At 42.0% G+C, this 121,896-nt stretch overlaps 4 protein-coding genes across 16 annotated transcripts; all 4 read right to left on the bottom strand.

Annotated features, from left to right (window-relative positions):
* Positions 1-27,614: 27,614 nt before the first annotated feature.
* Positions 27,615-81,425, bottom strand: dysf (dysferlin, limb girdle muscular dystrophy 2B (autosomal recessive)). 8 transcript variants are annotated; one of them, XM_053861220.1, is made up of 57 exons: positions 81,076-81,424; positions 74,208-74,263; positions 74,022-74,113; positions 73,254-73,359; positions 72,290-72,413; positions 71,964-72,220; positions 71,718-71,846; positions 71,583-71,645; positions 71,299-71,349; positions 71,202-71,232; positions 70,724-70,839; positions 70,521-70,647; positions 70,344-70,447; positions 70,197-70,265; positions 70,085-70,128; positions 69,926-70,008; positions 68,769-68,801; positions 68,504-68,619; positions 68,316-68,429; positions 68,065-68,242; positions 67,212-67,336; positions 67,038-67,144; positions 66,562-66,757; positions 66,347-66,493; positions 66,148-66,279; positions 65,921-66,087; positions 65,421-65,535; positions 65,228-65,333; positions 65,017-65,159; positions 63,745-63,918; positions 63,472-63,556; positions 63,314-63,391; positions 61,060-61,241; positions 60,844-60,984; positions 60,667-60,696; positions 60,557-60,592; positions 60,432-60,473; positions 59,356-59,457; positions 59,095-59,256; positions 56,325-56,493; positions 56,175-56,248; positions 54,390-54,449; positions 46,580-46,678; positions 43,118-43,246; positions 42,545-42,700; positions 42,356-42,447; positions 41,736-41,906; positions 41,422-41,564; positions 39,864-40,003; positions 39,696-39,784; positions 39,512-39,607; positions 39,290-39,431; positions 35,094-35,193; positions 32,697-32,869; positions 31,972-32,081; positions 31,755-31,902; positions 27,615-31,374 (listed from the first exon to the last, which is right to left on the bottom strand). In XM_053861220.1, exons 1-57 carry the CDS (start codon positions 81,161-81,163, stop codon positions 31,318-31,320), a joined length of 6,399 nt encoding a protein of 2,132 aa, XP_053717195.1. In that variant the 5' UTR covers positions 81,164-81,424; the 3' UTR covers positions 27,615-31,317. The 8 variants fall into 8 exon arrangements, with proteins under 8 accessions (XP_053717195.1, XP_053717196.1, XP_053717197.1 ...); XM_053861221.1 differs by lacking the exon at positions 81,076-81,424 and adding an exon at positions 78,732-79,018; XM_053861222.1 differs by lacking the exon at positions 68,769-68,801.
* Positions 81,426-82,577: 1,152 nt separating this feature from the next.
* On the bottom strand, positions 82,578-101,563 carry LOC128756373 (uncharacterized). Of its 4 annotated transcripts, none has more exons than XM_053860837.1 (34): positions 101,467-101,563; positions 98,580-100,558; positions 96,962-97,023; positions 96,404-96,532; positions 95,696-95,827; positions 95,238-95,369; positions 94,713-95,140; positions 94,482-94,621; positions 94,162-94,290; positions 93,983-94,069; positions 93,863-93,885; positions 92,570-93,003; positions 92,452-92,486; positions 92,219-92,368; positions 91,963-92,094; positions 91,841-91,879; positions 91,358-91,480; positions 91,000-91,126; positions 90,732-90,902; positions 90,613-90,647; positions 90,040-90,204; positions 89,826-89,960; positions 89,711-89,749; positions 89,444-89,581; positions 89,152-89,246; positions 89,047-89,070; positions 88,777-88,975; positions 84,667-87,318; positions 84,478-84,571; positions 84,300-84,419; positions 83,907-84,098; positions 83,535-83,654; positions 83,337-83,458; positions 82,578-83,261 (listed from the first exon to the last, which is right to left on the bottom strand). In XM_053860837.1, exons 2-34 carry the CDS (start codon positions 100,374-100,376, stop codon positions 83,187-83,189), a joined length of 8,475 nt encoding a protein of 2,824 aa, XP_053716812.1. In that variant the 5' UTR covers positions 100,377-100,558; positions 101,467-101,563; the 3' UTR covers positions 82,578-83,186. The 4 variants fall into 4 exon arrangements, with proteins under 4 accessions (XP_053716812.1, XP_053716814.1, XP_053716813.1 ...); XM_053860839.1 differs by having other exon boundaries at positions 98,580-100,387; positions 101,467-101,545; XM_053860838.1 differs by lacking the exon at positions 101,467-101,563 and having other exon boundaries at positions 98,580-101,460.
* A 141-nt stretch (positions 101,564-101,704) lies between these two features.
* Positions 101,705-108,495, bottom strand: LOC128756374 (zinc finger protein 638-like). Its single transcript, XM_053860841.1, has 8 exons — positions 108,414-108,495; positions 106,374-108,125; positions 105,712-105,773; positions 105,053-105,531; positions 104,824-104,966; positions 104,459-104,481; positions 103,795-103,976; positions 101,705-103,336 (listed from the first exon to the last, which is right to left on the bottom strand). The coding sequence occupies exons 2-8, from the start codon at positions 107,973-107,975 to the stop codon at positions 102,408-102,410; spliced, it is 3,420 nt and encodes a 1,139-aa protein (XP_053716816.1). The 5' UTR covers positions 107,976-108,125; positions 108,414-108,495; the 3' UTR covers positions 101,705-102,407.
* Positions 108,496-108,727: 232 nt separating this feature from the next.
* Positions 108,728-121,531, bottom strand: LOC128756375 (uncharacterized). 3 transcript variants are annotated; one of them, XM_053860846.1, is made up of 21 exons: positions 121,462-121,531; positions 117,403-118,653; positions 116,883-116,926; positions 116,663-116,815; positions 116,474-116,596; positions 115,870-115,908; positions 115,651-115,776; positions 114,926-115,037; positions 114,694-114,786; positions 114,548-114,582; positions 114,210-114,380; positions 113,997-114,113; positions 113,167-113,205; positions 112,945-113,094; positions 112,779-112,864; positions 112,647-112,670; positions 111,216-111,381; positions 110,734-110,989; positions 110,319-110,435; positions 110,129-110,247; positions 108,729-109,886 (listed from the first exon to the last, which is right to left on the bottom strand). In XM_053860846.1, exons 2-21 carry the CDS (start codon positions 118,499-118,501, stop codon positions 109,818-109,820), a joined length of 3,138 nt encoding a protein of 1,045 aa, XP_053716821.1. In that variant the 5' UTR covers positions 118,502-118,653; positions 121,462-121,531; the 3' UTR covers positions 108,729-109,817. The 3 variants fall into 3 exon arrangements, with proteins under 3 accessions (XP_053716817.1, XP_053716821.1, XP_053716818.1); XM_053860842.1 differs by having other exon boundaries at positions 108,728-109,886; positions 116,474-116,815; XM_053860843.1 differs by having other exon boundaries at positions 108,730-109,886; positions 111,228-111,381; positions 116,474-116,815.
* Between the last annotated feature and the right edge of the window lie 365 nt (positions 121,532-121,896).

A 121,896-nucleotide genomic window follows, 5' to 3' on the forward strand; every position in this document is an offset into this window, starting at 1 on the left:
TGACTACATACACAAGTTCTGCGAAGAGAAAACGCAAATGCATATTTTTACCATGAGCAGGCCAAAACTAAATTTGTCATGACCTGAAGGTGTGTGCAAGCAGTGTGTTCACTTGCACGCGGGGTTGCAGCAGTATAAAAAAACAACGGAATGAACGATGGAATGTCTCTGTGTGTGTTTGAGTCCGAATCCCCAGTGAGAAATTGCTTTTTGTTACAGCCATAGTTCCAAATGTCCTTAGAAAAAAAAGGTTTATACATTAGCAAAATAAAAATGTTGCAAATATTCAGATGTGCAAATACAATACACCCAGGTGACAGTCTGTCTGGCCAACGCAACCTCACCCCCATGGCGTACTATATATTGACTTTGGCAGTGTGTACATGTGTGTCCTATGCTGGCTTCAGCGTTGTCTGTTGATGCATCAGGTTTACAAATGAAGCACAATTGAAGTGTCCTGTGGCACATCCTGACACCATGGTTAGTGCGACACCTTAAAAAAAAACAAAAAAGAACAAAAAGATGGGGTGGTGTTCATTTTGTTCTGCAGTACATGTACAGTATCAGAGTGTCAATAGCTACTTAAAGACTGTTAAATGGCTGTGCGTTTAGTCACTCAGGAGGTGAGCCACATAAGGGGTTATAAATAGCAAGTGACCCAGGATGTAATTCAGCCAAGAGAGCTTCCGAATGTCACGCTGCATTCACGCTCCCCCTGGCCAGCGCCTGATGCTTCTCACAGTCACATTGTTTCGTCTCTCTTATCCTTTTCAATCCCTAAGATCAAGTGGACATACAGTAAAAGAGTGTTGTTTAATGTGGGATTGAAGTGAACTACTACTACCATTAACAACAACAACAATAATTACAATGGTAATACAATATTACATTCAAGAAAAGTGGGGTGAAGGTGAAGTGCTTTATCTCTAGCAGAGATCAAAGGGCTTTCATTTGGACATGTGATATTACAGGGAGGCACTGTAAAGCCTGATGGCAGCAGGCAGGAGTCAGTGAATGTCAACTATATTTTTACATTTAATTTCTGTACTTGAATGACTCAAGCACTGTTAAACATTGCAGTCTCAGTGTTGCCTTTGGTGCTGTATTGTAAGTGGTACATTGTATCATGTTGGCTTGGGCCTCTCCAAACTTGCCTCAGTGAGAAACAGCAATTGTACAATTTCTGATTTAAACCACTTGGTCTTGTTAGAAATTGTACTCACACTGCATGATTCAGATCGATTCCCATGCGCTCTGGTCCAAGCAGGGTACGCCATCAAGAAAACAAAAACTGGAGAGACACAAGATACGAATTAGGGGTTTTGCTGCATGAACCTAAATAAGCCATTTCATGGTGCCACATGACAGCAGAATTCTCAGCTGTGTCAGTTGCCATGCAGGAAAGACCCCGATGCAAAGACCAAAAACAAGTAAACAAGTCCAACAGCTCAAAATTGCATCCGTAAGTGAACTTTGTGAAGGTATAAATATGTTGGGGTTTTTTTTTTAAGGACTCTACACACAAAATTCCTCTCAGGTTTGTGAAATTGTATTGTGTGAGGTGGAGTAAATAAATACAGGACAAAGTGTCCTCCCACTATAATGGATGTAATATGTCCCAAATGTCACCTTCCAAGGAGGGGAACTCACTCTAAGTGAGCGTATGGAAGTCAGTCAGGTCCACGATACTGGCACATAGTTTAAGATGTTGAGAAAAAAAGTGTATGATTTATATGCTCCCTAACAGTCTGAATGTCAGTCACCAATAAAACATGATTAAATTAAATGTTGACAGAAACATTTCCAATGGAAATTTAACAACAATGCTATGAAAGCATCTCAGTATTTATATACTTGATAATAATGGTTAACAACAAGAGCAGCAACAGTCAAAATACTCAGTGACCGTAAGAATGAGCAGCACTTTTTTGACATGAAAGTAAAGGCTGAAAAAAAGAAAATGGTTGGAAAAGGACAACAATTTAGTTCCTCAGTTTTTTAATCAAAAATGTGTGTCACAGTTACGTCACAATTTATTTAAACCTTGACTAAAGGGCAGTCAACATTGAGGCTACAAAATACTTTACTCAGACAAATGAGGAAGCTTTCCACACATCCTCAATGACTTTTCAGGTGGATTGTTGCAGGTCCCTTCTTTATCAGCCAGCCAACAGTTTTTGCCAGATAAATGAAGTGGTAAGTGCTTTTACTAATTTCATTTTGGTGGCATATTTCAAGACACAAACAGCATTAAAAGTGGCTTCACCTTTTCCCCACAAACAATGAAACAAGGCAAGACACTTTTAGCTGAAACAGTTTGCAGTTTCTGGTGCTTTATTGCACATAGATGAGCTCCAGTAAACCTCAGTCATTAAGAGGAAATTGCTGGAAATTCTGTCTTCATAAATTCCACTCACAGACTTGAAATCTCTGGGCCAGTCTGATGTTATGTTCTATATGAGAAGACACTTGTCCCCCACACTAAAGCAAACAAACAGCCAGCCATCACAACCAACAATGCAGGAAATATAGAAAAAAAATTGAGGGCAAAAGGACAGCGAGGACTCAGAGTGTACAAATAGAGGAAATGTGAGTTTTCTTCACCAGAGCTGTTCATGCATAAAACAAGGCACCAGTCGTCTGTCATGCCATCCCCTGCATGACAACGAGTCAAGGCACTCCAACTATTTCTTGACAAAACCAAACCAAAGATTTTAAAATGCAACACTGCGGTTTTATTGGCAGCGTTTCATTCACTGCTGAGTCGGCTGATTCCTGGAAGATGTTGTCCCCTGCAACACTATGTTCCCTGAATATAAAAATAGACAGATTAACGCTTGCAAATAGCAATTGGCAATTATGTTGAGGGCTTGCAGATTTGTATTATGCAGAGTATGAATATGTGATCAGGCTTTAAAGCCCACCAATGTGGTCGGTGTTACTGTGTAAAACAATCAATAAAAACAAAAATCTGCACCTCACAGCAAGAGATAATGTAACCCTTCTTACCCTCTTGAAGTGGGAAACAGTTAAACTCTTGCTTAATAAAGATAATGGACCAGATCAGAAAACTTCAGCTTGTTATAGCCAGTGGTACACCTCAATAAAAAACAACAATGTTTGTCAATCTTTTAGTAAACAATTTGGAAAGAAAACAAAATTTCACAGAGCTCTGGTGAATTTAACATAGCAATAGGACACAATGAGAGAAGGAAAAATATATAGAAAATTACCAAAACAAAAGGCGCTAAAAAAAAACAAACCCTTGTTTCCCTCCCAAAGTCCGTAACGTTGGGGACCATATATGTAGAAATGCACTTGGTCCTACCCCACCAGTTGCCAAGTGGGAATGTGGTCGTTGACTCCGAATCTTCTTTGTGGATGAATCTTCTTTTCTTTCGGTTCCAGTGCACACTGGGAACTCCTCACACAGTGCACTCTTGACACACTGCTGTCTCCATAAGGCCGATGATAGGATGTGGATCCAACCCGACGTATCAGAAATCCTTTGATCCGAACTCCAAAAAAACCTGACCATCAAGGTGTTAAACGCTCAAGTCACTGCCTTTGGTGCGCTTCTAAATGTGATTCCGCTGCAAAATCACTCCGATGGCAGACAATTTCCTCTCAACCAAGTGGTAACTTTGCCGCGATCCTAAGACTCGAGCGTGCTGTGTTGAACCAGAACATGAAACGATGCTCTTATTTAGACGGGATTGGCTGATCAACCTGTCAATCAAATAACTATTTTTCTTTTATAACCTTTTTTTTTTCCTCAAATAAAAATAAATGAGAAAAATAAATAAATGAAGAATTTAACAAAGAGCTCTCCAGAGTAGAATAGTAATAAAGAAAAATAAAAAATAAAATAATGACTTCAACTTCCCATAGAAATCATAACAATTCGGTTGTGTAATTGGTGCAGGGGCTACAATAACGTCTTCACACAAAATGCTAGTGTTGCTGACACCCAATGGTTGAAAAAGACCGTTTGGCTCTGATCTATACGTATGAACTTTTTATTTATTTATTTATTTTTATGCAAAATGTTTAACTGTACTCCCAAATAGAAAAAGGTGTTTATAATATATAGAGGACAATGATGTTCAGATATGTAGAGATAATACAGGTAAATCTAAGGCATGACGACTTTTAGACAAAAGACTGTATGAAACATTTATTTTAAAATGTACTCAAGTTTGATTATTATTATTATTATTATTATTATTATTATTAACAATTATTATTATTATTATTATTATTATTATTATTATTATTATTATTATTATTATTATTATTATTATTATTATTATTGGTTTGCAGTTTATTATAGACGCCTTTAACGATACAAGGTACACTCTGATCCAAGAGAGCGCAAATTGACAGAAAGTGTTTCCTCTACCTTTTTTAACTGTTTAAAAGAATTTACTTCAAACATAATTCAAGCGTAATTGACGGGGTTTCCTCCTCATTCTAGTATTAATAAAAAAAAGTTATGTAAAGTAAGGGAAGAAAATCATCTGTTGCATTGGATGTTTGCGGTCCGTGGCTGGCATTAGTTGATCAATGGTCTTTGCTTGCCATCTTTCTTTTGTCGCCGTAGTTATTAACAAAAAGCAGCAGCATCGGAATTGGCATATTTAAGCCGCACTCAGTGTTTCTCTGGGTTTGGAATTCTGTCCACATGTTCTCATTTGATCCCTGTTATTGCAGTCGCTGAAACACAAATCCCAGCGACATTCCCGTAGCCACATGACTGGGACAGCCCCGGGTCAGAATGCAGAGACATTTTGCACCAGTGCGTGTCCTTGCTTGTTCCGGTAGAAGACTTCCATATGATCTGGCAGTGTCAACGCTCAACACAACGCCCCCGTCTGGTTCACGTTGGTCCTCGATTTTGTCCTACACATCTCGTGTGTGGTTTGGAAGAGCGGGCCATTCCATTCATGCATGAAATGAAAGTGACTTACAACCTACAATTCCATCAATAAATTTGACACATCAAACTTAAAAAAAAAAAAATATATATATATATATATATATATATATATATTAGGGCTGTCAATAGATTAAAAAAAATTAACTAATTAATCTCATTTTCCTTAATTAATTAACCGCGATTAATCGCGATTAAAGGTTGAAAGTCTGTGTATTCAGGCAAACACAAAACTATTAAGATATGTAGATTGAAAGAGATTAGTAAACCAGTCAAGTAATTTGTAATTTTTTTATTTAGTTTTCTTTTATTAGGGCAAATACAAATCACAAGGGCTGTTAGCTTACAAACCAATGCTATGGCCAAAAAACATCAAAATAAAATTGAATAAATAAATAAATAAATAAATAAAACTAAAGAAAACCAAGAACAGACAAATCTGCTTCTTCTATGAAATGACGCAGCTTACCCATCACAACACATCCACTGGTATCTCAAACAATGAACAACTATATTGCCACAAAAAGACCATAAAGTGACCTAACAGTATATCAAGTGCTCAAAATGAACTTAAACATTCACATTGTTATTGGTATAGTGCAAAAACACTTTAACTTTAACACTTTAAACTAGGAAGATCTCTTTTGCTTTCTTCACTGAATTAGGCTTAACTTTGCTTCTCTTGCAGCCAGTTACACAAGCTTATTTACATCTTCTGGAGTCAATGCTGCTCTTTTCTTTTGGACAGTGTGGCCTGACAGTGAAACCTGCTGTCCGTGTGCAGTCTGTTGTGCTCTTAAATCACGAGCATTTGATGGGCTGTGTTTGAAATGTCCAACTATTTTCCGACTTTTAGCGAGGACGTTTTCAAAACCGCAGTCTTTTAGGGCGACGGTGACTGTCCGTTGCAAAATGTGAGCAGCGCAGGGTAGATCAGCATCCTCCACAATGTTAACTGGCCGACAATCGCGGCAACCCAAACCGCCAAAGCATTCGTGGTTTTTTCTTTCACAGGTTTGGAGATTGACCGACTGTACTCGGGGAGCGTTGTCCGGCGGCTGGCAGAAGATGCGGTGCTTTCCGTTGGGTGTTTCGCTTTCGAATGATATCGTAGCGTGGACGTACTACGGTGGTAGCGGAACTCAGACTTACAAATTGAGCACACAACTTTAGAGCGGTCTGTTGTTCCGTCACTCAGCGTTTTGAAAACCGTTCCATCCAATAATCCTCTTCCAACGTTCTCCATCGCATCCAATCTGGTGTTAGCGGCAGTAGATTACACGCAAAACCAAGACCCGGATGTCCAAAAGTTTCCGGCTTCGCTGTCAGGAGTCGCGCATGCGCAGTGACATAAATTATGTTAACGCCGTCAAATTATTTTAATTAGTTAATCACAGTCACATTAATCTCGTAGATTAACGCGTTAACGTCGACAGCCCTAATATATATATATATATATATATATATATATATATATATATATATATATATATATATATATATATATATATATATATATATATATATATATATATATATATATATATATATATATATATATATATACGCGTCTGGATTCCACAATAGATGCATGCCATCTGGACACATATCTGATGATGTGTTCCAACCATGACCCAATTGAAGGAGTCTCCAGGCCAACCCTGGTATTCTCTCAGAAGAAGGAGAGGGACGCGTCTTTGCTTAGAACGTTGCCTCCAAGATGCGATCTCTTGTTTGAATGGCTTGTCCAAGCCAGGCTGGAAACTCATTGGTAAACCTCAGTCAAAGCTTGCTATTGTTATCTGACTGAATTATGGGCCCATACTATAGCTGTTCGGGTCATGCTTGCATTGTGGCTTCTGGGATGGATTGCAACTCTGAGGACTACCCCGTGCCATCAGTAGCAAGGAGCTGTGAAAAGTCAAATCCACTCTTGATCTATCAGGTCAGCCAACACGCAGCTAAAAGCCCTTGTCTGCTTGGTGGTCAGCACTCGCAGACACGCAGGCTTGACATATTTTTCATAATAATTTGTGGGTAAGTATTTTTTTATTATTGCTTAATGATGTGTTCACCCTGAGCGTCGCTCTTACTGTGACACAGAACAGAGAGTTGGCGTGGAGAGTGGCCAGGTTGACTCATATAGACACACACACAAATGTTACAGTGAGACGCTGACCTTCGTCTGACAGTCTCTGGCTACCCAAGTGGGAAAATTCATGTCTCCCACATTGTTCAAATAGTTTTTCCTCCTGACTGTTGACCCTGCCTTGATAGACCACGTGGACACAAGGCTCCTAGTATACCTGGAATGGGAACTAACAGAAGAGTGGTTCCTGTGCTGTTGCTGTACAAGTGTAACACAGATGAACCAGTTGTTTGGTGTTGTTTCAGAGGGTCGGAGGCACATCAGCAGCGGCCATCTAAACCCATCACGGAGGGCTGAGGTCAACACTGTCCTGGATTTTGAATCAATATGAACCATAAATTATGTGCTACAATAACATGTCTAAGGAAGAAAAAAATGTATATATGCATTTATGTGTCTATATAGGCTTGGATATCAAACGGAAACCACGCAGAAAGTTGAGATGGCGATTTATAAATATTTTATCCTAAGTTTGATTCCCGCTCTAGGACCTGGTCGATGCTGGTGTAGATGTTTTAGTTTGACTTTAGGTGACAGCGAGGTGTTTGAGAACTACTGAAGCCTGTCTGGGAACTTTCAGGTTGATCCGTCCGGTGGGGATTGTAAAATAGGTTTATTGGCTTTTGGGGGGTAAGTAACATTAAAGCAGGGCACGGTTCTCATTCCTCTCTGTCTTATTTGCCTCCTCTTCCAGGACGCGCTCATCTATAATTAAACACAACAATTTCTTCGATATTGAATTTTGATAAACGGGGACGGCTCATGTGAAGAGCTAAAGCAGCCTGCTGAAACCAAATATTTCTCTGAAGCAGTCTACTCTTCCGTCATTCTCCTGGACTTGGTCAAGTCATTTTTCCCTGCTTAAATCAATCCTCCATCTGTCTCCTTTTGCATCTCTTGCCCTTTTCACCTTCTCATCCTTGCGGTGAAGAATCCTGAGGAAAAATGTGACTTCTCTTTGTACCCACATTTTCCCCTTTCTCATTTCCTTCGACATACTTTCCTCCCATCATGGCCCACTTTGCAATTTCTCTTGCTTCTCTTTCTCCATCTCAAAGCCCAGGGGTGAAGAGTGCAGGGAGCATTTTTGCGCAGACATTTACGTCCATTACTGACCAACGGAGGTTTACGTAGAGAAGGAAAAAAACAAGAATGATGAATGAATGTGGTTCATGATATTCAGCTGCATTTCCCATTACAAATTCGATAGTTAGATTTGCAGCATTGACATTCGATCACTGTGAATGACAGATACTGCACATTCCGCCACCATCTCAACAACTTTTTCAGGAGAATGGTGTGAATTATATCAATTCCTCTTCTGCCAAAAAAGATATATCAAGGCCATCCCTGTGTTTAAATACCTTCCATCAAAGCAATAAATGCAAGAATTACAGTTGTTACAGGTCTCACTGCATCCTTATCAATCATGTGACTGCAAATGAAACTGTTGCCTCTGAGAACTGAAACAAATCACCAGGGGTGGAAGTAACTCATAAAAAAATACTAGTGTAAAAATATTGACTCTTTTTTTCCAAAGTGAGTGAGTTAACTCGTACTTGATCAGGGCTGCACCAATTAATCGATGACAAAAGCGCATCTTATCTGAAGGGGAGACGCACCTACAGAGCGGAGCAGGGAGCTTGACAACACCGTGAGACAGATGAGGAGAAGACAGCAGATGAAGGTCCACCCCCTCTCTCCACCTGCTCGATCCACTGAAGAGGAACATTGTTAATGGACAGCAAGTTGAGGCAAAGACAGCAGGGTGTCTTGAAAGTCTTACGAGACACATTGCTGTCGTGCAATTTTTCTTGACCTTGCTCGTCTGAGAAATGTGCTTTGACCATAGATATCTCACACAGGTGAGTCAACTTGAACAGCTACTGTACTATTGACAACACAATTGAACTTCCATCAGTCACAAAGTAATAAATTCAGTTAATTGATGCTCTGAGCAGTTTTTTGAAAAGTAAATACAACTTTTACTTGAGTACCTTTTCTTGCAATTGAGTAAAATGTATGCAGTGTAACAGCACCTTCAGTACTTAAGTACAAAAAGTCATATTTTTCCTGTTTGCAAAAAGCCATAAGTGTTGGTGGAGCGTGTGAAATTTAATTCATTGGCAATTATGAAGGTATCATTTCGGTCATTTTTTTTATTTTTATTATTATTATTTAATAACAACAATAACTCTAAAGCAACAAACCTGTATTTAAGTTATGTTTACTGAACAGGCAATGACCACAGTCTCCCTTTTAATGATCGGATCCTATATTTTGTGCCCCGTAACTCTGAACAGGAAAGACATGGTCCTTTCCGTTTTCATCTTGCTTTTATCAGCTGTTAATCTCCATTTGTGGAGATATCCACATGCGTTGGAAGTGGTTACATTTCAGTTATAATATGAGCCTACTAAATGGATTTGAATTTCTTGAAACACGAAATGATTTAGCAGCCAGTTTTGTCTCCTGTGCCTGAGTTTGACCCCAGCGATTTAACACTTTCTTCACTCATGAACAATTCAAGGGGAAAAAAACAGTCACTTTATTTGGAAGCAAAGAAAAAAAAAGATCAAACCCAATGAAAAACACAAATGTGAGACAATAAACTAACAGTGATTGTCTCCCTGAACATTTGAGCTCCTGCGTCTTCCAGAGTTGCTGAATATGACTAAAATATCAGTGGCTCCACCATCATGTGTGCCATGTATTGCTCGTTCTGGTAGAAGAATGTAAACCTGAACACATCACCGATGGAGAAAGGCCCCACTCTTTGCTGAGCCGAGCCACGATACTTGAAGGATTAACATGGAAATTAATTTCTTGCCCTTTCAGTATTTCCCTATTTCAAACCCAGTCGCAGGGATTAAAAAAATTTCCGTTGATGTCAGAACCGGAATTCAGTCCCCAAAGTCACACACAAACACATGTGAAATACAGTCCATGAAGATGAGGGGAAGCGCATGTTTGTGGTTAGCCTTGCGGAATTACCATAACGATTATTTCGTCATTTGGCAAAGCTCAGGGGGTAAGAAGGAAAGACTCCACCAAAACACCAAAAGCCACAATAAAGCATCGCTGCTGAGACTGGAAACAAGGGGCAAACAGACAGCCAGTGGACGAGAAAAACATAACTGACTCCGATGGATGGATAATTAGAAGCAGGGCGCCATTCAAAGGACCTCAAGGTCATTTTTAGGAAGATAAACATGGGCCCTACTGTGTAGCGCACAAAGCCAAGGTAGACGTTTGACTGGGCTCCAGTGCCATGTGACAATGTATTTTCCGGGGACATTTGTAAAGCTCGTAGCTTTTTAGATGACTGAATTGTTGTTGAACTTCAGGCCATAAAATACATAAATAAAATGTAAAAAGCACTCCCTCCAGTCACTCTAGACGCCTGGTGATACAAGTTGAAAAGCTTGGGATTAAGAGGGTTAAAAAATTCAGGGTTACAAAAGTATTTTTGATTTTACCCCAGTCTGCCATTCCACTTCATTCTAACTCTGTAGCTATGAAATAATAGTGAACATCTGACATTGATGTTATACACAGTGACTGCCACTGAACAGCTGACCTAGTTTTTTAAAATCTTTTTTCCCCACAATTTTCCTGTAAACAACCACATATGTACTGTATGCACACACGTGCTGGCACCCACGTCACCACATCGCCATCTCAAGTTCGAGGCCCTCCACCAAACTGGTAGAAAAAGTTCAACTGCTTTGACAAAGGAGGTTATGTTTCCGTGTCATCTCTATCACTCACACTCTATCAAATAAAGAGCAAGAGGCATCGCTCCAGAAAATTAATAATGGGCCGAACGAATGTGCGGAGAGACGGATGACACAGACGATGATAGGCAGAGCAGACAGCTTTGTTTGTCATTGATGACGTTTGATGTGAAAACATCACGATAAAAGAACCTGCTCATTGCATTCATACTCAATTATTTGCATTGAAAACAATGTTATTCAGTGATTAGAAAAGAGAAGAAAGATTGATATGCGAATCCAAAACAAAGTGTCTGACTGATGCACCTGAAGCCAGTTGCTGCTGGACATCTCTCAATGACTGCATCTGTCTTTAAGTGTGCATAACAGACTTCATTCTGTCAGATAAACTGCCGAGTCTTTCAGCATCTTCACATTTGGACACCTGGGGAACACGACTGCAGGTGGACCACCTGCAGATATTAGGTATTTTAGGTTGGCAAACATGATGGTGCGGTGTTGGACAGCAAACCACCGCTAGTGGAAAAGTTGTGGCTCCTATTTATTTTGACTTTAGGATTCTTAACCTTTTTTATCTTGATTCCCAGATCAAGTGGCCCTGGGGCCCATACAAGTAATCGACATTACTCTTCATTTCATTTGTCATCAATATCCATAATCAATCTACTTACATGTAAACAAACCAAAATCTTGTGAAATGTGATGTGATCATTGCGACAATATCTGTCATTGAAAAGTCCAACCAGCAGCAGAAACAGGTGCAAGTCATATTCATCAAATTTACTAAAGATTTATATATTTTTTTTTAATACACTTGATGCAAACTGTTGAGAAAAATGGGAAAACGGTATCAACTTGTGAATTAAATAAAAATAATTAAAATAAAAAATAAAAATAATACATTTTATTTAAACTCCAAAAAAGATATAAGTAAAGTGCAAATGAAAGTATCACCACAAAATGTTCCAACAAGTTCTGGTCCAACAGATGCTTTCATGAACAGTTTTTACTGTTGCGGCGGCATCACTTTCCTCCATAGTTGTTCCATAGTCAAGTCAATTCAGTTACACACTACTGCCACCATATGTGGCTAATGTATTAAAACTGTCTTGTGGCTCTCATGGCCCAAAGGTGTAAAAAATAAAAAAAAACCTGGGGCGTAACATAATGTTGATATTGGTGGAGTGGACTTTTGCGTCCTATACTGACGCCAAAGGCAGCCTCCCACTTTGCATTTTGACGCATATGTGGAGGAATGGTGAGAAGCGCTTATGTGGCTGTCCTCCTTATTGAACGGTCATTTTAGGAGCTTTTAAATAGGAGTTAACCCGTTATGTGTAGAAAAAAAGGAGAACCATCCCATGCCTTACCGAACCCCAACCGCCAATGCTCTTTTATGTGATGCGCTTCCCACAGTGTCAGAATTTCAATTGTTCAATTGTTCACAATTCAAAAGTCCACTTGAAAACACCAAAATATAACTCCATGGGAGTGAGGATGTGTTCAGATTCTTCAGATAAATATTTGGAGATGCCCTTCTTGCTACAGATGTTACTGCTCACTCACTCACATCTCTGGAGTGAGGAGATAGATGGTGGTGTACGATAAAAAGTGAAAGGCTTGATTTGCTGCAAAGTGAGGTCACAGAGGTTCTTATAAATTTCAACCAAAGACTGTATAAAGCCACGTAGATATGACATCATAGCAAGTCATGCGTGTCCATCGTCGCTGCCTGTAACCACAAACCACAGCTACATATATCAGGCCTGTGTGTGTGTGTCCAAGAGAGCTGGGTGAATCAGATGCAGAACGACGATTTGGTTGGTTTATCTCATGAACCATTGAAAGGATCTCTCGAATTTGGGAATTACACTACAACAACTGATACCATATACAAGATCACATGGGGTCTACCACAGTATTTCGCTGCACAGCTGAAGCTCACGCAGCCGCACATCACCCAGTCCAGTCTTAGTCAAGCGACTCTGCTACATGGAGACTTATTGAGATATTAACTGCAGGTTGTTCAGTCCGACTAAAAGACATTTGAATTTCCCTCCCATAGTCAAACAAAGCTCTTCACATGCGATTTTAAAGTCTGATCTTAGCTGGGCTAATGCAATATATATATATATATATATATATATATATATATATATATATATATATATATATATATATATATATATATATATATATATATTTTCACCTATATACATATATAGGAAAGTGAGACACAAATGAAGATGGATTGGTTTATGAGATTTGTATTGCGAGATAATGCAATATATAACGGTATCACATGTACATGTGACCAAAGTTCAAAGAATAGTGACGCCCTTCAAAAGCATAGACGTCTTCATTTGAGGAAAACATTGTTTCTTTTTTTTTTTAATCCATTCCCATTTATGTGTCAAATAAAATGTAGCTATGCCATTGCACCGTTTACACGCTCACTCAGTGCTCAGTGCTCAAACCTGGCAAAACGGCACGGTTTGAGAGATGGTTCCAATGATATCATCTCTTTCTGTGTCTTCTGTGACCTCTGACAAGCTGTAAATTGTTCTATCTGTGTCTGTAAGCCTGGAAAACAGCACGTCCACTCCATCTCATAAATATCAAACAGACCTCGGGGCTGACCCTCCACTTAGGCGTCGCATCATGCAGGTTGAAATATTCCGCCTCTTTAGCTGATTACTGCCTCGCAGCGCCAACAGTGACAGATGTTCTTGGCGCATGGCGTCATCAGACATTAACTGAATGGATCTTAAAACACAGGGCATTTTTACGACCTGTTTATGAGGCATAATTTCTAATAATGCAATAAAATAAGTGCAACTCTCCGGACAAATTCATATATTGACAATGTGATAAATGTCAGTCGTATTTTTTGTTATAGTGGTTAATGACCACAATATTATGAACTGCTCTTAAGACTTTAGTGCTTCCCCGAGTGTGAATGCAACAGTAAAACATTGTGTGATTTATATCTGGAATTTCACGATGAGCTATAAATCACTGAAGATACTTTTCCTTTGTTTGAGTTTCGGCAGCAGTATTCCAGATATGGCGACATGGAGACTCAGTTTTGATGTGATCATGTGATTTCCTCGCACAAATCTGAGGCGCATTTTGCGATACGAGCTCATGGAAGGAACTTGAACTCTCTCTTGATCATCATTTTTGTATTGATTCCGCTTTTATTTTGGTCCCTTGAGTCCTGTTTTGTTTTCTCCCTCCGTTCTTCCTGTTCCTGTGGCACATGGCTGGAGCCCATCAACCCCTGATCACCTGTGTATAAAGACACCTGGACTTCAGCAGCGTGTGCCAGATCGTCTCCTATTGTTCCTGTGGTAAATTGGTTCTCCTTGTTTGTTCATTTTTGACTACTCTCTCTGAAACCCTGAGTTAGAGTTTAGTTCCTTCCTCTGTTTCCGCGTGTTTCCTGGTTTGTTCTGTGATTTTACTATTTCTGTTCATTGTGTATTTGTCTCTGTGTTTACAAATGTAAGTTTGTTTGACTCTCCCGGTTCGGTGACGCTTTCTGTTACTCATGCTTGTGGACTTCTCCCGGTTTGATGACGCCTTAATTTTGGATATTCTGACTTTGCTTTGTTTCTCCCGGTTCGGTGACGCTTTCTGTTGTGGTTTTCTTGTTGTTAATGACTAAAATATTGTTTTTGACTCATTCCTGCCTCCTGTGACTTTCACCACTGCACTTGGGTCCCGCTCCACGTCTTGACCCGTGACAATTTCTCGTGTTACCACAGCGAGTCGGCCGACTGGTCTCTGAAGGTGATGTCAGAGAGTAGAATGCTGTCAAAGTCGACCAGTGGCACCAGAGTGTTGACCACCCACTGCATGATGAAGAATTACTGGACTGTGAGAGTTCAATGTCAATAGTTAATTCTTGCCTGCTGCCATCCGTTTTTACACCTGAGATAGAGCTCCTTTCTTTCACCCCACTTTATTCGAATATAATGCATCGGAGAATGAGCATATTTTGTATATGTACAGTTCTTATGTTAGAAATGTAAAATTCTTTTTAGTACATTTGTCACGGTACATGTAAAGTGCAATAGCAACAAAAAGACAATATGAAATTACAACACTAGCCACATGTTAATATTAGTGGTGGAACAAGTTAATTATGATTAATTACAACATTATTACGATTAATAAATTACAACAAAAGATAATTTAATGTAACTTTATTTAATTTAATTTCACTGAAATTCTTATTCAAATATCATCAAGACATTGAAAGAGCTTTAGTGTAAATAAGGTGATATAAAAACTTGAATATAGCCACCATAGTGATTTATTGTGCTGTTGTCAAACTGATGCAAAATAAACAATGTTTGTTTAAATGTATGTATGGATCCATCATTTGATTCAGTATTATACCAGATTCATTCAACTTGAAAAAAATGTGGCTTCTTGTGGTAAATATTAATTAATATTTACCAAAAGAAATATTAATGAATCACAAACTCTCTAATTAACTAGATTATTTTTATAATCGAATCCCCCACCTATTTAATATATTGTGAGCTGAAAGCAGTCTCCATGCCAACGGTTCAAAGCCTATGTTTTTCCTGATTCCATGGAAAACCAACTGACCGATCATTGACCTTCTTTTTCAAGTCAGTATATATTTTTATACACAAATGAGACAGAAACAACAGGCCAATGAATTGACTTCCAGACAAATAAACACCTCCCGTATTCTTCACCAGACTGTGGCCATGAGGTGCGTCTACTCCTTCTGGCCTCCAGGGAGAGAAACACAAACTCAGCTCGCCTTCACTTAGCAAGATGTACGACCACTTTGATCGCAGCAATTATCCTCTCAAGCATCTCAGCAGCAACGTCTGCATCTTAGCCCAGTGACATCCGGCTGGATTTAGGTCCAATATATCAGTGTGTGTTGTGACGGCCAGAACTCATCTCCACATTTGGGAGCCCAGCATAAGACTGCGGAGCGTTATAACAAACCGAACGTAAATCTCGGGGAGAATCCAGAGAGTGTGGGTGCGTTCCCACTGGTGACCCCTTTTATATTTCTCTCAGGTCTGCCGATTTATAGCAGATATTAAAAAATATATTGATCAGCGGAACATTAGTGAGCTGGTCAACAAGTCACTAAATCTCCTCGTGTCATCCAGATTCATATTTTAATCTATCAACCCCTGCAAGATGTCATCGTCAAAGTTGGACGATATATCCTTAGTTTCAGTCTCTGTGGATATGGTTTTGTTTGTCATAACGCTGCTTCCTTTCTCCAAAAATACGACACACTCATTATTCATTGCCGCGAAATATATGATCTTGAGTATTGCCTTGAATTTTAAGCTTGAAGTTAACTTTCAAGTGTCTTTCAGTGAATGTGGGCGACTTTCAATGGCGAATGAGGAGTTCAGTTCAGTGGTATTTCATAAACAAAAAAGGGATGTTTGATACTGACCAAATAAAAAGACCGAGACATGCAAGCACAGCTGTGTACCTAACACAGAAAGGGGCTCCATTCATCCGTCCTACCGAACAATGATGTCAGAATAATCAGTGTGAATGGAACACAAAACCTGGACACATTCAGGAAGGACACAAAGACGTCTTTATTTGCTCATCTGCCCTGGTAACACCCCGCCGACAGAAACAATAAGGCTGCTGCACATCTGTCTCAAATTATTTCTGCCAGCAAGCCCTCATGATAAATATCCATCACAAAGACCTGTTCAGACCTGGAACATGGATTGAAACCTGCAACTGAAAATAAAATAGTTCTTCACACAGTGTTAGTTTAAAAAAATTCATTTTAGTGTCACTCTATCTTTCACAAATCCACTGAGTAGTTTAAACTGAGGGATTAGATCTGCATCATAGTTACAAGGTTGTGCTTGGATCGACTGCTCTTTCCAGTACGAGCGATATCATAAGGGTCAATGATGTTAGTTTTGTTCACCAGCCTCTTGCCATTGTGGATGTAGTAAGATTACACAGTTTAAACTTGATCCGACATATTCTTTTGTTGGCTTCCTTGCCAAACCGGAAAACATTTCAAGATGAATACAAGTCTTGTTAAAGCCAAATGTATTCATTTTTCTCATTAAAAGTCGAGTACTGTATGGAGTCCCTGTGACTATAATAGAAATGCAAGTACAGTACTGTGATCTCCATATGGCTCCCATTCAGTCTCAGCGAAAGAAAGCCCACATTGTAGTTGAGCTGTAAAAACATCACAGTGGTGACTCTTAAATTATAATGAAAACTCTCCAGCTCCTATTTTACTTCGCCTGAAGGAGTAATTCCACCAGTGCTGCTTGAAACACCGTCAGCAAGATCTGCTCTTGTTCGAAAAGGTCCTAAACGACACCTTGACCATGAGCCCCGGCAGCAAAGACTGAAGAATTCAGCAGCAGTAGTTTATCAGTTGGTGTCAACAAAAGCCAACAACATGTCATCAAAACCCACATGAAAGTTGTGATCTGTCTGGCAATGGTAGCCGTGCACAATTGCATTTGAAAAAACAAAGTCAATATCAAAGACTGTGTCAATGTGTTTCGCCTACCCGACAGAAAAAAAGTTTCCTTTATAATTCTCTGTTTAGGCTGAGGTCCAATAATGCGCAAATGCGGATTCTTAAAAATGCGTGCAATTTGGAAACACTTCACACAGAAGCATGGCTGAGCACTTCCTTGCATGGTGAGCATCAATATTGAGGAGTGATCTATGGGGTCCCGCAGGCTCTGACCTTTATAAGTGGGATGAAAACAGCTGCCTATGAACTGACTTTTTTCACTTGATTTATGGTGATAAAAGAGAACATTGCGGCCCTGGCAGACAGCGCTGCGTATGAACAAAAATGATTATTGTGCGCTTTTATTTGCCTTGGTGCTGGAGCAAGACCGGCTGCACGCTTGTGCGTGTCTGCGAGCGCAGACTGGTGTGTATTTGTCTAACTCCACAATATGGACTTGAACATTTTCCAGCTACTGGAAGCATTTATTTATTCTTTCCTCCGCCTTTATGGTGGCGGCGTTAAACAGTGTGCGGGAGGACTTGTGTATTTTGTTCTCTGAACATAAAGGATGTCTTCATTTTGATCTGTCTGTGTTTAGTTAAATCAGAAGTGTATTATTTTACAGAGACCAGAATAATACGAGAATCAGAACATTCGCTTCCAGACCCGCCCAAAGTGATTCTCATTTGAAATACCACCTCTGTGTTCACACACTGATTTAAAACCCATTAAGGCACAGACCTGCCTGTAAAAGTCAAGAACGTTTTTGGCGAACCTTACGTGTGGATCTGTTTCCTATAATTGGCAGAACTCTCTGATTGGCTGCTGGATCTTTGCCAACCACCAGTGAGAGGCCTCGGTCTGATTTAGAATCATGGCTCCTTAAACAGCAGGGGGGAGCAGTGTGTGTGTGCACGTGTGCGTACGATTACAACTCATCACATGAAGCAAGATTCAGGCCTAGATTTGCAGCAGCGCCTAGTATCACAAAGTGCATTGAGCCAACAGGATCCACAACAGTGTCCTTGGGAGCAGCATGTACAGGGTCAAAGAGGCAGCATTCGCTGACTCAGCTCTTTATTAGACATGTGCTACAGCTGTTGAGTTGCACATCAACTAACAAAAGCACAAAAAAACAACATGAATGTCTTTTTCTTCATTGTAAGGAACGTTGACTGTCTTTACTGCAAGCTGAGCTTTGCTTGATATAAGCTATGCAAGTGTGATATCACCGCAGAGGTAGATCTCTCAGGACTCTCAAAGGTGTCAGAAAATACAACCAACAAATGAGGGTGGTAAATCAAATCCCAGAGGGGGCCAAACAAATGTCAGATTTTTGGACAGGAAAGCACATTCAGTTTTAATTAATAAAGTCAAACTCCCGCAGTGTGCTGAGGCTTGTCATGTCTTGCCCTGACCTCAACAGACTTCTAAAAGAGCCTCCATGACGAGCTTCATTTGAGTCGCTCAGTTTTTCACGTCACTTCTGTCTGACAATAAGTACAGCAGCTCTGGCTTTAGTAAAGGGCGCCTGGATAAATGTCTGTAACACAAGTCACACTACAGGCATTTAGTCATTTTCAGAGAGAAACCAAACACATTTAGTTTGAACATTTCCACCGAATTATTAAAACAGACTTACTGTCTCGACTGTGGTCTGATATAAATTTGAAATCTCTAGAAATAAGACAACGATAGGACCCTTGAATGATATTTTGGTATTGGAGAAAGAAATTCAAATATTGTTACTCAATTTTGTTGCAAAATTATTATATTTACAGGGTCCTGATATGATGTTTTAAGAGAACCTTAAGAGATGTCTGTGAGGCAGCAAAATGAAGCAACAGGCCAGCATATGGTGAAGCGTGGACAAACCATGTTTATTTCTGAGAAATTTTCCTGAAAAATAACAAATATGGCACCCCCCCAAAAAAGGATCCTTTTGTCACATTCAGAACTCTCTCCGGGTTAAGAATAATAATGGGATTGATAGCAGCACACCACGTTGTAAGCAGTGCCACTGGCTTTCATGAGGCGACATTTGTCTGGTGACTTGAAGAATGAAGATGTGTGTATTTGGCTGCGAGGGAGAGGAGCATGTATTTACCATTCCTAATATCCACGCTAACAAGGCTCCACGTGTTGAATTTGTCCATGTTGCTCTCACAATGTAAACGTTTCCAGTGAGGTGGCCATCTTGAAAACTCTGAAATTACCTTAATATTTATTTATTTTAATAATGAAACACTATATATGTATATGTATATATATATGTATATATATATATATATATATATATATATATATATATATATATATATATATATATATATATATATATATATATATATATATATATATATATATATATATATATATATATATATATATATATATATATTGCATCCTTATTTTATTTTATTGGAGTTTATTTGTAGTTCACACATAGTAGCGTGGATAATCTACCAGTTACACATTTCATGAAAAGAAAATGTATTTTAAAATCCTATAGATTTTATTAATGAAATATATACTAGCCCAGCTTCCCTTGCGTATCAATGATAGTGTCATATGTGGAAAACAAAACAAACACATGTGGGGCAGGAGATTAAAAATAGACCCAGCTCATGCTGAACTCGACAAACTATGTATGTGTCATATAAAGCGGCCAATGGTGGAAAGTGAGTTTGGAACAGCATTAGATGTATGGTTCTCCAGTGGCTGTCTTTGATCACACACACACATGCAAATGATAGCTGCGATAAAAACACGTTGGAGCAATGTTCTAGTTGTTTCCTGTCCAACCTCTCAAAGCCTCTTTTCCTATTGCACTCACCAGTAATCAATGTGTTCTGCACCAGCGCATCACAGAACGGAAAATAAAACATTTCACACCGAATATTTAACTGCAAGCGAGGGAAGATTGAGTCACAGTGCTGGATCTTGAGCCTGATGGCTTTGATCCTCCGTTTTAAGGCCGAACTTCATTTCAACAATAACTTCCATTTGAATATTAGAATAGGGGAAAAAGAGGGCCTTGTCTACAGGACTTTGAAGGAGATGAAATAGAGAGTAAACAGAGGGGATGGAAGACAAATGAAGGCGCACAGCTATTCTCTATGGTGCTTTAGAAATGTATATGTGTGTGGCTGTTTTTCCTTCAGTCATCTGCAATGTTTTCCCTCCCAACTAATCCCACTAATTCTGCTTATTCTGATCATCTATTCTGAGGTTTATTTTTGTAATGCCACAGTCTCCAGTAACTGGAAAACTTTATTATATTTCCCCACTCCTTGTACTTTGTTCCTTTTTTACCCTCTGCAGGGCTACAATGTTCACAGACTAGGTGAGATGACACACAAAGACACATACAGCGCAGTACACATAACCATACATGCACACACGCACACACACACACACACACACACACACACTAGCTAACCACATTATGAGTGGCTGAAAATATTAAGCAGACGCTCGTCTCTCCTTGTTGGCACCAATTCTCTCCAGACAGAAACCACTTATCGAGAGTTATAGAGGCGTTACAGAACCTGGACCCACAAAGCCAGAGCTCCTGAACACACACTGCGTGAGACTGCAAGAGTGATTTCAGGGTCCACACAAATACAAGCAGACAGGATGAGTGCGATATGGAAAACCTCCTTTGAAAGTAGAAATGGTGGTCCCGGCACTTGGCATTGAACTGCCTCCGCAAGGTTCCGCTTGGAAGACAGCTCACATCTCCATGCAACTAGCTGAATCAGAGACTTTAAAAGTCCGTAGGATGAATGGCGATGAAATAATTCATGGCCCTCTGGCATTTCTCATAAAATACATTTTAACACTTTTAGCATAGAATCCAATAAATTCCTGCGGTTCTGTGCTATCTTATTTCATTTGCTGTCACAGAGTAATAGCTAGTGAACCAACAAAGGTGATTTGAGATCATTCCTTCAGGAGGCTGCATGAGAATTAACTCTTTACTGAACATACACTTTGAAATCATGCTTATGGTCTTATTACTGCATATAATGTTGATGAAGTTGGAAAGGAAGGAACATCTGGGTAGGAGGGATGGTGTCGGGTGTCCTACCACGGAGGAGACATACAGTGTCACAGCACCAGATAGAATTTGGGCATTGAATAGCACAATGTTTCAGCACCTACCTAACCCTAACCTCTGACTTTCTTTTACACAAGGCGCTGGCCACGGCATCAAGCCATAAAAGAGCGGCGAAGGTTACAGAAGTCTCCTGAGCTAGCAGAAAGACAAACACTGCAGGTCATGTTTTGAGAAATGGACTGCGACGGGATCATCTTCATCATCTACAAAGACTGTTTAAACTAATTGCTGATGAAGAGGAGCAGAGAAGAAGAGGCAACTTCTACCAACTATTCATTTGCCACTCATCTGGGTGAGTGTTCCTGGACGATTGAATGATTGAAACCATGTGATCATCACAAAGATACTGATTTGTCATCAAATATTAATGACATAAGTATGACAAACAAATCAGTCGATCAAAATACAAAATTAAAATAAGACAAATAAAATAAATTTAAAAAAATATTGCTGTAAATTTTCAAATTAATTTTAAAACCTTGCTCTCATTAACATTTGTACTGTTGGGGTGGTTCTTTTCAAACTTGTGGCTCTCTTCTTCTGCATCTTTGAGCCCGAAGTCAGTTAAAAGACATACTGCTGCCACCAACTGGTGGGGCAGTGTATTAATACTGCGCATCTCACGGCCCACAGGTGTAACACAGAAATGTTTTAGTGTCCCTCTAGCTGCCACCTCTGCCTCTACCTGCACACTACTATTCAACTCCTTGACTTCTGTCAGATCCTCTGTATAACTTACAGCCAACACCTGAACTTGTCTTCTCTCTTCCTGCCACACACATGTATCTTGCTCTTCCTTCAACATCATCGATGTAGCTCATAAAAAGGACTGAACTTCTGTTACAAATCAGCATTCCATCTGGTTCATCTGGTTGTTCATGTGAAGGCACAGTAACTTACATTTCTTATTTATATATACATCATTCAGGATTAAGAGAGGATCATTGAAGATGTGCTTGACATCCATAACTTCATAATTCCAGTACAGTGCCATAAACAGCTTGTGTCTTGTTAAATAGGATCTAACACTCACTGGGCAGTTCATGTACAAGACAATGAACAATACGCTCTTCCAGAAACTCTGTTTGCACTTACATTTATAGAGCAATCATCTCAGTACGGAACAACTTTACTATCGCTCCCAACAACACAGAGGGATATTGTGTAACCGTGACCACCACACGCAAGTCGTACATGCCCACACAGAGCAGTGTGTGGCTTGAGACTATTCGTCAAAGCACAAACAAATATTAAAAAATACACTGCAGTCATGAAGCACAGACGCAGGAAACAAACATAAAAAAAAAAAATCTCCTCCAACAATTTGCCAGAGCCATGAAACCAATACACACACTTCATTTCATTTTATCGCTGTTTTTAACCATCATCCTCGAGGGTGGTTAACTGTTGACTTTAACGGGGAAACTCAAAAATAAGAGTCCCTGACCCCCTGAGACTGCAGAGCAAGACTCACTAACTTAACAGCCTGAAATGGGATTAGAAATCCCACAATAGTGGTCAAATCTTGCCGACTGGACCAGCGTGCGACAGAGAGCAAATCGCAAAACATGATAATAAAGTGGAACAAAGAGACATTGTTTATGCGCAGAACGTGACTGTGAGACAGGACTCGGTTACGGCTCCCATATCGCACACATGTAGCCTCCTGGTGCTCACTCCCCAAATGTGAGCGGCCGTCAAAAGCAGGATGGTTTTTACATACCTTTTGTCTCCTTGGTAAGTCACTTCCTGCCCTTCAAAGGAAATGGACATACATGTACGTGTTAAAGATCAGAGGCCTTCCTTTCAGACGTGTGTGTGACCTCCTTCAACACGAACCTTGAAGATGTCGTCTGTGCTTTCACACCGTTCTTCACAATATCCAAGCTATTTCCTTTCAAATCCCATCAGAATAAGTCAGCGCTTGACTCTCACGCTCTTCCTCTGCCTCCAGTTGAGTCTCTCCGCTCTTGTAATAGCTTCATGGCTGTTTGAACTGCGGGCAAAGGTCAAGACATCTAAAGCGCAGTGTATACATGCGCGGCTGAAAACTTGAAACTTGGGAATATTGAAAAATTTGCTAAGATAAATCAATTTTGTTTAAAAAGAAAAGTCCTGAGGGGCCAAAAATGTTCTTTTCCCGACAAACCGCAAAACATCTGATATTTATATGTTTTTGGTTTTTCACGAAGACACGAGGGACTCTTTGAGAAAAGCTGATGATAGGTTTCCACGTCATTTGCATCCTGCAAATATGTGAAGAGCAACTAAAGATGGTTTCATTCGACAAGAAGAGCGCTTGCAAATAATTAGCCCCATGCAAAATAAAAAAAAACTACTTTGCTAACGGTCATGTGACAGGAAGTGTACTTGATGTTGTGTTTCTTATAAACCTCCTTGGAAAAAAAACACTTGTGAAAACCTCTTGCATCTCCAATTAAATTGAGCAAAGTCAGTCAATAAATAAAAACACAAACAACAGTAAAAAAAACAAGGATTCGTTCAGGATGAGATTCAAAACCATACCGTCACGTACAACAACATATGTCACAGAGAAAACTGTACTGCTTGGTCTTGTCAATAATGCTTCTATGAATAAGACATGGAATGAAAGTGCTGTGACTTCCATAGTTAATACCCAAATGTGTGGCCTTTATGAATGATGTTTAATATAATTTATCATAAGACATACAAAATGTTTGCATTGGTATTCCATGTATTCAGACATCCAGTGAAGAATATTGTTATTGGGGGCACAGCTATATGCATTTTGGAAATATTTACATTAGAAAATGTTCATAGGCCCCACTCACAGACAATTCTTTATATAGCGGAAGCTGAGATCTCACTCTCACGGCCATCTTGCTGTGACTGGTCAGCTTTGGAGGGTAGCTTCTACCTACAAAGCCTCCACCCCACCTCTGTCGACAGCTGCCGTTAACCACCGCGAGACAACAAAGACCAACACGAGATGAGAGGTTGGTGACGTCATCGTAGCTTGTAACTTGTGTTTTGGTTTGCGTATATTCTCTGCAGTACTGAATCCAAAACCAATAAACAATGCTCTTGCTTTAAAAAGTCGATAAATGAATAAGACATTCCTCAGTCTTGAGCCTGTCTTCAGTGTCTGGACAAATCGCTCCATTTCATCCACATGCAGATGCACTGTTGCACGTACATACTCGACTGATGTTGATGAAGATCACAATGTGAAACAGTGAAAGAACTCGCGTAAATCATTCATTTGATCCACTCCACACGAACATTCCACCACTCAATCTAATAGCCCAACAGCTGCGATGGAGGCAGACTCAACAGCTGTCAATCCAAATGATACATCCCACTGTTCATGACACTCAGAACCCCTGTATAAATCAGTAACTTCAAAACAGAGCATCATCATGATGAGTGCATCATGCAGTCAGATCACAAGGATTAGTCCCCTTCACTTTCACTCATCTCATGTTCATAAAGTCTTTTTGCTAAAGAAGGCAATATCACATCACACAGTAACTTTCAGCACCTCTGTAGACTCACCGCAGTTCAGCGCACAATAAAGTTTTGGTCTGTTTGTGTTCTTTTTTTCTTAGTTTATTTTCTGGGTTGTTTTTATTTATTTCTCTCTTGCTCCTGTTGCTAAGCGTAAAACCAAATCACTCAGGCTGCAACCTCATTTCCCCCAACGTCTAAAGGAAAACCTGCAACACACACCTGCTGTGCATTTCTTCTTATCTGTTGACAAGAAGCATTATCTTGCTAGTATTGAGCTGCAAATCACCAGCAAGTTTTTTTTAATATATTTTTTTCTTCCTTTCTTCTGAAAACCCCGCACATCTGCCTCGGCGTTAAACCTCTGATGTGTATTTATTTGACATTCCCTGTCTATGGCATCACTCCCCAGCTGCCAGCATGGAGAGTTTGTAGTGATGAACCCAGGTGGGAGGCAGCCCACCTTACCTACCTGACTCCAGTCTTGCAGTTCACGTCGACTCAACAGCCCAACAATTTAATGATTCGCCTCTCGTTAAATTGCGCAGCTTTTTCCACTGAGCTGTTCAACTGCATTCCTCACAGCTAGTTAACATCGAGACTAATGACGGAGTCATGGTGTGCAAAAACCAGGTCACGCGTTTCGAGGACGACCAAAAGCAGCTTCACCCCTGGAAAATGACCTCGGATTGTAACGTTGAAGTGAGTTAAGTCTTTGTCAGATCTAGTGTATTTCTGTGTCAGCTGGGAAGAGGGTCGGCCGTCTTAACAAAAGGGATCTTCCAAACCAAACTGCCTTCAACAGGATCCAATCATCTTTGTATATCTGAATGTATATAATCTCACCATCAGCCTTGATGAACGGAGCTCACAACTCGAGCCAGACCCGGGCAAGAATGTGCACTCTGGATGGCCCGAGAGGTGTCAGTGCAAGCTGTGAACGCACATCTGTACACAGGCGAGCACTTGCAAGTGTTTGCAAGCTGATATCATGTGTCCACAGATGTGTGTGAGGAAATGCAGAGGTTCGGTCAGGAAGGATGGACTCGCTGCTACAGATGGGGCTACTGCCGTTTTTACTAGTTGTAGGTGTTTGATGTTATATGCCTCCTTATTGGTGCACCGCAGCACATGTGTGTGTGTTTGAGGTGATAATGAAACAACTTGAATCCTGTGTGCCAGCCTCCCCTGCAGCCATTTTCCATCACATCTGGTGAACGTGGCACACTTTGACCCCTTCATGTTCAAAGCAGACCTAAAAAAAAAAACACTTGCACCTATGGATACGAGCTGTAAACAAAACAAATGTTTGGGGAAAAGTATGAATCTGATTAACATCGCAATGAGATGACATGAGAAGGAACGTGATAAGAAGTAAAGAGGTGAATGTGAAGGAAGATGAGTGTTGAAAACATTTATGAATTTACTCCTACTCTGAACAATTCTTTTCAGCACTGAAACCATGTGAGGTCACTCTCCCGAATGAGACGCTGTTTTGAGGACGCCTATACTGCTGGTGTGTCTGGATGATCTCTTCCTCTCTCACTTCCTATGTTCGTCCTCATTCTATTCACCAAAGAGCAGTTTGTCCCGCAACGCACTTCACATCTAAAGTTTTAGCTGAAATGTATTTTGCGGCTGTGAAATGGAAACAGAGGGAAAGAGAGAGCGAGCGTTACAACAATTCACCAACATAAAGGTCAAAAATTGCCCGACTGGCAGATGAGATGGGGTGTGATGGAAGAGTCGTGAAGAGAAGCAGCAGGAAGTAGTAGACCTTGAAGAGGAAAGTGAAGGTCAAAGAAAATGAGAGCGAAGTGGAGACAGACCACCACCACCACAGGCCACCCACACTGCGCCCACACTCTCTCTGTGGTCAGCAGTTCACCTGCAGTTCACGTTGACCAAAATAAATCCCCTGAGGAAACGGAGCCAGAGAGACGAAGAGAACATCAGAACAGACCAGGGAGGCTTGTGGCAATGGTGCCGTGGGATTAAAGCACCGCAAAGGATTTTGACAGCGTCAACAAATCAAACACCATCTTACTTTTTGAAGATTAGTTTGATGCTCTGAAGACAGCGTCTCCACTTTCAACTGAAAATAAAATCAGATCCACGTTGGTGGTTATTATGTTCTTTGATCACACTTTGCTCACTGCTTTAATGTGTCGGCTGACATAGATTATTTTGCTTTAACACTTTGACTGACAAACATCAGTGAACTGGGAGAGAAACATATGAATGGAACTGAGAAATTAAATCTGAAAGACAAAAACCACAGTTTCCAAAACATCAGGAAGAAAGGCCCATGTACAATTTGAAATATAAATATAAAATCTCCAGTATCAAGTCACAGGTGACTAGTGGACTGGAACCCCGAAGCTAAAATAGTGGATAGTTATTTTGCCTGTATGTTCACAGAGACACTGAAGGGAGAGAACGGATGTTTCTCACTGTTTAGTTGGGTCTTAAATCTTAGTAAAACACCCACAATCTGTGGTTGAGCCCCCCACAGAGATGGAGACATCAGTAAATCAGACCCCCGACGTTGCATCCACCCTCAACTCTTCAGTCAGCACTTCTGAAGTCATCATGTTTTTTCTCACTTGACCTGTTGGATGACTTGATATTCAGATCATTGAACGACAAAACTACTGGAAATTTTACAATTTATTGATAATATTGGCACAACAGGAACTTTGCATTTCGATATTTTTTTAGAGCAACACCCCAAAGTCCAACAGAGGAAAAAAAAAAAAAGTACTAATGATACATGTTCATTTTTGGAGATTGTGAAGTGTCAGCAACTCAAGGCATGTTGTACAAATATTTCAGCACGGCCAAAAATATCAGATTGTCTTTCAAGAAAGTGCAGTCAGTGAGGGGTCAAAGCTGTAGCCAGTTTTAGGTTAGTAAGCCACTCAATAGACTCAGTGCTTTTTTTATTTCATTCATGACACGATCAATGCATTCATTCAAAAGCAGTTCAACAAGAAACACATTGATCATATAAGGGCACATTTCTGGTTTATGTATCGCCGTACTGTTTATCAGAAGCTCAGGCAGTGATAAGAGGCATCAGTGTTTTACTGTACACGAAGGCATCGCAGCTTTTAACAAAGGCAGCCATCATTCACGGAGATCACAGGAATCTTTCTTTTACAGTATTTCAATTACCCCTTCTGATCTGGGGAAGTAGACACAGTTTTTCATACTGCCCGTCATATTTCACTCACAAATTTTAACAATAAGTCAGGTTTATATTTATCATCAATTTCCCTTATTAGTTTGTTGTCTGGTCGCTTTACAACTGACTTTGACTGTGACAGTGTCCAGTTAAAGGTGTTTACAAAGGAGCCTAGAATATAAATGAAGGCGGCAGGGGAAGACTAGTGTGAGCAACTAAACTCAAACTCAAACTGGTGGAATTTTAAAAAAGTGGCTCGCTAAATCAGAACAAATGGGAGGCACTACTTTTCCTTGACCAACCCATGTTATTGGGTTAACCAGGCAGCTCTCTCTGGGTTTTAGAAGGCACTAAGCGTAAACAGTTTTTGGACACCAAAAAGAGCAGCGCTACGTGGCAGAATCACAGCAAGCTGAAAATCATTAGCATCAGTATGTGAGGCTGCTTCAACCTGTCTAATGATCACAAACTTTTCAACACGTCAATTCAAGTGAATTGCTTGAAACAACAGGCATTTCCGCTGACAAAGCAACTCTTCAAAACATCATCCAAACAGCCCAAAGGAAAGCAGCAGGTGAAAGCAGGTCCAGCTTTCATACACACAATCCCTGCACACGCAGCCGCACACACACACACACACACACACACACACACGCTGAATCATGCATGTTCAGGAAATTCTGCATAATCCAGGTGGATTAGTATGTCTCCTCTAACACTTCCTGCATGTGCCATATTTGGGCAGTAATTGCCTGAAAGCACGTGAAAAAATAGCAGGACCACCACCCAGCCTTGACCTGAGGTGCGTTTATAAATTCATCCTGCTGAAATGAGCCTAAAACAATAAATGATAATGAAGTTAAACAGGGCAGACAAACCACCTACATATGCTTTTGACACTGGCTGTGTGAAGTTAAAACCCTTAAGCCATGAGAACAAATCCTGCTCTAAATCTGTCGAGCGCTGGCAGAATAAAAGAGGAGAGGGGGGAAAAAAAACTTGATGAGAGAAGCAAGACGGGATGAAAAGGTACAATAGTCGGAGAAAAATGGAAAATATTAAGATTGAGGCAGCAGAGCGTTGCTGAGTCAATATTATTCTGCATATGCTGGTGTATGAGTGAAACTATGAATCACAAATGTTTGTGTGGCAAATCATATATCAGGCATGTTTCTTGCAAAATAAGAGTACGGACGGGCAAGGTTCAGATAGTTGGGACAAACAGGCCACAGATGAGGGATAATTCAAATAAATGAAATACATGTAATTCATGAAGAATGCAAGAAGGAAAATGCATGAGAGATTTGCAATGGAATAGGAGATGGATGGTTAAATGAATTTTATGTATGATATACAGTATGCTATTAATAAATAATTATCTCAAACTGTTTTAAGGAAAATATTGGGGTTGACTGAATTTGTGTGCATTTCGATGGTGAAGCTTTTACTGTCAATAAAGTTTTAGGTTGTTTAAAATCCAAGTGTATTTGTAATAGCAGGGGATTGTGAGGCTTCATTTGAGTTGGCAATTGACCTTACGTGCATTGACATTGACTGATGTCCGATTGTTGCCAACAGTGATCCACAAAATATTGTTATATATTGTTATATATTGTTATAACTGAGCACACCTCCACATAAACCACACCCACTGAAATTAATAGAAAAAAATGATTTTGTTCATACATGAGAACTGCTGGTCTATCAGTGGCAGGCGCAGCGGTGCAGTCTACATCGTAAAATTGTCAGTGGTCTCTGTGTACCAGCTTCAAAATGTGCGGGGATACGCGACACCATTTATTAAGTCGCGACTGATTATTGATGAAAACAAACTAGGCGGTTCTGAACGTGCATCATGTGGCCAATATTTTTCATCTCGTCACATCAGACCAATGAATTTACAGGCCTTTTATTGACATGAATGCACTTGATTCACTGTTGTGTGTGTATATTACCGGTACTTTTCGCCCTGTATTCCAAGAGCTCTGTGCAGCAGCTGTGGAGGCGGAGCTATGGGAACATCAGAGCAGTGGTGAAAGTGTGGGCGGGGAATACGTACGGGTGAAAACAGCGCATCGTGCGAGCAGCTCTTTTGCCCATAAAAAAAAAAAAAAACAAAAACATCTATTCGCAGGAGTGTTTGTTTAAGCCACAGGGTTCAGAGTGTGTAAAAGAAGTAGTGACTTATAGTCCATATGTTACGGTAACTTTCAGATTGACAGCCGATTGCTTATTGGCTAGAGACAGTGTGATTAGTTGGAGGAATGAAGAGACCTTGAGAGTTTAGTTTGTTGTTAAAAGTATTGACACAGCCAAAGTTTTTTTGGAGAGTTTAGTGCACGTTTGGCTGTTTTCCCAGCTTGACACTTAGGGACAGTCCTAAAACTAATTGCAGTACTTTGTTTTGTGAGCGAAAAAATGATCACACGTATGAACCAGCCAAATGCAACGGAAGATCAGAAAGTCAAGAAATGAGGGGAAAAGAGGTGTTGAATTTGAAGTCCCAGAAAGACATGAACTGAATAACTGAAGTCCAAGAAAGAAGTAAGAAACCATTTTGACGGAGCTGTTTGAGAAAGCTGTAATGCAGTAACCCAGCGAGCAAAGACACCACAGTGAAGTTTCAGACTTTGACTTTAAAGATGCTCCAAACAAAACAACTAGTGTAAATTTCACATCGCACTTAGAGCTTTCTCACTCGAGAGAGAATTTTTGAGAATGATCTACTTTTAAAAGAGTCACCGCTGTCTGACCTGACTTCAACTCATTGAAGCAGCGATGCCGCCGCTGAGACATGGCGGGGGGTGGCAACATTTCCATCTTTGATTCAGCTTCTGCTTTCTGCCGTGTTCTCTGACGGCTTCTATTCTCCCTCATCTCTGTGTGAGCGCGGACCAGAAAAAAGGGGATTAAACTGAAAACGAGATTAAAGACGCATCCGGGGGAGACAACGAGGACAAGTACGCAGACAAGACACGCTGTGATGTACAGATCAGAGAGCGAGAAAAAAGGCACAGAAACCTTGGGCGCCTCCGCTAAAAGAGGGCAAGCTTGCTTGAAGACTGAGTTCACAAGTTCATGGCTGTGGTTAACGCTAAACTTTATCATGGTGACATAACATTTTTGATAGTTAAAAGCCTTTTTTCCCCAACTTTTAGAACTTCCTCTTTTGATCACTCCGATCCCTTGGCTGGTCCGAAGGGTCCCACCATCTTCATTGCAGCATAGTTCTAGGCGATGAAACAAACACAAACAGAAATAAAAGACATCATTTCCTTTTTCAGCTGTCTGCAAAAATCCCCTCATGTTCTCCTCTCTCCCTCCCCATGAGCCGTTTCCTGCTATCAAATTAGATTTCCATTCATCCTCACACTTCAAACACATGACTTTCCCGGTAATGAACACATTTTTTTATCAAGAGAAATTCTTAAAACTTTTGACAAATACCAGTCACAACACAACCAGCTAAAGGTTCAGATGTTGCACTTTTCTTTGGTGAAGTCAGAATGCGGTTCCAACATTTGACTTCAGTGACCAAATATAGATCATTCCAATGTTTCACTTTAACTATTCAACAAAAACAAATGTTAAGAATTTATCATCAACCTACCGGGAAAGAATAGAGGAAGACCCCCAAGAAAAGGAAGATGAGGAAAAGGATGATGAAGAGTATGATGAACCATTTGAATCGTCTCCACAGGATGAAGCGGAGCGTCTTGTACGGGGACGAGAACCACAAGAATGACGTCTCTGGTCGTCTGCGAGGTTGAAGTGAGAATTATAGGCCACTGTGTGTGTGCGTGTGTACAAGTGTGTGTCGGCGTTACTGAGGTTCTTCCAGGTGAGGGTTCATGTTGGGTTCATCTCTGCCATGGCCAGCTGGTCTCTCTTCGTGCTCCTGTTCCGTCACGATCTCCAGAGACATCTCCACCTTCCCCTGAGGACAGCCAAACGGCATGATGAACTCTTCAGGAGTATCAAGAAAGAGCATATTAAGATGAATTTTTGAGGCATCATGCTTTACTATTGTGATATCAATTGGCATCTCATATCCAGCCTTCAGCACTTAAACTTATTAAACAATGTTGCACAAGGACAATTTAGAAGGGAAAAAAAAGGAGAAATACATTTTCAGGGAGTAAAAGATTAGCACAACATTAAAAATCCAAAAATAAAATTTAACAAGAATAATACTATAAGGGTATTATGAGGGTTTGACTGTTTTAACGAACAAAATGTTTAACATGACGCAAAAAAGTAAAAGGTGATCAAAGAGCAAGTCAATCTGAAAACACTGACTGGGGAATTTGAACAAACACAAGTTAGGAAATGACAAAAAAATATATATGTGTAAGATGATAAAATGCGTATAATATGAGAAGTTGTGAGATATTCCAATAAAGGCGATTGTACAGTGAGTTAAAATATTTGTCAGTATTTTTAACGTTTCCAATCTTCAGGTCACTACAAATGAAAACCTTCAACTCTTCTTCACGTCTAACTCTGCTTCTACTCTCTGTCGGAGCTGCTGCCTACACATCACAGGACTCACTGCAATGGTCTTCTCTCCGTTGTTGGTGCAGGTGCACGGCCACCAGCCTTTGACTGTCTTCTGCTCGAACAGGGAAACCAGTTTATCAGCTGGCTGCTGCAGGAGCTGCAGGTCACACTTCTCTGGAGACTTGGCTGGGCGCAACATGTGGTTCAAGTCCATCGATATGTGACCTAAACAGACATGTCAATGATATTAAATCAATATGTGCCCGCATGGTGATGATTTAATTTCATGTCACATAAAATAAAAAAATAAAGGTGTTTACAGAACGCAGATGAAAGGTGTGGAGTGTATTAAGTGAAGGACTGGTATTATTCAGCACCAGCAGCAAAAACACCATATTTATGAGTATTTACTCTCAAGATGTTTAGTTCTGGTCTTTTATTGCCTCTCAATCAAACTTGATGGAACTCAGCCTTGAGGTTTTAGACATAACCCTGCTGTCACTCTGACAGGTAACAGATGTGGTCGAAAACAAAGGCTGCTGGGCGCACTTGTACCTCCTGTCCTTCATCATCAAAACACTTGCCAAACATGCACAGAATATGGGTCCCGGTGTTGTCGGCAGGATCAACCCGAGAAGACCACAAACTACAGTTTATGAAGGCTAGTGGTTTGACAGAAACAGTTAATCCTTTATTCAAATTATTATTATGGTTAATTACAACTAATTTTTATAATTACAACGTTATTATGATTAATTAAATAATAAAGCATTTAATTTAATTTAATTCAATTGAATTGAATTGAACAGTTTTCTCTCCAGACAACAGAGAACCTTTGTAAGCGCAGGAGTTCCTGGTCCACTGATCACACTGGTGCACAAGACACGTGTCAGCTAGGATGATAACAACAACAACAAACATGGAGGTATCCCTGAACAAAAGCAAACAAAAGTGTCTGTTTGCTTTTGTTCAGGGATGTTTTTCTCTACACAATGGCCAGGGTTTTTGCAATACTCTGAATGGACTTGAAATTCTTATAAAATTGAAATATGATTAAAAAAATAAAAATAAATAAATAAATAAATAAAAAGACATTAAAAGCGCTTTAGTTTAAATAACGTGAAATAAAACTTGAATATAGTCACCATCGTGATTTATTGTGCTATTGTCAAACTGATGCAAAATAAACAATATTTTGTTGTTTAAATGTATGTATGGATCCATCATTTGATTCAGTAATATTTATTCAAATTGAAAAATGTAGCGTCTTGTGGTAAATATTCTTATACCATTAAACTGCGATTAATTGAGATGAATTAATCACAAATTCTCTAATTAACTAGATTTTTTTTAAAGCGAATCCCACCCCCTAATTCATATCTGTGACTTTACTGCACTTGCAAAATGCACTTTGACGCCCCCATCACAGTAGTCACTGTTAGAGCTTCACCAGTCTGTTCGCACTTCAGGTTATTTTATATTTGAGGCAAAAACTGTGTTTTTTCACGGCAGGTCATGCACAAGAGAACGTCTTGCTGGCACTCATGAGTGTTCCAGTACATCGCGTGGCCCCTTTGGAAAATGAATTGTCTGTCCCTGATGGATATTTTCCTTTATCGCAAATGAGGGACATCACAGAGCCTGGTGGTTAGAACAACATGAAGTTTGGAGGGATTGGAGCTTGGTGATCAGCTCAGGTCTGTTAGAGGAGTTTTCCAGAGTCGTAAGCAGTTTGACAGCACAACTGGAGGATAATGGCTTGTGTCTGACCCTCACGCCACGAAAGAAGATTAAGAGAGTCGGTGGTTGGCTATGACTAGCTGAAGACAAGCGGGAATGGCAGAAATGCTTTGAGGTGGCCGCACAGCCACGAGTGTGAGGAGGACGGCGCAGTGGACCAGCCAGGGTGATGGACAGGAGCAGCTCTAAATCTGGATTCCTCATCTTTTAACCGCAGACGAACATTCACTCTGGTGAGGGATGAAAGTGAGGAGGAGGGTTATTTGGAGGGGACGGGGTGGTGTCACGGGTCAGCTAGAGGTAGAACTTTGACAGCTCAAGACGACACAATGAAATTACCCTTCGCCCTCTGTGAAGTCTGCCAACTCAGTGGAAATAGACGTGCGTTGATCGTAAAGATAACCGTTAGAACAGTAGTTTGTACATGGCATGTGAAGATCTGGGCACAAAAAAACTGTAAATGAAATCAACGTGTTGGTGGAACCAGAAGACATGGAGGTGAGTTTGTTTTAGCAACCTGGAGCTTCTGCATCGATTTCCAGTAAGATTTTATTTGGCTGCCTGTGGTTCTGGGAAAAGACAGGGCAAGTGATTTTGAGGATTGTATTCCCAACATCCAGTCAGGAGGTCGAGCTCCGAGGCCAGTCCATTGACGGCTTGACAAACAGGATGTTCAGTGCAATAAGAGCTTGGATGGAGCTTGATTTACCAAGGTAGTCGTCAAAGGAGAACTTGTCGTTGTCCCAGATTTGGAGGGTGAGTTTTGGAGCCACTTTAGTTTCAGCTTTGTCTATGCTCCAGAAGTGTTCCTGTCAACACGGAGGACGACCAGTCAGCATCATCGGAAAATCAAAAACATGCTCCTCATCCTCCATAACATTTGGTGTCAAGCCTGCTTGAAAGAATAAAACGTGAAAGACAGTGTAATGCAAGGCATGTTGCAGTCAAGGTTCAACGGCACTTTTCAGATTTCTGATAAGAGATTGACTTGTCACTTGGAGCACAACAGGACCAGAATCGGCTGTTTATTCAACCATGCTGCCACATGGAAACTTGGGGCTCTGGCGAGTAGCACATCAACTCAAAGGCTTAGAGGCATATTTACTTCACAGTTCACTGGCGTTTACTTGCAATAAAAATGTACCAGGCAAGATGGCTTGTGTGAGCCCTTGCTCATACATTGGCACTGATGTCCGTGTCATTTTAGGCCTTTACACACTATTTAACATGTTTAGTAGAAATTAAAAGGAATGTGTTACCACCTGCAACACAACACATTCTCACACTCTATTTACGGTTGGACTTTTGTGGCTTTTATTGTGTCCTTGTCCTTATGTTGCTTTAGTAAAGCGCATGATCATTTTAAGTGCTGTACACACCAAGTGACATCGCAATGGCTTTACCCTGGTGATGGACTGTTGAGGCTTCATGAAACAGTGTCCTTATCTTCAGAGATCTCTAGGTGGTGCTCTCAGTTTAAAAATGATGTGAGGCTCAATTGAAATGGTTGTTTAAAGTATTTAGAGCAGAGAGTGCCATCTATTGGGCTCTGAAACGGAGGACACTGTTTCATGAAGCCTCATTAGTCCATGACAACCTACCCTTAACCCTGGCTATGTTTTACGTGACACGCTGCCTACGGAGTCAGGAAATACCATGAAGGTGAAAGATGTGCTTCACCTGAAAGCGTGATGCATCAACATGCAACGCAAGTGTCACTCTTTGACATAAAAGTCCACTTGCCAAGATATGGCACGTCAGGAGTGAGAATGTGTTGGAAGAAGACATAGTTGTTCAACTTCTCTCATGGCGGTATGAAACTTAGGTGGACTCTAAGTAGACCAAAGACAGCAGAGCTGCCGCCCGTCACTGTGGTGCATAATAAATCACTTCAAATCTCTATGTGTCCATGTGTCGATGCCCTAGTGACACATTTCTTAATAGAGTGGCCACATGTCTTGAAAAACTCTTGACCATGCAGACGATGAGGTGGCTGTCCTGAATCCTGCCCTGTGTAACAGAACTTGAGCAGGGTCTGGAGTGTAACACTGAAATGAACGAGCTGAAGGTTTCTTATTTGTGATTGTTTTTTGTTATTTTCTTGACTCAAGCTCAGTTGAGCAACACAGTTTTATTGGTCCTGTGTTGCTGTTGTTGGATTTCTGGTGCTAACCAGGAAAGACAAGATTTCTGATTTAAATAATGATGTTTCAGATGGTACATGTCATCTTTTGTAAATCAAACGCCATGGAAGAGATACTTGGTACAGGCAAATAACCAACTCTCTAAATATGCTCAGCAGCTGTCAAAATATAAGTAAGTCATGGAATTATGAAATGGAATATGTAAAAGTCACAGTAGAACTGTGTCAAGTGAGAAAAAGTTAGAATATTAAGAGAAAAAGAATATGGAAATAAAACTAATGGTACATCAAAGGACTAGAAAAATATCGAATACATGAAAAGAATATAATGTAAATATAAGTTGTAGCTCACTGTGTAGATATCACGGGACTCCTGCAACAATTTCTACTGTACGTGCGGGTTTATAGAACAAGATGAAGGAATCCGTCATTATGAGTTAGCTCCAAGTCAGAAAATGCACCTTCACCCAGCCCTATTCTGGGACTGCTGCTGTTTCAGAAACAACCCTGGAAACCATGGTGAACACTGCAGTGCTGCTGAAAACATGACAGGATGTCACTCTGTTGACACTTCTGTCACTACATCACCACTTCCCCGCTCGTAGTTCTCAGTGTAGATGTGAACATGCACTTTTGCGCCAGAGCAATGTGCATGAGTAAGTGTGTGTGTACGCTCCTTATTATCACGTCTAATAAAGTCAAGTTTAACTGCCAGACAGTATCTGATCCAGTGTCACCTCGCTACTAATGGGCTTCACTCTGCAGCTGCAGCGCACGGTCTCTTTCCATTCCCTCACTTCTCCCTTTTATCTCGCTCGCAGACTCTGTGGCGGGCGCGCCGATTGAAAATATGGCTTTTCACACATGAAATAAAATGGGCCCTGTGTGATTTGCAACCAAAGTCAATACAACACCGCACTACCTCTATAAAGGACTCTGTGACTGGATTTTCCACGAGCTAAAAGTGACTTTTTAATATGGACAAGTGATGATCGATTTGCGGCACAATTGAAGAGGGTAACCTTTCCTCTTTTTAGTGAGGGCCTGGGCTGTTTGAAGTCAGATACGGACTTGTTTATCCTCATTTATAGCGATAAATAACTGTAGAATGTGTGAGCAGTCGATATGTGTACAGAAAAGCTTGTACAGAAAATACATACACAAGACTGTGTCATCAAATAAAGTCAATGATCTGCATGTCAGCACATAAAAGCCATGGCACTCACAGTCCCGGCAGCTTCTCAGCACATTACGAGCTGCACAAGTCAGAGGATATTCAAATTGAATTTCCCCTAATAATTAAAACAGCAGACTCTGCTTCTGACTATCAAGGATCCCTCCACACCCTCAACTAACACTGGTTTAGGAAGGACTCGCCGGGAGCCATAAATCACGGAGAAACAAAATCCGTAAGCAGAAACTAATTTGATTTCTGCAAATATAAAGTCATGATGTCATGTGCGTTGACAAACGAGGCCCTGTCCACAGACAATATAATGGCTTCACAGCCACACTTCACCACACACACACACACACACACGTAATGCTCTCATAACAACACCCAAACAGTACATGTAAACAAAATACACCCTGTCTGCAAATGGAAGTGTGTGTCGGCGCCCCGCGTGCGTTGGCTTGTTTGTTGTGCAAAGACCATGAGAATCAATCAAGTTCCACTTTGTGTTTCAACTTTTTACTGTTTTCTTCTTGTCACCTCGTTCTTCTTTTAAACAGCTTTTATGTATGAATGTGTAATTCACGGTTATAAATCATTTTGATGGCTGACAATAGAGTTCACACTAATTCAGTCCTGCATGTTACAAGCTTTTAAACCACGTGCAGACTTCTCTGTGTGAAGTCTCCTGACGTCATCCACAAGCTTGAATTTCTGCAGGCACTACGAGCTTGTTTCCATAGACCACAAACAAGCAGTCAACTATCTACTGTCCTCAGGTAAGTAAGTGCTTGACTGTCTCCGCGAACTGATGACGGCTGACACCCATGAACCTGGGTAGCTGGGAGAACCTCGGGGGCCCTTGGCAGCCCTGATGTGAGCAACATAAAACTAGAACAAACAGTGAGAACTTCCGAGCAGATTTTTATTTTAGTTTTATTTTCATGCAATGTTTCAAAGTGTATCTTGATTTATGAGTATCGATCAGGCAAATAAATAAGCTAAACTTGTTCCTCTTTACCTTGTAGATTCCTTCTCCAAATACCATAATTTCCAGACTATAAACCGCTAAAATATTGAGCCTGGTCACATCAAACCGAAGAAATCACAGGCCTTTTATTGACCTTCAAGCTCTCAAAATGCGCTGTTTTCACCCATGTGTCTGCAGTTCACGCCAACAGAGTCGATCTCCTGGTGGACCGGAGACGAGAACCAGCAGCTGTGACTGACTGTGGTGTTGGAACTTTGGACACACGTGTGAAAACAGCCATTTTGAGCGCTTTAGTGTACATGAAACATGGGACGACTTTGTGATTCAAGTTCAGAACATTGCTGAGTTCATTTCATGAGTGAGTCTCGATGCAGGACCCAGTTTTCAAAACTAGTTTAGAAGTGATCCTCATGTGTTTTTATGCCGGGTGCACCACTGACCTTTATGGCTTATTGGCTTGTAGACCGGTGCAGCTTATTTTTTTTCTTTTAAAAAATATGTATTATGTAGCCTTTGGTTTGTTTATGGAGCTGGGCAGACAAATAATACATATTAATATACTGTATATCCATGATCTCATCATGATCTGTAGCTTACCTTTTTATCGACAACGCAGAGTTGTTCTGCAGGTAAATAATAGAAGGGAAAAATAAATCTGTAGTTGAAGTTTCCTTCTCCTCCCAGAGAGCGGTAGTGCACATCAGTCTTCTGCTTGTTGTACTCATGTCCATCAAGCCAACTGAAACAATGGCAGATTTCATACACAGTTATGAATCAAATTCGACCCAGCACAGCGCAAACCCTTTCTGATTTTCTCACCCTTTTACGTAAATGTCACTCATCTTCTCTCCGCTGATGCTGACGTCATCCAGGATGACGTCACTCGTATTCCAAATAATGCAACGCAAGAAGAACCTGAAAGAAAACAGACACGAAACAGCTTGAAAGTCGAACATCATCATAAGTCAAAAGAACAATTGTCCTCATTCAGTGAAGTTCATACTTCTTGGCTTTGCGTGGTGTGATGTTAAACGGGGGTCCAGGTGGGCCAAGGGACTTTGGAAACATGTCCACCCACATCATCAGACGTCCCTGCAGTGGAAAACAAGCATTAATCTCAAACGAAAGCACATCAGGTAGTCAGTAGCAGCTGTGTATGTTTGTGAGTTACCTGCTCTATGTCAGGTTGTAGCGGGCTGTACAGAGGTCTGGTCTCTACGTGTTCGGGTACGAGTCCCAGTTTCCGTAAGATGTGGAGCGACAGCCGCTCCTCAATAGGTCCAAGGTGACGTGTGGCCTCTTGTTTGTCTTCTAAATACAGTCATACACATGAAATCAAATCCAGAAAATCCAGGTTTAAGTAAAGGTCATGGCACAGCTTAAAGGACTAATAATGTGGAAAGTGGAAATACAGAGAACTGGGTGGACGGGGAGGAAAGTGGTTCACATAGGAATTATTCATTCTTCACACACAAATACTGTGTGAGTCCTTCATTGGTCTCTGAATCACAAGTGAATGGGGAAAATTGTTTCCGCTTCCAAGAAAAATGAAAATATCAAACTAGCATCAACAGTTTATGACTGTAAACTTGGAGTCACCTCGACTGTGGGAAGACAGGATGGAGAGAGCACTGAGGAGGTGAAATAAATGATTAAAAAAGACATGAGGGATGAATGCAGCAACAATAAAACATTACGAGAAGAGATAGAGTGGAAATTGTGAATTCATTTAAAGCGGACAGAAGGGAACAGAAGACTAAGTGATAAGTAAAGAGACTCTCTAAACCAGGGATGGACAATTCTATTTCCTCAGCAGACGACAAGAAAATGTTGACATGTTGGGAAAACTAAAAGGGGGAAAAAATCCAGCAGCGATGTTATGTGTAATTATGAAAATATATTGTGAAAAACACACGCAAATTTCATTTAAAACACATTCCATTCAAAGATACTAGTATGTGTCTCATACATCAAAATAAATTTTAAATTCTGGTGTATTTTGAGGGACAAGAAATACAAAAAAAAAAATTTTAAATAAATATAACAAGGAAGGAATATTTCAATTGCATTCAGAATGTACCACAGAAAAAGAAAAAAAATCTGAAAAATTTCAACATGATCAGTTTTATAGTTTTACTTAGATGAATACAGTGAAAGGGCACGTTGGCCACCGGTTCACACTTTGCCCAGGTCTCTAAACTGCCCTCCTTTATTTTCGACTCAACATAGAAGAAAGTGCTGTTTTGTTCTTAAAGCACAAACCTTCATCCACGTTCTTATCTTTCATCAATGTCCCTTTTACCTGCATCACTTTCTGGGTATTTTTCAGATTCAGTTATAATGTCCTTGTGGTAGAGAAAGTTATAATGTCCTTGTGGTAGAGAAACTAAATCTATGGAATCTAAAACACAGGTTAGGCCCTTTAATTCAGAAGTGCACTATTATGATTCACTTTGAAAAAACAAGGGTGTAGAAACACAAACCAAGGAGAACTCTCAACAACATCTGTGGATGTCTCTGTTTCTTCTGTTTCCACTCTTGACATTTGTGTACTACCTTCTGAGGTTGGGCTATTATGCAAGAGCTGGAACAAAGCACCATGTTCATGTCTGCTTCTTGGCTTGTACGGTCTGATATGATTGAAGTAGCAGAACATGGATTACAATCCAAGGTACACAACGTCTAGATTCGGAGCTCTACGGTGTCAAATATTAATCACCGACACCCACCGAGATCTGCAGCCGTGTACTCCACTCCTCTGAAGACGACTGAGCTGTTTCTGAAGACAGGCATCCGCAAGTTTCGCCGCTCACATTCTCTGAACAGTAGTTGTCTTGGCGTCAGCTGCTGTCTCCATTGGTTCACACCTGATCTAAAAGGGGAGAGATTCGTGTGTCACAACAAAGAGCACTTGAGTGTCAGGAAATGTTGTCATAGAAATTTCACAAAACTGGATTCATTCATAAACGTCAGAGATAAGACTTCTGGAATCTGTGAAGCAAAATGAACACATCAAGGTCCCGGCCGTAATAAATACACTCACATGCAGTAGGACTGTGGTAAACCACACATGGCTCCATGTTTGGACAGGAAGCGATTCTCCAGGTCAATCACAGTCTCTCCGATCTTCTCGTCTTTGGTCAACAGGTCATGGTCGTAGAGCATCACCCTCAGGTCTTTCTCAAGAGGGAGAGAGCAGTGCAGCTCAAACATCCTGCACAGAGACGAAGAGGAGACCGTGATTTGGTGGAGACACTGAATCATATATATTTCATCTGGTTCGATCAAAATTGGAACGTGATATTGAATAGATTTCAGAGCCACCACGAGTAGCCTCTTAGTTCAGGCTTGACTGCAGCGATAAATTAAATCTTGAGTTCTCTACAACCTGTTACGTTCATATACACAAAACCTCAGTTCTGTCAGAGAACTCACTCATTCTCACTGACCATCTTAGTGGCATACTTTTTGTGGAACATAATGCCACCGACATTGGTGGTCGCTGCGGAAGTTTTCCTCTTGTGAATGGTGGTAGATTCATGTGTTTCCATTGCCATGTACAGGACAGCTTGACTCATTGTTCTCCACGAGACTGTTGATCTCACCCTCCTGATCACTTGTGAGCAAAACCCAAATATAATGGAACTCTGGTAGTACACTTACTTCCCAAAGACAGGATCAAGGGTGCAGGGGATGTAGTTCTCATGGTCGTTGATGGTCTTCTTGCCCAGTGTTAGCTTCACATAAGGGTCACACTACATAAACAGATAGAAGAAATAAGTCTGTTTCAAGGTAAAACATTGGAGCAGCTGTTGCTCCAACTTGGCCTTTCCTGTTCTATTGCACTCCTACCTTTCCATTGGTGTCTTTGGGCTGAAGACCTTGGGCCTGGATGATGTAGACTCGAACTAAACAGTCCTCGTTGCCATTTGGAGGAAGTTTTCTGAACCGTCTAGGAGGAACCGATATAGAGGGGTCGTCTGGAAGAGGGTAGATCTTGAACATACCCTGAAAGACAAGAAAGTCGTATCGGAAAGTCAACCATCTTCCCTAGTTACAGTTGTGTCACCAATATTAGTTTCCATAAGTGAACTAAGAACACTGCTGACTTGCATTGTCTCGCCTTATCCAACTCTTAGTGTAGCAAACTTCTGAAGGTGATTTCAATGTGTTTTCCCAAAATATACAGACAGCATATGCTTGGAATTCAACTTTAAACTTTTCATTATTATTATATCCAGCATGTCCTCAAGCTTAATCAAGATGAGTATTCCACGAAAACAGAGAGGACAATTGGGAGGAACTTGCAAAGAAGAAGAAAGCACACAAACCCAGACAGCAAGGCGAGTGTGTCGAAGAAAAGTCTATAAATGTGTTCCAAAGGGAGAGAAAAAAAGCAACAGAAAAACAAGGCTCGGCATTCACCTTGAACTCTCCAACCACTGACGGATCTTCTCCTTCATCTTGAGTCTTTCCTCTGTACAATTTGAAGGTTTGACAGAAATCGGAAAGGCCTTGGAAATCCTCGACCTTTTCCAACTCTCTGTCGTACACCTGAGGGAGAAGAGGGCAACTCATTACATTCTGCTGAATTGGAGTCAGATGTTGCGGTGGCATTGTTCACGGATGAGAACAAGTCATGAATACATGGATTGAAGACAGAAGATAGAGCAGTGTGGGTTTGGAAAGCAGAGAAGGTGAAAACAGAGAAGGAGGGGGAAACTAATATGAAGATAACTGTGGAACAAATAATGCTGATAAAACGCTCCAGAACTTTGTAAGAAGAAATGTAACTGGAGAGGAAGAAAAACACTTCCTCTCATTCTTGCTTAAGGCAACGCATGATCGAAAAGTGAGAGAACAGCATACATCCAGTCATATATCTGTAAAATATAACATGAAAAGAACAGATCACGCACCAGACGCCTTACTGGAGATTTAAAAACCGCTGACAGAATGTTTGAAGAAGAATTAAAATGGGTGAAAGTGCTGCAGCAAATCTAGCCATCTAATAAGAGCGTACCACGTCAAAAGCAGCAGCACAATGTTCTTACTGGAGCATGACATTCATTCTTTGCAAGCTATATTGAGCAGGCAGCCGGAACAGAAAAGGGCTGATTAAGTATGAGGCAAATGTACTGAACTTTTCCACTTTGCAGACACATTATTTGATACAACACGGAACCGATACGACTGCAGTAATAACAATCTCAACGGCGCAGCTGTAACAACATGGACATATTGTTATACTGTTTAGCGCGTCCTGTCGTAGAGTGTTGCGAACTGTTTTTCTTCTATTCGAGTGCAGATACTTAAAGTGAATAAAAACTATGATACTGGACCTCTGGATTTTCTTCAGTCTATCTTATTATCGCCGTGTTGATGGAATTAACAACCTCACCTAAGCCTAACCATTCACTGTAGACTTACAACGCAACATCTGCCATCATACTATAAATAACAATAAATTAATAAATGATGAATTTAACTGAAAATACAACAAGCTGAAGGGTTTTCTCAGCAATTTTAGTGTTTAAATCCTGTATGGGATTATGTGTGTCCTCGGAAATGTTTCATTCATTTGCAACACATAATTTCAGAAAGAATCATACTAGAATGTAAATATATCTAATGTGATCCAAACAGTAGCAAAAGCTGTGTAGATTTGTAATTTAATTGGGCCAAGATGACATCGTATCGGCCTGCCGATTAATCTGTGCTTCCTAGAAATAAGAATTAATTTCCCCATCGACTTATTTTTCTTCATTCTCGCTCTCTTAGTATGAGTGGTACAAACAGCAGTCTACAATGTGACCCTTTAAACAGATCAACAAATAGCGTGAATGACAAAAGTGCTATGTTCTCTCTAAGAAGTCCACTGTGTGAGTAAAAAGGTCGTGCCTTCAGTCTCAGAACCACACTCTGTCTATGGCACAGTAACAGTAGAGGAAAGTAGCAGAAGGGTTGAATGGCTGAGTAAAACCACGGATGGAAACACCATCTCCGCTGACAGGAGCTCACCAAGAATTGCTAAAGGGCAGCGGGAAAATCGAAGGTGGAGGGGCAAGCTGAAAGAAGGCGGCAAAATTGGGCAAACAGAAGGTAAAGGAGGTAGAAAAGGTTGGAAACAGTGGATCATTTCCTTGTAACAGTAGCACATCTGACTAAAATGGTTTGTCAGAGGGAAAGAAAAGACCTGGAGAGAGGGGAAAAAATATAGGAAGGTGGTACATTACATTGAGCTACAGTGTGAGCACCAAGAAGAAGGTGAAAGTGAGGCAAAAAGGTGATGGAACTGTTGGGCGTTTTGCAAGTTTCCATTCAAGTGTCTAGTGAATTATGGTCGATGTTTTGAAACGTAGCAAAAAAGCACTTTAGATGTGTTTCCACTGGCCAAGTAGAAATCATTTAATTGGTTCCCTGAATTAAAGAAAAACAAAAAACACATTTAGCGATCAGATGAGCTGTTATTACTCCTAATGGTGTTATTTCATTCAGACAAAATATTATACTCACCTGAAGAAACAGGACATTCTTACGACGGATTTATACCGACTGTTTTGACACGGTTTTCTCACAGTTTCATTTTGGCTTCAGTTCTGTCACTCCTGGCTCCACCCCCAGCTGAGTTTCCACTCCCATCACCCTACTGTTCGCCACACCCATTGACCATTACCCTCACAACCTGCCAGATTTCCCACTTTAGTTAAACATCATCCTGAATCTTGGATTTTTTTTTTCTGATCCCTGGATCCAGTCTTCTGCTTGGCCCATGTCTGGACACTACTGTTTGGACTGCTGGAACTGTTGACCCTTTTGCTCAAGATATTGAATCCAAGTTGGATGTCTCCCTGAAACTTGTGCACTGGGATGGCTTTCAAAGAAGAGGTTAACCTGAGATTAGCGTTGAATATAGCGTGGGTGACCCATGCGAGGCTGGGTGAATGGCAGCGTGTTTTTTGTCAGCCCATTGAAATGATCTGATGGCTTGATGGCACCACTATCAAAGCAAGCTGCCTTTTCCCTGGATGTTTCCTCCCCTGCAGTGTTCAAATGAACATCTGAGTCAGACTGTCGTGGCATTAGGATGCAAGGGTAGAGATGTAAGGAGATGCCAAATGACACAGTTGACAACCAGCTAGAAAATGAAAACTCAGGACTTCTGAGGCCTGAGATTGAACAAAGTTTCGAGCTTCTTCCTCGCCAGTAAGCCTGGCATTCTCTTTTGGCACTGCCAACAGGACGAAGACGGTGTTTGGAGATTAAATATTTAATCTCTCAGTATTTAAGTGATGCAATGGATACTTGAGAGTTGGATCCATTTCTGTCTGGTTCCCATCGATGGGAAGTGATGGGCGGATGACTCTTCATGGAAGAGTGTCCTCATTTTCAGAGCCCACTTGATGGCACTCTGGTGGTGTGCTGTCTTATTTCAGTGATACAACACAACATTTTTATTTATTTATTTTTTAATTTGTGATCATTATTGCACAATGTGCCAAAGCCCTTTCCTGGTTGGTGAGATCCTCACTGACATTGGCAATACAGCTTTTCTGATTCTGATAAGCCTCCACAATAGGTTACTCACCACACGATCCGTTGGCTTCCATGACATCAAACGCTTGACATCACAAAGTACGTTCATGTTTGTGTGAAGTCACATGGTTTCGCCATAACACTAACTAAAGAATGAAATGCAGCGAAAGTGTCTCTCCAAAATGACAGATGACTCAGTAGCCAAGGTTGTCTGTTCAGTACTTATGATATAAATGATAATTCAACAGACAAGCACTTCTGTATCTGACACTTCTGTTTTATATTCATGCTGGCAAGCAAAGACACCAAACCCTCGGTCAACTCTCATGTGTATTACATCCAAACACGTACCTTCAGTGTGTCCAGCCCTCTCTCAAGATACGACCCACACTTTGTTTTCTCTCCAGTCGAGGCATAAAACTTACTCCACCAGTCCATGAATTCTTCTCCCTGTGGGCCACAGATTAAAAGATTCTGTTAAACTGAGTCATGATTATGTGTATCAAAGTTTGAGATTAAAGTCTAATTTGTTGTGACTAGAGCGGAGGCTGAACCTCTTTCAGAATTTTATAATAAATAAGTGGCTGTCTACCACCCTGTCACATGAAACCCACTGTAGTAATTGTTGGGTTTCAAAGAAAAATAGAGCAGTGAGCGTAGAATGAAGCTTTCATGTGCTTTTTTCCACTGATCACAGGCCTATACAAGGTTTGCCAGCACGTGTGACGTATGTAAAAGGCCTCTGGTGACTCTGTGGCATTAAGGTCATGATATATGGTATTCTGAGGCAATGGAAACGGACAATACTGAATGTGTGTGTGTGTGTGTGTGTGTGTGTGTGTGTGTGTGTGTGCAGCCAAAAAGTGCCGGAAAGGAACACATATTATTTTAAAACCTGTTCCATATACAGTGGTACCTTGACGTGAGAGCGCACAGACTTACTAGTTTTCGGAAATATGAGGCATAGCTTGCTAGACTTCTTTTGCTTAAAGTGGCCAGCCAAAATTTCAGACGCAAGTGAGATAAGTGTTTGGAGAACATGTTTTGTTGTTAAGTTAACATGTTTAATTTGTTACGTTAATGTGGTTGTCACGAAGTATCGCCATTGTGCATGTCATTTCAGTGTTTTGTGAAGCTGTTCACCATGGGTCCTGAGAGAATAGGGGCTGAGAAGAGAATGCGGATGATGTCCACTGAATCAAATGGAGGCGGCGGAGTGGCTTTTGGAGAAGGATCTCACAGGTTACTGAGGGCATTACAGTGTGTTTGATTTAGGTTGGCTTTGCAAAGCAGACCCCAGGTAACGCCACAGATGAAGCATCGCAAAAATCTTCAAAAGTCAAATGCGGCTGGTGAGGGAGAGGGAAAAATACAACTTGGCTTCTTTCCATTCCGTTTGAAAATTGATCAAATTATTAAAGCAAGTCATTGAGCCACTGAATATGAAGGATATGATTCCTTTGACCTTTGTCAATTGTGGGAACAATCCTATTTACACTTGTAGCGTGTGATGCTAAATGCTACAGCAAATAGTGCAATGCTTTTCCTGTCACTGCTGCGAAGAAGAGAAGAGTTTGTTGTTGTTTTTTTTGCTGTGGTCTCAGTCGAGACTATAGAGACCAAGTGCCAGACTGAGAATTAAAGCACCCTAGATTGAGTCGAGACTAAAATGAGGAAGCAAGACTATGACCGATAATAAACAGAAAATAGAATACACACACAAGGCTGTGGGTCATCTAGAAACACACATTTATGCCTAACAGCAAAAGAAAATGTACACATTTTTTCACAATAAATCAAGAAATTGAACAAATGTATTCAGATAAACTCTATTTTTTTCAATTTATTATGGGTCTCTGTCTCGGACCCTCAAAGTCTTGGTCTTAGACTTGGTCTCAACACGGCTTGGGATTAGGTGGTACACTACTAGTGATCATGCGTGCACTATATGGGAATAAGATAACTTTCATCTTTCAGATCCAAAAGTCTTCATTTGATAGCATGTCATGTTTCAGATGAAGCTCAGACTTCTTGTCCTCTGATATCTTTTCCTTCATGCCGAATGACCCTTATGAGAGAACATGAATAAGGTTTGAGCTCCAGTTTATGTCAACGTATGCCTTATGCATTCCGAACTCTTGGGGACCATCGGAATACAATACCGTTTAAATTCCGACACGTGCACTATTCTCTTCTCCTTGACACCATCCTAATAACTACAATCAACACTCTATAATGGCGGCCATACGACTTACCCACTTTGCCTTCAGAGAGCATGCCAACATCAAAAGACAAGCAAAAATCATTTCGTTGGCACATACTAAATTTGACACATAAAAGCTGACAGAATCTGCACACTCACAGCAAAATCGCAAGATTAAACACATCGTAAGTAGCTTTTCAGCACATTTCATAACACTCAAAACCCATTAAGAGACTTGTTTGTAATTGCAGTATTAAACATTTTGAGAGGGAAAAAATTAAGGTAAATAAATGTTTTACCACATTCTGTTGGCATGAGGAGGGCGCTGTAAAACTGTACGACTACCCCAGTGAGTCATTTGAGAATTACCTCATTAAATACCATTCCGTTTTACGATGTATGTGCTTTTTGAAATGTCGGATCCTTAAGGTTTGGATGGAAGCGAAATCAACGTTTGCACTTCAAACATGAATTCAAACCTGGATTTGGAAAACGTGTGTGACACTGTGGAGTAGAATCTCACAGCCTTGATGAGAGCTGGCACTGGCGCAACAATGAAGTGACTATGAAGATTGGAAAAACCAAAGGGACGGATTACACGCAGACGCAGGCAATATTTAAATATCAAAAGCACATTTGAGTCTGACCCATCCCCGCCCCTCAACCTTCAACCCTCTGAGGAACACTCAGGCTTAAAGCTCTGATGACGCATGGACCACTTTTTTTCTAGTGTGATTGGGAATTAATGTGAAACAAAAGTGCTCTCATGACTTGGTGTAGAATCCCCTTTCTCCTACTTCCCACACACACGCACACACTTTGGTGGGATAACCACCGTATTCCTACATTTTCCAACGGCGGCATGGCATGGAAAAAGGCAAGACGTGGCGTTTAAACAGGACATGAAACACGCCCGCATGGCGTTTTGTGTCTGAGGCGCGAAGTGTCCGGTGTGTTTTAATGCGCCCTCTGTGTGCAGCCCGTGCCAAGCCTTGATGACAGGGGCGCCAGCGACCGTGTATGTGTGCGAGCACCCACCAGCGTGTGTCAGGGTGTGTTCGCTCAAGTCAGCGACTCCTGATTGAGACAGATTAAGGCCGTCCGTGGAACACTCCAGACTGCATTAAAGACACACTTGAGGCACTGAAACACACGCACATGCAGTGCTGTGTTCGGGGTGTCAGTGCGGTTTTCAAGTCTATCATTACGCCCTACAGGGTAAGCCAGGCTAAACCAAACCAGGCTGGCATTGCCAAGAGTTTGGTGAGTAGAGAGGCTAGGTTTCTTAAGAGCTGCGGGGAAGCACTGTCTCGCATGGGTCAAAGGTTATTGATGGGTGACCAGAGGCTTATTATTATTATTATTATGAAGCGCCAATTTAGAAAACACAGTCTATTGTTATTAATAATAATAATACTTGTCAAATTCATATTGAATGAGCTGTGTGTATTGTGATAGTGAGGATAAACATGGCCAACTGACCCAACTGGGGTGATGAAATGGGACAGTGTTGCAGCCAGTTGTCCCTTGATAGTGGGTGGTTGGTTGGAGGATTTACTACACAGGTGGGCAATTCAATTCCCAAAGGGGCCAGGTTATATATTGTGACCACTGAGAGGGGCCGTCAAACCCAAAGACTGAAGGGTAAGAGAAAATTGAAAACAAAAATCTAGAAAATTATGAAATTACACTTTAAAAATGCACAAAAAATGTTGGTTTGTTGTGTTTTATTTAATTTAAACCGCATTCCATTTAAATATTCTCAATGTGCATCAAACATTTCAAAATATATTTTCAATTCTGATGTTTTTAAAGGGACAAGAAATAACCCTAAAATAGCCAAGGGAAAAGATGAACAATTATCAAAAAAAATAATCAAACCAGAATGCTATGTTTCAGTTGCATCATAATGAGCAATAAAACAATGCACAAGACAAAAACGTCAAAGCCAACAACAATGTCAGTTTTATAGTTTGACTCTGACTCCAGGAGGGCCACATGAATGCAGTCAAAGGGCCATATTTGCCCCCCGTGCCGCACTTTGCCCAGGTCTGATTTACTAGCTAAATGATAAAAGGCTGTGAGTTTGTAAGGAGGCAAGCACTTTTACTTCTCCATCTGACAGGGACGTTTACATGCCTGTTATGACATATTAGAACCATGGATTTCAACTGCGCTTTATGAGAAACCGTCTCGTGGCTTAGGAGACTCAGGACAACATTCTATACTAGTCTCTTAAGCTAAGGTGAAGAACGTGGGCACACTGGGAAATATATCCCTGCAAAGTTTGCGACATTCCATCCAGTGTGGTTGCAAGGCAGCGGACCAGACCTCAAGAAAGAATCTGTGGCATTCTCGCATAAATAAATGTCTTCTTTGTAATCGCTGATTGACATTACGTAGTAGTGACTGAATCTCGACCCAAATCCTGACAGCTTTTCCACCCGCAGGACGTCCCACACCCACTGACAGCTCTCTTTGTGGAGACCTTTTGCCCTTGTGTGCAGGAACACTGACTTCAAGAATAAGCTCTGTACATCAAGAGACATAAGAACCATTGGTTAAAAAAAAATACATTGCATTATGAAACAAAACTTGATCAAGAAACAAGATTTTCAGTCACTGTAAAGATCTTGCTGTCTGTTTAACTACATATATTCAGCAATTGAACTTGTTTCAATCATAACATCTTTCAAACCCCTGTTTGAAATAGATCCCCGCACTAATACAGTAGACAGATCTCTGCCAGCAAGATAGATTTTTTTCTTCTTTTACCACACCCAGGACTAACTGTGCTGAGCAGAAACTTAAATCAGTCGCCTACATCTGTGTGTGTCCACTTTTCTGTCACAGTATATAATGAATGTAGTGTTGGTAGCACTCCGTGTCTCTTAAATGTTGAACAGTATAAAGGGGTGGAAATTGAAAATGCAAAATGTCTCTAAATATTTTGCAGGGCTCCTGGGAATTAAAATGCAGGTTCCATTCCTATCATACTTAAAACTGAATAATAGTAATTTTTCAGGACATGGAGAGGCGATGTGACCCTGGGCCCCAGGATATCCTGTGGGGATTGCTCTGGAAGCATAGCCAGCAGCCTGTGGTAATAAGTCAGAGCAATTTCCAGTGAGGATTGGAGTCTGCCCTCGCTGCCCTTAGTCACCAATTCTGCTCTTTTCATGGGCAGAATTTCTAGGCTATTTCTTAAGGTCAAGATCTCAACATTGGTTCTTGTTCTGGAGTGAGGAGGGGTGAAAACCCCAGCTGGACTGGGGAAGTGACTTCAGTATTGATGACGCTGCCGGGTCAGTTTGGTGAAGAACAGGTTGAGCCAAAAGCCAAAGTTCTTCATCAGCATGTCATCTCCATTCCTTGAACTTGAACTTGGCTCTAACTATCACTCGTGTGTGAGTTATTTTCTGGTTTTGTCTAGGTGTTTTGTTTGTGATTTCCTATTGTTTGTGTTTATACAAACCTGTAGATTTGTCCTGAGCATCTCTATCTCCAGCCACCACTCGGTGCCCACTCAATGTCCAGGTTCACGACAGACTGACATGTAAAATGAAGCCTCCTGTCTGACCCTGTGGGCAGGTCCCTTGATGAAATGGTTGGGAAGCTCCAATATCAAGAGTTCTTCAACGCTCCGTATCCATCATCTCAAAAGTAGCATTCACCATGAACGCTCAACAGAGCAGAGAGACTTTCTATCAAAGTCCCGCTGAGGGAGCCAGGGACTGATTTGTACAGCTAAACACTGAACCAAATCCAGATTTGAAGTTTGGGAACGTTAATTCTTAAATGTTTAATACATCAAAGTCTACAGCACAATCATTTTCACAAAACATGAAATAATTTATGGGCTGCATTGGGACATTTGGGTTTCATTTAAGCCAGACATTCTGGGAGTCAGCTTCTGGAAGGGAACATCATTACAGGGGGGGAATTAGCATAACCAGAAAAACAACAATGATTTAGTAAGTTTCCCCTCTGTCCCTGGTGTCCGAGGGGTCTCTAGATGTGAATGTCCCAAACCTTGGCATCATGCCATTATTAGTCTTTTCGTTCTGGTTGGGAGCAGCCAGACAGGATTTATGGAACAAGTGGCAAACTTTTTCAGAGCGGGATTTAAACTTCATTCGACTCTTTCTTGGCCATAAAGCAAAATAGTTTGGAGCATTAATGGTAGAGTAGCGCACAACTAAAACCGCACTCTTCGAAGGGGCACAAAGTCACATAAGACTTGTCAACAGCAGAGGGGGAAAAAAAATGACGGTCGAGGGGGCCCAGGGATGAGGATGCTGCTACCTTGTGGTTGAGGAGCATTAGATTTGGTTGGATCTGCGAGATAACATCTTAATGTTTGCATCCTGTAAATTGACTGTGACGCAAATCTGAATTTTCCATGTGAGCAAAGAGCTCAAATATCTCACAGGGGGATTGCAAGCAAGGTTTAGGAGTCATTGAACAACTGACAACCAGTCCTCTTAAACCGTTCCAACTGAAACAAAATCTGACTGACCGGCCTTGGAAACTGTTCTACATGCTGCTGCAGTAATCTGGTCATCATCAGATGTTCCTCATTTTTTTGTTGCAACCAAGAGATTAACAAGCCAGAATTTACAGCACATGGGAGAGTGATGTTTCTTTTTCTCCGTGCCATTAGGTATTAGTCCTCCTTCTAATTCGGTCATATTGTGATACTTATGATCCCTTTGCTTCTGTGTGAGTCCCTCACCCCCACCCCGCCCCTCCTCACCCGTCTCCTATTTATCCATCCGTGCCTGGCTCGGCCTTTAGTAACTGTCTGCTCAGAGAAGGTTGCGGTATAGAGGATCTATAGCAGCTTTGTTGACTTTGGCTGCTGCCAGACAGAAAGCCAAGCCTTTAATTTGACTTTGGTTTCAATATCTGACCCTTAATAAAACAAATAACCTTGTTTGGAGAGAAAGAAATCACCCCCAATTACTATTGAGCGAAGGGAGGGGGGGGAGTCTGGTGCAGGTCAAGCTTGGTCTTCAAATTGACCTGGCTTAGAAAAATAAAATGGAAGAATGTTACAAGGAACGTGGCCTCCTGTTCAAATTGAGGTTCAAGTTTCATTCGTAACCACAAGACCCGGTGAGTGTTGCTCTGCTAAACCCCAATTTCTAGAGTTGAACGCATTTTCCTGAGACGAACCCAAAAAAAAGAGTTTGTTTCTTTCCAGACGGAAAGCTACATTTTCTTCATGTCTGGCTCATTCATTCCAGATCAACCTTCGTCTCTCTGAAGTCGGTGTCATCCATCAGTGTCTTTAGTTTAAATAATCTCAGCGGTTTCTTCCCAAAAAGGCGGTGTTGACATAATGAGTGGTGCGCATCGGTTTTGATTTGGATAAGAAGGCATTTCTGACACAAAAGAAGATTGCTAGCATGTGACTGCCATACTCTTGACTTCTATACGGTGCACACACAAAAAAGCACGCTGCACTGTAAAGTTTGTGGACTAGGATTAAAGACTGAAGCGTGTATTCATTATGTTTCTCAATGCACCTTTTGAAATACAAAAAAAAAAAGTTTAATATACTAAAAACTCCATAAATAAATTTACGTATTGCATTATCTTTTGACAAAATCTCGAAGACCCATGTCTAGTGTCCTAGTTGCAATGTAAAGAGCACGTCACCAGGAAGGCACCCTGAATGAAATGCCAGCTCAAATGTCCCTTCTCAATACGAGAGTGCGACAAGTCTAGTCTGAGCCTCTTCCAGGGGACGAAGCTCCTCACCTCACCTCTAGAGTCCAACCTTCCAGTCACTTATCATAACCTAATTTTAAATAATGGAAGACTTTATTTGACAGTGATCCTGTAGAAAAGGATGATGGGAGGATGAATGGGTGAAATGAATGATAGAATTGTGTATCATCAGAAAACAGTATGTTACAAATGGATGGGTTAAAAGAGACGTTTGTTACCTACATGGAGGCTGGAGCTAGAAGTGGAGAGGTTAATGATAGCAGAGCCGGCACCATCTGCAAGCTGGACAGACGCACATGCACACAAAGTTTAGCTTTGGACCAACAATATCAGCAGTCAGTCTTGATCTGAATAACGCTCATACAGTTTGTCAAACAAGAGTTCAGGCTGCACTGCAAACACATCCAACATCAGGACATTACATAGCCAAATACATTTATTAAAGTAAAAGCCTGAGGCCAAAACTATGTGGAAAAATTAAACAAATGTATCTTCAGTGGGAGGTGCAACTGAACATTAGTATTATAGGCAACAAAATATTATAGTATAGAGTACATGTCCCGTCTGCATACATTAAACTTTTTTTCTTGCTTCTGTTTGACATACATGCCACTCACTCATGCTTTTCAGACATAGTCAAAGCATACAGTAAGTTTGTTTTCACTTTTACTTGTTTTACACAAACCATAACTCAGTTTAAACATGTTTCCCGCGGATAAACTGTGACTCGACAGGCAATAGTTCCACAATTTGTTGATGTTGGCTTATTTGAAACTATCACCATCATCACTTTGAAGGATGGACGGATGAACAGCAGCATCATAGAGTTTTACTAAACACTCTCCAAAGTGCTGAAGCAACATCTAGATTGACTAGAGAACTGTGTATCTGAGCTTGTGTTTGGGTGTGTTTGTTTAGTTGTAAATCAGACACTCGGTAAAGAGCTTACAGTGGAGCCACAAAAAGAAACCTGGGACACATTTGAGGTCAGAAATGGGCTTGTATGACCCAAAAATTATGGTCAAACTTTGATGAATGGTGCATAAACATACATGCCATACGAGAATCCAAGATGTCATCGAAAGTCGCACAAATATTTATTCACAACTCTGCAGAACTTTGCAACAAATTTGCAAGATTTGTCTTGGGTCTGAAACCACTAGGATCTTACACAATGCAGCGGTATTGAAACTTGCACAGGAGTTGGGCTCATGACTTGAGCAAAGCAATCATGTCTAAATTACATAACTATGAAGCTTGTTCCATTGCCATTGATAAATGGAAGGCAACAAAGAGGAAAGATCTGAATAGAAACTCCAAAGAGCACATCCGGCACTAATGCCATTGCCACAAATTTCACCACTTGTTGCCACGTTCTAATTGACTCCACAGAGAGCCGGAGCAGTTTATTGTTCCCTGAAACGCCACCAAACAAATGAAAGTCACCACTTCGGGGAAAACAGCAAAGCAGCCGTTTTCTCAACATTTTAGACGTATGAGAGGTATATTAAAAACAGCCTCTGCAGAATTCAATCTTCATGAGCCCATGAAAATAATCTGAAGTTTCTCTATAAAATCAATGATGTGGGTTGAATTAGTTTTCCTGTTTGTGTGCATCTATGAAAATGGCTGTTGGCGCCTGTGGGTTACGCACACACAAACAACGTAGAAGAGAGTTTAAAGGGGAAGGGTAGATTCGAAAATAATGGCGACATCACAGAGTGGAGGAAACCACAGCAAAGGGGACGGAAAAACAAGATAGCTTTTAAAGAGCTACCAAACTACAGCACCATCAGTCTGATAGTCTTCAACCAGTGATGCATGGCAGTTGGAAAAAACAACACAGGAAGGGGAGCGTGAGGACGTGCACGAGAGGGATGGAATAAACAAGTGTGTACCACCATGTTGCCTTTTCTCTAAAACTAACCCATCAATGCTTCAAAGTTAGCATTAGCTCCATGGTTCAGCCAGTTTCTACTGAAGAGAATAATGAACCCAGTGACCTACCTGCTCCGGAATAAGCGGCTCTTTGTCATCTATGTCAATCAATGCGTCCCCGCTTGTCACCCGAGGCACATGACCTGGATACAAAATACAGTCAGTGTTTTTCCACGCACCGACGTCGTTGAGGTCCACACAGTTCTTTGGGTATCCAACCTCTGATGTCCTCCACCTCCTCCTCTTCTCCATCCTCCTCCTTTACGTATCGGTAATCCTCCAGAGACCTGATGGTGCACTGACCGACAACCGGCTTTCTGCCAAACTGTCGGTTGTCAATGACTTTGATGACGATTGGTGGCATGTAGAGCTCCTCCACAGGTAGTCGCTGAGAGGAGAACATGAGACTTTACAGCAGGGATTCTTCACCTTTTTGATCTCGGGGCCCATTCAAATAATCGAACTGATTCGTGACTCTTGAGTTCATTTGTGATCAACAGCCATATTGAATCCACTTACATGTAAACAAACCAAAACCTTGTGAAATGTGATCATCGCAAAGATGTTTGTCATCAACAAGTCCAACCAGCAGCAGAACCAGGTGCAAGTCATAATCATCAAATTTACAAAAGGAAGAAAGAAAAAAAATACACCTGATGCAAACTGTTAGGAAAATTGGAAAAATAAAACTGAATACAATTCTGAATAAAATAAATATAATAAAACCTAAATATTAGAAAATAAAAATAATATATTTTATTTAAACACCAAAGAAGATGTAAGTAAAGTGTAAATGAAAGTATTGCCATAAAATGATCTAATTAATTTTCAAACCTGCTTCACTTTCTTTATCACATTTTCTTTTCAAGAACTCGTCCATAGTTGTTAACTATCACAGATGTGCAGCTGTCAAGTCAATTCAAAGACACACTACTGCCACCAAACGTGGCTAATGTAATAAAACTCATGGACCAAAGGTGTAAAACAAAAAAACATCTAACCATGGGCCCCGGCCCTGAGGTTAAGTACCACTGCCTTAAAGCACTGCCTGCAAAGTGCTGATCAAATGAATGTTTTGTTGTAGCTTAACATTTGCCCATAAGTTGTATCCAGTGCACTGTGAATGGAGCTCTTTGCCAACATGAGACTGAGCACTGTTGGCTTACACCAAAAAAGTTGTTTAAAGAGTGTGGCTCACATAGCTGGAGCCTATCGCTGCTACCGCTGTATGTTTTTGAAAGGTGGGAAGAATCCAAAGAGCCATCAGCGCAGGGGCACGCTCACCGCAGATGTATTAAGGCAGATGTTTGTGCCTCAAGCTGTGATCAATTTTTTGAGTTTCCTACTGTGCAACGCTGCACTAAGCACAACTTGACCAGCCTTGCCACAACATGTATGATATGGATAGAATGGAGATCTGCCAGTGCAATCGGTTAAGAAGAGGCATGAACTTCTAAAGAAGAAATCGATGTTTCTTCCAGTGGGCAAAAACCTAACTGTCAGTACCGTCCTTTAAAAATTGTGTGGGTCAGCCCCTTTCCATGCTAGAAAAAAAACAATGATGATGATCAGAAACTTCTCTCTGACTGGTAGAATTGTTCAACTAAACCTTGCAGGTTTATGCTGCACGACATCAGGAGGATTCATCCTAGAAGAGGTTCTGGTCCATTAACTCTTGCATCTCTGCTTGAACAGTCAGACCTCAAGGCCTCACCCAACAATTCCGCCCTATTCTTAACCGCAGCAGTGACTATTAGCAATTGAACTATTGTATCCAATGTTGATGCCAAAGTCAACAGCGCTTTACTTACAGTGACTCAAAGAAGGTCAACCCCAACCTCTGTCTTCCTTTTGTCTGGCCTGCTGCCCACAGTGTCAGGATATAGCGTTGCACATCAGAGCAGGAGGGAAATTAAAAGCGAAACATGTTGCCGCCTCTATGTCCATCAGCTCCTGCAGAGGTCTTGGCAGCTTAGAGAGTCATAAAGCTGCTCCTCGTCCACCTCACTTCTTCATCTTAAGACGAATTTCCCCTCTCGGCTCCCAACGGTGACTGTTCATCAAAGTTCAGATTTTTCAACCCAAGTGTTTGATGTGACCCTTCCACCCTCTCCCACATTTCATTGACTTAACGTGTGGCGTATAGCGTAGCATCTTATGCTCCTTCTTCACAGTTAATGTTATAAAAGTGACCGTCATGTGATGCGACACAATGAAAAACCCTTTTATTCTTATTTGTTTAATCGTGCAGCTTCAGTGTACAAACCTAGTTGCCAGGGCTCACATCAGAAAAATCTGCTATTAAAATGTGAATATGACCATCAGCATTTCACTGCTTTTTTTGTTCCATACAGGAGCACCGGCGTCTGTCATACTTGTATTTCAGGGCAAATAGGTGGCTATTTCCAGAGCTCCTTCATTCATTTGTGGTGGTCAATTGAAGACCATAATCTTGTTAACATCAAAGTGTCGCAGCCACAGTCAGGGTCTGAGTTTCAGGGGAAAATATGTGACTATTTCCACGCTCCAGTTAGTGCTGTCATAATAACAGAGTGGGCTGATCAGCATTGGACCTTTATATTATTAACATTAAAATCTGTGCCTGGTCTGGAGCTGATGTGAGGAAATTTGTGCAGCATATTTCCACATTTAGGTTAAGATTTCACGGAGAAAGCACTCTGAAAGGGCACCAGCGTGAATTAGGAGGAAGTATATCCTGGGAATTTCAGTTAAGATTCAGAAATAAACAGCGGGCGGCTTGTTTGGAGCCACATAAACGGTTGGACTCCAGATTTTCTTAAGTGAGCGGGAAGCGTTTAAAATGGACAGGAGGATTTCAGTCAGAAAAGAAGGATTGTTAATTCAGCAGCTTCACTGATGAAGATAAATGGCTGACACAGGACCACATCAGAAGCGAAAAAGCACGAAAGTTGTGGGCCTCTCCACTGATTACTCATGCACAGCAGTTACAGAACATTGACGTCCTCACCACATCAAGGAGCAGCGTGTTGACATCGAAGTTGGGCTTCTTCTTCACGCAGCGGATGACACAGCTCTGGACCATGGTGCCGCCGCACTCTACCTGCAGGCTCGGGGAGGTCACGCTGGCCAACTGGAAACTCTTCAGGTTGCGTACTCCCCAGGCTAGGACCTAATGCGAGACGCATATCGAGTCATTTTATCCTTTAATGTAATGATTAAATAAGACAAGCTTGCTTTCAATAAATTCAAAACCAGACATGGTAGAAACCTCGATGGCTGTTCTCTGCAGGACGGGTTTGATCCCCTGCGGAACCATGAAGACATTGGGTTCTCTCTGCGGTGGTGGGTACGGCAGGTCCGACTCCTCAGGCTCAAACGTTGGAAAAAAAGTTAGAATAGAATGTTTTATAGATTAAAATAAAATCCCTAAAATTGTATTTTATAGATTAATTCCATTACACGCCAGTTTTGGTCACACCACAGGCAGGTCTACCTGAGTTCAAGTTCCATGTACAACACACTGTGCCATTTTTTGCACCTTGACTGGCTCGAAAAAGAACGCAGCCAACTCAAACAAAGTCTCTCCGTAGGAAAATCCCTGTTGTTTCATTTTCGGACACCCCATGCATATTACTGTGTGCTAAGGGCAGGACTACCGGATATTAATTCGATGATGTGATGGTTGATTTATTCATTTATTTATTCTCTGATATTTGTTGATTTTGATACTGACAAAGTTGAGAAATGACATCAAGAATAAAGTTTTGGTCGTTTCTCTTGTAAGCAATGATGTATGACATGATAATACATGACATTGTGTCAAATTTTAAGAATGAACATGACAGGCTGACTTCGCCGTCAACACTGGACACATGAATTCACATGAAAATAGTCACTAGCAAGTCGACTTGAGCAGCAGTACGCTTCAGAAATCACGGTCAACCAGGCAGAGATTTTTAGTCGAGACTTGCCTCCTGCTTTAATGACCAATTTCAGACGCCTGGCAGGTTTTCTTATATTTTGATGGAAATTTCGTTTCTGTTGGACCGAAAATGTGGCAATGATAGTCTAGTTGTCGTAGTTTGACGCACAATAGTGTTGCGTAACCTCTCCAGTCCTCCCTGTTAATTGCTGCCAACAAATGAAGTACAAAAACATCCTGAGTAGTAAATGTGGCGAAAGTGAAAATCCTCTACAAGACAACTGGAATGTAACCAATTTTGTTTTTGAACGATGTCTCAATGTGTTAAATGTGACAGGCATAAAATTCAAATACTATAGTGCCAGTGTTTTCATTCAGAAATAACAAACTTTCAAAGTACAACGAGAATCAATATCACATACCCATTGTTGGAGGTTTTCAGTGAGGAATCCCGGAAACATTAACTGGTTCAAGTAAGGAAGAAAATATAGAATCACTTTTCATTTCATTCACATCTTGAATGTGACACTGCAGCTTGTGCCCTCACCTCATCCAGAACATGAGTGGAAGTCATGATGTCGCCCTGTGTGACCGAAACACACTTTGGTGTTCAAGATCAAATGGAAAGATGGAACATAAGTAAACAGTTGTACCAACCTCTTGACCTGGAATATGATGAACTGCCGGCTGAAAAGACACAGAAACTATGTTATTCTGAACACAACCTGTGTGAACAGCAGAGTATGTGCTTTAGTTGGTGGCATTTCCAGAATAGATCACTGGAGGACACAGAGCTATGTTACAGATAAGACGATAAGACAAGATGATTCTGACCTTCTCTCTGCGTATGAGCTCAAAGGCAGCCAACAGTTCACCAGCAGGTTTGTCCCCAAATCGAATTGGGAACCAGGCCAGGCGAGGAGATGCAGTTACCGAGGGTTGACACACACATCGGCCCATGAACTCATCAGCCCCCTGAATATTTTGATGAGTGGGTACCAATCGATTAAGTAACTAATAAGTCAACTGAATAAGTTGACAGCATCTCACGTATGTGTCCTGGTCGTAGAGCTCCACGACAACGTTGGGTGGCGAGGACATGGTGGTCTCCGGGTCACCGAAGATCTCCACCTCATAGAAGATGAGCGTCTGGTCCCAGGTGGGGTTCAGGGTGTTTCGCACCGTGACCGTCTTCTGGGACTGATGCAGGAAGGACACGATGGCGTAGGCATCTGCACACGGATGGACAGCGGATAGAAAAGGACTTATACATTCAAATACTGACGTTTTATCTTTCCTGAGCCTTCATGGATCAGAATGAAGAACATAGTGAACTCAAGGAAGGTCATAGTTTTGGTGATATTTTCATTATTTTACCAGAACAGCTCTTCTCTTTATCAAGGACAGAGAAAGTTTTCTCATTTCTTGAGTCCGACAAAAAAGAAGAAAGTTGAATAACTCCTCCAAGCGTGATACCTGTCTGACAGTGAGGTTAGCAGCCATGTGCCAGACATCATTAACCACTTAGCGTTCCAGTCGCCGTTTAAAAAAATAGTAAATGTGGTCACGGTAAATATCGCTATTTTTAAAGTAAATAGAAATGCACAGTGAACATGATTATTAAAGAACCATTACATTTTTAAGCTGTCTGTCAAAACCCTCCAGTGGGTTTGGAGGTTGAGGGCAGTTGGAGGCTCGTCCCGTCGGTGAAGGTCCGTGTGTTGGCGGCGAACGAGGCACATTTTCCAATGTTCTGGCAGTAATATCGGTAAGGAGTGACATTTGTGGCCACAAGGGCAAGTTAAAATACATCTCCTGCTTCCCACACGGTGACATCATCAACTGGGGAATGCTTAGCTCGAGACTGAGGGCTGGGAACGAGGCTTGGAGAAGTTTATTATTCCAGGTCATAACCAGCCTCCACCGTGTAAGCACACGCAACAGGCAACACGGCTCTGTGTGATGTCAGCGGCACACACGTACAGAAAGCTCATCATTTGTTATTATAGGGCCAACAGTGTCTCTGAGGGGCCGTTAGCATCCAAGTAAACAGAAGCTTGGTTGCATTTTTCCCAGCAGCCTTTAATTAACCCTCTGACACACTGACGCACACACGCTAACACACACACGTGTATGAGCACATGGTCCGATTGGCTGCGCTTCTTCGGCATTTCAAATTGTTGTCTGCTTTTAATACTGAAAGAAAGAGATGTTGTCACGTAAAATCATAAGAAGCTTTTTTTTAAAGATTTTAACCAAACTAGAAAGTCACCAATATTATTGCCCTACCTTTATTATGTTGATATCAGATGTAATGAGCACAGTCGGACAGCAGGTGGCAACAGAGTCACATAGTTCATGAATAAGAGAAAGGCAGCAACTGGAGGCAGCAATCTTTCGTCTTTAGCTTGTTCCATTCACACACCTTTCCTCTTCACTCAATACTTGCATGATTAAACTCGGGACTGCCACCTTCTTCCTGACCACCTGACGCTGACCGATACGAATCCTAGTCTGGGATCTGAACTTTTGCCAAGGGGGCCTGCTAAACCACAGCAACAGAGCTCATTGATTTATACTGGCATTGGTCACATGACCGACAGTGCAACTCTGCAATTGGAATCAATAGAAAGTTGGAGGATATTGATAAATACAATTGAACCAATAGAACACCAGCAAAATCAAGTCACTAGAAAGGAAAAAAAATTCCAACCAACGATGACAGCATGTCCATTTTTGTGACTGTTTACTGACAAACAGATCCTGTCGCATAACCACCAACCCTTTGCAAATGGCGGAGGTAATAAAAGATTCCTGATTTTGAATTTAAAAAGTACATTTCAGTATAAGCTCCAGTTAAATGGCTTGAAAACGTCCTCCCTTCAAAGCCTCATCTTCTCAGTTCCCTGGCGTGCAGATGTGGTTGAACAACCAGAACGAATTGCCAGTCTCACATCTTACAACGGTCCTCACTAAGACCTCTGTAACACTGAGCTGAAGCCCAAGACAGAGACTGCCAAGAACATGGGTGTTGTACTTGTGACCAACTCAGATACAACAACTCAATCAAGATTTCACAATACAGCTTCATAAAGAAACTTGCTATGCTATGCTATGCTATGCTATTTCATGGCAGAATTGTGAAGCTTCATGAAGCAGCAAGACAGTATGAACAGTATGAAAACAGCCACAGAACGTTTTCACGTGACTGAGATGAACCCAAATATTGATTTAGCAACACAAGAGCCTTGCCTTAGGAACAAGTGCAAAAAGAGAAGTTCCATCTCATACAGGTTTACTTTACCGGAGAAGCTGTCTTTGTCCATGGCGAGCAGATCTCTGGCTTGATAGAGGTAGCAGCGCAAGTGGTAGCGGGTACCGCCTTGAACAACACACCGGCGTCACATAACCACTCAGTGTCAATGACGATGAAGACTACACAGGTGAAAAGTTGAGCCTAACGGTCAAAGAAGCAGGAAATGGTTGGTCTGTTGACTCCAAATGTAGTTGTTACAGTCTTGTCGTCATTCTTGTCCTCAATGCTGCTCTGTGAAGGCAGGGGACAGGAAACAGGAATGAAAAAAGAATAAAATAGCACTGTCAAATCAAAATGAAAGTGTGCATATGCAATGTCTCCTGTTCCTTCTAACCAGACTAGATTGTTTTTAATCTTGAGCACTCTTGAAATGTGCCAGATCAGCCTTCGGTTCAGCGTGTGAGCTGCCTGGGCCTCACCAGAGAGCACTCCAGAGCAAAGATGGCAGCCGGCCCCGTCTTCTCCAGCGGTTCCATGCGGCACCTCCACCTGCGTCTCCTGAAACTGTCCGTCTTCCTGGGCTTCAGGTGAAACCTCCAGCCGAAAAGTGAAGCATACTCCCAGCCTTCCTTCTCCTGGTCATCTGGACGCTGCTATAATACACACACACGCTTATATTTTTCATCACGTCTGCACACATTAAATCAATACATGACTCTTAATCGTATGTCGGTGTGAGTTTGTGTGTTATCTGTCTTTATGTGCGTTGTGATTGGCACCCGCCTTCTCCAGTCCCCCACCGGGAATAATCGGTTGGAAATGAATGAGTGGAAATTTATCATAAATATTTTTTGGCCGGCTACACATCACCCAGCAGAAGAATCATGACAGCCGGTGGCGGTGTTCATGCCTACAAATGAACAGCTACACTGCTATCTAGTGGTCAAAACATGTCATGTCCAATGGTTTTTTTTCCTTGTTTCTTGAGAAGAAATGAAAAATTTCAATATGTCATACCTGGAACTGTTTATTCTGATGTAAAAAATTGGTAAACAGTTTATTCAATTAAATAGAAATAGCAGTAGTGATCATTATAAACATATTATTATAACATAGAACACGTATCATTATTGGTGTAGCTTTTAACAGCGAACATTATCTCTGCTCTTGCACCACTCCTTTCATTGAAATCCATTTGAATCTTTGCTGTACTAATCTTGACAGTGAACAGGTTTCATTTTACAATCGTCAGTTGGCAGCCTGTTGATCATTCATGGGTGAGTAAAGGTCTGTGACTGAAAGGTGGCTGGTTCAATCCCTGCTCCTGGTGTGTTTGTGTTGTTGTGTCCCTGAGCAAGACACTCAACCCTAGTTTGCTCCTGATGATTCAGATGACGCGCTGCGTCGCTGCCTACTGCTGTCAGTGTGTGTGAATGGGTGACTGAGTGTAAAGCGCTTTGGGTGCTGGTAAAGCATGGAAAGCGCTATATAAGTAAGAACCATTTTATTCATTTATTATATGAAACACAATTGCTACTTTATGTGACCGCACCGTCATTTTTTGTGCGTTAAGCACACAGTCACAGCCATAATTGCAGTGGTACTGTACTAATATTTGTCATCTTAATACAGAGCATCTTAAGTATGTCTGATGACTCACTTGACAAATATGAAAGGGCATCAAAGGAGGAGTGTGTTTTTGTGTGACAACTTTCCTTCAATTCAGAAAAAGGACAAAGGCACCTTCCTACCTTTCTGAGTGCTTCCATCTTCTGTTGGTCTCGTCTTCTCAGTCGTATCCATCGTCGACGTCGGTTAGTGTGGTACATCTTCTCTGCTGTGACCCATGATTTGGGCCGGCGGTCTGGAGGTATGGTGATTCCGTATTCCCAACCTGAACAAACACATCAAACAGAATTGAGATTAAAATGCAGTGAAGAATTTCATGCAAACTCAGCACACCATGCTCATCCACGGCTCTGTTGAGATCTTCACTCCACTCCTCATCCTCCCACACCCAACCAGGTGGACACTCCACTTCGTCTTTGGGCACTGCCTTCTCACCATTCTGACCAGTGGAAAAACAGTTATTTATACATTGTATATATATTTACAAAGCTCCATCATGAAGAGAATCATCGCAACGAAAACAAACCACGTCGGTGTATCCCTCTGGCATTCCAATCCACTGACCACCAGGTAACCTCATCTGGTTTTCAAAGACTTCCTCTGTGAAGGTCATGTGACCTGCATCCACATCAAACAGCAGCCTGGGTGTATTTACAAAAAAAAAGTTGTTTTTAGGAGGACACACTTTGACCAAACAAAAGCCCAGCGCACATACCACAAGTCCCATGACACACTGTTACATCTTGCAGCTGGACAGTTCACTGCACAGTATATTTGATGTTGTATGAAGCTCATTGGAAATCCACCAATATCAAGCGGTTTGCTTGTCTAGTCACCAGTGTCTCCCAAAGGTTGAACAAAGAACATCAGTATGACCAGGAAATACAGTAGGATGGAGGACAAGTCTGGTTAGTCTGTTCTCACTGTTGGTGATGTGCTTCTATTTATGACTGTCTCAGGTCTTTACAATGTAAGCAGCAAAGGGAAAATCCATTCTTCCTTTCTTTAACTAGGGTCACAACTCACGTTTTCTCTGGGCTGATGAACCAGTCTCCAGCCCAGGTCCAGCCAGGGGACGGCTTGAAACTCTCTTTGGGCAGTTTAACTCGTCCTGTGACATCACTGAACTTTGGGTAAGTCAGACCTGTAGTTCCCCAGCTGCCAACCAGTGCGAGGCGGGTTTGATTCTCGTACTGTGAAAAAGACGTATTAGCGATGAATTGTGAAGTTGTTTTCCATTAAACAAATCCTACCGTCTCCGCAAAAACGGACAGTTTCCCTTCAGCACACTGGTTGAAGTGTTTGACATCAGCTGACAGCCCAAACCAGACTTTGACTCTCAGCTGACCAGGAAGCTTGGCTTCTCCACCACTGCCCTGAGGATACTGGACAATGAGGACAGTTTCATGAGGCACATTCTGTTTCCCGGAGTGAAAATGTGTTCACTACTACTTTAAGGAAGACGGTCTGCAGCTGTCCACAGTGTTTCCCGCAGTGCTGCTGGGAGAAGATGACCGTGTGCGCCGGGATGCGGTGGTACGCCACCCTGCGGTCCCCCTGCAGCATCCAGATGATGATGTCCGGAAGACTGTTCTGAGGCTGCGGGAGATGCGTCACGGTTGTTAGAGATTCCTTCCCAGTTCAAAAGCAACTTTCAACACAGCCACCTCTTCAGCCAGGGACTTCAGTCGGCTGACCCAGTCCTCGGCTTGCTCCAGAACAGTGGATAGTTCCGTTTCTGGTCCATGTTTCAGAGCCAGAGCAGCTGAAACAATCTGCTGCAGGTTCAACGTACGAATGTGTCTCAACGAGCGGTCCAGAGGCGTCGCACACTGCCAGTCATTCAGAGACGGAAGCTCCTGACTACAGAAGACAGAAGAGTAAAAAAAGAGAAAACTGTGTGGTTAGGAAACTGGCGTCATGATCGAGAAGAACAAGAGCAGCTGCTAAGTCATTCCCTTTTGTCGCTGTCACAATCTCTTGCTGGTTTGGATTCCCATGAACACAATACCAACAGAAGAAGTGGCTTCTCTGTGCAGAGTAGAGGTTCCTCAGCCGTCGCACAAGGATTCTAATACATACTGATCAAAGGTGATGTGTACCTCAAGTGCTTCCATGGCAACAAAGATGAAGCTAGACTTACCTACAGTCTGAAATGACTTGGTCTAACAGCTCCACCACCCGGCGCTCCAGCTCCTCCATTTCCCCACCAGCCTTTGCATCCAGCTGCACACGCTCCAGGTTTGCCTCCTAAACACAGTGTTTGCAGCGTCCAAGACAGTCCTCCATTTAATGTGGTAACTTCAAAGCAACGCACCAGTCGCTCCACAACAGCCAGCAGCAGGTTCAGGGCCTCGATTCTAGGTTTGATGTCTTCCCATTCGGAGGACAAAACCACCACCGGCTTCACATTTCCCCACGGGAGATAATAGTAATGGCAGCCTGGGGACAATCAAGGAAAAGGCCTTGGTTATTTTAAATAACACTGTTCTTTCCTAATTCTGTCATTCCTACGCAGAGAATTCTTCATACAATGGATTATCTAAAGTGATTCCAGCTACTCATTCATTGCTACACGTGGCTATGATCTTCATCTTCAGGGTATTACTCACAGTTCATAGGCATTAAAAGAGCAGTGGGCTCTAGATATTTCACCTGCTGCTGTGGTCCTCCAGTCACCATCCACCCAACTGTGGACCGGAAATGGGTGCGGTCCAGATAAAATAGAGTCACAAACAACCTTCACTACAACGTCTACACACACTGTTCAACCAATGAGTTTTCGGCTGAAACAAGCAACACCGAACACCTGACAACGAACTGACTGTCCATGTCATTAAAAGAACCACGTTCTTTCCACTAGTGGTGTCCAACATCTCGAGGGAGTTCAAAGTGTTTGTAAATGGTTGCCTTGCACACTGACTGTATTGTTGAGTAGTATCAAAACTAGTTGACATTTCTCTTGACTTAACCTTCATCTTTAACCAAGACGGCCTCCTGTCAGCCGATCATGGCCAATAAATAAGTGATGCAAACGTCTAGGTGCCAAAGTACATCTATGTCCACCAAATGAACACCACCCTGTCCATCATGTAACTTCAGGCCCATTTTGCATTCCTACCACTAAAACCTTTAGACGAGGTGCATGAAACATGAAGCATTAGGCTCACCGTCAAACACAGCCCTGCTGAACTGTGTGGTGGAGGCCAGCGGGAGGCAGGTGTAGTCAAACTTGTTGCCGTAGTTGCCGATGCTGACTTCAAACTGGATGGCATCGTCCACGTCTTGGAGGAGTGTTGCCGAATAAAAGGCCACAAAGAGAGAGAACTTTCTCTTACGGAGAAACTTCTGCTTGAAACCATGAAAAGTTAGTTACTACATCATAACTTTTTTGTGTTCCACTGTTCTGTTTTCACCGCACCTCCACTACGAGAAGATCATCAGACGAGATGTCTTCGGTTTTGGACTCCGGTTTGTCCATCAGTTTTGTGGTTACTTCCAGTAGAACACGCCCACGATAGGCGACACCCTCGCCCTGAGAGACAGAAGGCAACATAGTTTTATTCACGTCTCCACCAGTCATCCACAGCATCACAGAGCACAAGTTACCTTTCCCAAGTTCAGAGCTTCATGGGGGTCACTGAAGGCCAGGAACTCTCGTGGGCTGCCGTACAAGTTGATAAAACACGGGCCGAACGTTGGCAGAAACCCGAGACTGTCATCCACTACGATGAGGCAGGCAAATGACTTCATTGGAAAGTTTGTTGATACTTTAAATTCAGAGTGATTTAACATAATTGCAGCAGTCATTGGTAATGATCAGACTGAGAATAACGTTTTGAAAGCAGTAAAAGTGCTGGAGAGGTGGACGTACTGCCAGGGTGGACGGTCCGGGGGGTCAAGTCGTCTGAACGCAGGAGGGAGGAGGGGCGGTTCAGAACCACAGAGATATGTTCAGAAGCAGAAAGAACAGAAGCAGAACGGCACTCACACATAAAAAAAGAAAGGTGATTTAAAGTGAAGCTTATGTAGATTAAATTTACAGACATGATTATTACTTCATAATAATGCTAAAAGTGGCTTATAAAAACTGAATATGGCTGTCAAAATACATGTTATCAAAGACTGGCAATGTGACAATTAGTTGCATCAGAAAAAAAAAGATTTATATAAAGTATTAGAAAGGTTATTGATACATACACATTAGAAAGGAGAGGTTCAATTTATCTCACAGCAAACATGCTTGCACAGAAAAAAATGTGGCATTATTTAGAGACAAAGAAGTCCGTCACACAAGCAGAATCAAGTACTTCAGTTATTGGTCAAATATTGGTGAACTAGAAGCTTATCTTTCAACCAGAGGTGGATCTGGTGCGGTGACAAGCAGGCAAATGGAACTCAACCGGAAATCAATCACTGGGACAATTTCATCACTGAACATGAGTTTGAAACAACACGGTATGCGATCTTGGTGATTTGCAGCACGCTTTGCACTGAAGAGATTCACTGTGATTTTTTTATTTCACTTCGATCGATGAATTACCGCGTCGCTGCAGAGACATTGTTGCCCCAGGATGCCCTGGGATAGACTGGCAGGATGCCAAGGGAGAGGCCAGACAAGCTGAGGAGAGCACAGTTTCAGCCCACCTATGCAAGTATGTGTGACCCTGTTTCATCTGTCTCTACCTTGAGCTCATGACCTTAGATGAGAGTAGGAAAGCAGATCGATCATCGTAAATCCAGGGATGTGTAAGATCTCTGACTGGCTAATGTAAACATCATCACAAGCTTTTACTTGTGCTCCCAGCATGAACCATTTCCCCAGGGAGAGTAGAGCAACAAATGAGTTTCAGCACCACCGTGTATGTAGACGTAAATGTAATTGGGTGTAAAGTAAAGACGGCACAAAAATAATAACGCTTCTTGCATCTATAATGTATAATAATAATAATAATAAACTGTGGACATTCTGGATTCACCATGCCACCACAACCAACCACTCCAGTGCACCACAGCGCAGCATGAACGTACCATCAATCTCTCCTCCAGGGGCAGATATCTTGGACATACAGAGATGTGCTGTGCCAATGACGTCGTTGTGACTGGCTCTGTCCCTACAAACCGAACCAAGCAGCGGTTTTAAAAAATGAAACACGAGAGGGGGGTGACGCATCATGTTTATACGCTCACCAGTCCAGAATCCTGATCCTCATTTTCTCACACATCGAAGGGAACTGGAGAAAACATGAGGAGAATGTCATGGATATTTAAATTGATCGAGGTGGAAAAAATGTGAGGTCACCCGTATGGGCATGGTGAGACTCTGGTGCCACTGAGGATTGGCATTCCTCTCCAAAATCTTGGTGCAGACCTGGAATAAACAAACCTTGTTAGCAATGCTTTGACACTTTTGACACTCAAGAGTTGGACTTTGAACTTGTGTATGTACAGTTTTTCCGGCAAAGTGGATCTCCACCAGAGGATCCACCAGGTTCTTCCTGTTGCTGTCGAACCCGAAAATTTGTCTCATCCCGTCCATGAAGGCATCGTCCACTGTGAAGGGAAGAAACAAGCTAATATGAGACGGGTTTGGCAAAGGTTGCCTTGTGCTGGTGAGAGCACGAACTCTGCGGCAGATCTTCCGCTCTGAAGACTCTCAGGGTGAATGTGGCTCCTCGAAGAGACAAACCAGCTGGTCGCAGCAGATTCCCTTCAATGTCCTCTTTGTCCTCAACACACTCACGCTTGTCGGCCTGCGTACATTGAGAGAGAAAGCATGACCCAACAATAAAACCATAGCAGGACTATTGTATGTATCATCAGGCTCACCGGCGGCTCGTCCCCGGCAGCCAACACAAACAGGCTGACTTTTAAATAACCTTTGACACCTGCCGAGAGGTCATCGGGGTCACACAGCAGGAGCCATTTCCTCAGGAAGCAGTGTCCTAAAAAGTGCAATAATTAATATTAATATAATAATAATAATAAAACATTAATAGCAAAAAGTTATTAAGTATTAAGTATTAAATAGAAAGAACAAAATTTAGGAATTAAGAAATAGTAAATGAAACAGCTAAAAAATAGCCAAATAAAGTTTGAAAGATAGCTTTGAAATACCATAAAAGTATACATTTGATTTAAAGGAAGACAGTCTCTGAGAGAAATTCAAAGCTCAGTAAACTTTGGATTTAGCCTCGACTTTGGCTTGAGTAAGATCCATGGCGAAAAACTCTCATGAGGTCAACAACACTGATGAAGCTGACGTGAGGATCAGTGCAAGCTATAAACCAGTTGCAGTCATACGCACTGTGCTCTTGATACACGGCGCCAACATCCATCTGTGAATAGAAGGCCCTTATTACCAACCTTAAACCACTCGAGTATTGATCAGCAAGTGTTTCTACCTTAAATTCTCCGATGACTGCATCAGTTCTGAGTGATTTGGAGTCACAAACCTGTCAGTGAAAGACTCCTAATGAATGGTTGAAACACACGCGGCATGTACAGTTTATTTTCTTCCTTGTGAAAAGACAACACTGAAATTCAGGGGATTTATTTGCTTTTCATTCTCAAATAGTTTTCCCATACTTTTCTGCTGTTGTTCCGGAAAATAATCTGTTAAACACAACTGTAACAAAGAGGTTCCTGTGGAGACATTTGGCAATATCCATCTGTTTGTTGGACGTACCGTTATAAACATCGGTTCATCAAACAGGTCTGATGGCGTCTCAAAGAAGTTCATGAAGAAGGTCTAAAGGGAGGGGGACAGTGCTGGTTACAGATTGAATGGGGACACTGTGTTTTAGTTTGAAAATGAAGGCACCTCGTCAAAGTGTGGGTTGTTGCCTTTCCTGATACGCGTCCTCTTGGTCTGACCAGCAACTGCCACCTTCACCACTGGTTTGATGTTGATGCCGGGCAACTGTCGGCCCTCGATGATGCGCACACGAACCTGAGTGCAAGAGTTTTCTCATGTAATACACAACTATGTACACACGATGGCGCTGTGCCTCCGCTAAACTCCATGTCAGCTCAGCTGAGTTTCACTCCGACATGAAGGACTATCTACCTGGAGGTCCTGAGGTTTATTAGGGAGCGGTTTGGACTGAGCACTAGACCCCCCTCTCTTCCTCTTCCTCATCCCTCCCTGATTGTTGTTGGTCGGCGGTGAGCGTTTGGGCGTGTGAGCTGCTGGGGACTCGTCTCCCTGTGGCCCCTGAGGGCCAACTATCACCATGGAGCGCCCGTCGTCAGCACCCTGATCCTCCATGGGCTCCACCATGATCATGCTCTCCGTGTCTTCTTCTAAGGTGTCCAGAGAAATCACTGCAAACAACGAAGGTTCACGCACCTTTAGGAATCTGTACACTACACGAGTCACAATTCGGAACTTACCGGTGACTGTGTCCAGCTCAACGTTGGGGTTGGTGTGAGGCAGGGACTCGGGAAGAGGGGTCGAGTGGAAGAAGGGTCCTGATCCAGGCGGAGGGGTGTAGGAAACTTGCAGAGTCAGCGTCGCCTTGCAGGAGCAGAACACAGCTTTTAGTTAAGCAGTTTCTGAGAACATGTGGACGGAGCAGGTCGTGAGCTGGCAGACAATCGATCAGGCTCCAAACCAGTTGGTCTGTCGGTGGCATTGACAGTAGCCCAGTAGATCAAAGTCATGCAAGTGTTGTGGGTTAGACAATGCCATGATTAGTTTTAAAAACAAAAACATACTCCCCTATTTTTTTTAAAAAAGCAACACCTGACATAATCGTTTTCCGTTTTGTTAGAAGAACCTGGATTATAAATGATCCAGGAGGTGGTGAGGCACACGAGTGACGCATGCGCAGCTCAATAAAGGACTCAGCAAAACTGACTTGTCTAGTCCTCATCTGTTTCACGAGTCAGCAATGAAAACGAGGTATAAACGCTTCCAATCTTGTGAAAGTAAAAGCACATTGTTTGTGAGGGACTGTATGTTTGGTTACGGTAATGAGAGTTTCGCCTGACATCAGTTGGTTTCCTGACTCTAATATAGAACCGGTTAATAGCACGTGGGTAGCGTGTGTGAGTGTGAGTTTGTGATGGCAAAATGTGTGTGAAGGCATATATAATTGTTTGTGTATTAAGTGTTTGAATCCTTTTATTTAGCACTAAATTGTTTTGATGTGCAAACATTACTGTTATTGCTGCTTGTTTTTGTTGCTGCGAATTTATTTTTGTAAATCTTGAGTTGTATTTTCCTTGTGGACAAAAATAGTAAACAACCGAGCAAAACTGACTTGTGTCGTCCTCATCTGTTTCACAGAAGTCTATTGTTGCCCCTCAGATACCCCTCGATCTGAGGCCTGTAACATAATGGTCAGCAATTCACCCCGGTATTGTTTCTCTTGGTGTCCAGCAGGGAGACAGTGAAGGACGCCGCCAGGTTTGGAGCGTTGAGAACGTCTCGCAAGGCCAGGCGGCATTCGCCCAAAAACCTGAGGAGAGACACGTTTCAAACTTCACACTGAGTCATCCAGATGTATTTACTTGGACAGTTAAACACAAAAACAGTAATTTCTGAAAGCCAGCGTTGACAGGGTTATTCTTCGCATTACTGTACATAAACTACACATATTTATATTTCAAATGATCACATTTCTGAGACTGCAATTTGTGTTCTGTAACCAAAACAAGTGCGGCCACAAGACGCCCGCTCATCCATCATCAGGGAGTGAATGGGTGGAAATCTGAGTGAATGAATAGTCACAATGAGGGGATGCCAAGCTTCTTTCAAACCTGCCCCTTCACCTCTGAGCGAACTCAAGCCCACTTGACATGTTGATGCAGCGAACTGATCCCAAAATAACCGCTCTGAAGGGTCAGTTTTCCTCTTGGGAAGTCTGGTTGCAGCCCTGTTTCTGCTTCCACAGTCGATTGACGGTCAAGCCTCTCACTTCACCACCAACCTGGTCAATTTGTAATGGATTCCCCAGCCAACAAGCAGCATGAGCTTCTACCCAAAATGAGTGAGCGGTCCAGAGCATCTACATGTGTCAGCTGGAAATCCTATGGAATCATGTGGGAGCCTTAGTACCACCAAACCAAACAGCTGCTGCCACCGTGCCGCGGCCTGCAGATGCAGCAAAGCAAACACTACCTGTTCCTCCCCATCTTCTCATGGTCCTTGACAACACAGTGTAATTCGGCTCCAGAGTCCAGAGGAATTCCCTTCAGGTCCCATTCAAAGCCCTGAAGAGGCAAGAAGCCACAATGTTCAGTTAACTCCACCAGAGTAATCTGTTGCCGGAGCTCTTGGACTGTGATGGATGACAAACGGACGCACCTCATTCCACACAGGGTTGGGGTTGTTCTTGATGACTTTGGTTTTCTTCTTTGAACCTGCATGAGAAAATCAATGAAAAGTCAAAGAGAAGCAGCATGGCTAGATATACTGGTGTGTTTCAGGGTCAGTATTTCAAACACCATATCCTTGAGTAAATGGATTCGGTCACATTCTTTCTATACACTACAGATCTATGCTGACGCGACTCGTCCATCGGTCGCAGCTGAGCTGCCATTGCTGCTCCTCTTCTGACACACACTCACAGCGAAGAAGCCAGCGCAGCACCGCAGAGCTAACAGTTAATGTAAAGTCTCACTTCAAAACTTCATTGACACTCGTAGATCATCGTAGTTTGGTCCGTAAAAACTAAATGCAGAACCAAATAAATTTGCTCCAAAATGTGAAGAGAGAAAAAATTGTTTTTGTAAAGGAAGCTGAGGCAAAGAATGGTAAAGATTTGTCTGGATATTCTCCAAGCCAGAACAAAATCACTCAAAAGAGGTGAATTAGGAACAAAACCAACCAACACAGTACACGCCTGATAAAGACCAGATTGTTTTCTCACAGTCTGTGGTCGAAGGAGAAGAAAACTCTGAATACAACAGTTTGCATTTTCATTTGGCCCTTTTAGTAATCTACTTTGTTTTGCTCACTTAAATCATGCTAAAATGATTGTGTGGAAGAAATTTTACTGAATTCCTTTAACATATTGGCTCTCATCTGTTTGTTGGCTCAGATTTTTTGACTGACCAGGAACTTGCTCGGTAGTCTCAAAGTACATGAGAGGTTGTGATAAAATCGAAACTGTAAATAAATCATGATATATTTTAACCATATTTACCCACCCCTTTTTTCAAAAGGGATTTTCTATGGATTTTCTAAGACTTTTGACCAAGTACAGTTGCTTTTGGCCAAGGTTTCTTTGGTGATGAGCCTCTGGGTATTTGGAACATACCATTTATGCACGCTGTTGCTCTTAAAACATTTCATATTTTCTTAGAATATAATATTTTATTTGACTGGAATATTTATATTTCTGGAACATTCTGAATATTGATTTCATTTTTTTCTTCTGTCGTTCTGTCTCTTACGGAATAATGGCATGATGTTGAATCTGAGTTGGAATGTGGCAACGTTTTGATGCTGCTGTCATCTTAGAGAAATGGGTGCAGCTTCACCAGGCATTCTCAACGTAGGACATCACAACAGGGTCTTGAACATGGCTGAAAGATATTGTTCCTCCATGTTTTTCATTTGGCTTTTCATCTGGAGCAATACGTGAAATAAGCTAATGCATTGGTCCTTGAATCATTCAACTTTACTGTGTAATTTATGTGTAAAAGAAATATCAAATAATCTGCCTCTCAATAGTCTCACGCTGCCTAACCGAAGTATTTGTTTGTTTCCATTGCAATGTTCTTCTGACTTCCTGTTTTGGACCAGGCTGCTGCCAAGGGTGAGAACAAGTGTAAGATCACCTTTGCTCCTGCCAGATATCGCCAAAAAACACATCCACCGTTCCATTGCAAGGTCTAGAGGGCACACGAGGCTTACGTGGGTGTGTAAACAGCGTAAATCTCCGAAGTGCTGACCTCTGATTTGACATCCCAGACAGGAAGTGGCACGCTGGTGCGTTGCTTGGCCCAGATTCAGCAGGGGCCAGGAATAGAAACAGACCGGGAACTTCCAGGCAATGAGAAACGAAGAGGGTCTAACTTTAGACTGTGAGAGACTACACATGTGCTCAGGACGAGTCCCTAACACACTCAAATAAATTATGAACATGAAACTATGTTAAACCATGTCCCGGCTGCTGTTTTGCCTCAAACAAGAAAATCGTAAATGTCCGGAAAATCCAAAATAAGTCGGCTTGGCAGTGGACGAAGATGCAGAGCACCCTTGGAAATAAGATGCATGTTTGCAAGTCACAAGTCATTTAACATATACCAATAAGTAGAAATATATGAAGAAGGAGTGTCCAAAGAGGATAGGAAAGGAGGGGCAGAGGAGTAGAATACTGATGTGAGTGTATGGGAGGGTTAAATGTTGGGACCATAAGTGTAAAAGGTTGGCGATAGCTGATATGATGTTGAGAAGAAAGGTAGGCATATTATGTGTAAAACAGAAGCACTGAAGATGGAGTCAAGATCTTCCACCATGTTGCAGAGTGGAAGAGGGGTGGTGTGGGTGCAATTTTAAAGGACGAGAATGTGAAGACCCAGCGGCAGAGTTCTTGTGGTATTGTGTGCAGGCCAGAAGTGTGGTATTGTGTGGAGAAGTCAGGAGCCTCAGAGGAGCATGTGAGGGTTGTGCAGGACATGAATGAGGACAGTGAGACAGTGGGGAGGCCTGCTGTGGGAGTGACGGAGGGATTGAAGGTGAGGGTGGGACTAAGCAGGGAGCCGTTCAGCCCATTCATTTTTGCTAGTTCTGGACAGACATGAGTAGGGAGGAGTCTCCCTGGACCATGATGTTTGCTGACCTTATAGTGATTAGGAATGTGCTGATCGATCTGCGTTGATCTTTTTTGCCCGTCTTATCGACCACAGCCCTGCGCTGCTGGTCACATTATCGCGACACTGCAACCCGATTTTTAAGTGGAAAGGAGTCCATATTTTTAAAGTGCCGCAGACTAGAACACACATTTTTGTGTCCTTCCATTCATTCATTTGGTGGATTATGCAATTGACTTCATCACATCCAAAATACTGTTATACTGACAGATTTACGCTTTACATAGTTGCAAAGTGCAACTCTCCAGCCGGGATCAAGTCCGGGGCCAAAACCCGACTCGCTCATGTTCACATCTCGGACTTCTGAGTTGGACACACTTTGTCTCGAGACAGAGCGCTCAGTTTGAAACTGCCCTTACTCTCAGTGTCCAGTGTTTGGAGTACTGCAGTGCTCACTCACTGGGTTTGGAATATTGTGATCCAGCTATTTTTTGGCACTTTACTGCCAAGATAAAAGCCATTGAATTAAATATCTCCAATATGATGGGTAGAATGTTAGAGACACTTTATACGGCGACTGGTGACACACACTCACACCAATGAGCAGCAAATGTTCATCATTTGGCCACTGTATGTATTTCAACTGAGGGAGGAAACCAGAGTGTAAATTCGAGAAGTACAAGGAGAACAGCCACACATACTGGGACTATTGAGTCGTTTCACCCAGTGATGGTCATTGGACGATCAAGCATTTATTTAAAGTCGACCATGTACTGAAGCGCTGTGGAAACAGCGGCTGAACTGATGTTTCAACTGCCAACATCGTCTCTTCTCACCTGTGTCAGGTTTGTTGTCATATATATGATGTGATGAAACTTTTGTTTGAGCTTGTGCAGCCGCGGTGATGACCATAACCACACACAGTGTGTTTGGACAACAGAAGGTCAGATTCCCTCCCGCGCACACACGCACACTCACACACACACATCACTTCCACCAGCAGAGGCTGACCACCATCATTGTCGTCGTCCTCATCATAGCTACAGGGATCACTTCACATTTACTTTAAATACTTAATATTTATATTATATATATTTATAGGCACGGTGGACCAGGGTCAAAAGAGAAGTCAGCAAGTCCACTTTGCCACTGAAGGTGACAAGCAAAGTCTCATCCTGTTGTTTCAGTCTCTTGTTCACGATTCCAACTTAAGAACACACTGGCAACAACACTCATAGATCCTATGTTCAGATATGGAGAGGATTCTGGCAAGTACGTCCGGCGAGCCTGTGTGTGATGGCACCAGGAAGGAGAGCCCAAACAAAGGCAGGAAGCTCGGAGCACAGCCCGCCACTTAAACACATCAGACACTGACTTGTGGAAAAAGCAAACGCTCAGGCGGAGAGGTTGATTCACCGCAACACTTCCGATATATTTGGCACGACAGACTCATCCATCAGCCAATGAAGGTTGATCACCACCAGCTCAAATCCGAGGGAGACGCTGGAGATGCATGTGTGTTTAAAAAAACACCACAAGAGGGAGACAGTCTTAGGTTGCCAATTTGCTGGTGGCTAGGGGTCACCCCAACCCTACACTCAATATGGAGCCAGATCAGGAGGCACAGTAGGAGCCTACTGGCCCACATGAATGAGGGATATGTTCCATTGAAAACCTCTGCAGCGCTCTGCACTGTCCACACATGGCTGATTTAGTTTGCCAGAATATTTTAGATATCGTAAACGATGAGCTGTGTCCGTGTAACTGTCAATAAAGCATATTTTTGAACAATGTTCCTCATATAAAGCTGTATTTTAAGTTCATTCATGATAATTTGTGTTTTGCCTTTATGCGTCAGAAAGTGCTGGAGCTGATCCCAGCTAGCCGGGGCAAAAAAGACAGAGTTCTCAGAGGACAACTCTAGAGAGCATAATACTCTCAGAAAGGTGCCAGGTTCCCACTAAAACCAGAGTTGTGTCAAAGTGGATTTGAACCCAGGACCTTGTGTCTCTAAGACGACAACAGCATCAAAACGTTCATGCCACATGAGGGACTGGAAGCGGAGTCTTACCTCTGAAGGTGACACTGGCCAGCGGGTGCGAGTGTCTGAGGTTGTTGGCTCGCTGAAGAACGCAACGCAACATGTCAGAAACCACGGTGTAACACTGCTAACAATGCTAATGCTCAGGGGGGCAGTGATCCACGCTGCGGCCCGTGGTTCATGACCATAAAAGTGTAGTAGCAGAAGTAAAGAGTGATCCAAAACTGATGTGCTCAAGAAAAAAAAAATTCTAAACTTCAAAAGAGACAAACTGGTGTTTCTCAAGCGTGAAGTTGCCACCTTTCCCTCCAGGTCTTCACTGGAAGTGGAACTAACAGAGGTGGAGGACGTGTGGAACACACACATTTACATCACATCCAGAGGAAATCTCCACATTTCCTGACTCTTTTCCTCACTTGTCTCCTCGTGAGCCGCGACCTCACGCCCCTGGTCAGAGTGGTGTGTTTGGATCTTTGTCATTGTGCGCTATAAGTTGTGGCACGTACTGTACTGTACGTCGGCGAGCCTCAGATTTTTGCAGAAACAATGGCATTGGCTTGTTTCTGTCAGCAGTATACAAATATGTGAGATAAGATGGTAACTTCTGGTGAAACAGCGCCACCTGTAGACATGGTGCTGGACAAACAAGGCCATCCTCATTTCTCCCAGGACACAGTAAGGAAGTTTACGTCAGTCCGTCACACGCTGATCCCGGTAAGAGAAGTCTGTCGTGTGTCCAAGAATCTGGACGCTAATGTGTGCGAGCACTCCTCAGCCACACAATGTGATGTTTGTGTTACAAGTCATCATGTGATTTTGTGTTTCACTCTGAAACACGCTGGCTAGCTGGCAACACACAGCTACACAGTGGTGCATCATCGCACCAACAGCCATAGGTCTGTAGAGACAGAGGTCACCCAGCCACCAGGAAAAACCTACTCCTGCCTTGGGCCCTTGTGATCTCTTGGGCTACGTGTGTCGGGGGGTGTATTATGGTGATAGAGTGATAGAGAGTGCACCATAAACAACTTCTTCTGTTCAACTGAGATAGTACAGTATATATGAAGAGGCAAAAAACAAAGCATTGATGCAGATGAATGGGAATTCAAAGAAAGATGTTGAGAGAGGCGGACAATAAGTGTCGGTTCAATGTACTTTGACATGTGTTTTTTTTATGTCTCAGATCAAACTTCATCAACACATACTCATCTGTTATCTGAAACTGACCACATTTTATGAGTGATGTTTCAACTGCCAACATTGTCTCGGTTGTCTGCCAACATTGTCTCGGTGATGACCATAACCACACTGTGGTTGTGTGGTAAAAACATGTACATATATTTATTTATTTTGGGGACAACAAATATGTTGGTACAGTGGTACTAAGTTATTAAATTAAACTTCACATTTCAATATACTTATTGATAGCAATAGGGGAAAAAAAACGTACAAAAAAATGAATTCTATATTCAATTTAAACCACACTGAATAACAAAAAAAAAAAAAAAAAGATTCTTGTGTAGTTTTGCTCTGACCTCACGACCTGCACTCTGCACACTTAAGACTGTGGGAGGAAATCAGAGCACCACACCACTAAGCTTTCCATGTTGACAAACAGTCCTGCGAAGTGATGGGCTTATGAGGCGTCATGATACGGCGCCTTCATTTCAAAGCCCACTGGATGGCACACTCTGCCCTAAAATCTTTGGATTTGATCCAATGCAAGGAGACCTGGCATCTTTCTAAGACAGACAGCGCCACCTGCTGAGGACACTGCTTCATGAAGCCTCACCAGCCCATCACTAGTCCTGAAGCAGCCTCTCCTCAGGTGTGGAGGTCAGAGCTCTGGCCTCAGCACCAGGCAGTTCCTGGTTTCAGTGACTCTCTTGTGGACACCTCCTTCTATATTTGTCCTGATGAGAGCGCTGCATTGGACCAGTGACCCATCAAAGTCTCCAGGGCTCCAAGATCAGAGAATGGCTTCAAAGCTGATGAGTCACTCAAACATTTAGAATCACTGGGAGCTTGAGGAAGAAGAATGTCATCCATGTTTTTAATGTTTTCTTAATAAACAATCGCAAGGAATCAGATCAACAGCTTCCCCAGGATTCAGCTATGAAAAGCCTTATTGACTAAAAACACCGGCAAACATAGAAACACTTAGTCACCGCTCCTCGACCAGCCACTCCCCGATCTGCACGTCTATGAGCAGGGCAGTCTTTCCAATAATAACCTCTCAGCTGTTTCAGATGGGTGGAGGGGTGGGGGGCATCTAAGTCATTATTCTACCAGCCGGGCTTCACCCACACTTTCTAATGATCATGATCCAGACAGTAACTTTAAAGACGGCGAGGCCCGGCCCAAACACACCTACCTTCATAGGTGACGGTGCAGTAGGCATCACTGATGTCACTGTCTGGCGTCAGCAGACGCTCTGCACACAGGATGAACACACGCAGCATTCCTCACACACAGCACAGCTTTGTCCACAGACAGTCCATGTGAGGCCGGGAGAAAATCCCAAAATGGAAATGGTCACAGTCCTATAAGTGAAACCCCCGACCGTGGGGGGAAAAAGGCAAGAGGACCTCAGATAGTGAAGAGTGGGTGAAGGACAGTGAGAGAGAGAGAGACAGCGAGAGAGAGGGAGTGTGTTAATGCTGCAGTCCGCAGCTCTATCGTTCTTTCCCCTACACACTCTGTCCTTTCGATCACAGCAGGCTTAAAGGGACACACACAACTACTACATCAACAATTCCGCCGACCTGACACAGTGACACATAGAAGGCGTGCGTGTCCCTGTCAGCCCGGGTGGGCGGTCCCCACAACAAAGTCCCAGGCTGTGATGTAAGACTGAAGTTGGATTCATTCAGTCTTGTCCTGCTTCTTCGTTTCAAAAGAACATTTTCAACATGAAGGTCAAACCTGTGTTTAACTACTATCACTGTAACACATGTATTTCAGGTCATAATACAGTGAATCACAAGATAAAACTAGAGTCAAGAAATAGTCAAATGAAAAAGTGATATATAATGAATGATATATAAAGTTGTACATTCCAGCTTCACAAGCCGACCAACTCCTTAATGTGGAGTTTAATCTGACTCATGTGACTGGAGGTTGGTTGAACATCCGACCAAAGCTTCGGCCGTACAGGCAGTATGCAGAGGGAAACAAGGGTCACTAACAACCGCCTGCACAACTGTCACAAGTGTGGCACTTTCACTTTGTGGATAAGATAATGCCGTGCTGTATATTCATAAATCAGTAAAATAAATCACTCCACTGGGCGGATTATGAGTCTCATTCAATGACGCAGCAGAGCTCAGGTTTCCACTATTTATAGTTCAGACATCAGTGCAGCAGCAGGAGACGGGGAAAATTCTAGAGTCATTCACTGAAAAATCCAAATGCTGGATTTTTTTGACACGCAGATAGACCCTTGATGCAGAACACCAGCCCTGAAAAGCACAATCTTTTATTCTGTCTTTCTCCCTTGATCAGAGGGACACTCTGGTCAGTTCGGCCCAGATTCAGTTTTGGTAATGTAACGTGTACTTGAGTTCTTGTGAGACGCATTCCTCGACCACCCCGACCCACCACTACGGCTCCTCCAACATGCAGCATCAGACAGGTAACCACGGTGTGTGTGTGAGGATCTCTTTGGTTTGCACCAAGAAGATATTTGGTCGATAAACAGGACATTACATAACCTTCATAGTTTGATATTTCATATTTACTCAATGTAAAATGCCTTTAATTTGAGGACACAGTACCTCTGAACTCTATACCACAGTACATGCACTAATGCAGCTATAACATTTTTATATAGTGATGTTGAATTAACCTCTACAAGGCAACAGCACAAAACCCAGAGGTCTTGTGATGACAGAGATGAATGGAACTAACAGGTTTATGAAGAAGAAAACATGTTTAAAACAATGAGAAATAGTGGCACGTTAAGTCAAGTCAAAGTCGTAATAAAACATGTTCTTGTAAGAAACAAGTGGAAGTAGAAGTGAACTATCTCGATAGCAGTAATATGATGATAATAATGAGTGGAATATACTGGTGCTGCAGTAAGATGTTTATTCATGAAAAAGAGAGGAAGCTCCTCAATACTAAATTTGTCACAACACGATTGAGAAAGAAAAATAATAAAGACCCGTAACACTATGTATTGTAACCTTTATCGAAAACATATGCTTAACGTTCCCATAAAAAGAGTTAAACAAACATCAGAACGGATGAAATACATCTACATTTATTTTACACAGGCTCTTGAGGAAGGAAATACTTGACTCCAAAGTTTAGTCACTTTAAAGGTCTTTGAGTGCAGCCACCATCAGCCGTTCTAAATAAAACCTGCTCCTGTAGCAAAACAAGGAAACTCATTTTTCTTGACTGTGAGATGATCAAGTATCCAAATCATGAGCAGGAAGGATCAAACATGAGGAGTCGCTCCAAAACAAACTAAAGTTAGAGTCACTCGGACAAAGTCTCCTGTGAACTCTCGGTCGATGCGCTGGGCTGTTTCTGTTGACGCTTCTCATAGTATTTCTGAAATAAACAACACAGTTTACGATCAGTGTGAGGGCTCATTTTCTACTGTCTTCTGAGTGTGTCTCTGTGTACCTGCAGGTTGTTGTAGTGACCCTGGCTGCTGCAGTGGACCTCCTTGGCTGAGCTTTCACTCACGTAGAAAGTGGAGCAGAGATTACAGAAAAATCCAGATTTAGGGACGACAAACTCCAGACCTGGCGTTACAATAAGGAATGTCATGAACAAGCCATCTACCCCACGCGTGATGTCAGTGAGTCGAAATATTCTCACCGAGAGGGTTGTTGGGTACAAATGGTGGAAGTTGAAAATCTGCAGGTGGAGGAGGTGGTGACTCGGAGCGGGACCGCTTCACTTCAGGTCCAACAGAGTCGCCCTGCCGCTTCCGTGTCACTGCAGAGAGAAGAGGAAGATGGAGCTCTAAGGAACCTGGTGCCAGAGTGTGGCTGACCCCTGACCTCAACCACAAACCTCTCAGAGGAAAATACATCCGGCAGAAGGGAACTAAAATGCTGCACTAAATACCAATTACTATGAGATTATACTCCCATTAAGAGTCCTGGTGAATAATAATGTGGAGACAGATGAAGAAGAGGGATTAACATGACAGCGACAATATTAACCCCACCACAAAAAAAACCTCACCTCGACTGCTCTCTCGGCTGTCGGGTCCATGCGGCTCCGGCTCCAGCACAGCAGCGCTGCCAAGATCTTCAGCCTGCACCGGAACCTCAGGCTCACCGTCGCCCACTAATGTGGCCTGGTTACCGACCAGTGACGCTGTAACATCCTCCTCTTGGCTCTCCTCCTGTTCCAGGTCCGATCCCTTCCCCTTGGCTGAGCACGCAGGGTGTTAGACACATCTCCATACTGACTTTGGCACGCGCACGCACGCACACGCACACGCACACGCACACGCACACGCACACGCACACGCACACGCACACGCACACGCACACACACACACACACACACACACACACACACACACACACACACACACCCACACACCCACACGTGTCCTCATGTTATAGTTACCAGGCGCTTGTTGTCTTTTTTTCCGAGGTCGACCTCTTCTTTGAGGTTTTTTCACATGTTCCTCCAGTTCCTCCTCCTCGGCCACCACCTCATCCACAGTTACAAAGCCCTCGATATCTTCTATCGAGGACACACAACATCACCATAAGGTAATTCCACTGAAATGCATCATGCCAACCTTTTTCATCGAGTTCATGTTGAGAGGATTGGGCTTCTTGGTTGTCTGACTCGTGCTCTGCATCCTCGCAGACGTCAGCTGAAGTCACACCATGCTGAAGGAGACAACACAGTCATGAACATCCGATGCACGTGCAGCCATCTACAACTCTACTTGTCCGTAGCTCTCGCCACTGTTATTTACAGTTACCTTCAGATTCAGAGATTCCACTGACTCCACGACGCCTCTGTCATCCTGGTTTTCCTGGCCGGACCTATCTGGCGCTGGATCATCTGTGATTTCATCCAGTGTGACCAGCTCTAGGAGCTTCTCTCCCACGTCACCCTCATCATCTGCCACCACTTCATCGAGGGTCACCAACTCACTCGGATTTATCTCCATCTCCACGCGCTTCCTTACTCTGCTGCTGCACCGGATGCTTTGTTTGGCCTTTGTCTTCTTCCCTTTCTTTGTAGTCACCACTTCATCCTTGTCTGTCGGGTGCTTTGTACTCAATTTCTCTTCGGCCGTGTCATCGCCAAAACCCTCCTCCTCACTCACTTCATCCAAGTTGTCCAGAGCACTCGGCTCCTTGTCATGCTGAGCAGCCTCATCTTGCAGAGCACCTGCACTCAGTTCATCCAGGGTAACAGTCGAGTTCTGTTCGGCCGCAGCAGCTACGGTGGCCTCTTCTTCAACAGGAACTATTGAACCCGTCTTGTCTGAAGAACAGACATCAGCGGACTCCTCCAAAGCATCAGTGGCAGAGGAGTTGTTCTGTGCAGTCACAGGAGAGACGGCATTCTCAACTTGACCTGAGCCTTGATCTTCTTGAGAAACTTCAACAGCAGTCTCATCCATTGGTCCTTCTGTAACTTCAGGAGCCTCTTCCTTTACAGCAGAAGACGATGTTGGAGAGATGTCGCTCACAGCTGTGGTGGTATCTGCAGCCACTCCTTCAGGAATACTCAGTAACATCAACTCATCCAGTGAGAACGGGGCAGCCATCTTGTCCAGGGGCTCTCCAACTCCAATGTCACTGAGGAAACCAGGAGCTATAATTCCATCCAAGTTAGTGATTTTCTCATAAGAAGTGTGGGGTTCTTCCATTTCAAGAAGGCTGACAGAGGTCAGCTCTTCTTGGGTGCTTGATGGTTCCACTTGCTCCTCGGTTTCTGTTGAGGCTGAGGGAGCCGCAACATCTGTTGGAGGCTTTTGTTCCAGTGTGTCAGACAAATCAGCTTCATCTGGAGCAGAGCTTTCAGCACTGACTCCCAGGTCAATGCCAGTGGATGCAGCTTCTTCTGTGTTTACAACTTGCTCCTCACTGCAATCCATCATCTTGCTGCTGGCACCTGCTTTTGCGTTCTCCGATTCACCATCTCCATCCACAGACAGCTCTGGGATCAGTGTTTCTTCAACTCGATCTGAATCCACCGCAGTACTAAGGTGAATTGTGCAACTGGAGCCTTCTGCTTCAACCATGCCACCTGCAACAGATTCGCTCTCCTGAAACACTTCTTTATCATCTGCTGGGTCTTTATCCATCTGTGGAGACGTGGCTTTTTTCTGCGGCGCCTTCCCTCTCTTCGGTCTTCCTCTTTTCCTTCCAGGCTTTGCAGGCGCTGGGCTCTCTCCAGCCTCATCTTCCGCACTCTGACTTACATCCTTGTTAGCATGCTCCAGTGACACATTCTCACTCTGTGATGTAGGAATGTTCTCACTCGCTGAAGCGTTTTCAGGGACTTCCGCATCAGTGAAGTCCGGAGTCTCTGTTGGTGAACTATTCTCGGTGGACTGAATATCTACAGGACTTTCACTTAAAGACACTTTCTTCGAAGGTCTTCCTCTCCCTCGTCCGCGTCCCCGACCTCTCCCCCTTCCTCTCGCCCGCCCCCTTCCAGACCGCGTGACAAGCGGTGTGTCATCTTTGACTGCCATCTCCTGAGTGGAATCTGAAGCACTGGAAGTCGTCGCTGCTTCCACATTAGGTTGGTCATATGCTCCACTATCTCCAACCTTTTCTGTTAAAGTCTTTTTGCATTGAGGGGCCACCTCATCCACTTCCTCATCATCATGTGGTCTCTTGTTTCTCACATCACTCTTTGCGTCTGTAGCTTCACCAAGTTCTTTCTCGTCATTGGTGGCATGATGTTCTGCAGTTTTATCATCTGCCGGTGTCGGCTGCTCAGTCACAACGGAAGTTTCTTCAACTGCATCATTGCTTGTTTGGTTGTGCTCAGTCACAACAGCGGTTCCTTCAACTGCATCATTGCAGGTTTGGTTTTGCTCAGTCACAACAGATGTTTCTTCAACTGCATCATTGCTTGTTTGGTTTTGCTCAGCCACAACGGAAGTTTCTTCAACTGCATCATTGCAGGTTTGGTTGTGCTCAGTCACAACGGAAGTTTCTTCAACTGCATCCTTGCTTGTTTGGTTTGTGGAAACCTGATCTTCACCGTTTTGTTTGTCCTCCTCCTCTAAAGGTTCAGCTTGGACAGCGGAGTCGTCTTGCGCTTTAAATTCATCAAGAATCTCATACATTACTTCTTCTTCCCCCGACCTTTCATCCTGTGTCACTCTTTTCTCAGTGATACTCTTCTTTGGGGATCTTTTCGGAGATTTGTTTGTCGGAGTATCCGAGCTTCTGCTGATCCTGGATCTGGAGGTCCTTGAATCTTTTGTCGAACTTGAGGATGACTGAGTCTGTTTTTCTCTAACCCTGGCTCTCTTCTCAGTCAGCTGTGTGATTGTGGAATCTGAATAACAGAATTCGTCGACTGTCACAAACCCGTCCAAGTTGAGACACTCAACACTGTCACGCCTTTCTTCTCCTTTGTGTTCTGCGGGATCTTTTGAAACCTGCATCAAAGACAGCATTCAATTAACACAAAGGTTTACTGAAATGTTCCTTTTCCTTTTTGTGTCCTGGAAATATCCGCACTGGCAGACGTCAGTGCTGTATTAACCACTATTGTTTTTTAATCAAACAAGTTTCAAATACAGTAGGCGTATTCCAACGGCTATGAAAAAAAAAGAATTTAATCTGTATCGGCAGGTCATGCTTTTCAAAATTCAGTGATCGACCAGAAAACTGTACTCGGAGCCACACATAAAATCACAGCTGAACAATTTTTTGAAATGGGGTCCAGCATCGAGACTGAATGGACAGCATCTCTGCTCCAGTTAACAGTTGGACTTGGCACATTAGACCAATGAAATCTCAACAGCGCTCAATATCTTGGTGTTCAATACTCATGGTCATGGCTCATTTGCCCCTAAAAGTCCACATATTCACCTCATCATATGTTAAGCCAGTATTTTTCAACACTTTTCAAGCCACGGCACCCATGGTTCACGGCACACCACCAAAGGCACCTCGGCCAAAGCACAGTTGTGCTTAAAGTCCTATAGAAAATCCCTATTCATTTTTGAAAACCTGCAGCTACTGACATTCAGTTGTTATTTTGCCAGGCTATTTGCAGAAGCAAATTGCAGAAAATGTATTTCTTTCAAATGTGTCCAGTAGAGGTGGGCAATATGGCAAAATATATCATGATTTATTTCTATATTTACTTTAAATAACTGTTTCAATTTTATCACTTCTCTTTTATTGTACTTTTGAGTTTCTAGACAAATCCTTAGCATTCTTGGACTGAACTTGCTTCATATTATTTTTTCTCACTTCACATTTTGGAGCACATTTATTTTGTTGTGCATTTAGTTTTTTGCTAACTTTTACGAGTATCAATAAAGTTTGAAGTGAGACGTCACGTTAGCCGTTAGCTTTGCGGTGCAGACCACAGCAGCGCTGCTTTGACTGATGGACAGATCAGCGCATCAACACACATTGTAGCTCTACAGTAGAGTGCATAGAAATAATGTCTACGAATCCACGTGATCTCCTCAGATTGGTTGCTGGTCAACACGTTCTAATTGTCATGATTTAATGTCATCGTAACGCCCAACTCTATCTACGGACAAATGAAATTGAATCATTTACCCCCGTTGAAAAACGCTGTGTTAAGCCACAGGGTTCATGCTGTGACAAAAGACTAACACAATAATGGTATATAATGAGAAATACATGTAAATAAAATGGAAAATAAATTGCTCTTCATAACGGTGAACATTCCTCAGGAATACACTTCTTTATCCTGGACATTGACAAGTATTGAGTTGACCATTGAGGAGTCCCACCTGCCCACCAGCAAGTTGTCTTGTTTATATGTATCCATCAACAGCACATACTGCTTGACTGTATCTGGTGCTTCCATCCCACCGGTGCTCACTCAGTATTATGAAGGAGTAAATGATTACCTTGGAATCAATGGTTGTGGCAGAAGTCTCCAACCTGCTGCCTTCAGCCTTCAAGCTAACAGTGTGGTCTTCAGCACTTTCAGATGGGGGACGGTTCGACTGCTGAACAGAGGCACCAGCTGCGACCAGTGAGGCGGCTTTTCCAACTTTAAGCTTTATATTCTTTTTATCACTCAGACGCTGCTTCAGGCTACACAAGCTGATCAAAAATGGAAAAATGAGTAGTTAGTATCAGAAACATGATAAAAGAGCATAAAAAGTCAGACTTACTCCTCAAAACGCTGAATACGACTCCTGCGGACAAGAGCATGAAATGTTGCTTTAGATGAAGGAGCAAAATGAACTGCAATGGAAGCTTCAGTTCGAGAGTCTTACATGAACTGTCGGTACTTTGTAGAGCCTTGTGAGAATGTTTTCCATTTATTCAGGACTTCAGTCACACCGTTGGAATCAGTCATCTCAATACAGATCTAAACAACAACAACAAACTACGATAAGAAAACAAAGTGAATTCAGATTTGAAGTGATGCGCGTCAAGGGGACCAGGTTGAAGAGAATGCAGAGAGTCATGCCTCTAAGCTGCCATTCTTATGTCAAGAAAGGTTTCTGTCAGAAGTGAACAATTGCCTGGTTATAATTTTGCCTTTTATTTTTTTATTTTGCTTACCCTGTTGGCAAGTGGCAGGAAGTTGACAACAGTCCCAAACGCAGCTGCCATCTCGATGACCAGCTGAATGTGCTCTCCACTGCATTCTGTCTCTACAATGAGCAATCGCTCGGTCAGAGTCTCTGGCTCTGTAAAAGGCTAAACAAATATAAACACGTTAAATGGCCACAAATGACAATAAATCACTAACACAGTGAGAGAACAGCTTCATTTTCTTGAGGGAAGCTCGCAACAGGATCAACTAAAAGAGTCAGAGCAGATACTCACGGCGTTGCAAAGTTTCATCATAGAGGTGTACATCTTCTCCTGTGTAAAGACCAGTGATGTCATTTAAAAATGTGAGATGTCATGTCTGCCATTAGAGAGAACAGCCCTTACTTACCTCACTGCGTTCCACGGTCATGGGCGCCAAGACAAAATGGGCACAAAGCTCATGGCCCTTTACAGATACAGGATTTTTCAGATGGTCGCGGGCAAAGTTGCAACACATGTCCCAGGTATCAAAATAAACAAATGCCTGCGTGAAGATGGAAGGAATATGTTAGTTGCCATTTCACATATTAGATTAGGTGTCATGATGGGAATCCCATTGGTACCCTTCTCTGAAGTGGAAGGACAATGACGTTGTAGTAGAGGGACTGAAGCGAATGCTCTGACAAATAAGGCCAGAACTGGCTGGCGATGGTCTCCTGTATATACGGTCCCTGCGGCAAGCCAGTGAACATGATGGTTGGAGACTTTGCTCCGCAACTCTTGGCCTTCTGAGAAGAAAAGCAACAATTGAAATCAGCATTATCCTGGTTTATCCTTTCTTATGATCAGCCACTACATCATGACTGCTAGGCTAGGGATGTAACAAAATGACACAAAAATACTCATAGAAAAACATAAAAAGAAGAAGATACAAATAAAAACAATAACACTGAAGTTGTCGGGAGCCAGATCCAGATATCCAATTTTATTTTCGTTTGAACATTTCTCAATCAATCTTGTTTTGTGATAGCTGATGTTTCAGGTCTCTGTCATGTAGAAATGACATTTCAATGTAAGGTTGTTCATGGACAACATTGGATTAATTTAATATATGAATGACAAATGTCATCAATGCCAATAAATTGCACCTGAATGTTACTATAGAGAAAACAAAAAAAATTAAAAACATATCTTACCTCAATGTCATCATGTTGTGTGATCGTCAGATGATCTAGGGTTAAACATCAACAACCATAAATAGTTTAATATAACTGCACAGTTGCTAGAATCACACGTTTAACAATTTCAACTGTACCTGGAATGAAGAACCAAGGGGACATGGTTGGGAACAGAAAAGGCTTATTTGACAGTGTCAGCCAAAAGGGCGAAACAGAACCCTCTGGAACATCCTTGCTCATTTGTGGAAAGGTGGCTCCCTGATGCACCATACTGTCAAGCGGAAGAACCTTTCCAGCAAACCGTGGAGCTGGGAAGAAAAAGACAAACACATGCATGATTCACGAGAATCACAGCCATCCAGTTACTGAATTGCTGGGATCGTTGCATCGTTTCAATGGACTCACGCAGTGCAGTGCAGACGCTGGTGGGGATGTTAAGTCGATACACTTCATAGGAAGTAGGTCGTTTTTGGAGGCTGATCCAAACTCCAAGGCGATCCACATCACGACTGGACTTAAATTCAATGTACGCCTGAAAAATACAATGCAGCAGGAAATTACATAACTTGAGCAAATGTTGCCCATTTTAATGAAAACAATGCCAGTTTGTGATTTAAATGTTGCTGTAACACAGTACGACAGTCTTGTTCGGTCAGCTATGTTATGGGTGAATTCTGTAACTGTATATCTCCAATAATAATTTTGTAAAATGACAGTATAGCCAGCATTTAGAAGCGAAAAACAACAACCTCGAGATTTGTACCTTGTTGAGAAGAGGCAGGTAGTTTTCAATGCAGCCAATACGCCTCAAAGCATCTCTGAGAGCTTCAGCTTGATTTGGTGCGATATTTTTGATGAGAATAATCTTGGACCCATCAGTCGCAAACTGGATCATGTCACACAAAAAGACAGAAGAGCATAATAAGATATCGATCACCAAAAAGTGTGTGTGTGTTTTTTTTTTTCTTGACAAAACACTATCCTTGTAAGGACCATATGACATTGTGGGGAATGGCTGGATCCCATGAGGTTAAGGCTCAAGTTGAGAATGAAGACTTAAAAATAACTGGGTCATGATAACTAAGTTTAAGTTTGGAGCACAGTCCTGGTTAAGATTTGCAGTTTGTTTTGGATGGTTAGATTTAGGGTGAGAGGCTCTGGAAAGCATTATGGCAATCAAAATGTCCTCACAAAGATAGTACAAAAACAAACATGTTTGTGTATATATGTATATTAGTGGACTCACAACACGTATCATCTTCATCAATGCTTTATAAAACCCAAACTGTAAAACAAACAATAGTTAATCAGATGTACCAAAAGCACTTAATGTAAAAACAAACAACCTAAAAACAAACAAAACCATACCTTTGTGAAATCAATGGATTTACTCAAGACATACAGGCGAATACATCTCTTTTGAGAAAGTCGAAGGGAGAGGGTCTTTGCTGCCTTTACAACATCACACGCACTTCTCACTGTTGGCATGTTGACAAAGGCCTGGAAGAGAAATTAGGGAGAATGAATCAACAATTCATTTCCTTTGAATCGACAGCAAAATAACTATGATAATGAATTCACAATTATTTCGGCGGAAAATACAAAAGACAGTGCAAAGGCTCACCAACTGTGCCTGGGGAATCACATACATGCTGTCCTCAACATGGTGATATCCATACGGCTTTAGAAGGTTGGCCAGGTCATTCTCGCTGTAGTTGTTTCGAAACACAGGAAGGTTTGTCATCAACAACTGCTTCTGGCCGAATTCCATAAACTAGAGGAATAAGAGAGAGAGAGAGACCAAGACAGATTAGCTTTCATTCGCAGAACATGTGAACATGATTTGGATTGACATACTTTTTGTTCTGTGCCAGCAATCGCTTTGTTGCAATCTGCACAAACAAAAAAAAAAGAAGAGTTTCAGTGGCAATTGATAAACACATCAGAGACACAAAAAAGCACTTAAAATTGATACCTATGTCATGAGGAAATAAATGCTCGGCGATCTGCTCTCCTATTGTTAGCGTGTGATCCACAGATGACGATTGTGTCTGCCAGGATCCAGAAGAGGTGTCTTCTCGTTCAAGCGCTGGTGGCTCGCTGATAACAGCAGCTTCAGTCTTGGAGGTTTGTGACTTCGTGGGAACCAACGGTGACATGCGAGTATTCTTCCTTTTGCTTTCATCAACCGCTGAATCACTAGCAGACGGCGTAGCAAACTCACCCTGTGCCGTTGGTACAGTGCACAGACTTGTGGGCTTCTTTCTTTCCTCGACTTGTGTCGTTTTTAAAGCATCCTCGGTCAAAGATGTGTTCTTTTCAGAGGGTGAAACGCTAGTGGAAGCTGCAGACGATTTATCAGGCTTGGCATCTGTTTTAGGATTGCTTGGGACTTTCTTTGATGCGCTCCTGTGGAGACAATGACAACTCTTATCACGATGCAACTCACCAGATGTAGTAGTCAGTGGTGGCCTAATAACATATTCTTCCTTCCTTGTCTACTTTTGTGATGTTGGTTTTAAAAAAAAAAGACCACAACTTGGGAGTTTCTTGATCTGCTTCATGTGCCAGAACAACATAAAGCAGGTGATGGTCTGATGAGGGTTCAGGAAACTTTCAGAGCCCAAAAGATGGCGCTTTCTTCTCTGAAATCGTTGCATTAAGCAACGATTTCAATGAATACCAAGAGCAGCACCGATCATTCTTAAATTATGCCACTGTTTCATGAAGCCACATCAGTCCATCACAAGATGCAGAGCAAGTTTAACTAAGAGACTTAGGACTAAACACTAATATGGGCACCAATACTGGCTTCTCAGAAATGGCACAGAGCCCTTGGCGTTCTTCAAACTATTGGAGTGACTGAATTCTGCAAATGGTCACAAAACTTTCAAGTTCTCAAAGAGAAGCAAGGACAGGTTTGAGGGGAAGAGGGTTCTTGGTCGTACGTAGTAGGAACTACATGTGCCACGTTTTGTTCAGAGACTTCCAACCATCCACTTCTCAGAAGCAGAACCCCTTCTTTCCTTCCTATATTCCTTGTATTTCTCGACTATTTGGCGAGAACACTGTATGTTTATATTAGTGTCAAACTGCACCATTACTGAACCTTTGATCTGTGTCCGTGACCGTTGTATGTATGAGCACTGCTATTCTAAACACCCACTGGCTATCCTTCCCTTGTTTAGCAACCGTGCATGGGTGAGGACACACAACATCACACATTAATTTAGAATCCAAATCAACAAATCAAATAAAGACGACTTACGCAGGCTTATTGGGAATTATCTCCTACAGAACAATCAGAAAAGAAGGTCTGGTTAAAACTCTTGCAGAAGTAAAACAGTGACTGTTGTCAAGACAATGAAAATACATAAAAGCAAATTACCTTAACAGTGAATGGAAAATTCAGTGTCTTGAGAAGCTTCTCATCTTGCAGCTCACTGATGTCCACCATGTCAAAAGAAACAGCCGCCTATACGTGAAAGGACAATTGTTTCAGTCTCAGGGATTCACACAAAATTACAACCCAGTCCAGGAAGAACCAAGTCAATTGTACGAACATACCTCATGTCTAAGACGGTGCAGAACAAGGGATTTCACTTTTCCAAACTGCTGCAGGACTGACATCACATCATCATAAGAGTCACACCTTTGAACTCCCTTTAGTGTCACTTCTGCTGAAGACAGCGTTTCCTGTCAAAATGCACAATAAATTCTCTCAACAAGTTTATAACGGTCCAACATCGCTCCAGTTCTTTGTCAATTTATCTGCAAATTATCTGAACTAAAAGATATTGATGACTTTATGTATATATTCAAATATTAACGGTAAAATATTCAAAATCTAATAAATGAACTATAAAGATAAAAACACATTTGGTTACCTCTGCTCGTGAAGAGGAGGCTGCAGAAGAACTCCCTTTTGTAGCAGAGGCAGACTTCATTTTTTCCATTTCAGCCAGCAAGACTGGAGCCAGAGATTTAACAGCAGCATCTAGGTTTGACTCATTTGAAATCGAATGGCCTATTGGAAAAAGAAAAGCAATCATTTAGCAAAAGAAACGATCACTCACAAGATTGTAGTAATCCAGGAGCATCTTAATCGTGTCTCAAACCTGATTTCTCAAGCAGCTTCTTCACCAAGCTTTCTGCACTGTCAGCCATGTTCTCATGAGAAGATGATCTTTTATCATAGCTTCTTCCTGATTCAGCTCTACTTTTTGATGAAGATCGTCTGTCACGACTTCTCCGTCGAGATTCCTTACGGTGTGAATATGAAGACCTTTCTACACTTTTCCTTGGTGATGACCGCTTCTCACGGCTTCTTCTCGGAGAGGACTTTCTGTCCCTGCTTCTTCTGGGTGAATAACGTCTTTCTTTGCTACGCTTTGGTGAGAATCGCCTGTCCCTGCGTCTGTCTGGTGTCGACCGTCTGTCCCGCCGGTGGTCTGATGAGGATCTCCTGTCCCGACGTTTGTATGATGAAGAACGTCCCCTTGAGTGAGAGCTGCGGGAACGAGACGACCAAGAAGAGGATCTGGACCTGAAAACATTTCAATGTTGAATACATTTTTTTTTTTTCATTTTCAGGCTTTTGACAATGAAAGATGAAGAACATCTTCACATCAGTGGTTATATACCTGGAAGACCAATCAGAGCTGTTTGTTGACGGAGAACGGCTTCTTCTTCTCCTTTGAGGGGAAGACCGCTCCCATCTACTCTGACTGGTTTGCTTGCCAGAGGGTGGAGGCTTGACATCTCTAGACGCATCACTGAGAAGGTGATAAACACAACAAATAACATGTCAAAATATCAAATCTTGGTGAAAAAAAAAATCACTTCCGTTCCAAGCAGGATGTCATAAGAAACAGTTCTTCCTATTGGTGTGGTCATTCACCATCTCTCTCATATGGTCCACAGTGATCGATCACTATGAGCTACTATGGACCTAAGACCCGAACAAATGGTGTCAATAGTGGGTCTGTTTGCCCGGTTGAAAGATCAGCGTACTTTAACATTTCAATATTAAATTACATTTTCTTTTTATTTTCAGGCTTTTGACAATGAAAGATGAAGAACATCTTCAGTGGTTATATACCTGGTAGACCGATCACAGCTTTTTGTTGATGGAGAACGGCTTCTTCTTCTCCTTTGAGGGGAAGACCGCTCCCATCTACTCTGACTGGTTTGCTTGCCAGATGGTGGAGGCTTGACATCTTTAGACGCATCACTGAGAAGGTGACAAATACAACAAATAATGAAATAATGACAAAATATAAACTACTTAATAATACTTCCTTTCCAAGCAGGATGTCATAAGAAACAGTTCTTCTATTGGTATGGTCATTCACCATCTTTCTCATATGGTCCACAGCGATCGACCATTATGAGCTACTATGGACCAAAGACCTTAAATGGTGTTAGGTGTCCCATTTTTTTTGGCGGGCTGAGGCAGTATACACAGGTCTCAACTTAGTCTACACCAAAAGAAGTAGGCGTCAGTTACCGACATTAGCATTGACCGATCACATTAGCTGGTGCGTCATGTGACTAAATCCACCTCACCAGAGGGACTCAAGTCAGGGGCCAAAGCTGTTAGTGTGCAAACATTGGACTGTGCTAAACAGACTTTAGACCCAAGACAGAGTCCCTAGTGAGCAAGGTTCCTAGGGCATCAACAGCCAGTCTGTTTGCCCAGTTGAAATATCAGTGTACTTTAACATTCCAAGGTTAGATTACATTTTTTTCATTTTCAGGCTTTTTACAATGAAAGATGAAGAACATCTTCACATCAGTGGTTATATACCTGGAAGACCGATCAGAACTTTTTGTTGATGGAGAACGGCTTCTTTTCCTTTGAGGGGAACACTGCTCCCATCTACTCTGCCTGGTTTGCTTCCCAGATGATGGAGGCTTGACATCTTTAGACGCATCACTGAGAAGGTGACAAATACAACAAATAATGAAATAATGATGTCAAAATATACAATCCTGGTAAATAAAAAGCACTTCCTTTCCAAGCAGGTTGTCATAAGAAACAGTTCTTCCTATTGGTGTGTGACAAAATATGGTGACTACATCTAATGGCTATCACAGGGGCTACTTTCAGTTTTGCAGACTGGAATGATATTCATTGGAATCCTGCTGAAATGTGACTCCTCAACAATGGATGTAATGTGTAAGTATGGCCAGTGTTTATTAACAGCTAACACCTATTGGCAGAAAGAATTTCTTGTTAATGACAATTGTCATGGTGCCATATCAGTGGTAAGATTATAATTTGCGGGTAGCTATGTCAGTTGGTTGACTGTGAATAGATATTATAAAAATAGCTTGGAAATGAAAAAAGAAGAAAAAAACTTACCGTTTGCTAGGATTTTTGTATTTTGAAATATGTGCACTGCTCTGCTGATGGGAAATCCACTCCTGTTGGAAAAAAGAGAGTAAAATGTTTTTAAAATGTGGACCGCATCACAAACTCATACATAACTGAGGGAGACAAAAATATAATCATATGACAATGATGACCATAGTTATTAGGAAAGGAAGAATTTAAGGTTTTAATGACTAAAATGAATGTGTCACAAAACAAGTCAGCAGATTCCTGTGACACGGTGTCGCTTAGTCAGGCCCAGTCAGGGACATCCAAGCCTGACGCATCTTTTTAGTAGAAAAATCTTCATAAGGACCGTCGTTCAGGGCAGGCCGATGGTGGTGAAAGGTCTGGGTAACATCTCACAGGTAGCCAGCCAAATGATGCACTGTGCCAATGGAGCCGACAGGTGGGATTTCCACAACCGCTAGTCCTTAAAGAAGGCCATTACTGACTTGCGGTTCTGGAAGACCATAAACCTGAGATGGAGATCAGATAAACCGAGGGGAAACAGCAAGGACAAAAATCCAGGATCGGAGGAATTCAAGCTCAAAACACAAAAGCACAGCAAACTATTTGCATCCCCTCTGTATCGCCTCAGCAAATGACTTACCATTGATGCAAACAAGATTTAAAAAGAAAATACTCATCAGAGTCCTGTTCGATTGACTAACAGCGATGATCATCACTACAGTGTCGCGAACTTGGCGACTTGGCGAGTCTTTGGAAACTGAAGCCTGGGGATAGATGGGAACACAGGGAGTGGCAGAACTGAAGCTGGATGGGTGAAAAAAACGTGGGGAATGTAACCCAGCGCTGAGGGCCAGAGGATAGATCCCAGATGATGGAGCAGGAACAAAATTCTGGATGACGAAGGAGGGGTGAAGGTCGGGAGTCGCAGCAAACCAGTGTCACGGTGAAATCCCATTGATGGTGTAGAGCTGGTGGATGGTCATCTGAGCCAGGAAGCAAATTCTCTGCATTTGGGCCAAAGCCACTGGAAATATCACAACCTGCAAACTAGTGTTCCCATTCCCAACACTGCTTGGTGTTGGATATTGGTGGAGAAATTAGACTCCACAGCCCCGCTTGACACTTCAGGGCAGCCTCCATCTTCTGGGTATTGCTTGTTCAATACACACATTCTAACTTATAAAAAAATAGCATCTTACGACCGGGATCGGTTCCGACCAACCGGTCGCAAGTCAGATTGGACGCAAGTCGAATGCCATTCTAACTATTGTACGTGTTGCCGGGCTGCTACATGCTGCGGGGTCAGACATTGAATAAAAATAAAAAAACAAGCATCTGCTGGCGTGGTCGTAAGTACGGGTGGACGTAAGTCGAGCAGGTCGTAACTCGGATGTTACATGTATATGATCCTGCCAACTTAAGACCATTCTTTGGTGTGTCCTGTGAACGCAAATGTCAGGTGGTGGTTGGTCCTGGAGAATCTCCAAGTCGAGAGATGTCGGCGTCAGTTGGAAAACAACGACTGTAAGTGCATTCAAAAGAAAAGGCACCAAACACTTCGAAAAATGGCTAGACTTGACAAACACATTGGAGACTAACCAAGAGATCTAATATGAAGACATAAGATTTTACTCACCGACATTGATGTGCATTCTTTGTTACACAGAGCGCATGTGTGAGGAAATGACGCAGGTGAGGAAGTAGAGAAGTCCTTCATCGTGGCAACCGTGGCCAAACGTTCGGAGTCACCTTTCATTGTGGGGATACTCATCTTAGACTTCTCAAGCAGCCCAAGCTGTGCTGCAACAACTGGAGGGGTAGGAGCAGCGGAAGTGGCAACAAATTGTGATGGCACCAGACTGAAGAGGCTCGGAATAGTTCCGGGAATTTGTTGATGTGGACTTGGTGCAGGAAAATAGGATGGCCATGCCTGTGCCCCAATCTGCGTCTGATGCATGTGCTGCTGAGCCACTGGTTGCTGTTGAGCCATTGGGTGTTTCTGCTGTTGATGTTTGACTTGGGTCTGCGCTCCCAGATTCAATCTTAAATGCTCTTGAATCGGCTGTTGTTGCTGCATCTCTCTGTGTTTAGGGTGAAGTGTGGCTTGCGGATTTAGCTTGGATTGCGGTGCCATCTCTTGCCAATTCTGCTGTGCTGGCTCCTGTTTTACTTGCAATTGAGGCTCTGGCAAAATCTGTGACTGTTGGTTTTGTTGAGATGGCTGATTTTTAGGATGTTGTTTCCACTGCAGCTTCTCGATTGGCTCAGTCTTAACTTGAGAGTCTTGTCCTGTAGTGCGCAACTGCTCACTCCTCAGGCTTTTGTTTTTACTGTCACTGTAAATAATGCCAAACTTCTTGGGTTCAACGTTGTGTGATGACAGAAAAGGAATTTCAGGTGTTGAAGCTGTTGGAGGGCCATCTGAATGTACAGTAGTTGAAGAGTCTGATTTGACATATCTTGGATCTGTAGGCACAGAACTCGGTATAAAGACATTCTGGGAGAGCTGCTTTGGCTGCATCCAACTTTGCCCTTCTTGAAGACTCCCAACGTGAGGTTTAGAAGCTGGACTTCTTTCAACACTGTCCATCGTAGTTCGATTATCCGGTTCCCTTTCTTTGCGAACGCCAGTCCCAAAGTCCTCACCCATGCCTTCGAATTTGCTTTTGTGTCCATAGTCAAAAACTTTACTGACTGGTTGAAGAGAAGGACGTCTTTCTTCCTCATACACACCGTCACGACCGGGTACTCTCTGCCCCTCAAAATAGCTTCTTCCGGGAGGTTCACCAAAAGAAAAGTCTGACTGATATGCACCCATGCTTCTCTTGTCTTTCTCGGTACGTATTTGCCGCATGATGTTGGGCAAATTGGCAATAGTAATTTGATCTTGAGGTAAGGTTATGAGTTGCTCCATGTCCTCCTTCTCCAGCCCAAACCGCTCAAGAATGTTTTCAGCTGTCTCAGGAGTAAATTTAGGGCGACTTCCCACCTGGTAAGGAGCATATCCTCCTTGCTCCGGAGACTCAAACTGTCTATACTGGAGCGCAGAAGGTATATGGTGATCTTGTTCATTACGTCTAGAAAGTCTGGGATCCTGGTCACTTAGAGGATAAAATGATCCAGATGATGGATCATAATCTGAATGGCGTTGTGACATCCCACTATGTGAGGGAAACAACTCACTCCTCCGACTGGACGTTGTACCATCCACTTGAAATGCAGCTCGATTATCATCATTTCTATAGTCTGCCATTTGAGGCTGCCTTGAATGAGCTAATCCTTGAGAAACAACAGGAGTGACTGGAAGTCCAGTGGAATGACTGTGACTAGATCCAGGTCCCACTTGAGAAAACTGGGGATGGGACTGTCTCTCCGGTTGATCGTCAGGATTTCTGCTTTGGTTCGGAAACGGGTTGTAAAAAGGCTGAGACATGGTGTCATAGTCTGTTGGAGATCAAAATAATAGACAATGCGGTTAAAGAGACCAGGAACAAAGAGTGGCCCCGAACTGACAAACTGGGGTTCAAAACACATATCGTGTTTTCGGCATTCTGATCAAGCCAGAAGCCATTTCCATCCAACGAGGGGTGTTCTCAAATTCCAAAGGATACTCCGCTGCAAGTCAAACAAAATGAATTAATGTAGAGGTCTGGATCATGTCATCGCGGAGCAACAATATTTCAACTCCAGGGGCTTTATGAATCAGTTCCTTCACCTGAAACAGAGTACACCCAAGTCAAAAGCAAGAGGACATTTAATAAGAACATACACAGTGACAAAGCAAAAGTTAACTGTGCTTGCTGGCCTGCAATGTGCATGCATTGACAGATTAATACACATTTAAAAACAAAAAAAAACAAGCAGAATATATATCTACTTGTTCACAAAGGGTGGAATAGAGTGCAGTATTTTCAGGGAATGCCTGGGAGGCGCTTGATCATCATTAATAAAATTTTCGTAGTACGTTTTACAAGGTGATGTGATTGAGGCAACAGATTTGGGATGTTTTTAAAACATACTCGGGAAAAAAAACAGAAAGTAGTGTACAATGTGGTAAAAATCATCGTCCAAATGCGGTCGCAATTGTTACGCCACAAGGAAAGGGCAGGGGATTGACAGCACACACAAACACAATCAAACTGGTTGCAAATTTAAAATAGTCACAATATATTGCGGTTAATAAACGCGCATACAAGCAATGCACCTAATATGTTAATACACTAGATTCCCGGTAGATTTTCTGGTGCCAACGGCGTCAGTGCTTCTGGGAGCCTCTGAGCTGAGGCTCGGCAACACATTAAGGCAGACGTCGAAAAACCTTGGAATTCTTTCACTACAACTTCAGATAATATCCACACAATACTCAGAAACAGGCAAAACTGATGGATATATATATATCGATCAGTAATGTGAGTGGCAACGTTCGCAGCTAGCACGATACACCAAGTCACAAACATGAACATTTCAAACGTTATTTTGGATTACTATTATTCGGATTCTGATATTCGTTCTGCTTTTCATACCTTAAGTTACGGTTTATCCCTGATTTTATTGTAGTGATCGAAATACAGCAACCACAACGGATTTCAGAAACCGGAACACCAACTCTTCTTCGTCGTGACGCACAAGTGTGGTGATGTACAACAGCGTCACCAAGCGGTTGAAGTAACAAGGTCACAAAACCGCAGTAAAAAAAACCCAAAATGTTTTCTTTTTTATTTAGGAAATATTTGTATTTTTTTACACTCATAGGCGATTTAATATACACATTCAACATTCAAACACATCTTCCCAAAGGAACCTGCATTGTTTTGTACAGATAAATGAAAACACTGTTGAACTGAATTAGGAGCATTAGTGTCTAAAATCTGAAGTGTGACAATTTGATTGAATAGGTTGTATGCGTTGAACATTCACAACTCAGCAGGGGAAAGATGTAAATAGCATGTTAGAATGTTTCTTGTACAGCAAATAAACTTTCACTTGCATTTGCATGTATGTACACACAGACATGAATATGGATATAAAAAAAATTAAAAAAACAACAACAAAAAGAACGACCACATAAAAAAACAAGTGCAGAATTTTTTTTTTTTCTCAAAATAGTTATTCTTTAGCATCTGGGTCTATTCAGCCACTCTGCTCCAAAGTCCAGGTTCCGTTCAGATGACCACAGGCCCACTCTAGGATCTGAGTGTCCTGAAAGGCTCATAGGGGGTCAGCAAGTCAAGAACCAGGCCAAAATAAAACCAGGACGGTTTCACTCATTAGAGGATCAAATGAAAGAGACGAATCAAATCGGGTGCAATGGTTTGAGGTATGAGGCGTCTTTAACAAGGAAAAGACCGGTACTTCTTTCAAGTGATAGGAAACATGAGTATACTGGTAATGCTATGGCATCTTCCTCTTTATTGTACAATCTGTTGTGCAATGTCGTGCTAGCTATCAAATCCCACATACTTCCTTATCTGGTGCCTCTTTTTTCCATCATCGCATTGTTACGTTTCCTGCCTCCCACCTTAGACGCAGTTCTCTGCAGCTTCCCTGTCGGGACGTCCCATCGAGCTGCATGCTCACACAACTGTTGCCAGTTCAGATTCTGCCAGCCCTCCGTATTTGCCACAATCTTTTTCCTTACCTCAGATCCAAGTCTCTGCATTGCACTAGCCACAAGAGCTTTTTCATACTTGGACATGGGCACCACTCCGAGCTCTCCGAGCTCAAACACAGCCTCATACGCCGCCTTGAAATCGCCGAGAAATTTACAAACCGGGAGATTTCCTTGTCTCATGTCAAGGCAATCTTGCATACTATTACAATGCTGCCAAGTCTCTTCAGCAAACTGGCAAACACTTCTGACCAACTCCTGATAGCCTTCATCAGCACCGTCTGATTTAAGCCTGTTTGATGTCTGAAGAAGGGCATCCTCGGATTTCTTCCAAAATATATCCCACTTTGAGCGATGTCCCTGAGTCGTGATCATATTCAACAACATTTTCATTTCACTGCCTGTTGGTCTGTACTCGAGGCACATAGTAGACCAGGTTTTAACAAACAACCATGGATTAACATCTGGGGGCAGAACTGTCTTAGAAATGTCTTGTAACTCATCTGCATTCCACTGTCTTTGAGGCTCATGGACCCCATCAACTGTTAACACTGGGGATGGATGATGCATCTTGAGATCATATACAATAAGACTCCGTTTGCCATCATCCTTCTTTTCTATCTCAGATGGTCTCAGTGGACCTGACTCAACTGCTTCAACAGATCTGTCACCTGTGGTTCCTTCTTCCAAAGATATGTCTGCTGTCTCACCAGATCCACAGTCTTCTGGTCTCTTGAAATTCAATGCAGTAACTGAAGTTGAAGTACTTGTGGCAACCATAGCACCTTCAGAAAAGAACATTGATGAAGCACAAACATGTTTTCAGAGAACATTGTGTCTCATAAGATCAACAGTCTCATGAATAAACCAGTCAGTGATAACAAAATGCACATTTATTGTGGGACGCTGTCATAATCTCTTTCATAACACTCACATTTACTGTTAGAACATCAAGATTCTTAACGCAGTAACAGAGAATGTTGATCTGTGAATCAAGGATTTTTCCCCAACTTGAATTTAACTTCTAAGGAGCATCCGTTGAGCACATTAATGTCGTGGCAGTGAAGTAAAAAAAAAAATTTTGTGACAATGGAACAGCACATCTTTGCTTATAAACTAGCGGGTTTTTCTTGAACAGCTTCCTACACCATCTTGGATTAACCACTTTGAGTGTGTCCCTCATGAGACCACAAAAGAATGATCTTCAAGGTCTATGCTTTTACAGGCTTAATAACAGACAAACCTCTTTGAGCTGTTCCTCCATCAGTGTTTGATGGACTTTCGCCTGACACGGACTGTAAAGAAGCACTTTGTCTTGTTGGTCTCTCTCCCCCTGCGGAAGTCGGCAAGTCTGCAGCAGCTGAAGGATGTTCATCAGGCCTAACATCCATTTCAAAGTTGCTCCTCAATTTCTCTGACGTGGTCCTGTAAAAACAAACATGTTACCACAAGGTAATTCACATAGGATTTATTTGGTTACATTTTCTTGTTCGCTTTCTTAATGACTCATTTCCAAATAACAGGTAATTTATTCAAAAGAACGTCAGAAACTGATACATCCTTCTCAGCCATTTTTATATGGCATCACTTTTGAAAGCTTTACGTGAGATATGACAACCTGAACAGTAGAAGAAAGACTAGACCTGACTCACTGCACACTAAGCAGACTCTGTCACCTCTACTGCTTCACCTGCATCACGTTGGTGCTGAACAAGTATTGGTTAAACAGTTGGGTAACTTGCTATGATCCTTAATTTTAGCAACTGCTAACATGCTGTTTGACTGTTAATAAAGTGCTAACTTAACTTCAGATATATGTGGCTCCAGCTAATCAAGCAAGGAGTCAAACACACAAAATCATACATTGATTTAGAATTCAATCAATAAATCAAATAAAGACGACTTACAAAGTTTCACTGGAAATAACCTCCTATTGAACAAGAAAAAAAAAAGTCTGGTTAAAAGTCTTGTAGGATAAAACAGTGTTTCATCTTGCATCTTACTGACATTTACTGTGTCAAAAACAACTTTAACTTCTTTATTTTAACAGGTGCATTGATGACATTACATAATCATGAGAGTCAACATTATGAACTGAACCAAGTGTCACTTCAGCTGAAGACAATGCGTTATACAGCTGTGAAAAGACCAGTGGTTTCACTTAAAATGTACAACATGACACTTCATTATCGCAATAGAATATTTCTCACAGTTAGTGCCCCTCAGTAACTTACCACTTACTATCAAAGGATCTAGGCTTTTCTGTGGTTACCTTTGCTCTTAAAGCAGAAGCTGCAGAAGAAGATTCTTTAGTGCCTGAAGCGGGCTTCATTTCTTCCATTTTAGCCAGCAAGACTGGAGCCAGAGTTTTGACAACAGCATTTAGGGTCGATTCACTGGAAATCAAATGACCTGCTGAAAGAAGAAAAGAAGTTATTTAGTCTGAGGCAATCGCAAACAAGATTGGAAATTAGGGTCTTCAGTGTGGAGAAAAGCCAAACCTGATTGTTCTAGCAGTTTCTTCAGCAGGCTTTCTACACTCTCGTCCTTGCTTCCAATCATGGGAGATGTTGTATCAGGGCTTCGCACTGACTCAGCACTACTGCTTGACAGCGATCGTCTCTCAAGACTTCTCCTCGGTGGAGATCGTTTATTAGGGCTTCGTCCGCGTGCAGATTCCCTCCGCCGTGGTGAGGACAACCTCTCCTGACCCCGCCTTGGAGATGAAGTTCCTTCCCTGCTCTGCCTTGATAGGGATCGACCCCTGGCCCGTGTGGGTGCCGAACGCTTTTCCCGGCTTCTACTCAGAGAAAACCGTCTGTCCCTGCTTCTTCTGGGTGAATAACGTCTTTCCCTGCTGCGCCTTGGAGAACATTGCCTGTCCACGTGTCTGTCCGGTGAGGATCTTCTTCTTTGATATGCAATTGGTTGGCAAAAGCAACTGTATGGACCAGCAAGTCTCCCATCCCATGCAGGGTATCTAGAAAAACAACAAGGATATTATGACAACAGTTGTTCCTTCAGGCACAATGTCTGGATAAATGGTGTGAAGTGAGGACCCTTGTACACCACAATGTCAATGGCTAAACTACCGTATACCAGAGATAATGTGTGGCTTTTGGTTACAGCCAAGTAAAGAAACACATACACACACACTTACTTTTGACAAAGAGTTTTGCAGGAAGCTGTGTGAATGCTGCTTTGCTGATGGTTAAACCACTCCTGATGATCAAAAACAACAATTTTGGCATGATTCCATACTACTGTGGTCGACAAACATCTTGTACTTTATATTTATTAGTCAAGAAACGTGTTGGAAATAATAAACTGAATCAACAGAATCCATCCTTTGTGTGTTTGTGTGCAGCACAGTCAGTGCATCATAGGCAACACATTTGCAGTGGAAACATCTTGTAAGGACCACAGTTCGGGACAGGCAAATGGAGACATGTTTGGGCACACTAGCTTCTCTTAGTCAAAGGATGCACTACGGCTATGGGAGCCATGAGATTTATGTTAATTCATAAAGCACAATGAGCTCAAACAGTCGGTATGTAACACAAAGGAGGGACACAAATGAGAAAACCTGTGGTAAAGCATTTTGTCACCAGAGTCATATGAATATCAATGCTTTTTCACATGACCAGGTATCCCCTAAAAATAAAAATGGGGCCTTTGTAAAGCTCCTTAACCTTTGTAAATATAATACAATTTACCCAACACTACCATCATCAAACTCCTCTACCCTTATTTCCCAATGTCCCTGAAATAGTCATCAAAATCAAAAGAGAGATTCTTTTCACAAACAAACAGTATACTCACCGACGCTGTAGCACATTGTTTGGTGCACAGAGAACATGTATGAGGGAAGACTCTGGGGAGAAAAGCCAAGTAATCTTGCATCATGGCTGTGGTGGGCAAACATTTTGTGTCTTCTTTTGCAGGCGACGTGTGCAGCTCACAAGTGCCAGACTGTGATGTAGGGGAGGGAGCTGACACACTCGACACAAACTGAGGTCGCAACACAGTGATGTGGCTTGGAACTTCAGCATCTGTCTTCAGTTGCAGCTCTTGTTTTTTTTGCAATTTCCGCTGGTGCTGTGGTGCTATCTCGAGCTTACCGTGTTGCGATTGTTTTTTTTGTTTCTGCTGAAGATGCGGGTCCGTCTCTTTCTGTGGCTGCTGTGTCTCCAGATGTTTTTGAAGCGATGGCTGCTGCAGTGGGTTCAGGGAATGTTGCTGCCCTTGCTGCCTCTCGACTGGCTCAGTCTTTAACTGAGAAGCCTGTCCTTTTACACGCAACTGCTCTCTCTCACCGCATTCTTTTTTACTATCACTGAGAACACCACCAAACTTCTTGGGTTTGGTGTTTGATGATAGAAAGGGTATTATAGGTGCCAGAGGATCATCTGATCCAGAAGAGGAAGATTTTGATTTCAGACATGTTAAATCTGAAACATTGTTCAGCAGCTTGTGACCATGACCTCTTTCAACGCTGGCCATCCAAGGTTTATGATCTCCTTCACTTATTCCAACATCAGTCTCACAATCCTCACCCGGGCCATCGTATTTGCATTGCTGTCCATAGTCAAACATTTTACTGGGTGGAGGAGAGGATGTTTCTTCATTATTCATGCCTTTGAGGCGAGGTGCACTCGAACCCTCTAAAGAAGATGTAGTTGAAGGAGCAGAAGAAAACTTGGACGGATATGTCACCATCATTCTCTTGTCTTTTTCTTCACGTATTTGCCGCATGACATTGGGCAAATTGGAAAGCTTCAATTGCTCTTTCGGAAAAAACTTGAGATGCACCATATCCTCCTTTTCAAGTCCAAAGTGCTGAAGAATTTTTTCAGCTGCTTGAGCAGTAAATTTAGGACGACTTGGCAAGTGGGAAGGTGCACAACATTCTACCTCTGGAGACTCATCTCTATACCAGGGTGCATTGAGATCTCTGTCACTGACTACATTAAATTTGGAACCCTGGACATTTACAGGCCGAAATGATTCTGATGACCAGTATTGTCTAATAAACTCATCTTCTGATGTATCACACTGGTGAGGCAATACACCACTGCTATTTGTGTTACTTGTCTCAGCATGTGAGGGAAGCAACTCGCTCCAGCGATCGCCTGTGTCCGTGGACTGGTACATTCCCGATCCTTGAGGTTTTAATTCCACTTTGTTCCATTCTTTGTTGACACACGCGTCAGACATAGTGGCATCCTTTTTAAATGCAGCTGGAAAATCTTCAAGCCCACAGTTCGCAAGATCCCCAGATTGAATAAATCCTCCAGAAACTCCAGGAGTAATAGGAATTCTCACTGAACGACTGGGTCCAAGTCCAATTTCTGCAAACTGTGGCTGAGACTGTCTTTCTGGAGGATTATCATCCTCCAGAGGGCTGTTTAAATGTTGAGACATAGTGTTCTAGTCTTAACAGATTAAGTAAGTATTCAAAGTAGGACTTGGAGATAGCAGCAGGCAAGACGGGGCAATTTGAGGCGCAAAATAACTATCATACATTCTATTCAAGCCATCTTCAGATGGGCGTCTTGGCTTTCAAACGACACTCTGTAGGAGGATAAACAAAGACATAATAAACTAAGACACAAAAATGCAACCAACCTACTGTCATTGCAAAAGAATAAGTGCCGTATTAACGCCAAAATGAGGACGAATGAGAGGTGACAAAAAAGCATTTTCCAGATAACACTGCCTTGTACAATTCGAACGTCCAACTTTTATGGTCCCCGTCCACTATTAGCAGGCAACAAGAGTGCATTACGTCGATACAAAATGTGCGTGACATAATTGTGGAGCTTCGCATAGGGTTTCTGATTTGAGCAGCAGGACCCTCACCTCAATTATAAGTTTATCGCGGCTTTTTCCTGTCGCGACATCAAGGTACTCTTCGGGACCAGTCGAACTCTTCTTCGCGACGCTATTTGTGACCAACATATAACAGCGCCATCGTGCGGCGCGGTGCTGCTGGTACAATCAAGAAAACCACGGTGCATAAAAACGATCATCGTTGGACGCCATGGACGCAAGTCCGGGTTCGCTCCTGGCGGCACATCAGCAATTCAGGACAAACGTGAAGTAACAAGGAAAGCACGCCTTTGTTGTTTTATTTTATTTTATTTTATTTTATTCCAAAACACTTTCCTAGTTGGTGGGATCCCCACTGACCATGGCAATACATTTGATTCTGATTCAAGCCACCCCAACATTAATTTAAACACTATTCTGGCACAAGTGCCAGCAGTGGCCCTATCCCCCAATGTTGAGGAATGTTTAACATAAAAAATTAATGATCCAGATCACAACCAAAATTTGTTTCCATTTCACAAATTTCCTGAAAATTTTATCAATAACATTGAGTCAAAAACATAGTAACTCAGTAACATCATTTAAAAAGGTTCTTGCCATTTGACTGTTGTTAATATAGTGCTAACTTAACTTCAGATACTTATCAGATATGTGACTCCAGCTAATAAAGATGACTTACAAAGTTTTGTTGGAAATAACCCCCAAAGTGAACATAAAAAAAAGTCTGGTTAAAAGTCTTGCAGGATAAAACAGTGAGTGTTGTGAAGCTTCTCATCTTGCAGCTCACTGACGTCCACTGTGTCAAAACAAACAACTGCCTACATATCACAATTGTCTCTTTAGGCCAGTTTCAGGGAATGGCTCATATGGAAGAACCAAGCCCATTCGACGAACTGACTGCTTGTCTTCCACGGTGCAGAACAAGGTTCTTTAACCTTTAAAAAGGTTCTTGGTTCAAATAGTACTAAACAACACAATCAAACACAGAACCTTGAAAAAACTAAGCTTCATTGAAAGTCAATTTCTGAACTGTTTTGACAGGAAAGCAGGACACATTATCATTTTTATTTTGACATTTTGGGGAGAGAAAGAATATATTCAGCCAACCTTACAGAAGCAACACACTAATGAACAGTCTGAAAAACAACAGCCTCAAAATTCTTGAAATAAAACCAAGGTGAAGTAACACAACAACAGGGTTTTGAGGAGAACAGTACAGCTATTTACCACTGTTCGGCAAAAATAAATTCAATAATCAACATGGCTGAACACAATTCTAATGCAGTACTGGACCGCATAAGTTCATAACGAAAACAGCTGTGACTTGAGAAAGAGTGGCTGACGTTGTAGAGCAGATTCAATAACAAAGACAAATGTGTTGCACTGTGTGAGAAGACTGCACCGCAGTTAGACATCCCTCAGAAATAAAGGCCATCAGCGGGTGGATGGACAAGCGAGACGGTCCTCTTCTTCATTCATGTGTTGGAGCTTCAGGTAGTAATTCTGTGGGGACATGAAAAGAAGCATGAAGAATGTCAGAAGAGAGAGAGAGAAAGGGGTTTCACATGAGTCAAATCTGCTCCCTCAGGTAACAAACAAATATAAATAATAAATAAATGCACATTTGATGGTGTGAATATATACACATACTGTCAGTTTTAAAAGCCAGTGAACATATCAAAATGAGATTAATAGTTACAGGTTGTATATCTGTTCTGTTATCTTGTAAATATTTATTGTGGTACCTTGAGATTAGCATGATGCATCTGGCTGCAGCAGTGTTCCTCCACTGTGCTTTTGCTCAGGACAAACACAGAGCAAAGACTGCAAGAGAAACCTGACCGGAGGTGGATGAACTCTTGACCTGAAAATATGAAGAACAGTGTTAGCAGCTGAAATTATAAATCATCTGTTATACTAAGGAGGACTGAATACCAAGTGGGTTGTTTGGTGTAAATGCAGGAAGTCTGAAGGCTGCAGTGTCACAAGGAGGTGGAGGACAAGACCTCTTTGCTTGAGGTCCAGCCATCTCAGATTTTCGCTTTTCGAACACTACAAATACAAACAAATAATAAAAACAACCATCACATGTGACACAAGGACTAGCGAAAATAATAGCAATTGGAAAACACATTCAATATTTATATTAAAAATAAGGTAGAAAAGAAAGGAAAATGACTGATATCATAATAATAATCACATTTTTTTACATAATTAAAGTGACACCAGGTGCTATGCTCTAGATAGAGCTGTAGTAATTCAGACAAGACATGGTGCTGTCTGACACCACACAGGAGCAACAAGCGTCACACTTGAAGAAACAGTAGTGATCAGTGGGATTTTCACTTACACACAGGGCTTCTTTTCATGACACGAGTCCGAGCACTTCCTGAGATTTCAATGCCGCCGTCGTGGGCTGGGTCCTTGTCCCCCTCATCTATCAACAGAAGTAGCTCCTTATGTTCTACATTTACTGACTCCTCTTTGGTATCAGGAGCAGAGATGCTTGAAGCATTTGAGTCCCAGTTACTGCTACTTTGCCTCATTGTTGTAACAGATGTCTCGCCAGCCACTGAATCAATCATCTGATACTCCACCTCCTCTCCCTGTAAAACAACAGAACTCTCACCCACATGTACAAAACTCATACACTCATACAAAATAAATTTCAATTTTATAGATTTGACCGAATGAAAATTATATTTTAACAGAAAAAGAGCCTCTGCACTCTTAAACCATAAAATACATTAAATCATTGTTACTTTTTTATGAGCAAGATGGATTTTTTCTTTTGAAAGAATCAACAAAATCATTGAAACTTAACAACAGAACCTGTGAATTTACATCAATGTCTAACTCCAACTCTTGTACTTCAAGGATGGGAGACTCTGCAGCTCCTGCTGGTGTGTTCACAGGAGCCATAACATCAGCGCGAGCAGGTTCCACTTCATGAGCTTCACTCCGGAGCCCTTTCATTCGTTTTGCCATGTCCTGACAGCTGAAATGTGATCACAGAAAAACCCGGTTAGTAATCTGCACATGAATCATAAGAGACTCGATCCCGCCTGCTGCACCTCATCCCAGAAAGCTCTGCGGGGGGTGAGCTTCTCGCCTCACCTTGCAAACTAGGTGTACAGCACGACTTCACACAAACATGACAGATGCGGAGCAGTGAAGGGTCTGATCGCTGTTAGGGTGGATGACGTCACACAAAATCAACTACACAAATTCCCAGAACACTTACGTGCGGAGCAGCAGGAGATTGGTGCTGGGGAGAAGCACAGGACTCACTATGTGTGGGAGTTTGATAACTCACGTGTTTTCGCCTTTATTAGACTGACAAACATCTGATTTTATTGACAGACAGATTTACTTAAATGAATAGTGTTGGGCTCTAACTGTTTTCACTGCCATGATCCTGCAGCTGCACAGCTGTCTGCATGAGGATTGGCACATGCCTTCCTCTGAATGGCTATTTCATTTGGCCACGAAAGCGTCATCTCACGTTGAGTGCGGGATAAAGATGTGAGGTAAATAGCTGAGACGTCATCTCACCCACAGCTGAGCAACCGAGGTAAGTGGTTGAGCAGAGGCAAATATTTTAAGACAAGTTCATCAGTAAAGTAACTCGATTTGAAATTGGTTAAGATCAGGGCTTGAAGAGGCAAGAAAGGTAGTACAGTACTTTCCCCTTTTCTCCAAGGATTGACAAATTTGTGTGAGGGATGCAGCATCAGTTCAGAATTGCAAAGCAGCAATATTGATGAAACATTTAAGGAGACCAAAGCAATTGAAGCGACACAATATAGAGTGATTTCGTGTTTAACTGGATTCATCACAACAGAGAAAACTTTCAATTTACATTTATGCTGATTTATCACGGACCCATAATATGTTTATTTGGGGGACTTGATAATAGACAGTGAGGTCTGTGACTGTGAGTGACAATGCAGACTATCTTGTCTCTCCATTGAATTAAATGGACTGCATGACGAACAACGATGAATCATTCACGGAATACATGACACCAGTTTAGGTCACAACAACGCAGACCAAAAAAAACTTTAATCGTCTTGATCATTTTGATGATCCAAGTCTGAAGACCATGACTTTCACTGGCACTGAATGGGTGAGTTGTACATTCATTCTATTTCATAGTGGTGTCACGCGTGGTGTTTGGGGCAAGTCTGGGGTAAGAACTGCAGCCACGCATATTGTAAGTCTCACCTCTAAAATTCCAGTGGAGACCAAACCACTACTCACCTTTCAAAGTTGGTAATCGGCCACCTGGAACCAAACACAAAAATACAGTAGTTACATTTACAACATCAAACAGTTTCTGAATAAATGATAACTATTCTGCATTAGTGTTTTCAATTAAAGACGGAAACCAACATTGCATATTTTGGTGGGAAAGACATTGTCCGGTAATTTTCAACAAGTTGAATGGCGTCATCAGAGTTCACCATCTCAATGCATATCTATAGAAAAAACAGGAGTCCGTTAGATTGTAAACATCATCAATGAAAGCTTGCTTTTTTTTTTTTTTTTTTTTTTATACCCGGTTGCCAAGCGGTAAGAAGCTGGCAAAGGGCCTCACTGATGTCACTTTATCCACCACTTCATGGATGTCTTTTTCCTTGAAGACAATATCAACATCGACGCTCACCACAAGCAAACGCTCAGACAGAGAGTGAGGGTCATGAACGGGCTAGAAAGACAAAAAAATCTATCATGACGAGAAGATGATTTATGTTCATGAAACTGAAGAAGAAGTACTTACAGTGTTGCTGAGCGCCATCAGAGACTGGTACATTGTGTCCTGTGTGGTGGATGCAGGTTCAAATGATTAGACAGGTGTGTAGAGAGAGACACGCGTTGACTTTGGCATGTAATATATGCAGCTCTAGATCCTGCACAGATTATAGCACACTGTTGCTACCGAGTGAGCTGAGCGTGAGGGAGCGCGCAACAAAGAGCGTGAAGAACTCAAATGTCTTCTCACAGCGACGTTTTGACTCAAATTATCAGGACAGTGTGCTGGCACAATGGCTTGATGAAAAGAGAACAATTCAAACCCAATTCCCACTAGCTGCATCTCACCACTTAACAGCAAAAACAGTTATTATGGAAAAAAATATATATGCTAACAGGTAGGTCAATAGAGGTCAGGAGAGGGCAGTATAGAAAAGCTCTTCTGCGTTCTGTGATTTCATCCAGGGATGCTTGTCACGTTTCACAAATCCACATTCAGAATAATGAGTCAACTCAACGAAGATTGTGTGTGGGTGGGTTGAAGCTGCTTGGTGGAGGGTTGCGCTCTCTGAGTACTTTTCTAGTTCATAGATTGGTATCTTAGTAAATTGGATTATATTAAACCCAGGAATGGTCATCAAAAGTTCACGGTAAACAACACCACTTATTACTGATTATCAAATGCAAAAAAGCAAAGATTGAGTATACAATAATTTAGTATATATAATGTGTGTTCCCCCAAACTCCTTTTCACATCTTCTGATGTTTATTACCACATTTCTTCTCTGGATAATGATGTCACAATTTTAATTTAAAAAATTTAAAAACAAAAATGATGCCACAAATTTGTTTTATTACCTCATCAAACTGTGGACACATGGACTGTGTCACAAGGTGAAGGCAAAATTTTGGATTTTGAATGAAGTCCCTGAGACAGCTGGAGCAGGACTCCCAATCCTCAAAGTGAACAAAGGCCTACAGTGGAGGAGAGAATAAAGGAAATCATAAAACCAAACCAAAAATGAGGATACAGCGTTGACTACATTAAAGGACAGGGTGGGTTTCTTTTACCCGTCTCTGTAGTGGAAGAACGATGATGCAGTAGTTGTCAAACTGAGGTGTCACCTTTGTAAGATGGAACTGAACCACCTTTTTAATGGCACAGTGGGCGTTACATTCTTGTGGCAGATTGGTGAACATGACAGTCCTGAATTTGCCACAATCACCCCTGGAAACCACAGCCTATAAGAGACGTGAAATTTTATTGGTGGAGATACAACTCATAAGATGCCATTTTTTTGTCTGGCTGAATTAACAAATATGGAGTTCCATTGTGAAAAACGCGGAAGTCAAAATGTTTTGGAAACTGAAGTCTAACTATATCAGGGTGTTGTAAGAGTGGCACTCACCTCAATATCAGCCATGCTTCTGACTGTCTTATGCTCTAGAGGACATTCATTTAAAAAATATCAATAATAAATCAAATCAAAAGTTTTTCAGACCAACAAAAGGTATGTTTATTATTTAAGGTAAGGACTATGTCAATATCCATTACCTGGTATAACAAAAGAAGACGTCACAGTGGGGAACAGGAAAGGGTGCATGGGAATTGTGACCCAAAATGGTGAATCGCTGCACTCCATCACACCTGCATTGAATCAATGAGTATCAGGACCATTCACAGAAAATGTTTACAGAGAGGCTTTAGCTGTTGATTATGGAAAGTAATAGCACAAATAGGTATAAATATTTATCATTGAATAGTGGCTCATGCAAATCACACTCACCACAGCTTGTAAATCCAAGTCTGTAGATTGCTTTTCCCACTTGCAGATTTCTCTGGCTCAGTTGTAACCCAAACTGATCTGCATCCTCAAGTGTTGAAAACTCTATGAAAAGCTTCCAACAGAGACCAAGATTAATAGAGTTAACAGAGAAAACCACACAGTGAGGAATCGAAGCAAAAGACAACCGGCTGACTACTTGATAGAATATTTGAATCCAACATATCAGATATGTGCTATTTGTTCAGAAGGACCAATGAACGCTCCATCAGGAGTATTACTACAATATAGTAATAACTATAACCCTTGCATCAGCTACTTTGAATGGCATTCGACTGACGTCTTGCTGACTTGCGACCGGTTGGTCGGAACGGATCCCAGTCGTAAGTAAAATTGATTCAAAGAAAGTGTCTCAGGTGGGCAGTACAGTTAGATGGTATCACAGATATTCGTACAACCAGTGTCATTTCCCGTAACTAGTAACTCGTATTCATAGAATGGCCATGAAACACATACCGCTTTATGGTGGCCAGCAGTTTTTGAATGTCAGTTTGACAATTTTGTAAAAAATTATCTTTGTACTGCAGTGACTTGTGACTATCACCCATGTACATGAAAAAGATACTGAGGAACGCTGTTCAAATAATGGTCTATGTGTCTCCACTGAAGGACCAGCTGCGTAACGCCCCACCCACCATGGCATCAGTAAGAGTCAGTGGAGCCTGTACCTTGCCATGGAGTGGCATGAAGTATTGGACAGCCTGTCTGTTCCTGAAGGTGTTTTTGAGTTCAGCGACTTCCTCTTCTGTAATGGTTTTAAAGAAGACCGTTTTTCCGCCATTGATTGCTGCAGCCTACACAATCACAACATTCAATGGAAAAAGAATGGTGACCCATGTTATGAGAACAAAATAATTCAGTTTATTGAAGTAAGGTCATTGACATACCTTGTCAATGATCTCCATCATCCCTCTGAAAAACATCAGCTGCAAGAAGGGGTGTAAACAATATGAACAAATGCATACGTACACATATCCAGAAGAGAATTTACAAGCTAAATTCCATTAATAATTTCATGTAATATGTTGACGGGGAAGCGGACATGGAAACAGGCCCTTTGTAAAAGGACCTGGCAGTTCACCTCAATGGAAACACTAGGAGTGCTCTTCGGCATGAATGTCACGTGCAAACAGTGAAGTATGGTGGAAGTAGCAATACTCATTAGGATAGAGGGAGTGAACAAAACGAACTACAGAAAATGGCTGTGCACCAATGCTTCACACTGATTCTGATGGGCCTTGACAGCAAAGAGGAGTGGAAGAAACTCTCCAAGACACATGGACTCTTCTTCAAATAGAATAGAGGCAGTAATTCCTCGCACCATGCATCAACAAAAATGAAGCACAGTTTTTTTACTTTGTTTTTAAAATGCATGTTGACATAATGGGTTGTGAGTATAATCCTAAGGACATAACATCCTAAAATGAGTAGAAAAGACAAAAGTGTTTGTAAAAATGTACACATACAGTCATCTTAAAAAGCTTCTCTTACCGGTGAACTTCCGAGGTTTTCTTTCAAGACTCTCATGGGAAAGGTCTTTCCTTGATAAGCTTTCATGTCAGAACACTGCAGAATGTCACGAGCAAACTTCCCAGGTGGCAAAGCCACAATGGCCTGAAAGGCAGCAAAGGGAAAATAAACCTGTAGCAATCTGTCAGAGACTGTCACTTGGGCACTTACCACGCCAACTTCCATGATGTAATAGAACTCAAGGAGCCATTCTGGTGGCAAGTATGCCTGAAGCGTACTGTGCAAGTAACTCATGAGTTCATCGTCCGGTTTACATCGAGGAAGTTGGTCAATGAGAAGATTGCTCACACCAAGTTTAAGAAACTGCAGAGAATATATTATAGTTATTATAATTAATACATGAGTATATCAAAGGTTGAGGCTCAAATACATGATTCAGGGTCTTTGTCTTCTTCCTTTTTAGACACAGGGGACCTAAAAAAAAAAAAAGGAAGAAATTATTTTTATTTCAGAATCGGCTTTATAGCCATGGTCAGCGAGGATCCCACCAACTAGGAAAGTGCTCTGTTGTTGTAGCTTCTGTTGAAGTTAGGAGGTCAAGTCCCAAAACTCTGACTGCATATCTATTATTCAGTGAATGATATTAAGATTTTATGATAATGGGGCCCTGTTATGCTTATCCATGTTTTCAAAGTTATCCACAATGTTAGCTAGCTGAAGCACCACCTTGACATGTACTCATGAGCGAGAACACAGTGTTTATCCATTTTCCAGTCATTTAGTTTCCAAAATAACAGATATGGCACCAAGACAAATGTCACTAAGTTACAATCAGAACTGAAGTCACCAAACCTGTTTTTAACCCTGGCTATAATTTCTAACCAGAGGTGGTTGGAACTCTTGCGTATAATGTAAGCATGACACAAAATGTGTACAATTGAGATATGTACCAAGTTTTTGTCCAAACTGCTTTATCTTGGTCATCTGCCATACAGTCTGCAATTCTGATGAGACTGCCTCTTCTGTGTTCTCCATCTTCTTCTTCTTCTTCTTCTTCTTCTTGGTCATGTTCTCCTCTGTCTTCTTCTTCTCCATCAAGATCTTCTCTGTTGCCTCACTCACCATTGTGTTATTCTGTGTTGTCTTATTCTCAGTTGTCTTACACTCTGCCGTCTGTTTCAGTTTTGGTCTTTCAATGTTTGAGGCCGTTCTCACCACAGGAAAAGTGGTGTACCGATTTACTGGACGCACAAAGGCCCAGGGAGCAGATTGTTGATGCCAGGCACGAAAGTGTCTTGGTTTTGGGAAAGGGGGGGGAAGTCGAGGAAATCGTCTCGGTGCTGGAAACCAGGTTGGCCGCATCATGCTGTGAGATGCTGCCAAAGGTACTTGAGGTCTGGCAGTGTGGCCAGGATATTCTCTTGAATGTGTTGCAGCTTCTGATCTAATGGATATCTGCACTGGAATATTTGAACTTGAGCTGAAAACTTTTTGGGTGATCTGCTCCGGCCCCAACAGACTTTTGTCTTCTCGAAGACCACTCAGAGAAGATTTAGAATCTACAGTCCACTCACAGAAAGACGACACAACCTCTTCCGCATCTTCTGTTTTCTCCACCTTAATGCGCAGCTCAGGATCGTGAGCGCTTTCAACAGCGTCCATTATAGTTTGCGCTTCTTCTTCAAGTTTTATCTTAACTTCAGTCTGGTGGGCCTCACCCAGGCCAACCCATTTACCCTCTAGTCCATCATCAACAACGTCTTTACGAGTAAGTGCTATCAGACCTTCCAAAGAACTTTTGTCATCCTTTTCTATTTGGCTCCCTATGTTCGATAAATTGACACAGTGAAGTTGCTCTTGAGGGCACGTTATACGAGGCTCCCTCGACTGAATCAATCCTCCAGAAACACCAAAAGTCACTGACAGTCCCATAGAACGACCGTGATTGGAACCAGGTCCCAACAGCTGATGGGACTGGCTCGTGGGCTGACAATAAGGTTCTCTGTTTGGGTTCAACCAGACATAGGGGTTCTTAGAAGATTGTGACATGGCTTTCCCTGCCTGCTACAGCTCAAAATGATGCACTGACAAAGTGGTGAAGGGGACTGGAGGACACAGTTGGACAGGTCAAACTTGAACTGGAAACAGATCTAGAGTGTCCCTGCAATGAGGGAGCTTCTTGGGTTCCAAATGAAAGTCAGCTGCAAGATAAAGAAGAATGATTAAGGATTAAGACTGTATTAATGGCTTCAAAGAGCACACATTTGAACATATCCGTTAGTGAGGGAGCTCAGTCATATGGGTGGTTGTGCGACAAGAGGGTCTGGATTAGAGGTTGACTGATATCGGCCGTTTTTGGGCCCTTTTTCACTTTTTGGTCCACAATGCTATCGGCCACTATTATAATGGTCGCTCCCTATTTTTGTCAAATTGGGCCCCTTGTGTTAAAAATATAGCCTGCTGCTCATTACTGCCTTTGGCAAAGTACAACTCTTTTGCTCCGATGCCCCGATGCCAATTTCAGTGTGACCGGTGAATGGCGATCACTACCTGTCACTGTCGATCACAACAACCCATCACGTGTGACAGCTGGTGCTGGGTGTGACGTGTCCACTCCTCCCTACTCGCTGCTCGCTCAGCAGCAGCATGTCTGCTGTGATTCAAAGCTCCAGCACTTGATGGAGCACAGAGTTTTTCGGCCTCCTGAAAGTGAGACTCAGCAGACCTCAGCAGCAAGCTGTTAGCGCAGCTGATGCTTAGCAACACCCGCCTGTCTAAGCGTGACATTTGGAATGCTAAGCTAATTGCCCAAGAAATAATCATTAAATTCACCGAGCTAGATGAGCAACCTTTTTCATGTGTCGTTTATGCAGAGATGGAAAAGACTGGATCTGTCGCTGTTTTAGAGTCGGGTGCAGCGTTCGTCAGCCACCTGAATCTGAAACGTTGTCCGCAGTGGAAACTTTCATAAATGCAGTCCTCTCTGTCTCGGAGTCCGGCTACAAGCGGCCAGTATGTTAATATTTGACGGACATAGCAAAGTCTCTAAAGACTCACCAAACTGCAACATCTTATATCAATTAAATTTTTTTTTCAGTACACATAATAGTTGATGCATTCTGCAAGGTTTCATTTTTCTACTTTTTTAACTGGTGGTGATCGGCAGCAAAAACCCTGATCGGAGCATCCTTATTGTTAATTCATGTTTCCATCAATGATAGAATCATTTCTACTTCACCCTGAAACTGTTGGCTAGGCCACTGACTGCATCACTGCTTTGTTCGTAAGGGTTATTGAGCCGTTTTGGCAAGTTAGTTAGATTTTTCTAATCAAGTTAGTAGTGCCTATTTTTCTCAAGGAAGATTTGTAAAGAAATTAATAACTCCACAATGTAATTTTCTTAATACCAAACAAATCTAATTGACAAATATCAGCCTAGAATATTTACCTAATATGGGTTACTGGCTTTCCTAAGCTACCCAACATCAATATCAGCATCAGCTCGAAAAAAAAAAAGCAAATTGGTCGACCCCCAGTCTGGTCATGGCAACTAGAACTTGAAGAAATTTGTCTAAGAAATCATTCCATCTTCTGTCCAGAAGGCTTTCTCAGTTTCAATAAGCCAGGATGGAGTTGAAATAGGCACACTGTCGGGGTGTGAATAACACCAGGCCATTGTGTTTGAGTGCTCCAGCTGACCACAGCCAGAGCAGTAGAGAAGGAGGTGGTCCAGTGTCATCAGGACACTGTCCAGGTGTGGTGAAACATAAGGGGCAGATGATTTCTTCAGATGTTAATCTGCCTGACAAGGGAGATTAGGTCAGCATTTTAAGACGCTGAAAGGTGATGTCTCAGGGGAATTCAGGACTTAAGACTGCTGGGCATGAGGTGAAACACCTTTTAACACAAATGCAGGAAATGTTATTTATTCTCTTGATGTATACATTTGATCTGTTTTGAACTGTTAGAAAAAAGGAAATAACTGCTGGAGTCATAAATTCAAAGTAACAAACGGTTTCTTTAGAAAGTAAGAGACTCAGGCCTTGTTTCAGGCAGTGAGTTCTATACTGAGAACTTAGAGGTCAACCATCACAGACACAATAGCAAACATTGGGAGAAAAGGCTTATTTAGTCCTAGAGGACACAAATGAGTTGCGGAAGAAAGGTACGTCACATTGAGGTGAATTCACAACCAAAGGCAGCTTCGCCCAACACTGAATCAGGGTAATAGGACAATCTGTTAGGGGTAGCTCTTAAGGTAGGGGAAAGTAAAAAAAAAAAAAAAGAAAATGAAATAGTGGTGTGCTTCTGGGACCCCAGTAAACTATTACTATCAGCATCTCTTCCAAGAAAAGTTGGGCAGTGATACTTTAATGTTTACTGACTTCATGTCACTGGAAAGGCTCAAAGCAAAAACTCGAGTGATAAACTACATTTCACTTAACACTGTCGTTTAGTGAGCACACTACAATCGGCTGAATTGACTGTTATTTTAGTGATTCTAATCTAAAGCATCACCCATATGTGGTTCAAGCCTCGCTCATCATAAATGATGGCACAGTAGACATCAATTCCAAAAACATCTGGTGACACACATTCACCGCCCCAGACCACTGGATGGAACCTTCAAGGTTGAAACTAGATTGTCACAAGAGATACACTCCCTGCTCAGGCTTTCTTGAGAGAAGCAAAATGAGAAAAAGGCATGTGACAAGAGCAATGACGAACAATATAGATTGCTGATACAGCATGTTTCTTAGCACTATTAACCACCAAACATTTGATTTAACCACAATACATTTAAATATAAACCCATACAATTGAAAATAAAAAGACGCTAACAGTTTTAGAGAACTAAGGAAGGGGCGTTTCTGGTACATAAACTAGTGGCTTCCTATATTTCGGGAAATGAAACTCAAGAATTACGTAAAACAGATTCACACAAGAAACGAACGGCGTTATCCTGAAGCTCAACGTTTGATTTCTAACATTAGTTGTGTTGAACATACCTCATGTCGCAGTTAGAGCTCGAGCCAAACTTTTCAGGAGCAACGCAAAACATCTTCCTCGTCCTCAAGATGTACAAGTGTAGTGAAGCTGTACTGCAGCGCCACCCTGCGGCCGTTAGTGTAGATACGCCCAATTAACAAGACGCAAATATTAAAATAATATACTCCAACCAAAATGTAGATTTAACATTGATGGCAGGCAATGTTTTCTAAAAACCTCCATATCAGCCGAACAAATAAATCGTCGTATTCAGAATGAATATGATTATTAACATGGCAAGTTTCGTTTAATCATTTTATTCATTCAAACTCAATAGATTTCACGTGTGAATGGTTTGAGGTGAAGTAAAACCTAACAATAAATGACATTTATCTCATGAAAAAGAGGTCAAAGATTTTAGAAGACACAAAACTTTTAGTTCACTAATTCATGAA

This window comes from Synchiropus splendidus, chromosome 3 (assembly GCF_027744825.2).
Source record: "Synchiropus splendidus isolate RoL2022-P1 chromosome 3, RoL_Sspl_1.0, whole genome shotgun sequence".
NCBI classification, from domain to species: domain Eukaryota; kingdom Metazoa; phylum Chordata; class Actinopteri; order Syngnathiformes; family Callionymidae; genus Synchiropus; species Synchiropus splendidus.

Coding starts and splice junctions, on each gene's coding strand:
- LOC128756375 (XM_053860842.1), bottom strand. CDS start 118,501: ATGTCACAATCTTCTAAGAACCCCTATGTCTGGTTGAACCCAAACAGA. Junction 116,816..116,882: donor AGACAAAGACCCTGAATCAT/GTATTTGAGCCT, acceptor TATTCTCTGCAG/TTTCTTAAACTTGGTGTGAG. Junction 112,865..112,944: donor TCTTACCGCTTGGCAACCGG/GTATAAAAAAAA, acceptor TTTTTTCTATAG/ATATGCATTGAGATGGTGAA.
- LOC128756374 (XM_053860841.1), bottom strand. CDS start 107,975: ATGTCTCAACATTTAAACAGCCCTCTGGAGGATGATAATCCTCCAGAA. Junction 105,532..105,711: donor TGCAAAACTCTTTGTCAAAA/GTAAGTGTGTGT, acceptor TTGTTTTTCTAG/ATACCCTGCATGGGATGGGA. Junction 103,337..103,794: donor TGGAGGAACAGCTCAAAGAG/GTTTGTCTGTTA, acceptor TCTTTTCTGAAG/GTGCTATGGTTGCCACAAGT.
- LOC128756373 (XM_053860837.1), bottom strand. CDS start 100,376: ATGTCTCAGCCTTTTTACAACCCGTTTCCGAACCAAAGCAGAAATCCT. Junction 83,459..83,534: donor TGTACCCAACAACCCTCTCG/GTGAGAATATTT, acceptor TTGTAACGCCAG/GTCTGGAGTTTGTCGTCCCT. Junction 83,262..83,336: donor GTCACTACAACAACCTGCAG/GTACACAGAGAC, acceptor TGTTTATTTCAG/AAATACTATGAGAAGCGTCA.
- dysf (XM_053861220.1), bottom strand. CDS start 81,163: ATGCTGCGTGTGTTCATCCTGTGTGCAGAGCGTCTGCTGACGCCAGAC. Junction 70,648..70,723: donor CTGCCGGGGACGAGCCGCCG/GTGAGCCTGATG, acceptor CAATGTACGCAG/GCCGACAAGCGTGAGTGTGT. Junction 65,160..65,227: donor CAGAGCCGTGGATGAGCATG/GTGTGCTGAGTT, acceptor GTGTTTGTTCAG/GTTGGGAATACGGAATCACC.